The following is a 114,211-nucleotide window of genomic DNA, read 5'->3' on the forward strand; positions in this document are numbered from 1 at the left end:
AAATAGATATAAACTCATCTTAAGTGGGTCTTACAAAACTCATTCCACAATCTCAACTCACAACTATTTATAAAAAATTTTATTCATTTCAACTCAGTTCAACATCTAAACGAGACATGTACTCATTAAAATTTGGATTCTTATCGTAATCTCTTTTGAAGGAAATGGAAATTCTCTAAATTAAAAGGAGCTTGGATAGTAAGTTGAGATGAGTTGAGATAAAATTAAAAATTGAATAAAATATTATTATAATATTATTTTTTAATATTATTATTAATTTAAAATTTAAAAAAATTAAATTATTTAATATATTTTATATAAAAAAATTATAATAACTAGATACGAGTTAAAATTAGCTGAGAGACTTGTAGATCCAAATATGGCTATTACTACTTTATTCCCTTGTCAGATCAGTCTCAACCCATTGTCAGATCAACCCCTTCATTCACCAAGTAACCACATTGTCAGATCAGTCTTAACTTCTTTAGACTCACCTAGTTCCACTTTGTCACATTGTCTGTAGTGTTTAGTCTCAAGCCGCCACATCCCTTCATTCCCTTCATTATTTTTTTTTTCGTTTTGTAGTAGTTCAAGTTTTCATGTAGCACTCGTCTTTTGTAAATGTTAGAATAAGGAGAAAAAAAAAAGAATGGTACGTTACTTCCAAGCGATGCTTTTTTCTGGATAATGCAAATTATATTAAATTCTATCACGAGACAAGTTTGAGAGTGAGATGAGATAAAAAATTTATAAATAATAATAAGATAATTTATAAATAATAATGAGATATTTTCAATTAATGTTTTATGAGATTTGTAGTAATAGGAGAAAAAATTTTGAATAAAAAATATTATAAATTTAAAATATTATTAGAATATAATTTTTTAATATTATTTTTGTTTAAAGATTTGAAATTATTAAATTGTTTTTTATTTTTTAATTGAAAATTTAAGAAAATTATAATAATACGTTTGAAAGTAATTGTATGATATTTAAGAAAGGTATGAAATGATAATTTTAAGATGAAAATATTTTCAAACAAGCACTTGGAAGCAACGGAGAGACCCTTGGCTAGCTCCCTACGTACGTAGCTAAACAATTAGCCCACACAGTTGGGCAGTGACCCTTGGCTCTCTACGTAGCTAAACAATTAGCTAGCCACGCAGCATGGGCAGTGACCCTTGGCTGCCTACCTAGCTAAACAATTAATATTATAACATCAATTGTTTTCACAACTCAATCAACAAGCAAAGTCGCGCGCATTATTCTGATCTGTAACAAAATCAGATATATCTGCAGGCAAATAGATTATAGATAGCAAAGCTTGATGTAAAGCGGATAACTGGTAAAGCGGGTAATCCAAGAGCTGCAAATAGATGCAAAAACAGAATGCAGATAATGTCTTGAGGGTTTTAAAAAAGGATCTAATTGCCTACATGTCTTTGTGAATCAGAGAAGTCATGTAAGACCACAGGAAGTGCAGCAGCAGCTAGCTTTATGTAGATGATCAGATGAAGGTTCCCCAGTTTCAATCTAGACCAGTTTAATATATAAGCAGCTCAAATCCAAACTATGGTGAAGCTATGCATGGCAGCATACAGACGTACGGCTCCATAAGCAATAACGCATGCAGAACCTAAACATGCAGATTCTCTCAGATAGATAGCTAGTCACACAGGAAATTGCTCAGCCACACATTGCAGCTGATTGGACAGTCAAATACATTGCAAGAGACATCAAATATTTTCTAAGATCCGTTGAGAGCTGCACAGCTCATATTCAAGTACTATACTTGTGTGTGTTAAGTAGCACATGGGGAACGCTTTTGAAGCGCCAGCGAATCACGCCCAAGAATATATGATTTTTAGTTTAGTTCATCACTGTTGATAAGCGATAGATGCTTTTTAACATAAAATAGATACGTGGCCAATGTTGCTCCTTAAACCTAACTTCAATACAAGTACTATTTCGGCCAGCTAGAATTTATCACCGAAAATCATGTAAAGGCAAGAAAAATAAAAATTGGTGTTGGATCATGAAGTAAATCGTTTATCAGACTCACCTGAATAAATTATTCATTTTTATTCTGGAGTCTAGAATAATGCACAGCTTAATTATAGTATTATTAAGAAATAAATTTTATCTATAATACTATGTATTTCTAAATTTTAAAGTGATTTTTTAAATAAAAAATTCTTATTATGTATTGATTGTAAAAGTGCCAAATATATTTTTAAAAAAGATATTGAAAACCTTGCTTTTATGCATATTTTTGCCATATGGCAAGCTATTTAAGTGTATTTGATTTTGCTATGGAATATATTAAATGATCTCAAATTTCTATTCCTAATTTTCTTATTTGTGAATTCTTGCAGCAACCATGAATAAGAAAAAAGACAATGGGAAGAAGATTGTCACTCCTCCCCCAATTACTGACATTAAGCTTATTAAAAATGAGCATGTTACTCCATTAGATATTGCTAATAGGTTTACTACTCTTGACAGTATTCCTACTATTAAACCTGCTTCATTTTCATTTGTTCTTAGTGCATCTTATGATCCTTATGCTAAGCTCATTACCTCCACCCAATATTACCCTGCTTCAACAACTGATTATATTAAAAAAAAAATTTGCCAAGAGTCATTTTACAATGAACCATATAGGTCTATGTATACAAATCCTTTTAAAATTGCTTCCAGTTATTTTTTCCCTAATTTTCACTGGATTCCCAAGAATATTGCAAAAAACCTTCAATACTACTCTGCTATCATGTTCCAAACCGTTGCTTTTATTATTAAACTCATTTATGATAAGATTGATAAAACCAAATTGATCTATCACAGTGCATACATCTTGAATATTGTTACTGAAGGAAAAAGGGAAACCCATCCCTACAATTCTAGAAAGTGGGAAGCTCCCACTTTCTGATATTGTTTACTGTTACTATGCAGATTACATTGATGCCTAGTTATTCCAAATCCCAAAGATGACACTATTGATTTCTTAATTCTGACAAGAAATTCAAGATTGATTTTCCCCTCTTTGGTTCCTGAAATAGTAGCACCAATTTGGCCCTATTCCTGAAATCTTTCTTCATGAACTTCAAAAGGACATTAAATGTTTTGCTACTGCTTTCAAAATGGACTGACATAATTAGAAATTCACCTACTTCCTCCATTTTTGCAAGAAATCTAAGGTTCATTGGATCTTAAAATGGAGTTATGAACAGAATGGAGATATATTGATCCGTTATTGGTTCGTCAAGTGGTGGGACAGATATCTCCACACACAGGATGTCATTGATAATGTTGCCAGAGATTTTCCTTAAACTACTCCAGATCTCAAAAGCATTGAGGAATTCCCTGATGTTAAACAATTAACATTGTCTGAATACCCAATTACTCATGCCACTACCTCTACTAAACAGATTGCTAAACTTACTACTTCCTCTACTACATCTGACAAATCAAATAAATCTTCTAAATCCAAGAAGAAATCTGTTCTCCTAAGACTCAAGAAAAAAGATTTGATTTATTTATTGAAGAAGTCCCTTCAAGATGATAATGATAATTCTGATTATAAGTCTAAGACATCCTTTGAAACATCTGTTGATAATACTGATCTTTATGATAACATATTTGGACATGATCCGGAAACGACTCCAAGGCAATCCAGTGATTGATCCTCCATGCAGAAATGATGAAATTATTGACGTTGATACAAATCAACAATAGGCACTTAGTGGTACTACGTAATTAAGGAAACTATATATATCCATAAAAGGAAACTTTGTACTGCCAGGATTGTATAGGCTGGTCGTCATAAGCATCTTCAGCAGTATTATTGGAGATACTTTACGAGTCCTGATACAGAAAACACATTTTCACAACACAATTCACAATAATATTATAAAATAGAGGTATTTTTATAAAATAATATTATTTTTATAAAGTATTTTATAAAATTATCACTCATTTAATACATTATTGTAAAATATATTGTAAAAAATTTTATTCATTTTTCATAACAAAATAAGCAAATATTACTCATTATCGCTCGTATTGTACGGTTTTGGTTAGTCTCCAACAAGAAATCATGATCCTGTGAACTGGTGCGCATTTAAATGGCCAACAGAAAGGAAATCAGCCGGGCTGCTTCCCACGCGGCTGCAGTTCTTCATGGCAGAAGAAAGACTCAGCTATAGTATACGTTATTCACTGGTATTTATAGGCTTTAATTTGTTTATAATTCATCTATCTCATGAAACTTTCACGATTTGAGTTTCCATCAATTTCTTTTTTATTTTATATCTTATTATTATAAAACGCTATGTCTTTAAAAATTAACACTCATTTTCTAGTACGGTTTGATTGTGGAAATCAAGCAAGTAATTCCTTTCTGTTTTTATAGAACACTAATATTAATTTAACTGTCGTGAATTAATCTGTTCGAGTCATGAGAGAATAGTAAATCCAAAATAAATTATTCTTTTTGAAACATGTTTTTGTGCAATATTCGATTATCTCAATTTCCTCGAAGAGAATTAAAAAGAACAACGCCGAAATCTCTCTGGAAATGATTTCACAACCAGGCCGGCCTTACGTCAAAGCCATAAAATATATATGACAGCATGTGATCAGAAGATGCATGGAACCAGCTTCTTCTATCTCACCATTTCTATCCAAAATTATTACTGATCATCTTCATTCTGAAGTTATGGAATACATGCATGATTTTCCCCGACATGAGTTAATAACTAATCATTATTAATTAATAATTTTTCCCAAGAATTGTAAAAACGAAAACAAAACAAAACATAAAATAAATCACTCGATTGTGGTACTGCTATGGTCGGTATATTATAGTATTTATATGCGAAGTCATGGCGCCCATTCCGTACATTACCAACAACTTGCTGTTTGAGTGATTATTAAGAATTTGTACGATCTTTCTACTGCTAATTCGTTGGCCTTCCATTATCGAGGTAACGTTTTAATACGAGGCATTTTTTTATAAAATGATAATACAAACTGTTATTTTATAAAAAAAATATATCTTTTATCTAAAATGCAATTCCATAAAAAATATATATATATAAAAAAACACCTGTTTAAATTTACTGGTTCAATCCTAATTAATTTCCTCCCGGTAAAAGATATGAGCTCGATCGTTTGTAGCTTTTACGTACTCTCAACCGGACATCTTACTCGTTTGTTTTAATTTTATTATTCCTCTCAACTCATCTTATCTCATCTAGTCATTATAACTTTTTTTAAATTTCTACATAAAATAAAATAAATAATTCAACTTTTTTAAATCTTAAAACAAAAATAATAATAATAAATATATTCTAATAATATTTTATTCAACTTTTAACTTTAATTTCAATTAATCTCATTTCATCCACAAAAACAAACAGCTCACAATTCCAATCAGCTAGCAAGCAAAACTAAACAAGATTTAAGCCCCGGTTTCCGTGAGAGAAAAGATTAATACGCAATATCAACAACCAACAATATATAATTATAGGAAAATGATACTCTCATCACTGGTTCTTACCGCTTCGTGTTATTATTAAAATTTTTATTTTATTTTTTAATTTTTCATTTTACGTAATGATTAAGGATTTTTTTTTTAATAATATTCTGTTTTCTTTATTTTTTTAAAAAAAATATTTAAAAGTGTTAAAAAATACATATAAAAAAACAAAAAAAAAAGATCAAATATTCCTAACTGGGAGCTGGGAGTGGTGGACATAGGAGGACTTGGGGTATAACTGGTCTAGCTCGGTTCGATTTTGGACATATTTTAGAACCGAACCGGTATATATCGGTTTTGATATTTGAAGAATCGATATCGTACCAGTTATACTCATAAACCGATATTTTCAATTATTTACCGTTCAAACGGTATTAATCATACAGATCATAATTTAATTAAAAATATCATACTAATATTACACAAATTGTAATTCAAATATCAATTGTTCAAATGTTTTGGAACATCACAATATAAAGGCAATTAAAGAAAAAATAAATTTTAAGATTGTGATGATAGCATAGAGTTTTGGGACATCATTGATTGAAACTGTTCAAACATTTTTTGGTTATTCAACCGCAACCTCTCTTTTAATCTCGCATTTAAATCCGCTGCTTGATCTAATCAGGTCAGCAACTCTTTTTCCTTTGACCTTAATCATTTTATCTCAAGTGTTGCTTCCTACAATTCTTTAGTCTTGTCGTCACTCGATCTGGCTCGAGAAAATGATGATAATGTTGATGATGGCTTCATGCAACGTCCTAGGCCCTTCAAATATCTAGAACGTGATCCAAGAACTTGAGAAATGATCTGAGCATCGTTGACAGATGATTCATTAGATGGATTTACAGTAGTTTCCTTAAGAGATATCATCTGGTCCAAACACCATCACAATTTTTATGTACTTTGGCATACAATTGGGTCAGATCATAGTCAACATGACTTTCTTCTTCCTGCAAAAGGAAAATCTATATTATAACTTAAATTAGAAAAATGTATTATATATTAATATTTAACGAAGATGAGAATAACTTACCATTTTTTTAGGCAAATGATGAAAAGATCTAGAACCCGCATGATATCGTTAATTTTGATCTATTTGCTTGGTTCACAGTACTCCGTTGCTAAAAAAAATATTATGTCTATATGTTTAATACATCTATCATATACTATTAAAAAAAGATAGCAGCGATATTACCTGATAAGTAGGATCTTCAAACATATCACAAACCTTCTCCAATACGTTTGGTGGCAATGCTTGGAATGGATTTTGGTGCGCCTCTGCTGTAGTACGTACTGAAATTGTTATAGTATGCAATGCATCGACTTTTGTACCTTCGAAATGTATTCAACATCAGTTCTTCAACCATTAATCGATCCTCTCGTCAGCTAAAATTAAGTTCAAATTCATCATTTCAAAAATTATAAACAATTAGTATAAATACAAAATAAGTTTAAATTAACATATTATATACTTAATTGCTTGGGATGTAGTTTACTAACAATCAATGATTTTTTATATGGTCATTCACATCTTGGAGAACTTTAGACCAGGAGGATGTAGCCATCAGTGCATACGTGCGAGTAAGCATACCAACATAAGAAGCAAGCCACGCAGCCGAATCTCCAGAGCTACCAGTGTGATAATCAAGTTTATCAACTTTAATTTTACCCAATTTCCTTACTTTCTCTATGTAGACACCCCTCGTAGTGTCTCAACCTCGACACTGGCTTACAATAGCTATATATATAGTAGTTAAAATATATATTTTAATTAAATTATTTCATAGATATATATTACTTAAATTGAGCATAAAATGTGGTATTTAATTTGATAAAATACTTTGTTCTGGGTCTGGTGATGTTGGCCACTATTGATGGCAGGTAAACCACACTGGGAGTTGGTAATGGATGGGGATGGTGCACATATTGTTTTGCATTTGGGAGGCATATCTGTTTGAAATTGTAACAAATTATTATTCGAACAAACGTTACGGATATTTATAAAAATAATACTTACAAAAATATTTAGTTGAAATTCATTCACTATCAGTTTTGCTAGACCAGTCGCCCTCATTCTCACTAGACACTTCAGTTGATTCATCTTCTTCTGACATTTCACCCTCAATTACTTCAGGTTGAACATCTTCTCTACACAATGGGATCATGTCATATTGGCTTAAATCAATAAATAAATTGATGCCTGATTCGTTTTCTTGATATGCTTCTTCATTTGCTGAACTATCAACTTCTTCATGTGGTTCGTCTACCTCTGGAATGTAATCATATATATTTCTTGGTGCAAACTTCTCCACTACCCGCCATGGGTTCCTGTAATCCGGATCATCTAAATAAAAAACTTGATTCGTTTGGAAAGTGAGAACGGAATGATCGTCCTCATACCATGTGCGAGATGTATTGACACTCACAAAATATTTATCGTTACGCACTCCCAACCTAGGATTTGAGACATCCCACCAATTACATTTAAACAACTAGATCATATATCTCCCCCACGTACTTTAACGTTACGATATCTTCCACAATTTCGTAGAAGTCAATGTTATCATCTCATGGCTTCCTTCAACTATGACCCTACAATTTTAAGTTTTCCTATATCGTTCTCTATCAACTGTGTGAAAATTATATCCACGCACCAAACATCTTGAGTATTGAATGGCCCACCTAGATGGAGCACATGCCAGAGCATACAATTCTGGTGAGATTTCTTTTGAATTTTCATCATATTTCAATACAACCTACATCAATAAATATTATTATAGTTATATCAATGTTAGATAGAAATTTGTGGAGTTTAGTAGTATATAGTTTGTATTATTACAAGATAGGGCATTACAGTAATACCGTACATTGAAACCACGAGGCAAATTCATCTTCATGCATCTTTTCTACATCAGTTAAACAATTCGTGTAAAGTAGTTGTATATGTTCAATGTGCATGTTTATGTGAACTATTAATTTGTAACAAGTAATACTGTATTATTATACATGAACTTAAATTAGATACTATTTATTTATAGAATCATCACTAACCTCAAGTAGTGGCTAATCTTTGCGCAGTTATTCAAGACATATCATCAAACTCTCGCCCATATAGGTCATAACCCCTTTGTGTGCCTATGAGACGTACGATCTGGGAAAATACGAAAAATAACAATGAGACTCTCATTTGTCCACCTTCATAATTTTGACCTGGTCTGATAAATCTAGTATCAACTCCACGGAAATACATTGAACAAAAGGTATGTCACTCATTATTAATATATAACTATGCAATCGAACCTTCCGGACGAGTTTTATTCCCCACAGATCGCTTAAGTTTTCTAAAAAACCGTTCAATAGGATACATCCATCTATACTGAACTGGGCCAACGACTAAAGCCTCCCGAGGTAGGTGCACAACCAAAGGATCTATTATATCAAAGAATGAAGACAGATACAAACTCTCCAATTTGCATGATATCACTATAATGTCAGCTTCCATTTTTAACAATGTATCAACTTTTACCGTTCTACTACAAATGTCCCTGAAAAAATTTTCCTAATTTTGTGAGAGCTGTACGAACATCTCAATTAAGTTTTCCACTCTCACCAACCAGCAACAGATGCTACAGAAAGACATGACAGCTATGAATTTTAAAATCAGTTATTTTCCAATCATGCGTTCGAACAAATCTTGACATGTTAGAAGCATAATGATCGGGTAATTTGATTATCATAAACCAATCACAAAATTTCTTTCTCTCATCATTTGAAAGTGTATACCACCATCCGATGGGCATATAGGCTGACGACCCATTATCTTGTAAATGCAACTCCGATCTTATCCCCAACTCCTTTTAATCTTTACGAGAGTTAGCTATATCTTTTGTCTTCCCTTCTATTGACATCAAAGTACCTAATATATTCTCATATATATTTTTTTCAATGTGCATAACATCTAGATTGTGGCGTAGTGTCAAGTTAGACCAGTATGGCAACTCGAAAAAATATTTTTTTTGTCCAATTCAACTCCGCTGCTTGTCATTTTCTCTTTCGAACTCTTGTATCTTTCCCAAATCTATTTTCTGAAACATCATTTAACTGTGCGATAATATCATTCCCAGACAACTCTAGCGGTAATGACCTACGTTCAACCCTTCCATCAAACATCGCTCTATTTGAATGCCATATATGATCATGTGGTAAATATCGACGGTATCCCATTAAACATAATTTCCTATCATTTGTCCCACGTTTGTGCTTTTGCACGTCTAATTTATTATTTTCTCGTTCGAACAGAATTTACTAACCATTCGAACCCGAAAATAGGGAAGCGGGAAACATTTCCCGCCTGGATCAATTCAGCTCACACCCGTTCAAATGTCAATTATATACGTTCGAACTGATAATTGAAAGTGTAATATAGTGTAAATTGATCCCACCACAGCTTATCAATGGCGCCAACATATTATATAAGTTCGAACGCTATAAATTTTCATTCGAACACGTAATTAAACCATTTAAATAGTAATAATAGGCAATTCGAACGTACATTATATATACAATTATATTATATATCAAATATTATTATTATATCTTTATATATATAAAGTGGCTATTAAACGGTAAATCTTGTTTCAACAGTTTTTGTTGTTTTCTCGTTAAAGTTAACGTCATTCATCTAAATTCGTCCATGTACTGTGAATGTAACGGGCGTATGGAAGTTATTATGGATCGACCATCATATTTGACTTAAACTTCATTAAATACTGCATTTTGATTGATAATTTCAAAACAATAATTTATTGGCTGTTTTATGCCCATTTAAAAATAATTTATTGATTGTTAATTTTAAACGACTGCATCTGTATTAATAACTTAAATTATCCTCTGAATTTGAAAACAATAATTTATTGCCTATTTATGAAAGAATTTTCACTCATTCAAATTATGAGAAATGAGAAAATTTCATTGAAATTGTTAATTCTAAACGACGCAATGTTGATGCCTTATTTATGACTCATGAAACAGCTAAATTTTCACTGATTGAAATTATCAGTTCACGGATTTATCTCTAATTCAGGTCGTATATATTCAAATTTAATAATAACCTAAACCAAGTATTTAAGTCCATCAAACATTTTATCTATTATCAATTCATGCCAATACATCTGCATACACATGTATTCTGTCATTCATTGTATTTACTCTATTAGACATTATTCTCGTCTAATTAACGTTACAATTCTCCAATTGACAATTACATATTAAAAAAATAAATACAAATGAATAAAATTTAGAGAATAACCCACACAAACGCATCAAGTACACCTTCACAGCCGAAGAAATCCCCTCTATTTCTCATTGAGTTTGTATTCATCTTTGTGCTGTTGGAAGCTACTAGAGATTTACTCTGGTTGAAAGTATTGATCTATATTAATCAGCATTTTTTAGTTCTTCAAATATATGGTTTATGTTTATCTTCTCTTCTAAATCCCAAAATCAAAATTTCCCTCTATTTTGATTCAGATTGTATTGATCTTTCTACTGTTGGGAGGTATTCAAATTTTGCTGGGTTTAAGGTAATCATCGGTATCTTTATTAATCTGTTTTATGTTAACTATTAGAGAAAAAATCATGTTTTGCCTTCAAAATCTGCATATTTCACACCAATTTTCTATCAATAAGTTACTAAAGATTAATAAAGAAATTTAAATAAACATCTGGTGCATATAACTAATATTTCATAATTTTGAAAGTATCAAACTAAACTATCCTAAATCTAAAATTTTGAAAGGAAGAATCTAAAACCCATAAAAGTTTTTTGTTTAAAATATCCTAAACTACCATATGCTTACTATGTTGTGTTCTTTATGCTATTGTAAACTTCTTTTTTTAGGTATAGGGAGTTTTTGAGTTGAATGGGTATAAAATTATACACAATTAAACCATAAATGAATAAATCAAAGCATGAAATCACGACAAAATAAAGAAACAGAATACTTAATAAAACATATACTTACAAAGTTGAAAGAAAGATATGCTAAACTCCGAAGCCCCTCACCCAAAACCTGAAAAGAAAGCACCAAAAATAGAATATAAAGTTACAATTTGATTTTAAAATTACATTTTAATAAACAACTAAATAGAAGAACATGCAAAACAAAAAACACGGAAAAATGAACAAAATAGAATTGAAAGTATGATCTCGGATTTGATGGGTATAAATTATACACACAGAAATACAAGTATGTATGCATATACAAATATGATTGAGCACTCATAATTTTGTGTGGGCTACCTATTAGTTTTTTTTTCATAGTACTTTAATTATTTTCCTTTTATTTGAATATAATATACCAGATAGAAATAATCCTATAATAAACCCATTTCAGAAACATCCATGAGCACAGTGTGTAAAAAATATGCAATAATTTCCATCATAAATAGCAAGATCTTAAGCAGAGTGAGGGAGAAGGAAGAAGCTGAGAAAGAGAGAGAGAGAGGGATCAGGGGAGTAGGTTTGGGAAGAAACAGAGAGTGAGGGTGGGATTAAGGGATGAAGACTGAAGAGAGAAGAACATAAATGAGAGAGAGGAGAAGGCTTGGAAATTCGAGAAAGGAGACAGAAAAGCTGAAGAGAGAGAGAGAGGGAACGGAGAGATGATGGAAGTGAAATGAGAAATTTACATATAGAAGGATATTACTAATATACAATATTTATGTATATTTTTTTTTCTTTGAAATTTAGTAATGCATTAATAAAACTTGAAGCAGCATTTATATGTTTATGCGATTGACGCACATAAGCCCTCTCTATCTCTCTCTCTCTATATATATATATAATCAAGAAAAAAAGAAACAAATGAAGCAAATAATAAGAAAAAATCCAAAATGAACAATTAAAAAGGAAGAATTGATTGTTTAGCAAGAAATTTTTATTGATTGGCTTTTTTTTTCATTTTTTTTTTTTAGCTAAGTTCATATAAACCAAACACTCAACCTATATAAATCGGAAGATACAAAATTTTAAAAGATAATAATTAAAAACTAAAAAAATGTGTAAATATGAATGATTTAGATACAATAAGAAATTTATTGACACAAATCACATGCCACATTGATTGATCTCTTTCTCCAAGATTCAAACCATCCCCTTTCCCCCAAAAATCAACAATAAAAAAAAAAAAAAAACTAAAAAATCACAACATCCAAATAAAAAATTAGTAGACAATTTTTTAAAATAATCAGTAGAGAAATAATTCGTAGTTGCTTGGAATATGGAGTTAAGTTTGACAAATAGTTTCTAAAACATTTTTTGTATGTGATATTGAAATATGCTTTTGTTAGATTCCAGTTTCATAGTATTTTATCATTTGATTATTTATTTAATTGAGCGTAAGAAATAATTGTTATTTATTTCTTTCATATTGCTTGTGTGGAACAGTATCCAACAGTTGAAACAATCATTTCCTTCATTAACATAATGGGAAGTGGTAAGATTCTGTAACAAAAATTTTAAGAAAAAATTTACAAACGAAAATATAAAACTCTATAAAATTTAAGTTTACAAACTATTTTTTGAAGATCATGGAAAACAACCTGCAAAAGGAATTCAGTATAGAGATTTACCATAAGAGAAAAAGGAAGAGATTTGTAGAAAATAAAGAGAAAAATAAGAATATCCAAAAGCAACTCGATTCGTATAAATGATTCAATATCATTTGGTAATGATGATTTCGATACATCTGTTGGTAATCAAACGACTACGTCGATTGCTCGATATTCAAACAATGATGTTCAATATACAGACAACATTCAAGACTTTAGTCTTGTTCAAAGAGTATCAAAGGGACAACGGAATTCTGATATTCATATTTATATCATTGAAGATGATTCGTCTCGTGAAGTATGTGTACTTCCTAGTGTTGATGTCTGTGTCATTAATTCAGAGACAAATTCATCCATAAACAATATCTCATAATCTTCTAATAAGCTCTTTATCTAGTTGGTTCAGCTCTAATCAGTTTTCTATATTTCTTATTCAACCATCATTCTGTTCTTTTTCTCTTAGATTTCGGAATATATTATACAAATAGGATTCATATGATATTCGAGAGGAGTCAAGCTACGAAATAAATATACTGACACCTTGTAGGGGTAAAAAACAAATATAAAATTATTTGGTTCTTTTAATTCAATCATCAAATCAATATGACAAGTTTGCGTATATTGCCTTATTTTCATTTTTCAACAAAATAGGTCAGTCGCATCACGATTCTATTGGATTTAGACAATTGTTGAAGGTAGTGTCATCTGAATCATATTCTCTGCCATTAGTACTCAGCTGCATATATGGTAAAGCAGAGCAATTCCACCATGAAACAACTAACTTTTGCTGTGTTGATGCGAAAATTGCTTTAGCCACAAATGATGTTCCTAATCTGCTTTATGCGTTGTTTACCTCCAACACAGATGAATCTACACATTTTAGGACATACATTCAAACTTATAATAACAAGTTCGCTTTGACATCCTTTGGAGTGAAATTTAATAAAGATCTTTACAGGAGAAATAGAGGAATTTATACTTTCAAAACTCAGGGACAGATCTATCACTATATCAATGATTTGCTTCCTTCAAATGGTCGTCCTTCTTATCTCCAGTTGTATTTCTATAATACGGAGCATGAATTAGAAAATCACATTTCTGATTCAAAAAGAATGGATCCATCAATTGTAACTCAACTCATCGATACTCTTCGCATCAATCCGTATTCTATTTTTTTTTTTTTTTTTGCTCTCTTGGTGATTTACCAGATTTGAAAAATCAAATAATTCATATAAGATCAGATGTTGGCCTAGATCAACATGTATTCAATGCCTCCACATCCTCACAAGTTGCAGCAATATGGGTATAAAATAATAATGGAGATCAACTAAGAGGACGTGACATCTCTGTCTTTAACCATTCTAGTGGAAGTCATATAGTTCAGTACTATTTTGGGTGTTATGATCCATTGCAAAATCCGTTGTTATTTCCTTTTGACGATATTGGTTGGCATCAAGGGATTGAAAGGGTTAGCAAAGGAAGTAGATCTATATATAACGAAACAAACTAATCAATAAATTCACAACAATCAGTGACAACAGAAGAATTACTTGCAAGAGAATAACGAGGTTAGATTGTAGTATTAATATTCAAAAATTTCATTTAGTATGTACATCCAATTTAGTAATATTTCATTCACATTAAACTTTTGTAGCATTAAATAGAAAAATGAATGATCAAATTGTTTCATACTTTGAATATTATTGCTACAAATTACAAATAAGAGAAAATGTCAGATCAACTTTCTGGTCGACTATTGCAACAATTTGTAGTATATATGTATGTTAAGATCGAAATATCAAGATTAGATTATTTTAGAAATAAGCAACAATATATTCGATTAGAGTTATATCAAGGTATTGTTGAAACCATTATGCTTGGGGAAACAAACGCTTCTAATGTTGGAAAACGGATTATACTGCCTTCATCATTTATTGGAGGTCCAAGTGACATGAGAAAATTATATATATGTAAGCAATGGTTTTAGTTCAGTGTTATAGCAAACCAGACATTTTCTTAACAATGACGTGCAATCCAAACTTGCAAGAAATTACAAATGAACTAAGTCTGCATGAGGAGAGTCAGAATCGACCTGATTTGGTTGCTCAAGTCTTTCATGCAAAATTAGAAAAATTAAAGGATCAATTATTCAAGAGGCAAATATTTGGTAAAGTCTTAGCATATGTCTACGTTATTGAGCACCAAAAAAGAGGTCTTCCACATGCACATATTTTAATTATCTTCCAGAAGAATTAAAAAGTTTATACGCCTAAATCTTTTGATCAGATCATATCAGCAGAGACACATGATAAAAATACAAACTTGCACTTGCGTAATGCTGTTTTCAAACATATGATCTATGGACCATGTGGAGTCTTGAACCCATCAAATATTTGTATGAAAAAAATGGTTGTTACAAAAGTAATTATCCAAAAAATTATGCATCTGTTACAATCATTGGAAATTATTGCTTCCCAATATATAAGTGTCCAAACAATGAAATAATTGTCAAAATCAAAGGCCAAAATTTAGATAATCGTTGGGTTGTTCCATATAATCCATATGTGCTTGCAACATTTGACTATCACATTAATGTTGAGATTTGTTCTACAATAAAAGCAGTCAAATATCTTTATAAGTACATTTATAAAAGGCATGATCGTGTTGCTTTCAACTTGATTTTTGAACAAAACAATCAACAAGTTGATGAAATCCAACAATTCCAATCGGCCAGATGGATTACTCCCCTTGAAGCTATGTGTAGAATATATGGCTTTATTAGTAATGAAATGTACCCAGCAACGTATAGTTTACATTTACATCTGGAGGATCAACACCTAGTGACTTTCTGAGCAAATGACGATCTAATCAGTGTTGTCAATTTAGATCGTTCTAGAAAATCGATATTAACAGAATTCTTTACATTTTCATCTATTTTTTACATTAAATCGAGTAGATGAGAATGCAAAGAGATTACTGTATAAAGAATTTCTAAAATATTATCTTTGGAGCCAACAATACAAAGATTGGACTCTTCGGTAAAAGAAAACGTTATAAGTCGTATTGTTACAACAAATCCATTTGAATGTAAGAGGTATTATCTGTGAATATTGCTAAATCATGTAAGATGACATTTGTCGTTTGAAGATCTTAGGACAATTGATGGTGTTGTGGCCCCAACATTTCGCGAGGCAGCAACAATGCATGGTTCAATATAGAGAGATAGTAGCTTAAAAGATTGTTTACATGAAGCATCTCTATATCAAATGTTGTCCAATTTGGGATAGTTATTTGCAACAATATTGATTTATTGTAATCTAACCAATCCGAGGAAGCTTTGGGAACGTTTTGAGCAAGATATGTTAGTTGATTCTAAATCAATATAAGATTTTATATCAAATGTAAGAACCCAAATATTGAGCTCAATCTCTTTTACAATTGAATCAATGGGAAAAGATATTAATTCCTATCATCTTCTTGATAACGACATCTGCTTTGATAAAAAAGAATTTCAATCTAGAGAAATCAATGATGAATTGGTTGTTAAAATTTCAGAAGAAGATATTGCCGCATCAGAATCTCTTAATAGTGAACAACAACATGTCTATAATGCAATGCTAGAAAAAGTATTTGCAAATCAAAATGCTGCATTCTTTGTAAATGGCCCAAGTGGGACAGGGAAAACATTCATGTACAAGGCACTTCTCGCAACAGTACGATCAAGAAAATTAGTAGCACTTGCAACTGTTTCATCAGGTGTTGTTGCATCTATTCTTTCGGGAGGTCGAACAGCACACTCACGTTTTAAGCTTCCACTTGATACTAACGAAAGAAACACGTGTTGTGTCAGCAAACACAGTACCCTGGCAAACTTATTTTATGCAGCAAAATTAATAATATGGGATGACACTCCAATGACAAGAAAACAACACATAGAAGCATTAGATAAAATGACACGAGACATCAATGATTCAGATGTAACATTCGGTGGAAATGTTGTTTTCGGCAGAGAGTTTTTACCGGTTTTACCCTTGGTTATTAAAGGAACACGACAAGAACATGTTAATTCCAGTTTGGTTTATTCCTATTTATGGCCTACATTAATCAAGTTTCGATTAATTGAAAATATGCGAGTAAGATTGGATCCCATTTTTTCAGATTATGTGTTAGAAATAGGTAACGGAATGCCACCAAACACAGTTGATGAAACCATAAAAATTCTGAATGGGATGCTTGTTCCCTATGATGGTGGCAGCACTCCTTTAGATCATTTAATAGAAGATGTTTTTCACAATATTCAATAAATATTTCAACTATGATGAATCAGGTCATATTAACACCAAAGAACGATTATGTTGTTGAAATAAATGCATTGTTAATTCATAGGTTCCCAGGTGAAGTTCAGCGATATTACAATTTTGATGAGACAATAGATGCATCTGAACAATCAGTTATAGAAGCTTTCTTAAATACTCTAACCCCAAATGGACTTCTGCCTCATGAATTATTACTCAAGAAAAGTTGTCTCATCATGCTGCTTAGAAACATTAATCCTTCAAAAGGGCTATGCAATGGAACCCGTTTAATTTGTCGAGCTTTTGATCGAAATATCATAAATGTAGAAATTACAGTTGGACACCATATTGAAAAAAGAATGTTCATTCTAAAGATACCATTCTTACCAAATGTTGATGAAAATAGTGATTTTCCATTCAAACGAACACAGTTCTAAGATTAAGTTTCACAATGACTATAAATAAGTTACAAGGGTAGACTTTGGATTATGTTGGGATTTATTCACCTCAACCAGTTTTTTCACATGGTCAATTATATGTGACTTTACCAAAGGCGAAGACAGCATCTACAGTGAGGATTCTAATACGACCAGTGTCCATTGAACGACGTGAAAAGAACTGCACAAAAAATATTGTGCTTACAGAATTACTAACATTATCATGTTTGAATTAATGTTATACAGGTAACTAGATTTAATTGCATAGTTTCAATTTATTGTCTATTATAATATTAATCTCTATATGACTAATATTTAGTCATTTAATTAAATGTCTTCATCAATATTTTTAGTAGTTCATGAATTTAAATTAAGATATGTTATACTTATGCATATGATATTTTTGTATCTGAAAATGGGAAAAAATACGGATGGTGTATACATCAATAAAGGATATCACTCCAAATGCAAATAACTGAAAAATTAAGATGATCGTTGCAGAGAAGTCACCTAAGCGAACAAGCCAACACACAACAAGGAAGTACCAAAATCTAACATTAATTGATCAAGAGGTATAATATTTCTTAGCATATATTATGTTTCCAATTTTTTATATTCTTTGAAATTGAAGGTTTTTAAATTCTATCATATTATATAAAAATATTAATGATGTTGCATTTATTTATTTATCTTTTACAACATATTTTGTTTAAAAAAATAAAAAATACCAAAATTATTTAAAAAAATATTATAATAAAATAATCCTCATAATTTTATATAATACACTATTAATCACAATTATTTTTGTTATTGGTCCAGGGAAATCGAGTGCAGGCAACAAAGTTTGGAATTCATATAGACCCCTGGGACAACGGTTTAAATATTTATAGTCGTATTATATCAGCAATGCACATGTCAAACTAGCATATCCAAAGTACAAAATTGGAGAATAGCAATATCAATGGACTCTGAACTTAAGAACAATAATAAGAGATATTCCACAAAATGAAGAGCAAATAGAGATAATAAAATATGAGATCGAGATAATAAAATATGAGATCGTCTCATTCATGGACTTAAAGGCTTATAAAGGGTCGATTAGAGAAATAGGTAATTTAATTTTAATTTTATTATAAATTAATTATCAATAAATTAACATTTCATATTTGAATATTTAGATATTTTAGCTGTTGCAATCAAAACTAAGTCAACTAAAGAGGTAACGACAGCCTTTGGACCAACAACAATCCAAGAGATATATGTTACTGATGAAAGGTAAAAAAATTCTTATAACTTCTAAATTCTTTTAAAATTGAGTTCCAATATTAATTTAGGAAAATTCTATTAATTCTTTTAATTATTTCAATTTTATAGTTTGAACCCCATATGTTTGACTATGTGGGGTTGATTTGTCCAAGATGAATGTCAGAAAATATCAGAAATTATTGAAGATAAACCAATAATACTTGGAACAAAAATATCTGTTGGATCAAATAACGGTATTTATAATAATTAAGCAACTTAGATCTTTTTCCATATTGTATATACTTACATTAATATTGATTTCAATTTCAACAAAGGATTGTCTCTGTCATCACGTCCGTTAAGTAACTTTAGAATCAACCATCTTCTTCCTGAGACAGCTACAATGAAGCAATGGTAATTCTCGCAAATTAACAATTACATATTAATGCACTTATATTAGGGTTAATTATTTGATTTTTGTAATTTACCTATATATTTCATTTCCATATATTATTCTTCATTTCTGAATTTTAAAGGCGGATAATAATGATTTAATAATTAAAAGTATCATTGCAAGATACTTGACATACCCATCTGCCCCTCTATCATCTATTGGTATTCGAGAATTTGTGAAGAATTGCGATATTGCAAAGTTGATAAAGAGTTTGCAACCCATGGCGGTAAATATTATTTTATTAGTAATAAATTAAAATATTTACACAAGTATTTCTTCTAAAAATTGATTATGATTTAATGTAGAAAGTAAAATTCTGGATAGAGGCAAAGATAAATATGATTGACTTGGCCCAAGTATTTTATTACATGTCATGTGTTGGCTGTAATAAAGGAATTGGATATAAATACAATGAAAGTTTTGTTTGTATATATTGCAAAAGCCAAGGGGTCTGCAAACCACAGTATGTATCTTATAATTTTAATTTATAATTGATATCTAATTTAATTTATAATTTAACAATATTCAAATTGAAAATAATATATTCAATGCATTTAAAGTGCTAAGGCACATGTTGAACTGGACAATAATACTAGAAAGCTAGTTGCTACTATGTTTGGTGAAGTAGCAGAAGAGGCATTTGGTTGTTCAGTAGTTGAGTTGATGGAATATGCTGGAGAAGTATCTTTTAAAATTTTTATTCAAAAATTGAGTTTGGTTATAATGAGTTAATTAAAAAAGAAATTGGATTTTTATTAATTATGAAAATCTATTCAAAATTTATTTTGTATGAACATCGACCATATATTAAAAGCGTTGTGGAGAAATTATAAAAAAAAAATTAGAAAATTCAAGTTTATGTAGATTCAGAGAAACAGAAGGGGAAAAAACATAAACATTTTAATGTCCGCTCTATTAAGGCAATGCAAGATAAGGAAGATGTTCGATCATCATCCTACAATCAAAATTATCTCCAACAACTTCATTAAACTATGGGCGGTGTTTATTTATAGGACCATGTTATAGTTTCTATTAATACTCTTCTTTTATAATATATTATAGCGTGTAATTATTTATAAATTACATAAACATTACATCGTTACTTAATTAACCAAAAACATTACGTCCTTATTAATAAAAAATTAGTTCATAACAAAAGAAAAATTAAATATAAACTAGGCGAACGTGCATTGCACGTTGCTTTCACCTAATATATAAAAGTATAGGTATATATAAGTATAATATTTATGTTAAGAATATATATAAGTTAATAAGTATAATATAAGTTAAGAATATATATAGTAGAAGCTAAGGATATAGTACTGTACAAGACTATATAATTATATAGTAGACCCATATAAGTATTATAAGTATATTATATAAGAGTATATTATATAAGTATATTATATATAAGTATACTATATAGTATTAGCATAAGTATATACTATATTATATATCTTCTTATTAGTATAAGTATATATATTCTTATAGTTATAAGTATGTATTATATATAAGTATATTATATATTATAGTTGTATATCTAACTATATAATTATATACTACTATATATAATATATACTTATAGTTATAGTTATATATATTTGTATATACTACTATATATAATATATACTTATAGTTATATATATTTGTTAACTTATATTATAGTTGTATATATAAGTATAATATATTGTAGAATATTATAAGTATATATAAGTAGTATATAAGTATTAGTATAAATAAATAATTAAGTATAAGTATTATATAAGTAGTATAAGTATATATACTATATTATATAACAAATATAATAATAACTAACGCAATATTTTTTTCCCTTTGGAACGGTATTCGTAAGACGTTCGAACGGGTAAAATATGAAACCATTTGAACGTCATAGCTAGCCGTTTGAAATGTACAAAGTAAATATTGGCGACATTAGAATGCAAAAATCGATTCCATTCCGCCGCTCCAGTGCCAGCAGCTGTTAAACACCGCCGTCAAAGCCATCATCCACCACTACTCTCCAACCTGCAATAGATATATTCTCTTCCCAACATTTTTACCGATTAATTTATCCTAAAACTTGTTTTAAATGGTTTGAAAATGGGGTTTAAAAAAAAAAAAATCCATTTCAATCCCATAGTTGGCTGGAAATGGAGGACGGGATGGCTCTATGGTCATCCCCATCCCAACCTCTCATTATTGTTATGGGAGGAAAAATGAAGGTTTTAAATCGATTATTTATGATTTTGGCAACGAGTTCGATCTAAAAATATATGTTCGAACGTGTATTAGACGCTCGAACGGTAATGAATGGTGATCGTTCGAACAACAATTATAAGGTTCGAACGGAAATTTATTTTTGTTCGAACAGATATTTATTACCTGTCGAACGCACTGTAATACCATTGGAACGTGTTGTTAGTCATTCAAACGGTACATTTCTTATTTTAATTTTTTGTTAGATATAATTACCTTGATCTAATTATAATTATGACATTTTGTAATCATTGTCCTTAATTTTATAAATTAAATTTAGTGTTATTCCAATGGCTTCTCGAGGAAAGAAGAGGGTCGCATCAGGGCAATCATCTAGCTAAGAAGTCTGAGAGAGGACTACATTGTTGGAGCGCCAGGTGAAGATAGATAATTTTAAGGACCTTCTGTGGGAGAGACATTCTCTCGCATCTAACTTTCTCAATCGTGGTTGGACACCGATCATCGATCAGAAGGGCAAAGGGACGGACAAGATAGTTTCCTACATCAATCTTGTATCTAAGTTGTATAGAGAACTTGGTCGTGCCAGCCAGGAGGATGACGCATACACCTTCTTCATTCAAGGCATCTCAGTACAATATTCAGTTGATGCAGTTGCTGATTTTCTTGGTATTACTTGACTGACCACTGCATATCCTAACATGGTGCCTAGAGAGTTTACATCTGCAAACAATGGGGAGACTGCAGAGGAAGAGGATATTGTGATGCTTGATGAGATCGATGGTCTCACTGATCATGAGGTTCGTCAGTTGGTTATGGGTCCAGATACTCCTTCCTATGATGGGAGCAAGAACATCAAACATGTGGACTTATATAGTTTTTTCAATATCATGAACATTATAATAGCCAACAACATCGATCCGCGACTGCACAAGGCTGAGGTGAGCATGGACCGGGCACGATTTATGTTACGGGTCACTCGTGGGGTGCTTATCGACCTAGCGAGATATATATTCGCTAGGATTTGATCAGAGGCCACCTATATTACAACAGGTAGAATTTTATTTTATTCAGTGTATTTAGTTACTCCTTTTGATATATATAATACTTATACTTGTCAAAAAAAATTTATGACAAATATATTGCCGTTTGGAGTCCTGCTCACATGATTTCTTTTAACGAAAGGAGTCAGGCCAAATGCGTTTGAGCATGTTTGAGAGCCGAATTGACAGATCAACTCGACGACCTTGTCTCGTAGCACCGGACACTCCAGATTTAGTATTCGTGCACCCACTACAGAGGCAGTCGACACTCAGGGAGGTGCACAGGGCATATTTGGCAAAGTTTTAAATTTCGTACCGTATCGGCCGGTACGGCCGAAATTTTTCGTTTCGGCTGTCCGGCCGATACAGGTACTATACCTATTCCGTACCGGCCAAAATACCGGCCGGTACCGGTCATACCGGCCTCAATTTCGGCCTGTACCGGCTTATATTTCGGCCGGTACCGGCCGATATTTCGGCCTGTGTTTTTTTTTTTTTTTTTCATTGTTTCGTTTTTTCAAACTACAAACTTATTTTTTAACCCTCAATTCAGACTAGACTATTTATAATTTATATATATATGTATTTGTATATAATTTATTTATATATAGACTATTATTTTAGAATATAATTTTTATATATATTTATATATATAATTTATTTATAGATCGACTATCCCGAAACGTTATCCCGAAACGCTATCTCGAAACGGTACCGGTACCGAAATATTTCGTTCCAGTGCCTTGACCGGTACGCTATCCGGTACGGTATTCAAAACATTGATATCTGGTGAGGTATCTACACAGGGTGCATCTTGCAGTGCTACTCGTGAGGAGATTGCAGATATCGTATGTGCAAAGATGCGTGCACAGACATCAGAGATCATTGATGCAGCCAGAGTCGCCCTCGCAGAGACTGAGTCAAAGCTCATGTCTCGAGTGACTGATATTGAGACACACCTTACTGGAATTTGAGGCGATGCTACACGATCTGGCCTAGTAGTGTATATATTATATTTGCATTAAATGTGTTTTTTTGTGTTGACAATCATGACTATTTGTATTTTGTATATTAATTTAAATATTCAAATAGTCATATATTATATTCCCGCCATACATTATATTTTTGGGATGCAATTAATGTATGGTTTTTATTTTTAGTATTTGTTAGCTTGTTTATTGTTAATTATGTTTTTTTTTTTCATTTTACTTACAGTTTACGATAATATAAAAAATGACACTATAAGTAATATTTATTTAACATAAAATAAATCACAAAAAAAAATTTTACATTAATTACATAAAATTAATTTATAAATTCGTAAATATTTTATGTTTCGTTCGAAAAAGTTTTAAAAAAAATTCCGCCAATTTTAATAAATGATCCGTTCGAATGCATAAATGTTGTGTTCGAACGCAATATGTGTAGTTTGAACAATCTTGCAACCTTCCCACCAAATTTTCCCACCAATCTTTCCCGTTTGAACAAACAAATTGAGGTTCAAATGAATTTTTACTTTCTCCAGCAAAATAAATTACTTCCTTGCCAAAATTACTATTTGAACAAATTATAAACCATTCGAACAAATATTAATTTTATGTTCAAACGGAATTGTTGCCATTCGAACGGATTTTGACTTTTTAAGACGATTTAATTCATCACAGAAGATCTAATTTGAATTGATATTTAGCCGTTTTAATATTTTTATAAAGTCATTTATTTTTCGAGACGAAATTACTTTTGTTGCAGTTGCCGGATCATTACAATTTTGTCCCTAAAATTACTAAAATTTGTTGCGGTGTTAGCTAGCACGACTCTAGTACGCTATCACAATTACACTGGGGCCATTACAAGTACTCTATCAAGTGCATGGCCGTACGTACATGGGTAGGAAATTAACATTTATGCCTTTGGATTTCCAACCAATACTGGTGAAGACGGTACGTACGTACGTAGCAATTATTTGAATTCATAGAAGTTGGTGAATTTGTAGTTTTCTTCGCGGTAAAAGATTAAGACGTCGTTTATATTCGTAATTCATTTCAATTCATTTTAATTTATTTTATTATTATTTATTATTATTTAATAATTTTAACTTATAAATTTTACTACTATTTATAATCCATCTCATACTATTCACAATCTATCTCAATTCATCTCAACTTATTTTCGAATCCAAACAACACTTTATATTGTTTAGAAAAGCTGATGATGAGAAAGAATAAACTGACTCGTATTAGAAAGTTGAAACTAGCTAGGCTTGAATTAATTAAGCAAATACGGTCGGCACTGTTTCACTCGAGGCAATGGCTGGCCATGCAGCGTTGAGTACTACATAATAGGCTAATAGCTAAATAATGTTATATATAGCGTGAGGAAGCATTAATATTTAATAAAGAAAGAGTGTTATTTAATATAGACAGTGTGTTATTTAATATAGAGTACGACCACCACACAGCCATCCATCCAGTCATATATCATTCATTATTCTCATGTGTTGAGAAAAACTCAATTCTCACGGACCAATAATGTTGAAAGAGAAATCAGCCCCAGTACTGCATGAAATCAGCCCCAGTGGCCCCAACTAAGTGTGCATCGGACAGTGAAGTTTGGTTCGCCCAATTAATACTCGGCTCTTGATCGTCAAACCCACTTATGATACATGTGGCTGCTCTTTGGACATCACCTTCGCAGTCATCTAACATGTTTTTCCACCAAAGATTCGGTTCTTCATCGAGCCCACTTATGGTGCATGTGGCTCTTTGAACATCACCTTCACAGTCATCTAACATGTTTTTCCACCAAAGATTTGGCTCTTCATCAAGCTCGTTACTTATTGTAGCATAGGTAATTTTTTCGTTGCCTTCGAAGTTATCTAACTGCGTTGTCCACCTTTTACATGTATTATTCACCGACGACATTGATATTGTTGGAGAAATGTTTCTAATGTCATCCTCTGGTTGAAAGACGGTTTCTTTGATTGTAGGCCGTTTCCCATTTAACACAGTTAAATTTTTGGACAAGACCCGGGGTTGAGGTTTTATCACGCTCACCTTCTTCACGTCAAGTACTGGCTTTTCTTCCTCGTATTTGTGCATGTATGTATTCCAATAGTTCTTCACATCATTAGATGTTCTTCCCGGAAGCCTTCCGGCAATCAACGACCATCTACACAAACAAATTAATTAAGACTTCAAATATAAACAAAATGTTCATATATATAGTACTAGTACTTATGCGATAATGACATGCATTAACTTCTTTTTCTTTTCTACAAAAGAAAGTTGTATAAAGAAATTCAAAAAAAAAAAAAAAAGGGTGAGAGAGTACTGTGAATTAGAGAAAAATTTATTAGCCTCCAAAAAAGAAATATTTAATTTGCTGACAATATGTTTGTACAGTACTGTAGGGTCGTATAATTTGTTTTCCAAGGCCTTGTATATATGGTACTGGTCATATTTATAACATTAATATAGCTTGCGTATGATTCTTACGGACAGGAATTAGAGCCAAAACATATACGTGAAAATATAAAATTTATGATTAAATGTATGTATTAAAACAAACTTATGCTGATAATTCATTAATCTTTTAGATTATGAAAATAATTAATCAATTATCAGTCATGAGTTTCTACTAAACTTAATTTGCAACGATTTATATATATATATATATATATGGACAACATGATCATCAAAGAATCAGTACTCATGCATATATAAATTCTAAATGGTCATGAATTGTCGATTGGACATTCTAGAATTTTAAGGAAAACTGTTGAGTTTCAAAAGTCAACAAATCAACTATCTTTTGCATTAAAATTAAGAAGTCACCAAGATTCACAGAGCTATATATATAGAAAAAAAAAAGGTTTCATGACTAAAAAGTAAAACCTTTAAAAAATCCATCATTAATGAGTGGTGAAAATAAGAGGGGAAAGAAACGCCACAACTTTAATATCTCTTTCAGGTTTTTAAATGAGCTGAGTAATACAAAAAGACTTTGATTAATTGTTTGTCTAGACCAGACCCAGCTAAATTTTTGACGAAAAAACTTTATCTTTCATATAGATATATTTATATGTATAATATATTACCAAGAAATATAAAAAATAAAATAAAATGTCTATGACATATAAATTTTACGTTAAAAAAATAGATAACTAAATATTTAATTACTAATAAAAAATTTATACTTTTTAAGAAAACAATAGATAAAAATGATTGGGGCAGGGGGAGCCACGTACCTAACTGTTATGCTTGTACAAGTCTTTTACAAAGAATAACTTATACACTGACTTGACATTAATAACAATGTCAGTCTTGGCTCAACAAAAAATTATATAAAAAATTCAATTCAAAATAAAATTGACTGACTATATATAAAATCACTTTTGCAGGATTCATGTACTATGGACAAATTAAATAATTCTCATAGAATAATATATGCAAGCATATATACCACAAAAGACTAGAGACAGATCGAATTAAATTTAACGATACAATCTATACCAAAGACCACATCAACAACCACAAACAACGAGAAAAAAGAAAGTAAATAAAGAACAAAGGTAGACGCGATCGACATAGGTGATTCTCATGAATAGAACTACATGGGATGTATCATATATAATCATCATAAGCTGATCAAGAAACGCCGGCGCCACGTCAGACAATGGAAAATATGAGAGAAGCTTGGAACCAACAACACCAAAATTAAGAAAGGAAAAGGCAAAGGTGATTTCAACTCGAGTCCTAGCTATTGCTTACATTTAAGCTGAAAAATCACTATAATATGTTGTACAGTTTCCACCCTATTTAAACGGCTTGGCATGCAACATGTTAAAGAAAGAACCACATATATATGCATAACACTCAACTCCGGGAATCGATTGTCAAGTCCATTAATATATTCTTGTTTTCAAATATTTATAATAAATAATATATTTATATACCAACACATAAATAACATAACAAAAACAAGGATATTGTCGTTGGTCTCTTTAAGATTTATTTGTAGTAAGATTCTGACAGAAATAAATAAAAAAATATATCAACATGTGGTTCTCCAAATTAAGTTATTCTCAATTTAGTTGAACTTTGAAACAAAGAAATGTAATTTGGTTTGATAAAAAAGGAAAAGAAAAGAGAAAAATTAAGAAATAGCCCCCTATTTTTTTTATTTTTTAAAAAATGCAACAATAGCCCAGCTTGAATTTTATAACAGATTATATTTGGATCAGTTTTCAATCTTTGAACTGTTGGAGTTCTATTTACGTACGTACAAGACACTTACCTGTTTCCTAAGAGCTTATGGAGTCTGATCATTAGATCCACTTCATCAGTTGAGAAGTTCCCTCTCTTGATATTGGGTCGTAGATAGTTCAACCACCTCTGTCTACAGCTTTTCCGGCATCTATTTAAACCTGCAAAATTAGTACGTAAATGCAAGAAACATTTTCTCGGATTACTGGTCAAGGATAAATAGAAGAAACAACTTTTCTTAGCCATCCAGATAAAAATGCAAACTAAATAGTTAGGCTCTCTCTCTCTCTCTCTCTCGTAAATCGTAACACCTGCTCTGAGAGGAACTTGGTGCCAGTTTCCTTGTCCATGCTCGCCAATGCACTGACTCAGACGGATATCTTCTTCTGCAGTCCATGCGCCTTTTCTCAAACCCAAATTAGCGACCATGATGTAGCAGCACTGCCTTCTACGTTGAATGTAACCGATCGGTCGTCCATTTTTATAGGGAGCAATTCTACTCAGCTTCCTCGTCTAATGTTATGTTAGACCGCACACTTTGTCGACGTGTATTTGTTTTTTTACTTCTGCTGCTATAAACTAGCGTCTTTATTATTCTGTCGATAATAAGTTAGGCTGTGCTGATCTCGATGCCTGAGGGCCCAACTTTTCCACTTTTTGAAATGGGCAGACCCATCCACTTGTTGCATGTCAGAGACTCTGGCATGTAATAAGACAAAATTTTTGGCAAGTGGGCAGATCAACTTTTTCACTTTGTGAAATGGGCAGACCCTTCCACTTTTTGCCAAGTGCGAAGTAAAAATTTTTACCTTATTTTATTATTATAATTTTTTAAAATTTTTATTAAAAATATAATAAATAATTTAATTTTTTTAAATTACAATTCAATTTTCTTAAATTTTAAAACAATAATAATATTATAAAATAATATTTTAAATTTCTATCTACAATTAAAAAGTCTCATTTCACTATTCAAACTTACTTGTCACCAATTATTATGGGTTTGTTGAGCGAAATATTATACTCATTATCAACACATTACACATAAATTTTTTATTTTTTTTTTATTAAATATGTGATTTATAAATGATGAGTAAATATTGAGACGAGAGATAATTTTTTCATTCCAAAAATCCTATATTTTGGAATGAAAATTTTCGTTACAAAAGATCCAACTTGTTCTAGTGAATGATCAACAGGCACATGTCGAGATAAAATTAGTCATATGTGAAATCTCATGCAGCGATTTCGAATATGATAACTCGTCTAGCACAACTTTCGCATTTTTAAATGATAATATACGAATTTGACTTATTCATTTTGTTATTTAATTATATATCTTTTCGTTCTACTCCATATTTTAATTTTGACGTAAAGAATATAAAGTAACAGAATCTTCAGAATGCTTTTCATGTCTCTGAGTATGTGTCAATATATATACTCGAAAGCTAGGAATAACCAAGTCATTGATGGTTTTCAGATTTGGTGGAAGTGAACAGTCTAAACCGTAGACTGTCATGGTTACTATACCCATGTAATTGAAAGTTGGAACTACTACTACTCTCAACACTTTTCACTGCCCGAACGTACTACACGCAGAGATCTTAACAAGTACTCCACAGAGATCTTACAAGTACTCCATCTTGATTTGGTAATATGCAAGCTCCACACATGCACGATCAGCCAGGGCACAGAGATCCATGGAGATCTTACAAGTACTCCATCTTGATTTGGTAATAAGCAAGCTCCACACATGCACGATCAGCCCGGCTTTAAATATTAGAAATAGAAGCCTACGTGTTTGTTCTCTATCCATCGAAACCACATGCGTTTACGTACGGAGGATATATTGTTGTCATTTTGTTAGATTTTTTTTTTTTTTCTTAGGACTGGTTGGCTTAATATTAACCAATAACAATCTGCCAATAGTTAAGTGACACATACTACTTCCACCACAATTACCTTAAACCCGCACCACATCAGAAACAAGTTTGCCCCTTCAGCCCCTAAGCCACACGCAGCCCCTCGATGCTCAGCCCCCTAGAACAACGTCGGCCCCCCTCGCGATCTCTGCCCCTTTCAGAACGTCGGCCCCCCTGGCAATCCCAACCCCTTATCGAAGCTCATCCCCCTCGCGTCGGCGTTGTGTCTCAGCCCTCTCGCACTGTTCTCAAAGCTCACCCCGCTTCGCATTGACGATAAAGCTCAGCCCCTCAGACGTAACCCTCGAACTAAATAAATAGCCTTTACAGGTGAAGAAAGTGACGGAATTGTTTCAAGCACCAAGTTTTTTGTACGAGTCATGATTGAACATATTTGGGGCACATGTTTTCATCTTTAAGTTCCAGCTCCTCACTCTTATTCAAATCATATCTACTTTTTCTTCTTATATCTGTTCTACAGTTATGTATATGCTGCATAATTATTTATTTTTCTTTTGCAACCATTTGGGTTTATGCAAATTTGGTGGCTATTTATGTGAGGTTTTCTATTTTCAAATCATATCTACTTTTTCTTCTTCTTTCTGTTCTACAATTATGTATATGCTGCATAATTATTTATTTTTCTTTTGCAACCATTGGGGTTTATGCAAATTTGGTGGCTATTTATGTGAGGTTTTCTATTTTCAAATCATATCTACTTTTTCTTCTTCTTTCTGTTCTACAATTATGTATATGCTGCATAATTATTTATTTTTCTTTTGCAACCATTGGGGTTTATGCAAATTTGGTGGCTATTTATGTGAGGTTTTCTATTTTCAATGGACTCTGTCTGTCGGGAGTTCGCCAGTAATCCGAAGTAATTCTCGCGATTTCTATTTTTGCTTGGAATGTAAATATGTTGGCGTCGAACTTAGATGGTTGGCGTCGGACTGAGATTGGGGCAGTGCAAAGAAAGGCAGCGAGGAAGAAAGAGGTAGAGAGGGGCGGTGCAAAGAGAAGGAAGAGAGGGGCAGCGAGGAAGAGGAAGACGGAAGAGATGCAGGCTCCGTTGTGTCGGCGTCAAACTGAGATTGGGACGGTGCAAACAGACGGAAGAGAGGGCTACGAAATCACAGGGTATTTCCACTTTTTTGAATATCTGTGTTGGAGCCTATTCAAATTACAATATATTTTCTTACGTGTCAACAGTTGAATAAACGGCCGCTTTTGTACGATTTACAGGCCGACTGCTTAGAAACGGTTCTCTACGTTGGATATTATTCAACACTGTTAAAGAATTATTCTAACACTTCATTTGAAATCTTAATTCATTTCAACTCATTATTATAATTTTTTTAAATTTTAATATAAAATATAATAAACAATTTAACTTTTTTAAATCCTAAAATAATAATAATATTAAAAAATAATATTCTAACAATATTTTATCATCTCAACTCAATATTCAAACACACTCTAAATCTTCTTTCTATAGAACTCAAATAACAAAGTAGGATAGTCAGAAAAATAATATTCTAACAATATTTTATCATCTCAACATCTAAATACACTCTAAGTCTTCTTTGTACAGAACTCAAATAACAAAGTAGGATAGTCAGGACCGGCTCAATAGCAAGGCCATTTAGGCCGTTGCTTAGAGCATTGGCAATAGTCTAGCTATTGTCAAGTCTAAAATTTAGCTAGAATCTTAATTTTTAGCTATAGTATCAATTTTTGACTAAATGAATCTACATTGGACTAGCTATCTTAAAGTTAAAATAATAATATAATTTTTTATTTTTATTTTTTTTTTACAAATACAATTCATATATTTCTTAGATCTTCATACTTTGTAGAAATAATATGTCTACGCTATCAATCAGTAGAAATAATATGCATGTCATGTATGTTTTACCATTCAAAGAGAGAGAAGTGATAAAATAATAAAATATTACTTTCCATTATGAATAGTAGCTAGTCATGTTTGGAGAGGACTTAAGATTTACTATTCATCAAATCTTAAGCTTTGGACCATTGGCTAGTCCAATGTGGAGATTTTTTCTCACATCTAGATAAAGTTTGGACTTACATTGGCATTTGGCTAGTCCATTGCCAATGCTCTAAGACCCTTATTATATGTAAGGCTTTCAAAAATAAAATTATGCTATTTTTTTTTAAATGTTTAAAAAAAATAAAAATAAAAATCATTTTATTAAATAAAATTTTAAATAATTTTAATTTTTTTTTTTTTATGTGTGCAATGTCTCATAATACTAAATCTAATATTTAATACAAAGAATTATTTATATTTTAAATAATTTTTTTAAAATCTTGTTAAGTTGAGGTATAATATTTACATTGAGGTCTCATTTTATGTTATTGTATTAAATATAAATTCAAAAAAAATTTAGTTAAAGATTTTAAATAAAATCTTTTTTTATTGAAAATTTTGAAAAGTATTCCATATAATAATTTATATTTTTATGAATGAGTCACTTAAAGTTCGCCTTAGGTCTCAATTTGTATTGAGCCGCCTTTCATGATAATGAATATACATTGACAGAACCAAACAAGATTCGAAAATAATACAAATCGCAAAACAGAATAAGAAATAACAAGTATAAAATCAAAGAAATAACAAGAATAAGAAAGGAAAGAATCAACACAACCGATTTACGTGATTCGACCCCAATGGTATATGTTCATGGCAGGAATGACCTCAGAGCTTTATTGATAATCAATATCATTTACAGAGAAGCCTCGTAATCACTTGTATTTACAAAGTCCTCACTTTCACTTCAGAAAATCGAACTAATTTTCTCCTCCAAGTGAAACCCTAACAAACCCTAGGTTCGCCCCTCTCTGCTCTCTCTCTCAAAGCCTTTCAAAACAACAGAATGTATAAAATGAATTAATTAGGGTTTACAAAACAGATAGATATGAATATATAGGATGAAACAGATGTCAACACGTGTAGAGGTTCGACGGCTTCAACACTTGATTCCTCAGATGCAATCATGAGCTTCTCACATGATCAAGCAGCTCAACCTTATTAACTTTAATGGTCCTGATTTTGCCACTTGTCCCTCATCCATTTATTCAATTAAGAAAAAAATATATTAGTAAAATAAAGGTAACAGATAAATATAATGACACATCTATTACAAACACATTACATATGTCACATGCAACATTACTTATGTTGATCACTACCATTAATTTTATTATCTACTAATTAATTCTCGATTACCCAAGACGCGAATAAGAGCATATATGAATGCCTATACATATAATCGCATCGGCCTTCCACGACCTAACGCCATTTTGTTAGGTTGGGTTTTATTGTTTACATGAGCGCCAGGAATAGGCCGGATGAATTTTTCTAATTTCTTTTTTCAGTGTTTCTGTTCGATCACCTGATCTCTGACCACTTAGCCAGTTTGAGTTTATCAGATTTTCAAGTAGATCACGAGTTTTTCTTTCTTTTTCATTTGGCATTTTTTCTGCCAAATGGTTCTGATTTGGATATTTAGAATATTTCTTATATATATAAATATTAGTAAAATAGTTGAGGTATTCGAATTTTGAAAAAGAAGAAATGAAAAGTTGCATAAAATAATTATAAAATTAAAACAAATTATTTGAATATTATTTTTATTTTAAAATTTGTAAAAGTAATATTATTTTTGTGTTTTCTGGTTTGTTTGTGAGTTTAGAAAAATTCTAATGATTAGATTAAAAATTTGAAGAAATTGAAAGTGTACTTTTATATTTGAGTAATGTTTGAGAATGAAATATATGAAAATATTTGATAACAGTTATGTTGCCAAACAGATCCTTAATTTTTGTAAATGATCAATTCCTCACTCTATTTAATTACTAACCAATTAGTCGGGCATGCAAAAGTAACATATAGAATAATGTTATATACAATCATGGAATGTATAAGCGTTACACAATTATTTTAAAGAGTTGAGTTTACTATTAAAAAATTAATTTTTTTTCATGTAAATAATGTATTTATTCACATTTCATGAAAAAATGATGCAATATTTACGTACTCTACAATTATAAACATCATTTATCTTTTTGTAACACTGTTTTGTCCTTCTTTTCATTTATTATTATTATTTATTAGTTAAGTTGTGAAGAGATTGTACAGAGACGTCGGTGGACTTTCATTATTCTTCGAGTGGTGTTAGGCCACATAAACTTCTTTTATCTTTTTTTTCTATCGAATAGCGCAAACTTTTTTTTTATTTCTTAAAAGGTTTTTAAATTTATTTAAACATTTTTAAAAATTAAAAAATTATAAATTAATAAAAAAATACTTTTTTAACTGTGAAATAAAAATAAAAAGAATTCGGTACAAAATGGAAATCCTCGGTGATCTATCATTTCTCTTGTTCTTTTGGTGAGTTGCCAGTTGCTGGCGGACGAGTAGATAACGGGGCGGCTGCCTGCATGCTTGGGCTAATGTCACGAAATAATTAATTAAGGTATAAATTTTATATAAATTACTTATAAAAAAATAAATTTTACTAATAAAAAATAATTTTTTTTATATGAAATTCACTTTCTTACAAAGATTTATATGAAAATTATCTATTTACTACTTATCCATATAATTTCTTGTTAATTAATTCCATGCAGCTCCTGAGAGTTACTTATGTGACACTTCAATTAAAAGAAAAAAAAACAATATATATATATATATAGGATTATGTATACAAAAAAGAAGGGATTAGGTTTAAAAAATGAAATACCCATTAGAGTAACTGAATGTAAAAGAAAAATAGAAAAATAAAGGACAATAGTATCGATAAATTAGTTCGGATCCATGCATGTAAAAGATCAGACAATGCATACATGGGAGGATTGGAATATAGAGTGATCATTTGCTGATTTTCTGTCATACAAACAGAATAAACTCATTTCAAAAATCTTTCTGCACATTCTTTTATTTTATTACGAGACTTGTGCCAAGTTTTCAAGCTCTAAAATTGGGATGGGCTTACTTTTTACATATTTCATACGCGTCACTTCTCATTCTATCATGAGATCTATACAAAATCATTCTTCTTCTCCGTCTTCTTCTTCTACAACCATTGCTAGATAAATGTTGGTAACGGATGAGTATCAACTCTTATATATTCTTGAGACATCGATATCAACCGTAAATATAGAACAATATTAATGTTATCAATCATAGAGAAAAAGAACAACTTATAGCAATAATTGTGTCCTAAATCTAGCACAAAAACTTATGCAGGCTAAGATGGATTAACATAGAGCAGATTTGTACTACAAACCCTGGGAACCAGAAACGTCTATCCACTGCAGCTGGAGTTCCACCTCCCCGCACTCCACGTTTTGCAGTCTAAGAATCATATTTTGAACAAGTTTGCCGCGGGTCCAGACAATATGGCTCTCTTCTGCAAGACAATTTTGCCTGTTTGGTTCTACTCTATAAATCATGGTTCCACTTGGGAGGCCTTTCAAGGGGAACTTCAAGGCTTCAAAAAATGGGCCAATCTCAAACTCAGCATCCCCCATTTTATCATCCAGAGAAAATGTGTCTTTGTCATACACAAACTGCAACCACAAGGAATTCACAAGTCTAAATATCAAACGGATGTTCGAGGTAGTCACTGATCATTTGTAGTAACAAAGTAGGTATCAGCTAATAATACCAATTGTGCCATGTCCAAATGTTCTTAATTATCAAAATCTCTTCATGCAGGGACATTAAAATTTAAGGATACTAATTGCCAGGCTGGTGACTTTTTCGGTTGAAATGTTATACTCAAATTAGGATGTTGTGCACTATAGACTTTTTGATCCCTGAGGATAACTAGGGAACATCCCTTCTAGCATTTCTTCCTGGATCCAAAGTACGGGTGCTTACGTGCTGACAAGATTTGAATATCATTACATAACGAAGCAATTGTAGATATGTTTTCTGTAGTGAAAAGTGTAACTTCATTTCCTTCAATGCTACATGCAATGGAGCTGAGCCTCCAATGTCACAACAACTATAACACTCACAAGTTTGATTGGTAGACTCGGATCTGCAACAGAAAGAGTTAAATCTTCATTCCACTCTGGATTGGTATTCTTCTTCACCACTCGAGTCTTCACTTTCTGCATCATAAAGCTATGATAATCAGTTGAAATAACTAGGGATGGGAATACAATTGGTCAATAGGCCCGCTCTTGAAACCCACCACATGAAGAACGAATGCCCAAGCCCATTTTCTAGAATATAACTATTACCATTGATTAGACAGCTACAAGCCACCCACATGGAAAGAATCCAAGGGCCATAAATTCATAATTCAGGAGAAATTCAATAAAAGGGACGATTCACATATACTATGGGATTTTCCTCCTTGCTCTCTCTATTTTATTTTTCTTTGTGAATTCTGGTGACCAGTTTTCTTCTTCCAGGAGGCACAATTCACTAGTCCAGCCATTCACTAGATAAGGGTCTCTAAGCTGTTTTCAGGCATCATCAATAGCATTGTAGTCTAAAAATACAAACGAAAATTTTGTGTAAGGTGTTTAATTATTGATTATTGATGAGGGGATAACCAAGTAAATAATTTGTTAATCAAGCTTTTAATTATTTGGGTTCCAGATTCTTTTTATAAGCTATTGTGTTCTAGATTTGACCATGTAAGGAAAGAGTCTTGTTCGCTAGCAGCCTAGGCACTACTTGGGAGAGACAACGAAACAAAGCCTGCATATAGATCTTCAAAAGGGAACAAATTGCCAATGTTTTGGCTGATTTTTATAGGGAGCTTTGCTAGCCATGGACGAAAATGGTTCAAATAACAAAAATTGCAGCATTTTGAAATATTAGGAAACGAAGTATATCGTTTAGGAATCAAATTACTGATCTTAGAAACCAAAGCAAGTGAGCAAGATAAAGACAAAATCCTGTGTCATATTAGAAGAGAATTAGGGGAGGGATGATGGAGAATTTCTGCCAACGATGAATCAGATCAAATGGAACAACAAAAAGTAGAAAGGCATTTACAAGATCGAGAACAAAATTAACAATCTGAAAAACCCAAGAGCACAGTCAACAGGACGTGCAGGGCGGTTTGCTTTTCATCTCGAAAAGAAAAGAAAGGAAAATCTGTGATCCTACTGCTAAAATGCTTAAGAGTTTCAACACCAAATACCAAGCGAATAACGTATAAATTTCATAACCCTTTTCCAATCTTAAAAGGGCGACTGCAAAGTAAAACAAGAATCTCCAGACAAATCAAGTACCAAATAAGCAACGAATTCAAATTCTAGAACATACGATCACAAACACACGAACCCAAAACCAATAAATGCGTATGTATAAGCAAGAAAAGGACACCGAAACAGCTTTACCTGTCTTCCCATTTTGATAACAACATAAGGGTCACTGCTTCTCACATCCCTGACTGCAAGGTTCACCCCTCTCTGAATATGAACTCTCAGCAGTCCCGTCTTGTTCTCCATTTCAAAGAGAGAGAAAAAACCAGAAAATTTGCACAACTTAGCAGGTAAACAAGGATGGGAAAGATTCGTTTAGCTTATAGCTATGGATACGCTTTTTCTCTTCAGTCTGGTGAAGTATTTGACAGAGGTTTGATAATCATGAAAGCCCAGGCCCCAAACCCTCTCGTGTATATATATATATATGACACATATACAGGAAAAAAAAAAAGTCTTCAGTACGCGCTTCAATGACTTTGTCTCTTGGATTGCCTTGTTTATTCAAACCTTACCCATTGATGTCCGCGCTTTGACAGTTTGACCCGCGAAGAATGGGTCCCGAGGGGAAGTTCGTGGATGGTGGGTCGGTTTCGAGACTGATTTGATTCGATTGGATTCGATTCCAACACGGAGGCACCGTTTTTCGAAGGCCATTGGCATTTTATCCTTCTAGAAAAAGGCTGGATGCCGGCGAGTCTGCGCACACCCTCGTGTACGAAGAAGATCTGGCGTGGCCAGCTGAAAATTGATACGGTATTTTATATGAGGGATGCGCTTATATAAAATGTGTTAAATTGATACAGTGCGTTTCAGGCCTTGTTTATTTTTAGAAAACATCTCATCTCATCTCATCTCATCTCACTTCATCATTACAACTTTCTTAAATTTCCACACAAAATAAAATAAATAATTCAACTTTTTCAAATTCTAAAATAAAAATAATATTAAAAAATATATTCTAACAATATTTTATTCAACTTTTTAATTTTAATCTCATCTCTAAAAACAAACGAACCCTTAATTGAGAGATCTAAAGGAATAGTAAAATTTGAAAATAAAATGTGTATAAATGAGATTTTTTGTTGTCGAAATCTTCCAGATTTCGGAAGATGATTTGGGTGAAGTTAAAGTAAAACTCACACCCTCAACGTCCTCCGGTTGTTCATGGTGGCTGTTGGGACTATCTTATGCAGGATCATCTTCCACCACATTGAGAGTTTGCTTCTGTACCAACATTGCTTTTGAAGCAAAACCCAAAGAATATTGAAGAAGGTTTGTATACATTTATGGAATGGATAGTCACTCTAGTTAGAGAAAAATAGGGGGAAGAACAAAATAAAGGTGGTGCAGTGTGGTTATGGCCAACTTGACCATCAAAAAGTTTTAAAATGGTAGGTTAGAGAGGACGCGTGATGTACATCACAACTTAATGCTAGCAGAGGTATTTTCTTTAATGAGTGTAGAAGGTGGGGCCCATTGAAAAATTAGTATTAAAATTACGTGATGTACAGTTGAAGAAAGAAGTAACTCGAGGATGATGCCCTGTTAGCGTCGTGCACGAAAGTACCTGTACGCAGCGGTGCTCTTTATTTTAAGAGTAATATTACTTATTATTTTAATTTTTATCATCTTTTTATTATTTTATAATATAACATTAGGTGATTAAAAATTATTTATTATATTTTACTTGTCAACTTATTATTTAATACAACACTATGAAATAATGAAAGTTAGAATAATAAATAGATTTTTTCTTATTATAACGGATGATTCAACCCTAAATTTTACTATTAAACGAGTACAAATAAATTTAATACTCGTGGTTCATGGTTCATCGATGTTTGACCGGAGATTGAATCGATCTCTACGATGTGCAAGTGAAAAAGGACGATTGAATTATGTGGGTGTTTGTCCATCAATAAATCCACCAAGCTCTTTAAGTATATATATGGAATATTCTTCTTATGGAATATGTCACAGTCGTTTAGGGTTGTAATCAAGTCGAATTGAGCTGGTCTTTGACTTGCTGAGTTTGACTCGATTCAAAATATTCTAGTTCAATATTTTTATTTATTATTTGTTTGAGTTCAATTCGATAAACTAAACTTCCAACTTGAGCTCGTTCTAAAAATGAACTCAAGTCGAGCCGAGCTCAAACTCGACTTGAATTGTTTATTTTTATTTTTTAATAAGAGTTAATAATTAATAAATTAGATAAATAAAAAAAAAATCTAATATTGAATTTATACGAATAACAAGTAGAACCTCTATTAAATTATAAGATTTTAAAAATTTATAAATATTTAATATTTAACTAGTTGATATTTATCCATAATAACAATATATTATATGCCTACATAAATTATTAATACATACACATAATATGATAGCATATATCTATTTTATATATGGTTCTCACATACTAGTATATGAAATTATTAAATCTTATCAACTAATTATTGTACAAACTATAAAATATAGCTATAAAGTATATTTAATATATAAACATAAATAATTAGGTTACATATTATATATTTAATTATAAAATTGTTACGCTTATATTATTAGCTAACATATATATGCATATATACATGTGTTATATATTTATCAATATATAAAGAACTTTTAATCGAGTCGAGTTAACGAGTCGACTTAGACATAAACGAGTGGGCCTTAATGAGCCTTAGTCGAGTCAAGTTAAGTTTTGTTGGGTATGTATCATTTACTACTCGAGCGAATATATGTTTTCATGGGCGAGTTTTTTTTTTCACGAGTCGAGCTTAATTTCAGTTTAATCGGGTGAGTATTGAGTGAGCTATCAAACAAATTGGTTAATTTATAACCCTACGATTGTCCATATATGTTAGTAGAGATTACATATAGAGTAATGATATCGTTACCCTTTACTACTACTTTACTATCCAAATTTTTTTTTTCTTTTTGTTATTCGATGACAAGGGTTATTTGCGACAAAAATATACACATTTTAATTGGAAATAGTCATTTCGTTAGAAATAACTAATTGCAAATAATCAGTTTTCTTGTAGTGTCTAGATTAATAATCCCAGAATATGATATTCTTACATAATTAAGAATAAAACAAATTCAATTAACCAACATAATCAAATAATTTAATTCAAAATAAATTCAGCTTTATTAAATTTTGACTCAAAAAGTAAAAGAATGTCAATTATTATAAAATTGAATTTATTTTTAATTAAATTATATGATTATGTTAGTTGATTGAATTTATTTTCTTCTAAATTATACAAAAATGTTATTTTATGAGATTTTCAATATGGATTTAAAGAGCAAAAAGAAAAAAAAAATAGTTAAATAGTAAAATTATAGCAAAGAAAATGTAAGACTATCATTATGTATGTATGTATGTATGGAATGAAATTGACTTTTCTATTAATGCCAAAGTGGACCTAGCCCCGCTTCCTCGGGCATGATCTCTTTCAACAAGTTCGCGAGCAGCAAAACAAAGCAAAGAAAATACATGTAGCTAAGCTAATTGCAATTTTTCAGAGTTTTTGGTGATTAAGATAAATTTTAGGAATTTCACATCACTCGTTTATCTCTCTTATATTCTATATCTTAAAATTCTTCACCATGAAAATAAAATACCATGAAAATGAAATCCCAGTTAAGCTTTCGGGTCTGGAAAATAGGTTTCTTTTGATTGGCGACACAGATTGAATGAACACTTGAATGTTGCAGCTTTGGAGCCTCTTTATTATCTTAATCAAGATAATGATAATGAGAGGGAGGTTTCATAGGATGTTTTCAGAAAAAGAAAATCTAGGAGTAAAGTGGGACTAGCTTTGTTTCAAATCTTAGCTTTCATACGTGTTAGCCATAAAGTAGTCCTTTCTTTAAGAAACAGCTGGTTACGATGGCGATTGCATTTCCAAAAAGGAAAAATATACTATTACTTTTAAATATGTCTGTTAAATGTATCTACTTATATATTTTTATTTTTTTTATTTTTTTAATAGTTAAGAAAGTAGCTATTAATAAATTTATATTTTTATTTTATTTTTTTTAATGATTAAGAATGTTTAAAAAATACAGGAGCGGTTTAGATTTAGAGATGAGTTAGAATGATTTGTAAATAGTAAAATAAAAATTGAATTATTTATGATATTCTGTGTGAAAATTTAAAAAAAAAATTGAGATTTGAAAATTTTGAATTGTTTGTTATATTTTGTATGAAAATTTAAAAAATTTATAATGATGAGATGAGTTAAGGAGGATTTTGAATTCAAAGGAGGCCTTGAAATAAAAATAAAAAATCATTTACACTAACGTACATATTTGAAATGCGCATTTGGTATGCTTTCTAAGAGCATTAGCATTGGATTAGTCATCCTAATATTCAAAATTTGACTAATATGTAACTTTTTTACTTTTAGCCAATCATTCAAAACTTGAAGTCTACATTGAATTAGTCATCACACTCTCTATAATAATAAAATATTATTTTTTTTATTATTAATATTTGTGTAATTAAATTATATGGATGTACATTACTTATATTATAATTTGTTATAAGATAAGATTATTGCATTATTTTGTACTTTATAAATAATTAATAAAAAGTTTATTCATTTTTTCTCATATTATTATAAATTTTGCATGATTATAGATAGATGAAAAAAATAATTTCTTAATTATTTTTATATTTAAAAAAATAAAAGAAAGATGAATAATATTATTTTATAAATATATAATTAATAATAGAAAACTACATTGTAATTCTAGGGATGAAGTTACACTAGAGGGAAGGAAAAGAGAAACACAAGAAAATAATAAAATATTAGAATGAAGATGCTACAGTTCTCTTTATATATGACTTTAGGGATGAAGTTGCTGTAGTTCACCTTCCAATAACTAATTCAATGTAGCAGAAATTTAATAAATATTCTTCAAAATATGACTTTGCATTTGGCTAATGCTCTAACATTGTCCTTCCAATTAAAGCCCCCCATTTTCTTCTCAAAGCGGTGGAGATCACTCTCATCTGCAATTAATTACTTTAATTAAAATAGATCAGATATCTCCAATGAATGACACGTAATAACGAAGTATCAACCAGAAAGGGGTGGTACGTACATGAGAAACTAGAATGGGCCAGAAAGAGACGCGTCTCGCGATGAAGTTTCACTCTTTAATATGTAGATTTTGTAAATTAGATTCATGGTTCATGGTTTTGAAATATGTTCTCAAAAGGAGAGAAGAGAGGCTGCTGAATGAAGCTGTAGTTTGGGTTTGGCTCCTGTCCAAGATTTTTTACACCAACTGAACACAATCAAGTGTGTAAATTTTTCCCTTCAAAAGGATTTCATGAACCATAAAACAAACCAACCAAAAACAAATTACAGGTCATAACAATAACCCACCCTTGCTGAGAATCATGCTGGCTATTTATTATTAGAAGTTAATTATAGATTAGATACACATTCTCTTGATCCAAACAAAACACAAAACAAATAATAAAAAAAAAAAAAATCTAAGAAATTACATTGACTATAAAAATAACAAAAAACAAAATGGTTAAGACTTAAAAGAGTTGGGTACAAAGTGGAATTAAAACTGCTTGAATGGTTTTAATTTCTCTACTACCTCACTCACTCATCTAACTCAGTAGTTTCCCATCACTGAACTGAGTTGACTTATCATGGTGAATCGGAGACGATGAGTTGCCAAGCCGAGGTGGCGATGAGAGGCCGGGTGTGCCAGCCAAGCATGAGACACCCATTGTTCTCCTCCACTCTGTACCCATCCCCACCTGCAAACAAGGCCAACAGCATGCTCGCCTGCTTGAATGCGTTCGATCCGAGGTGGACCGGCTCGAACCCAGCCGTACCCATTCGTACCCGCCACTGACTCAACGTCTCGTGCCGCTCGACTCGGTCCGCCCCATCAGACGCCACCACGTTACATATCTGCTCCCCCAAATACACCTCCGACATCAGCAGGTCCTGAGTTGGCGGCACCAACCCGGACCCCTCCAACGAGTCGAACAGGCTCGAGTAGTAATGCAAGGCCTCCGTGAAGCGTTCCACGAAGACCGGTCCGTTGTGGTTCGCTTCTTGCTCGACTATTGTGAAGATCTTGGGCTTCATGGACTTGATCGAGGACAACACCTTGTCGATCGCGCCTGGTCGAGCCAACATGGGGTGAAGCTCGAAGACGGAGTTCACAGCAACGACCTCGTCGGGGCGGATATCAACCATTGGAGGGTCGATGTCCGCCAAACTAGTGGCCACAAATCCTCGGAACTGGAATTCCACACCAATGGCTTCGGCCAATTGAGCCAGTTTCCACCCAACTTGCTGCAAAGCATCCGTGTTGTCCGCCTGGGGGGGACCAATACCAGTTAACCGAAATACCGGAGGCCCCCCAGGCCTTAATGCGAGCGCTTGAATTAGTGCCGGCCACTGCATCCCCTGCTTTAACCCAAAATCAATAACGTGAACTTTGCTGGCTGTGGCAAATGCTTCTAGTATCGCTTGGTTAGCAGTAAAATGTGCGAACTTGAGGTAAGGACAGGTCTCGTAGAAGTGCATCTGCAAGATATCAGAGTACGAAGCATCGAGGCAATCTTGTGGGTAAATTTTGTAAATTCGGCGCGCTAATGCTTCGGCAAAGTAAGTGGCGACCTTTCCCATCGCGCCGGCCTGCGATGCAGCGAGCAACTCGACGTGTTTGACGAGAGCATCTGCAAGCTTCAGGTTGTCTTGTTGGACTGCTTCGGCGCAAGCCATGAGAGTATGGACGAGTTGGACACCGGTCTCGTGCGAATCAACCAGAACAATAGACCGAGTCGGTTCGGACACAGTTCCGGCAGCAGCAACCCCAACTATGGGCGACGAAGATGGCAAAAGCGGAGGCGCAGAATTAGACCCACCTGACGTTTTCACTCGCTTTTGGTTACGTTCCCTGTCTTGGGTCTGCGGGTAGGCAGCAGAACCAGGAATAGCTCTCAGATCATACTCAGAGTCGTCGTTATAAATCCGGGAGGACTGGGTCGTCTCAAACTGTTGCTGTTGGGAATTCGTGTTGACGGAGGAGGATTCAGCAGGAACGCGAAGAGGGTCGTCGATATGGTGGCTCTGAAGCATTCGGTCATGAAAAGTATTGGGCGAATTATTGAGTTCGGAGAGCATGCTCTGGAGCCACCCAGAAAGATCGGAGGGATTATAATGGACGGTGTCACGCAAGAGATTTGGGGCAGCGCCCATGACAATTTCCAGCTGCTCCAGCTTATCGGCCACGTCGGTCATCTCGGAACACTTGACCTTGTAACCCAACACCGCCAGTAGTTCATCCACGCCTCCGCCTCCGCCTCCTCCAGCGTCCTGCTCTTCCTCCCATATCTTGGCCTTACCACAGGACATTGATTGAAAATCACTTTTTCTGATGCCTCCATAGCCAGCTCCACCGGAGGTATCTTGGTGGTTCCTCTTGTTCATCTTTACCTGATTCTCACAAGGAGAGGAAAGAAGAAGAAGCAGCAGCCTAAGGCGCTTTAGAAGTCCTCAATGGGGACCAAATGGGTCTTTTCGGCAGATTACTCTGTTTTTTTCTTTGTTTATTCTTATCATGAATAAGGGAAAAGGAGAATAGGGTTGAGAAGGGTGGGACGTCGCGAGGACACTGAAGTGGAGGGGGAGAAGGAGCTGTGGACTGTCTGAGATAAGGAAAAACGGAGGCCATAAATATAATAATGCTATTTTTCCTTTAGATAGTAAAATAAAATGAATAATAATATACGAACAATTCTTTTTAAATAATTATATTTTAAATTAAAATTATTTTTATATATTATTTTATAAAAATATTTTCTAATTAAAATAAGATTGTGTAAATAATTATATGTTTATACCTTTTAAATAAAATAGCCATTTTTTTTTCTAATCTAATAAAATAGCCATTTGATTAGGAGGTTATGAAAATGGAATGAATACGTTACATAATTTTATTTTTTTAAATATAAATTTTCAAATTTGTAATATGCAAGAATGATGCGATGCTTATTAAATAACAGTTTGATTGACATCTAGTGGAATTTTCACCAAATATGTTCAATTAAAAATGAAATAGATGAAATTTACTTATTCCATTTATTTCTACAACAAAACAAATTTATTAAAAGATATCACTAGATATAAGTTAAAAGAAAATATGAAGATATTATATAAAATTAATCTTATAAATTGATGTGATTTGATATAATTTATCAGATTATAAAATTAATTTTATTATAAAATAAATCTAATAAATCAAATAAAATAATATTAATTTATAGATTTATTTTTATTTAATTTTTTAAATAATATTATATACAAGAATATATAAATATTGTATAATTATTTAAAAAAATAAAATTAATTATTAAAAAATTAATTTTTTTATATAAATCTCATATTTATACACTTTTTTTTTAAATTGTATAACACTTATAAATATCATCTCTATGTTAAAAAGAATGCTCGAAGAAAGTGGACGGGTCAAGTTTTTCGAGGACCCCACAGAGAGAGAGAGAGAGAGAGAGAGATGGCCGTCCGCTCAAGTCCATTGAAGGTTTTGGCCCTTGTGGACCGAGAACGAGGTTGTGGGTCCATCCAGTATTAGAAATTTGCTTTAGCAGGAGAAATTTCGCGTGTTTTACACTCTCTTGAGGTGGAAGGAGAGTATTTTCCCTCGTACACGACCCACCTGGCAGGAAGCGTCGGCGAGAGAAATCGAGGTGGTTGGGGTGTAAAGGGTCAACTTTAAAGTTTAAAGTCCAACGCACACTCGCGGCAAGTAGCATGCTATAACCAATGGCAATGAGGAGAGCTTAATGCCCATTACGATGCCACATGGCGTCATGGTATACAACACGCGCCTTGTATGCGAACCCTAATATCTCAATATATACAGAGAAGTACATAAATATTTTACCGCGGGACCCCACGAAGTGGGAGCGTGGGGGAATCAGACGTCAACATCAGTTTTAGCAATTTCACGCACGCCCAGAATATTAATATTACATAATTAATAAAACGAAAAAAAAAAAATTGCAAGAAATGAAAAGTTAACGGCGTGAAAAACAAACGGTTGTTCCCCTTCCCTAATTAATCTCTATCTGGACGTGACGTTAGAATAATTCTTTAATTTTTTCTAACCGAAAAGGAAAAAAAAAATTGAATGACATGAGACGAAGCACTGACACGTGGTAATCGTCCCTAGTATTAGTCCATCGCCATGTGATTCTGCCATGTTTCTGAGATTCCCTCGTTTGTATGGTCCCCACTGTCTACCTCTTTCCTATCATTAGAAGATGAGTAATGCCACAAAAAAAAAGTAAAATTTATTATTAATTTTTTTTTTATATAAATTTCATTTCAAAATAATTGCGTGACTTGCGCTCAGACTGCAATTATATTTTTTTGAAAAGATTGATATTTTTCTTGAAAGGCAATCATATCCACATAATTTCACAATATATTTCATAATATATATTATAAAACGAGTATATTTTTATAAAATAATATTATTTTTATAAATTATTTTTTTTTATTTTAAAATATAATTATATAATATATTATAAAAAGTAATATATATTTATCATTTTTCTTTTTTTAATATTTATTAATTTTTTTCTTTTAAGGCGGTGCCCATTTTAGGGTGCGGCTAGACTGTTTGTGGGGGCAGCTAATAGATGTGACAGGGGCCCTGCAGCCAGTAAACAGTAACCACTACCCCAAGTCCCAACGAACCTAATCGATTCGTGATTGAATTTGGTGGCTTTGAAGCATTCATCCAGTTTTGTGTTATTTTTTCTTTTTTAACAAAATAAAGGTTAATTAGCTAGTTTTTTTTAACACATTTTTGGATTAAAAGAATATTTTATCTCATTATTATAATTTTTTAATTTTTTTACATAAAATATAATAAATAACTCACTCAATCTTTTTTAATATAAAAATAATAATAATATTAAAAAATAATATCCTAACAATATTTTATTTAACTATCAACTTTCATTTAAAATTATTTTATTTCATCTTACTCTCCAAATTCTACTTTATTATATAAGTTATGGCATATTTATTATTATTGAATGTTAAAAATTTATTTAAAAAAATATTATTCAATAATAATAAATGTGTTATATCTTATATAATAATAAAAAATCATCTAATAAAAAATTATTCAATAATGATATTATAATGTGATGTATAGAATTTTCCTTAACAATATATTTAGGTAACAAGACGTGAGGATAAACATTTACTTTCTATTTATAAAGTGCAAATACTCTCTTTAATTTACTTGAATTTGTATATAATTCCGGCTTAACAAAATTACAAAGATTATTAACCCAAAGTAGATCTAGTAAAACATGAATAATTTGATCTCGATCTAAGGCAATACCCGAATATAAAGAGTAGATTCGTGCTAGCTCGAGGATGGTTCCCGATAAAGCTATTTGACATTTTTTTCATTTTTTTTTATATCCTTAAATAATTTATTTTAAAAAATCATAACATCATTAAAAAATAATTTCTTAATCACTAAGTTAAAACAAAAAATGTAACGGGACCATCTCATTTCATTTCCCTAAAGAGTAAAGGCCATGTTTGAACACTTAAATGAGATACATTTTATTTCATTTCAATATCTTTCATAATTTATTTCTCAAAAATTACTTAAATATAAATTATAACAACTTGTTTAAATCCTTTAAACCAAACACAAAAAACATTACAACTATCTCAAATTTCAAAACTAAAATAACATTAAAATAATTTTTTAACTTTATAATATTTATATTCAACTTTATCTATCTCATTTTCTAAAATCCAATAAAATATTAATGTAACTCGAATCATTTCACTACTATTCACAAACTGTTTAACTACCATTTACATAATTCTCATCTCACTATCTATTTTCCAAACATCCCCAAGTCCCATGAAAGATCACACCAACAACAAAATATATTTGAGACTTTAAGAATTCCTTTTTTTTTTTTTTTCTTTTTGTCTAGCTGAGCATAAATTACAAGAATATTTTGGAGATGAATGCTAACCATTATTTAATGTATCACATGCCCTGCCCATTTTTTTAATCCTATTTGAGATCATGACATCCTAGTACCGATATTCTACATCGATCGTTTCTCCTTAATTCCCATTTGCAATGAATTCCTGGTTAAAATAGAAGTCAATAAGATTCCCATGGTCTAAGATCAAGATACCATGTTGTCTCGTACTCTTTGTTGCGAAAACCCACGATTATTTTGAAAACGAAATGCACTTCCTTCCCAATCTCGGTGCTGGCGCTGCACGCCTGCATGAATTGTTGTATGTATTATGCATAAAGAAAAATAAAAACAGGAAAAGCTTCTGCTAATTGACTAAGATATATATACACACACACGAGTGCATCTTAATCTTATCGTCCATAAGTATTCCCACTTGTTGTTTAAAAATTAATTATTATTAAGTTAATCATTGTTGGTATTAATATTAATGATGACATGGTCGATGAGCTCATGACTTGAAAAGAATAGTGAAAACGACCCTTAGTCACGAGCTGGTTGGTTAATGAGACAAAGAAGCCGGTTTCACAGGAGGGAGTACTGTCTCCACCAGGCAAGTCAGTAATTAAATTAATTAAGCTAGCTAGCTAATTATTCTCAAACGATAAACTAATTACTACTCATTTCATAATTTTAACATGATTATTTTTAAAAATATAATATTTTCGCGCTTTAATTCAGTTCAAAAGTATTGATTTTTTTTTATTATTATTACTAATTGTCATGTTAGAGTTATATATACATAGTAATTTTATAATTATTTTCAAGCCTTGCAGCTCATAGTGATTGGCAGTGAGAATTAATGATGTTCCATCCAGGTGATGGAATTGATATCTTGAAAAACATTAGCGGAGCCCCCAAGATTAATATTAGGGCTGTTAATTTAAATAGTGGTGCTACTTTGCCGCTTCTATATACCTATTCTGTGTGCCGTCTAGTATAAATTATATATATATTTTTTTTATTTCAAATATTTTTTAAATATATTTAATCATTTTTTTAAAAAAATAAAGTAATACACTAATAGTCATTTTCTTAAATATTAAGAAAAAAATTTAAAAATTTAAAAAATATATAAACAATCAAAATAAAAAGATAAAATAAGAAGACGTACTAAGATTATTCTTAGTCTATTACAAAATGACCAATCGCAGGTCAATTCTTTTGGTCCCATAAAACAATGAATGCCTTTTAATTTGTATTATTTTCTTCTCGTCAACCTCTTTCTCTTTCTCTTATTATTTTTATAAAATAATAATTTGGCATGTAAACTGTAAACACATTACGATTCAATATAGATAAATAAAACCAACAATATTTTGTAAGTACTCCACCTTAGCAGTGCATTTGACACGTAAATAAATACTTAAAAATAAATATTTACAATTATATTTGACAGAGCTTAATTTTGAGTTGAAGTTGAACCCAAAGCTTTTAATCATAAAAACTGAGACCTGCATCATCATGTCATATGTCATTTGCCAACTTAAAGCACAATCAAGATGATCATAACCCGATATTTTATTTTACAAGTAGTCCCAATATGACTTCATGCGACACGATTAACAGTAGGAGGAACTATCGTCATTCATAGTCACTTCTTTTGGGACGTGTAGATTGGCCAGAAGGAGGAAGAGTCGGACGGTGGAGGGAAGACACAGAGAGAGAGAAGCAGAGGACAAAGCGTTGTCAAATCAAAGTGCCTCGTCTTCGATCTCTGACGTAGTACTGTTATATTACCCGGCCGGGGGCCTTTGGGAGGGGGTGTTAGTGGAGTTGAAAGAGAAATTGCAACCACCCTTCAACTCGATCCGTACGTACAGCAGCAAACTTATTCCCCATGATGAAACTGCGCGCATGCATGCATAGCGATATCATACTGTTTATGCAAGATCTTTCAGATCAAATGTGCGCAAGTACTAGTCCTTCACGTTCAATATTTTTATGCAAGATTTTTGTAATATACATATTATATGATTTTGCAGTTGGGGGCCGGCGGCGTAAGTATTGATCCTTTGGATCTGGTACGTCGTGGGTCCGACGTGACATGGCGCTAGCTCGTGGAATCCAATGACTTCCCCCACCTTTTTTTTTTTTTTTTTTTTTTTTTGGTATGTTTCTTAAATGCAGTATAGGACTTGCCCCTGGCTTGCTTCGAAGGAGATGATCATCTGCGGTGCTTTATATTCTTCATGATCAATCCGGTGCTGTGTAATAACAAGGAAGATATTGGGTTGATCTCCAGCCAGCCACAACCCTTGAAAGATTTTTTTATTGTCAATTTGACCTTCCAAAAAGACTAGAAAATAAAAAAAAATATCGATCCCAATCTTGAAACCCAATCCCAAACCTTAAAAAAATATATACTCTAAGAGAATTCACAAACATATGAGTACATTTTTTCTTAAATTTTACTCATGATCTTTCTGAAACCTGATCTTACATCTCACTAATCTCTATATATTCTTTCATTATTCTATTAAAATAATATTTCCCTATTTTTTCTTTATTATTTTTTTTTCACTTCCCCTTTACAATATTAACAACTCAACTATTTTATTTTATTTTTTATGTTTTGAACTATTACTATCTAGAGAATATTTTAAACAAAGAAATTAAATTATTTTTTTGTGGATACGATGATATTTTTAAAATTATTATGTTTTTAAGAATAATATAATTTTTTTTCAAGCATTTTCCAACTATAAAATTTTGTAACGATTAAATTTTAAAAACTAGTAGGGAATTGAAATATATAATTAAATTCGAAACAAAAGAAAATGTAGAAATATATCATTATTAGGGAATCGAAATCGTAGCACTGTGAAAATGTGTGTTTGTTAATAAAAGCTCGTTAAATTTATAGTAAAACTTAAATGACTTTATTTAATACTATTGAAATATATAAAAATTTTATCTACCTCACATTAAAAAAAATAAGAAAATTTAATTTTTATAATATGGTTTATCGTTTAGAAGAAAGAGTATAATTTGTTATTTATCGTTTATATATTTGTTAGTTATAGTTATAACTAAAATAACAAATATATATAAATTTGGAATAAAAAAATAAAAATAATGATTTAGGCTTGCTATAGTTGCTCTCTAAATTTGGAGCAATCCTAAAATCAAAACTTAATTTAGGAAACCGGATGTAGATGATTTCCTTCACTTCTCATGTTTTTTTTTTTTTTCCTATAATTTAATTAAGGATTAATTTTAAGGATGCGGATGGACGGATGCTCTAACACATTATATATAGTGCTTAAGTTACATATAAAAAAGTACTACTAATTAAGATGTGGCCCCAAGTACTTGGAGTGGTAATTACTAATTTGAATGTTGAAATTCAAATATATATATGATGAGTTTGGAAACCCACACAAACAGTACCGAACATGTAGTACTGGAATGGCCTGTCACTGGTCAACTGCCAAACCCTTTATATTTAAGGATCATGCATGCATGCATGCCTTTTGAGGGGCATACATACATATACACGACAACAAACATAATCCCTTCCACGTGCACCATGTTCCCTATTGCATCTCTTCTGTTCATCGCTGATCTGAGCACAAAATTACATGTGTGGTGCTAGGGTCACATAATTTAATTATTACACTTTTTTCCTATTAAATAGTGTAAAAATTTTTTTAAAAAAATTATTAAATTCATTTACACATTTTTAAAAATCATAAAATTATTAAAAAAAATATTTCTTTAATTATTAAGTAAATTTAAAAAAAAAATGGGTACACTTTTTCGATCGGGCTCTAAAATATATAGAGAGAAGGATGGATTCGAATCTTAAAATCAGAGGCTTTCCCAATTTCCCATATCTGACATCTATATAATTTTGGGGGTCAGAATTCAGAAATGGAAGGATCATCGTCTTCTTCTTGCGATACTATTTATATTGTTCAGACAGCTTTGGGGCCTTTGACAAAGGGAAAGAGACATGGACGGTGGGTGGGGGGCCGGCTTAATTAATTTCCACGAAGGCAGGCCATGAGAAATTGTTTCTTAACCCGACGTACGTACAACTCCCACCTGCATGCCTCCTTTCCCTACAAACATTTGATTTTTGCATGGGAACAGTACTGATCATCACCCGAAGTTTCTACGAAAGAATTTGATCAATGAAGGCCAAAAGTAAAGCTGCCTTGCTCCTTGTATATACATGATCCTTTTTTTAAATGTGCCTTTGTATTAATTAAATGAGCCGATGATGTTGGACAATCCACTTGTCTTTGAGGTCCCACGTAAGCCATCCCTTTGAGCTGTCAACAGTTTCTAAAAACATATAAAATTTGTCAATATATATTGACGTACGAAATCAAAACTTTAAATTACTGTTGTCACAATAATATCCGTACTACCGTGTGTATAAGAATCAGACTAATTTGTAGATCAGGTACTTTAATAAAGATTATATTACCAATCACTGATATTGGACCAGCAAAATATAGTAAAATTTAAAATATAACTAAATTTTGTATAAAATTTTGAGCTACAGTCATTAACTCTAGAGAAATTTTTAAAGTTAGAGAGTCATTATTCACTTATCAAACCTATATTTTATTCACAGATAATCAACGATGGTTTTTTCCCTTCTTATTCACAAATTTTATTCTCAAGTTGAAATTATTGACAATGAGCAGATATCGTCCAGATTTATGTCCAAATTATGTCTAGGAAATGTTTTTTTGTAAACAAGATTATATTATGTTGGACAATTAGGTTGAGGAAAAAAATAATTGTGAAGTAATAATTTTAAGTAAAAATTAAATTCTTATATAAAAATATAAAATATAAAAAAATTATGAACAAATTATTATTAAAATATATAATGTTATATTATTATTTAGACTTTGTGATGGATAGTCCAATATAGACTAGTTTCTTTAATAATTTTGGCTTTAGCCAAAATCTCAAATTTTACAATACCAAATGAGAAAATATATTTGCAACCGTAAATTGTGTAACTGCCGCGTAATCGCTTAGAAAAAAATGAATAAAATATGGGACCCACATGAAAAGAATTATTTTTTTAATAATAGACTCCACTCTTTTTCAAAATGATTATGTGTCAGTTGTACAATTTATAGTTGTATGTAGAATTACTCATATCAGATAGTGAAGTTCTCATACCCTAGTTTAAAACGTGCTCAAATACTAAAACATTGCCTTTTTTTTTTTTGGAGGGGGGAATTGTTTAGAGTGCGACTATACATCAGCTGCACTCTCCGCACACTTCAATACAATTTTTTTTTTTAAAACGCAACACAGGGTGTGCTACGACTGTAGCACACAGTAGGCTACAATATATATTTTCCCAATTGTTTATACCTTCCAAAGGCCAATTGTTTTCAGCAAGGAGACACTTTGGGCCATGGAAATCAAAGCTTAAAATCTCCATGAGATAGGCTTCTCTTCCCACGTTAGAGAGGCAAGACCCGTATTTTTAAATACGTGGGGGCAGAAAACAGAAAAAACAAAAAAAACAAAAGAAAAAAGGGTGAGACTTTCTTCGGCTTGGAAGGCTCAGTTAATGGGCAATATACGTGAGTTGGTCCATGCGGATAAGTGGGCTAAAACCCTCGAACCAATTAACAAGCTTGGATGGCCGAATACCCTAGAGTATTGGAAATGACCTAGGTATTGTCAAGTCTAAATGTTAGCTAGAATTTTAACTTTTGATTATACTATTAACTTTTAGCTAGGTGAGTCTATATTAGATAATCCATCTTAAAATAAAAATAATAATATAATATTATATATTTTAATAAAATTTGATAATTTTTTTTTTATATTTTGCAAATACACTTCAAAAATAAGTAGAATAAATAAAAAATTCTGCAATTAGTATAGAATAAACATTAACAAATAAGTATTTATTTGTTAATAGCCATCTGTATCCTCAACATTAGTATCCTCAACATAGTCCACAGTCCAACATATATAAAATGAATTAGTTGTATTGAGCAACACAGTCTACAAATAAATACCAACACAGTCCATAATCCAACATATATAAAATGAACATTAGTATTGAGCAACGCAATCCACAAATAAATACCAACACATTCTTTTTAGGCACCAATACAGTCCACGGTCCAACATTAGTATCCTCAACATCTTAAAGTCAAACAAAGCTGCAAATTGTTGCCAATATATAGGTGTTATATCTGCCTGCCTCAAACTAACATGTAAAACTAGCAGTCTCCAATAGAATGTTTAAATCAACTTGAATTATGATATATATATATATATATATATATATATATATATATATATAAACTATCTAGCACTACATATAGAATTGGTATCATTTTTGGATAGAAGTCAGAACAAGAAAAATAAAAGTAATAAAATCCAACACAGTTTTCAGATTTTAACAAATTACTTGAAATTTTAACAAATTTTCAACAGACACAGTCCACAAATATGCAGAAAAATAGCAAAGAAATAAAAGCCATCACAAAGAAGATAAACTTGTTGTTCTGTTTTGTTGATCTGGTATGCATGTGTTTTGTTTTGCAAAGAAGAACAACAAAGATATTTTATTCCTGATCTGATATGCTTGTGCTCTAGATTTGGGTGTGCTCACATGAGAGGTAGGCAGACAGACAGAAAAAGAGCCCACTGGCTTGAAACTTCATAAGGTTGGCATTTATTACTAAATCATATACATCACAACCCAAAAACAGTTTACAAAGTAATTCAGCAATACCTAAAATTTCAGGTTTCTAGTGTTCACCAAATACTTTCTTTGTATTCTTTCTTTGCCTTTTCTCAGAAACACGATAAACCAAAACTATGAATTGAAAAAGTCATCTGCATGATATGAATCGTGAGAATATTCCATTTAAAGCACAACACTTCACATTAGAATAGACATTTATGACTCAAGTTATAAAAAAATGTGTCCTAACACCATAATAAAAAGTAAAAAATAGCATAGGATTAATAGTATTAGCTAATTAAACAATCAAATAAGAGCCATAGTGGAACAAATTAATTTTCTAAGAGTTGGTGCAATGAAGTTCCTGCTCTGTTTAGTTGTATAATATATATAAAAAATAATCTAAACACACAAATTATTTATATATACAGATTAGGATACCTTGGATTTAAAGGTCTTTAACAAAATAATCTAAACACACAATTTAGTTTAATAAGAGATATTTTCATCGAAAATTTTTAGGTAACATGCCAGAAGAAGAAATTCTATTTTTACAAATAAAAAAACAAATTTTTCTTTTCATTCTCTTCCACTTTTGCGACAGCCAAACATGATATCAAAACCAAAACTATCACGACTAGAGCCTCAAGATTAAAAGACTAGCCATAACTTAATGAATTAATTTTCTTACATAAAGGAAAAAAAAAACTTTGTACAGATTAGGGGCTTCTAAAATTCATCAAATCCAAAAATGTCCTCGAGTTTGTGAAGGATGTAGGGTTTCCCAAACTCTTCGGATCTATGTTGCAAAGTCGAGGAACAACAACGATAAAAATGATTTCTTAAAGGAAACAACACAATTGTATAAAAATGAAACTACAGTTGTACTTCTCCTCCAAGCTTCGCCTTGGCCTCTGGGCTTCCTTCAAACATCAAAGTCGAAGTCGAAGTTAAAGGAGCTCACTGTCTCTGTCTTAAGGGGGTGGGGACTCAAGAAGTATTAGGAACCTTGGAACGACAGGAATTAGGAAAATCAAAGATTCAAGAAATTTCCAAGAAAACAAAGACAAGAGGGAGAGAAGAGCGATAGTTTCCAACTTTTCAAACTTCCAGCGCAAAAAGAGAAGAAAATAGAGCTCGAAGAGAGAAGGGAATACGAGGGAAAGAGAGAAGGGTAGTTAGACAGAAAGAATAAAATAAATGTTTGATCCTTCTACAGTCGCTTGTCAAGTATGGCCAGGGAGAGGAATTTATTGTAGCTCAAAGCCAAGAGATTATCCCTTTAGCTAGTCCAATGTAGAGATTTTAACACAAAAAAAAAATGTAAAATTTAGACTTTAATTTGGCAATGACTAATCCATTGCCAATGCTAATAGAAAGAGACTTCTTCGGCTTTCTGGAATAATTATTATAGAATAGTGCTATGATCATAAAAATTAAAATTTTTTAATAATATGACATTTTAATTTTGGATAATAATACCATGTTTATTATTCTTATTTTGAAAATACCTAATAACTTATTTTTTCATATAATGACGTGGCTCACTCTCATCTAGCCGAAATCATGATTTGCTCTTCGTTTTAGTTGAGATTTAGATAATGAATTGAGATGAGATGAAAGTTGAATAATATGTTATTAAAATATTATTTTTTAATATTATTATTATTTTAAAATTTGAAAAAGTTGAATTATTTATTATATTTTATGTAAAAATTTAAAAAAATTGTAATAATTAGATTAATTGAGATCAACTTTGTATTCAAATGGGAATTAATTTGCCCTTCTAAAGAATATTACCAGTCCTACCATTTCCACACGATTCTTTATTTACGAAACCTTCTAGACACTGTAGGTAACAGTGAAAAAATAACAAATAAAAAAATTTAGTAAAAAGAAAAAGAAAAAGAAAATATAAGATAACCTAAAAAAAATTTAAAAAAATAAATTCATTATTTTCACACTATACACTATATGTTTTTTTTTATATATTAAATATGTAGTGTATAAATGATGAATTGAAGAAATGAATTAGTTTATAAAAAATAAAAAAATAATAATAAATATGATTTATTGATAGGTAGGGATGATCAGTAACAAAATTTAAAAAAATTATGTGAAAGACAAGCTTTGCCACGTGCACAGCAACAAAAGGTGGTACGTGGACATTGTACGGAAAGGCTGCCTCTTCCTCACAAAAACAGAACCTCATCGCTTTCCGAACTAAAGCCCCTTACTTTTGAAGCAGAGGTCATAAGCGAAGGACAGATTCCCAGACATCGACAATGTCAACCGTCAGAATTCAACCCACAGCGTGTTCCCTGTCGTCGACCGTCAGACACCTCGGCTTCTTCAATCTCCGGCTTCCCAGAAGCGCCGCAATTTCGTCCAATAGCTTCGACCGGGTGAGACGCTCCGGGATCAGAAAAGCCCTCACAGTGTCTATGTCTTCCGCTTCTTCTTCTGAACCTCTCGAAATCTTTGTCAAAGCTTCCGTCACTACACCCAACAAGCTCGGAGACTGTAAGAACTCTCTCGCTTTCTCATTTTAGTCCGTTTGGTTACTGAGAAAATGCCTGAAAGAAAAAAAAAATGAACTTCTTTATCGAAGTGTGTAGTTAATAAGGCGTTGCATCATGTTTGAAGTCATTTTCAAATGTTGAGAATGAGAACCTTGTGTTTCGACTGTTATTTGGTTTAGTTTACCACGGGTTGGTTTCTGATGAATTCTTGTCGATGCATCTGTGTCGAGTATTTTGTACTTCGATTGTGCACCACATTTTTCTTCTGTAAAACCTGTTCATTCACCTTTTGGGTGATACACTTAAGGTCGGGGATTTCGAGCTTTTTTCCCCTTTTTATTTTTTGTGTATTTTGGTAATTTCTCGTGTATAATTTTGAAAAAAAAAAAAAAAAAAAAAAAAGAGAGAATCTGATTCTTGGACTCTAGGAACCTATATGGCTCTAGTTATACAAGCTTGCTTTTCAGCTTGATTTAAAAATATGAAAATGATTAGCATTTATTAGACATTCGCTCATTAAAATCCATCGTTTGGATTCCTTTAATTTTGCATCTGCTTGAGTATTTAACTGCAGTGATTTGAAGAGAAATTGCTAGAATATATTGCTTAATATAAATTTAAAACCACGTGATGTATTTGATCTTGGAGGATTTCTATATAATTAAAATCCTTGAATTTGAGATGGCATCCTATACTCTATTATTTCAAATACGCCTATTATAAAATCTTAAATCAATCCACAAATTCAGTGAATAAAAAATAAATTGTACTTATCATTCATTATTCAAGCCATTTCAACGAAAAATGAAATCAAGCCAGCAGAAAAATGAGAAGGCAACATAAAAGGAAGAGTTCATTGTTGAAAATCAAAGGAAGAGGCTTTCAATGGGCCAAATTACACCAAATTGAAAGGTGAGCATATAGAATTTTCCATATGTAGTAACCCAAAATGCAAGCCTGTCTACAATGAACTGAAGAGAGACTAGGAATGCAAGATCGAGAAGATCAGGAAATAAAAGGTTTTGAAGCCCTAACCTGATACAAGAACGGGATCGTTTATATTCAAGCCCATATGTAACACAAAAACACAGTTGGTTTAAGTCTTCTTACTTTTTTATATAATATATATAACATTAAGTTTGATTATTATATAATTGGTTCGGTCCTGTTGCATTCAGTTACCAGTGATCTGAGTCAACTAAACCAAGACTGACCAGTTCTTGTGGCTTTTGTTTGCACATTTTGGGATTGATGGCCGTCCAGTTTCAGTGAACAACTGGCCAGTTCCTGTCGGTCCTGGTTTCAATCTGTAGATCCCTAACAAAATGAGTCCAATAATTACAACATGGTTCATAAGAAGTTATTGATATTTCTATATTGTCTTGACAGGTCCTTTTTGCCAAAGGGTATTGCTGACTTTGGAGGAAAAGCATCTCCCTTATGACTTAAAGTTGGTAGATTTGACCAACAAGCCAGAATGGTAATTATTTAATTTCATCTCTTTGAATCATGTCAAAAAAATTTTCTTCTATAAAAAATCATGTGGTGGTGGATAGAACCCATCAATCTGTTTGGTCAAAATCCAGTCGTATGACCACAAACACACAGAAATTGATAAGCACATATTCTACTAGCTCTGTAATATACATTAGATGCTTTTGTGTTATGATCTGTCTTTATCTTTTCATAACCAACTTTTCAATTTGTTTGCTTTGGCATCTAGGTTCTTAAAAATTAATTCTGATGGTAAAGTTCCTGTAATTAAACTTGATGAGAAGTGGATGCCAGATTCAGATGTCATCACACAAGCACTAGAAGAGAAGTATCCTAATCCACCCCTGGGAACCCCTCCAGAGAAGTCTTCAGTGTATGTTTTATATTCAGCGGTTTATGCTTTAAGCATTTGATGAATACATAATCATCACAAGATAATACTTAAAAGCTTGAGTGCTTTTCACCCATCCATAGTGCATAATGGGAATTTTATGAATGTTTGATTTCTTAGCATCAAAAAGCAAATGTACAGGTGTCCCAACTGATTGTCAGATTTTGTTTTGGTTTCAAGATTCGTGCAACTTTGTGATAGACTCTATCCGTTTGTAGATAGCCCTTCCGTATTTTATGCACTGCCTCTTAGATGTGGGTATTTTGTGGCTCTAGATGTTCCCACTTTTAGTCAGATCCTTTTATCTTGATTTTCACATAGAACTGGTTCTTGTGCTCGAACACCTAAGCGAAATGAGATTGCAGGCCCCATCAATGTAATCCTTTCTTCTCCAGTAAAATTTCTCTTTCACATTGTTTTGGTTCTGGGTTTCATTAATTGCAGTCTTCTCAATTCTCACTAACTGTAGTAATAGTGCATATGTGGAACAAATCTTCAATCTCAAGTTAATTTTAGCAAGGGCAAGATTCATTTTCAACTGATGATGTGTTCATCACCTTTGGTGAGAGGAATCTTTTGCAGTGAGGCATTTCGATGAATGCTTTTTTTAAAGGGAAAAGTTTGGTTTTCCAAAGGAAAAGCAACAAAAAGGAGTTGTTACATAGCATGTGCGTGTCTTATACAGTTCCTTGTCTCCCAGCAACCTTGGTGTCAAGTGGACTTCTATGATCAGATGAAAACATGTGATCTGCTCCTTTAATAAACATATCTCTCCTTCAAATATACATATACATTTGTGATTTTCGTTAAAACTGTTGGTGCCATGGTCAATATTCATTTGTAATTTGAATGGAAGTCATGGTGCAGATTTTAATTGAATTATCTTCATCAATTAGCTTGTCTGGAGATATTCTTTAATTGAGGATTTGTGGCTACATGCACAACTCTGATGGATGTTGCTATCATGACTGTAATGCTGAAACTCATATTAGTTTGCAATTTATTAATGTGCCATTTGATGATGTAATCATAATGTTATGTTCAATAAGAGCCCCTATTTCTTTTTGGTCGTAAGTTCTCAGTTGTGTGTGTGTGTGGGCATCCGTGTTTGTGTTATTTAGAGAAAGTAATTTTTGAGTAATTTGTAGTGGGTCAAAGATCTTCTCCACATTCATTGGTTTCCTCAAAAGCAAAGACCCCAGTGACGGAACAGAGCAAGCATTGATCGAGGAGCTACGTTCTTTTAACGATTATATCAAAGAAAATGTGAGTGCTCCATCCTTATTTTTTCCTATGTATCTGGTTATAATTTCTTGGTGGTTGGGTCCAAGAGACTGTCAATGAACTTTTATGAAAATAATTGCCGCGTGGTGTTTGTTTCAGCTTCCATTTAGCAGATTATATTGTCTGTAGTGTAGTTGAAAAGAAAAAGAAATGTCTAGCAATATCTGGAACATAATTTTTTTTATAAACAGAAAAGACTGATTACACACGTACCATGAAATAGACTTTCTAAATTTCTACGAAACCAAAATACTGAAAATAGGACTCTCAATTGGCATGTGAATCAAAGTGGCACAGTTTCAGTTCCATGGATATCAACACCTTCTAAGCACTTTCAAGTGCCTGCAAATTTTGACCAGCAGAAAAAAAAAAAAAAAATACCGTTTCTGTGTGGAGGAACCACCTTCAATGCAATCTCTATTGTGAAATTTGATCTTGTTTTGGTTGTGTGTGTACATAAGCCAAATTTAATTAATAAGCGATATCTTCTGACATTACTGTAATTGGTTTTTACTCATGAAGGGTCCTTTTGTCAATGGTAAAGAAGTTTCTGCTGTAGACTTGTCGCTTGGACCCAAGCTGCATCATCTGGAGATTGCTTTGGGGCATTACAAGAATTGGTCAGTTCCAGATTCTCTTCCCTACACGAAGTCTTACATGAAGGTATGTCCAATACAATATGAGCAGAACTGTAGATGTATCTGTAACTAGCAGTCGTGTTTCTTATTTTTTGTAGTTTGCATGAGTTCTCGAATCCTAATAATGCTGAGTTCTTGCCATGCAGTCTATTTTCTCAAGAGATTCATTTATTAAAACACGTGCACAGCCAGAGGATGTAATTGCAGGTTGGCGTCCAAAAGTCTTGGGTTAAATTGCCCTTAGCTTTTCTGTATGGGACTCCACAGGTCTAAACCCATATCTTCGTTTACTAGCCTCGAATGCAAGCAAAACACGTCTTTTAGTATTTAATCATGCTCAAAATGTGGAGAATGGAACATGATGACTATAATAAAAACTTGAGGAGTATTGCAGGCCTTGTAAAGTCAAATAACTGTGCATTCCTTTAGTTGGGATGGTCGCCAAACTCACTCCGGAAGGATGGCGGAGATTGGTTTCCGTAAATGACTAACCGTCGTGGGGGTTTGAACTCTGACCGAAACCGACTTGGGGACAGTGATCAGCCAGAGTGATGGAAAACATCACCATGAGTGAGAGAGAGAGAGAGAGAAGAGGGGGGGGGGGGGGGGGGGGGGGGTGTTCATGTGCTTGTGTTAAAGAGAGATTATCAGCTTGACAGCCACATGCATGGGCTTTCATAAAATCTATAAAACTGTTGTTAACTACAGTGTTGTAGCAACTAGTTTATTGTTGTTTACGAGATTCTCAAATGTCTAAGCACAAAAATAATGCAAATTAGTTGCGTCCCCGGTGGTCCAGATAAATAGAATATAAATCTACAGATGTTATTGGTGCCCGCGCTCTACGTGTTAAACGTGATTATAAATTGTGTGCCACCTCTTCTTTAAAAATTCTTTAAAACTCCCTCTATATTCTTGGTGGGTGAGTAATGAGTTAAGTGTGTTTTGTGTTGTGTTTAACGTTATATATATATATATATGTACGTATGTATGTATATGGGTGGTTCTATAGCCATTGTTGGGAGCTCCCGATAGTGCATTTGATTTCTTTTTTCTCATGCATTTTTATAACACTTTTAAATATATATATATATTTTTAAAAAATTATGTCATTAAAAAATATTTTTTAATTATTAAGTAAAAAAAAGATTTAACGGTAGTCTCAACCAGAGCATCAGCATTTATATATATATATATATATATATAAATAAAATGAGTAATGCTTAAGAGGTGAAAGGAATAAGCAGCATCTATGTCGTACTATTAAGACTTTTTTTCCACAAATAAAAACTAATAAAGGACATTTGTAGAGTTTTAATGGAAAACTACAAAGTATTTAATGGTATAAAGGATTAGCCTAGATTTTAGAGTATGGCCCTATGGGTAATGCTCTTTGACCCAACTTCTTGGGGGGAATATAAATTATAATCACCAACCAACCATTTTTTTTATTTCTTCCTCTATACAATCTGCCCCTGATAACAAATTAACCCCATATTGATATTATTTTATCAGTAATTAATGGTATATATATACAAAGAGAATATCTTCACTTCCCTACCCTTCATCTTTTTCTTTTTCTTTTTCTCTAAAATCTCTTGATTGGACCTTATTGTCCGAACGAACTAGAAAGACAAAAATCTCCGACGTGAGAAACAAAAAGAATACAAAGTACGAAGCTGAAAAGGATCACAACACAGCTTGGCATGCAAAAAGGCCTTCGATTTTTTTTTTTTTTTTTTTGTTTCCCAAAGCAGTGGATAACTTCCAAAATTACCTAACTGTCAATGCAAATAATAATATTTTATAAATCTCATTAAGGTGAATTTAATTTTTTTAAATTGAAATAAATTTAATTTTTTAAATTAATATATATGAAATAAATTGAGATAAATTTAATTTTTTTTATAAAAATTTAAAAATATATTAAATCTCATTGATAATTAATTTGAGATGAATTCAATTTAGTTTAACAACCGAATAAAACCACACTTTCCATTTCATTAAACGACACCATCTTCCCATCTCAATGATGCAAATAAACAACTGGTAACGCTTTTTAAAACCGTTGGATTGAATATCATAATCAAGTCATTATTCGTAGATCGAACGGCGATCTATGTAGTGGACGTGGAGTTGGGAGTGAATATGTAAGGGAATCAGGGACTGCACAGGTATCGTTGGATTGATCTGAGAGAGAGAGAGCGCACGACCCAACTGAAAAAATAAAAAAGTCTGTTCCTATGGGCGCTCTCTTAGGTGGGGTCCACATATCTAGTGCTTCCCACTTTTACCCTTTATGCTCGCTAATTCCATTTCATAATGCAAAATGAAATAAAAATATAGTTTATTTGTCCGAGAACAAACTTACAAAATGGGAAAATAAATAAATACATATAATCATTCTATTTTGACGTAAATAAATCACAAATGGGCCATGGTTCTTAAATTATATGGATATATCTACATTTGTGGATCCCACCAAATAATTAAACTTGATGACTGCTAACTGCTTACGTTCTTATCAGCGACTCATCTATTACATCCTCTTTTTTATTTGAAAACTGATACGTACATATCATCTATACCAATCAATTTTTGTTCTTTTTTCATTACTTATATTTGTTTATTTTTTAATCTTGTGTTTTTTATTTTTTATTTTTTTTAAATAAATACACAAAAATGGTTTAAAAAAACAATAAATTACTGTTAACAAAATCTCCATAAACTTTGTTGACTACTGTAGTACCGTTATTTTTATTTTTTATATTTTTTAAAAATAAAAATATACCATTACATTAATAATATAAAATTTTTATATATTAATAGTCACTTCTTTAATTATTAAATAAAAAAATTAATTACATAAACAACCAAAATGAAGAGACAAAATTATAAAACATACTATCATTTTTTTGTTTTTATTCAGTAGGAAACAGAAGATACTCAAGAAACAAAAACAAATTAATTTCTTTATATAGCCCAAAAAAATACACTTAAAAAAACCCAAGCTTCTTCCTTTCATTTTACAAATAATCCAATAATGGTATTTATGTTATTTAACAAAAACGATAAGGTGAAACGGGTCTAAAAAGAAAGTAGAACTCCACGTGTTTTTTTTTTTTTACAAGGAGAGTCCCTTTCTCTGACCTCTCCTCCAAAACCCAACTAGCACCCTAAAATTTCTCTTTCCTTGATCTCTCGCTCTCTCTTTCTCATCACCGTCGACGAAAGGGCGAGACCTTTACAGAATCAGAAGGCAACGTTTCGGAGAGCAAAACAGTGTCCGTTCCCTGTGTCTTTCAAGCTATGGACGAGAATACAGCTGCCATCGAAGCAATTCTAAGAGAGCAAGAGGAAGAAGAGCAAGCTGAGAGGAGTAAGAACAATTACAGGAACAAGGAGACCCAAAACGGCAAGGATTTCGGCTGGCAAACGGTCTCCTATCCGAAGCGCAATAAGAAGGCGTCCAGGCCACCACAGGGGGAGAATTCGGCAGATCTCCTGAGCCGCCGGCCGAACGCCGCCGCATCCCCCAATGTGTTCCTCTCGATCGAGCAGCATTCCGAGGAACGCCGCCGGCGCGCTCTCGAGAATCAGCTCGCCGCCGCATCCGGAGAGGGATCGAAGCGACATTCCGACGAAGATGAAGACAGCGACAGTGAGGTGCCTGGCGCCGCGGCCGCCGCCACCGAGAACGGCGATGTTAAGCCTAAGAAGCCGAAAAAGCCGAAGAAACCCAAGGTGACCGTGGGTGAAGCCGCGTCGAAGATCGATGCTGCTGATCTCTGGGCTTTCCTCATTGACATCACCGTAAGCGAGATCATATCTTCAAATTTCATTCCTTGCATTCTGATCTGTTCGTTTCTTTATAAATTCGGATTCAATTCTTGCGCATGAGATGGTAAACAAATCGTGATTCGTTTTTTTTTTTCTTTTTAATTTTTTCCCGGTGTTTGCTTAGGCTTCGTACGAAGCGCAGCAAGATATACAGCTAATGCGATTCGCGGATTATTTCGGCCGGGCATTCGCATCGGTGGGTGCGGCTCAATTTCCGTGGTCTAAGACATTCAAAGAGTCCAGTGTTGCAAAGACCGTTGATGTGAGTTTTCGCTTCAATTTTCAATGTATCTAATTCACTCTGAATATTCTTTGCGGTCAAAAGAATGACTTTTTGTGGATGCATGTGGGCTTTATTTTAGCATGTGATATAGACATTGATATTCCGTGTCTCTCTGTCTCTGTCTCTCTCTCTCTTTTTTTTTTTTTTTTATTTTTATTTTTATTTTTATTTTTTTTTTTGTCCCAATTTTAAGCCGTTTTCAAGCTATGGTGTTTGAGTCTCTGATAGCTGCTCCTTTATATGTTTTGATGTTCGATAAATGACTAATAACGAGCCTAATCTGTTTTCTTGATTTCGAGTATGCTGGATAATCATTCATGATCCATTTTCTACGATCCTGCTCCCAGAATCTCAAGTTTACTGCTTGCTTTTACTTCTTTTTTGTTTTTTAGTAAGTAATATAAAAATGCTTGCATTTACTTCTGGACTGTCATCATTATTTTTTGTACCTTTGTGTACTTTGGAATTCATTTCTAGAGAATATCTTCATTTTTAATCCTTATTTGGCACTCCTACAGATTCCTCTTTCCAGTATATCCGAAGATGTTTATAAGACATCTGTTGACTGGATTGGAAAGCGGTCTTCTGAAGCACTTGGGACCTTTGTGCTATGGTCTTTGGATAGCATTCTTGCTGACCTTGCAAGTCATCAAGCAGCTGCCAAGGGATCCAAAAAGGTGGTTCAGCAAGCATCCTCAAAGTCTCAGGTAGCTTTCCAGCTTGCTACGTGATTCATTATGTTGGTTGTAGTGTATGAGCGCTTGGCGTTTTGTAGTTCATTTAACTCTTGCATGCCCGAGGTTTGGTTTTCACAAAATTGTAGGAGAAACAATGTTGTAAATGGTAAGTAGTGGAGTTGCGAAGAGCTACTGTTCGTTGAGGTTCATGTGCACATACATGAGTCATCTCTACTCAAATGAATGAGTTGTTGAACCTGAAAATCTCCAAGCTGGTGTGAAGTTTTGCTAGATGCACCATTGATATTGGCCCATATACAAGCAATTTCCCTAGGCATCAATTGGCTGTCAATTAGTGAGGCATACTAATAGCTTTCTCATAGGCACATTTATTTTTTCATAAGTAAACTATTGTATTAATAAGAATAGGCATAACCCAAGTACACAAGATGGTATACGAGAGGTAACACCTATCTAGGAAGAAGAAATAGAAACAAGATAGTTATGAATACCGAGGCCATTAAAATCTACAGCTATGGCCCATAGAAATAAAGTTCTAACAGAAAGAGATCTAAGCTTCTCAAATGAGGCTCCTTGTCTTCAAACGTCTGGTCATTTCGCTCTTGCCATAAGCACCACAGAATACAGATAGGAACTATCTTCCACATGACTGTGATTGTTCGCCAAATCCCTCTCCATGGAAATTGATTGTTTTGCGACTGTGTAAGAGACTTATAGAAAGAGGGAATCGAGAATGTACATTTACTTGCATGTCGGGTACCCACTACAATGTGTCAGCTCCTTGAGTACAGGTTGGGTTTGGGTAGTGAGAACACCTGAGAAGTGTTGAGAATGTTTGTGAATAGTCGTAAAAAAGTAATAATAGAATATTGAATAGTAATAAAAAGTAGGTGAAAAGTAATGAATAGTAGAAAAAGTAGGTGAAAAGTAATAATAAGATAAAGAATAGTAGTGAGAGTGTTTGAGAGTACTTGAGGTACTCTTGGTTGCCAAACAAAACTGGAATACAGAAGACTACAAAAGTTCTCAAAGATGCCAACTTCCCAATCTTGGGCCGCCCTATTGAAGTTGGTGTTCAATTGGACTTGATCCCTAGATATCACCATAAAACCAGCCGCTGAAGTTTCTTTCTCGCATGTAACTCGGAAAACTGAAGGGAATTAGTCCTTTATGGCATTACTTCCATACCATAGGTCGCTTCGGAATTTTATTTTAGAGCCATCTCCCAACATGAGTCTAGTATGACGAGTAAAAGCCCCCCACCATCGTCTAATGTGCTTCCAGACTCCCGCTCCATAAGCTCCACTTACCTCTCTAGTGCCCAACCCCCCCCCCCCCCCTCTCCCCACAAACCTTCATATTTGATATTTGTAGTCAATTACTGACTTCCATAAGGCTTTCAGTTCCATATTACATCGCCACAACCATTTCTAGAGTAAGGCCCAAATGAAAATCCTTAGATTTCTAATTCCCAACCCACCAGAAGAGATTGATGAGCATACCTTCTAAGTGGAATTTGAAATCATCCCCCACACCACTCCAAAAGGAAGTTACAATGAAATTTTTCAATCCGGGTTGCCACACTTGCTGGAATTGGGAATAGAGATAAGAAGTACGTTGGTAAATTAGACAGAGTACTTTTAATTAAGGTGATCTTGCCACTTTTCGACAAGTACAGTCTCTTCTAACCTGCCAATCTACGTTCTATTTTCTCAAGCACTATATACCAAATTGATTTAGCCCTTGAGGCAGCCCCCAACAGAAGACCAAGATAATTCATGGGAAGAGAGGAAACCTTACATCCAAAGTGTTAGCCGACTGTCGGATATTGTGAATGTTACCAATTGCAACCAACTCTGATCTGTCCAAGCTCACTTTCAAACCTTATGCCGCTTCAAAACTGAGTAGAAGTGCCCAAATATGGTTTTGTTATGCCTCACAAAATATCAGTGTATCATTTGTAAAAACAAGTGAGAAATGTTAAGAGTACCCCTATTGGGGTCGCCAAATGAGAATCCAGCCACAAGGCTTGTTAACCAAAGCCGACATCATTCTACTAAGTGCCTCCATAACAATAACAAAAAGGAGTGAGGACAACGAATCCCCTTGTTTTAGGCCTCGGGAACTGTTAAAGAAGCCAACTGGACTGCCATTCACTAAAACTGAAAACTTCACTGTTGATATGCCCCATCTGATCCACAAGCACCATCTCTCTCCAAATCCACACTTCCCAAGCAAATAAAGTAGGAAACCCCAGTTAACATGATCATAAGCCTTCTCTATGCCCAACTTACATAGGATCCCCCGTATTGCCAGATTTTAGTCTACTATCTAGGCATTCATTGGCGATGAGAACTGAGTTCAGAATTTGCCTATCCCTTACGAATGCATTTTGTGGTTTTCTAATGATCTTGCCCATTACCTCCCCTAGGCGGTTTGAAAGCACTTTGAAGATAATTTTATACACCCCATTCACAAGACTAATGGGCTGATAATCCTTTACCTCCGATGCCCCGATCTTCTTAAGAATCAATGCAATTAAAGTGGCATTGATGTTTTTCTCAAAATTTTCAACCGAGAACAATTCCTGGAACACCTTCATTAGATCCTCATTCATCACATCCCAACATGATTGGAAGAATCCCATAGAAAATCCGTTTGGACCAGGTGCTTTGTCTTTTGACCATTCTCTTAACCACACCATGAACCCTCGTCTCCTTAAAGGGCCTCTCCAACCAAGAGACATTTTGCGGCTCAATAAATTGAAAACCTAATCCATCAACCTTTGGCTACCACCCCACTTGCTTAGTAAGCAAATGTTTGAAAAAATTAGCAACATGTTCTCGAATCACAAGGACCTTCGTACAAGCCACACCATCTATATTCAACATCTCAATGGTATTGGTTCCCCTATGAGAGTTAGTCACTCTATGAAAGAACTTCATACTTCGATCCCCTTCTTTCAACCACAATACTCTAGATTTTTGGCACCAAGTGATCTCCTCCAATAAGATAACCCTCTCTAATTTTGAGACCAACTCTGACTTCTGAGATAACTCTTCTAAGGAAAGAACGTGGCCCTCCTGTATCCTCTATAACTCTTGTAGCTCCTCCAACAAGGACTTCTTACAGTCATCTATGTCACAAAAGGATTGAGTATTCCAAAACTTTAAATCTATTTTTAAAACTTTCAGTTTACTTGCAAAGATGAAGCTAGGGGTGCCATGAATCTAATATAAGGACCACTATTGCTTGACCTTGTCCACAAAACCATCAGTTTTCAACTACATATTTTCAAATTTAAAGTATCGACGCCCTTCTTGGATACCACCACAATCCAGCAAGATAGGAAAATGATCCAAACAAAGGCGAGGCAGCCACTTTTGACATACGTCTAGATAATGAGTTTCCCACTCCGATGAGATGGCTTGTTTGGAAATATATCTTATCTTAAAATTATTATCTCATCTAATTTCATCCCATCTCATTTCCAAGCATAATTCAAATACAAAATTTTCAAATTAATCATTACAACTTCTTAAACTTTCAAATAAAAAATAAAAAACAATTCAACTTTTTCAAATCCCCAAACAAAAATAATATTATAAAACTATATTCTAACAATATTCTAACTTTATAATTTTTTTTATTCAACTTTTTCTCTTCATTCCCAAAATTCAAAAAATTACTCAACTCAAACTATTTCACTACTATTCACAAACTATCTTACTACTATTCACAAAATTATCATCTTATCTCATCTCATCTCATTTCACTTCACTCTACTCTCCAAAGGAGCCCTAAAAGTTTTTCCAATCTAGACCACATCTGATTATTAGACCACATGAATGCTCCACCCATGAGAGGGATATCCACCAAACTCAAGTACTCCGAGAATTCTATCATTGCTGGTCGTAACCTATTTTCTCCTGAACGTTCACTTAGGAACCCGATAACATTAAAATCACCACCTATGCACTATGGTAAGTCCCACCAGCTGTGTACTCTAGCTATTTCTTCCCATAAAAGTCTTATGTTGCTGTCCAAATTCGGCCTGTAAATACCAGCAAAAGCCCACAAGAAATTGTCTTCCACACTCTTAAAAGAACATGCCACGGTGTACTCCCCTATGAATTCCTCCAATTTATCCACCACCCTTCTATCCCACATAACTAGAACACCTCCTGAAGCCCAATCCACATATGAATTGCTCCATATACTTTGAACAATTCTTCTTGGAATAGATTTCAACTTAGTTTCTTGTAAGCATACAAGTGTTCGCCTTCCACTCGCGAAGCAATTTTTTTTATTTGAAGACGCTTATTGGCCTTGTTGAGCCCTCAGACATTCCAAGAAACAATTTTGGGCTTCATAAAGAATGTGCTAGCCCCTTCCCTTTGGATCTTTCTCAGCTTGAGCTGCCCTCATAATTAAGAGACCAAGTTAGTCTCTTTAGCTCCCTCTATTTTTTGGAACCAGATTTCTTAAGCTGAGCATGACTAACTTCAATGGCAGTAAGTAGAGCCATAATGTTCTTCAAAACTCTCACACTCCATCCCCACACAATGTTGAATTTCCTTCACCTTATGTAGAACCCAATCAGAAACACTAGATTAACTTGGTAACATATAGTTTAGGGGTATGGGCTCCCCATCTCTAGTGGCCCACAGCGAATTTATTGGTGTCCCCATCTCCTCCTCTGCGAAAGATTCCTACACTCCCATTCAGAGAAGTTCTGCATCGAAATTAGCATCTGTGAGGGCCCTTCAACAACTCCCTCGTCACTTCTAGCCACTGTATTCAAATCGTGACCCACGTCCGTCTGTTGTACAGCCTTTGCCAGAAGGGATACCATCGAAAAGTCAATGGCAACCAATTCCCTGCTTCTCCTTGGCATTGTCTGGCTATGATATGCCGGAGATCTGGTGCTCAGTGGTACGAAAACGTCCAAAGCCCTTTCAGATACTGCTATCGCCGACCCGCCCACCGTTGTTGTCAGCCTCTGGGCCTCCGTCAAGGGTTCCTTAGCTGGTCACGAAAGGGTCGGAGCCTTTTCCAGTGAGGATGCCAGACTCCTGCCGGTAGAGGGCCCTAGATCACTACCCTCTCTAATTCTCCACACAAGTTGGGCCCTGAGCCTTGCCTTTCCTCCATTTTGCCCCACGAGCTAAGGCCCAAAGGAGCGGTCCACTTGCTTTGCCCTTTGCCTCCTAATTAACTGCCCGTTTCCTATAACTCTGTTGGGTCCAGCAACCTCCGAGCTCAGGCCCACTTGTCCCCTTTTGAGCTGCCCGCCTATAAATCTGCGGAGTCCACTTTCCTCTGAGCCCAGGCCCTTTTTTTTTCCTCTTCACACTGTATCAGAAAATCCAATTTTTCTTGAAGTTCCTTCAATTGTGCCTTCACGTCTAGCAGTGTACTATGTACACCCCCCTCTGCTAGGCCGATAGCAGGCCTGCCACCGCCACCCTTCCACTAAGCACTGATTGTACCTGTGGTAAGAGGAGCTCTGCGGGTCCCATGCCCGTTACCTTGTCGCAGAGGCTCCTCTTCGAGCTTCCATGCCACCGCTGTCTCCACCCCTATTCCTCTCACAGGGTTGCACCGGCTTCATTTCGGCTCTAAGACCTCCCTATATGAGCCTTTTTGTGCCTAAAGCATCGCCACTGATGACCTCATAGGTGCCCCTCCTCTATTATGACTTATGCCTTTCCCTTTGCTTGCGAACTCCCATTGCGCCTCCGCCATCCCTTCCTCCATCCCTTACCCTCCATCTCTTTAGGTATGAAGATAAAACTACTCTTGCTACGACCACCGTATTGTTAGGGATCCCGTTCTTGTCCCTAACATTAAGGACCACAAGCTCGTCTTGGTGTGAATGGTGACCGAGTAACCTTGCCAACTTGCTTGGCCTTCCACGAAGGGATGGTGTTTGAGTAATGGAATGATGAAGATGATGCACTTGGGTAGGCTAAGTGTTTAGGCTAAGGCAAATCAATGTGGGTGGCTAGACTTGGTCTTGAGTGAGGTGCCAAGATGATGGAGGTTAGGGTTTGTTCTTGGAGAGTGGCGCCAAGTTGATGGAGTGGGAGTGTTCTAAGAGTTGATTAGGGTTGTTTGATGCAATGGGGATGGCTTGGGGGTTGCCCTTGATGTTTGGGCCACTTGGATGGTGATTAGGGTTGGTAAGGTGAAGTGTAGCTAGGGTTTTGTGAGGTGGCTAGGGTGGATTTCGAGATTTGGAAGAGTTGGCTTAGGGTTGGAGTTTAGGATGATGCTAGGGTTTGGGAATGAGATGGAAGAGTGAGGCTAGGATTTGGTGGCTAAGGTGGGCGGATTGGGATTGACTTGGTCTTAGGAAGATTGGCTAGATTTGGTTGGTTTAGGAGTAGATATGAGAAGTTTGTAAGATGGAAGGAATCCTTGAGTGAAGAGGGGAATTTGAATTTGAATTAAGATGACAAGTCAATAGTTGACTTAGAGAGATTGTAAGAAGAGTGATTTAAGGAATTGAAAAGGATTTGCAATTCCTTAAATTAAGGGATTTGGATTGGGGATTTGAATTTGAATTTGAATTTGAATTTGGTAAGAGGATGGAGAGATTTTAGGGATGTGATTGAGATGAATCAACTTTCCTAAAATTAAGGAAGTTGACTCAAGAGGGACTCTTGATGGATGGCTAGGTCAATGGATGATGGAGGCAAGACTCCTAAAGGAAAGAATCACCTTATGGAATCTTGAGGTGGACGGCTAGGGCTTATGTGGATGATGGGCTAATTATAGTAAGTGACAAAGATGGGAAGATGGGAGGCAAGATGGGTTCGGTCAATGGGTAAGATGATGGAGTTGGCGCCTAGGGTTTTAGGGAAGTGATGGGGTAGCCGAATATGGTGAGTGGAAGATATATGCTAGGGTTTTATGGAGGTGATGGTGGCAATGTAATTTATGGAAAGTGGACTAGGGCAAACAATGAAGTGGTCGAATATGTGGTATGGAATGGATCAAATGGGTGAATGCGTGGATGAAGGCAATGAAGAGTGGATGAACACTATGAATTCTCAAGAACAACTCAAGAACAATGCACATAAAATAATAAGATCAAAGGATAGAAAATGGAAGACAAGAGATGGAATGGAAAATACTCATAAGATTAAGGGATCCTTAGGGATTCACGAATTGCACCCTAAAGATAAAAAGAACAAGATCGATAGATTGAACCATACTTATTCACGAATTGCAAGGTGTTATCCTCTCTTAGGGGATTCACGTATTGCACCCCAAAGAGTCCAAGTGCCTTAGCAACGAATGGTGATCTCAAGAACAAAATAGTCTACCCACTAGGGAATTTGCCAAAAGATGTCAATGCAAAGACTAAGGGTCCTATTTATAAAGATTACAACTTGGAAACCCCCAATAAGTCTATTGGAAAATAAATAATTAAATAAAAATAAATAATAAAAAATAACATAATTGGCATGAACCAAGTTGACCCATGGCATGCATGAGCCCATGGGTGGGCTAGGCTGGCCCATGGCATGGGCCATGGGCATGGCTGACCTGGTTGGCATGGCTGTTGGCATGTGGCTGACAGGTCCCTGGCATGGCTTAGGCAGGCCTGGGCGCTGAGGCTGCATGTTGGGGCTGTGCCTGGGCGGGCTGGCATGGCCCAGGCAGGGGCGCGTGCGCTGGGTTGCGCTCGCGTTGGGCGTGCGCGTGGAACTGCTGCGCGCGCGCGCTGGGCAGGCTGGGCGTGCTGCACGGGTTGGCCTGGTCACCAGCCTCACTGGGCATCCTTGGCAGGCCCCGTGGCGTGCCCATGGGGCTGCTGTGGGGCTGTCCAGCCTTGTCATGACATGGCTAGTGGCTTGGCCATGGGCCACAAAACATGGGGTCCTACCAATTCCACAAGCGCCATGTAGCGACCGCGAGCATTTGAACACCGTTGTGCTATGAAGTTGTGACTTCCTTCCCTTACCATGTTGTAGAAGTTCTTTTTTTCTCCCTTCAGACAGTCCCCTAGTGTTTTAGCAATGTGTTTTTGAGAACCCTATCGTAATCACACCTAACAACTGTACACTCAATCGTGTTCTCGCCATTACAAACCACCAAACATCATTGGAGAGAAAAATTATCACTTTTCATCATCAAAGTTTTGGTTGTACAGAGAGAGAAAACCACCTTCTCAAGTCTACTAAAAAAATAAATTTTTGCTGCATATGGGCTCTCTTACGAAATGAATGGTGCTTATCCTACATTTTTAGTAGTAATCAATGATGGAAACCATTATAAGTGACTGAACATGTTGCATTTTAATTTTTTTACAGGGAGACATGCCCTGGTATTTTAGTGTTTTGGGGCTATTACCAGGGAAGATAACTTAGGGTTTTATGAGAACTCCAAAAAGACCTGAAATTTTGGATGGGGATTCCTCTCTCTGTATCACAGTTTTCCTTCATCTGAATTCCATATTTATCATTGTTATAAGGTGTCAGACTAAATGGAATTACAAAGATTTGAACAGTTGTGTTGCAACTTACATATGTAATCGCCGTGCAAGAGAATGATGGTAGCTTTTTATGTTGATTTTCTGGTTTTCTGATTTTGATTGCTTCAGCTTCAGTTATACTGAACAGGGAGGAAGAAAGTAGCCAACAAGTTTTGTTATTTCTTCCGTATATGTTGTTTGCAGGCCCAAAAGTTGGTTCACTCACTTTGACCTTCGCATGTTTCTCTTTTGAATTAACATTCCCATTTTTTTGGAAGGAATGATGATGGCATTGGCCCTTCTGAATAATGAGTGAAATGGTGTCCCATTCTCCTGTTTTTGAGTTACATAATTGCTAGTGAAATGATGTGATGTTGGAACTGCAGGTTGCCATATTTGTTGTTTTAGCAATGGCACTACGAAGGAAACCTGATGTGTTGATCAGTTTATTGCCTAATATTAAGGAAAATCCAAAATATCAAGGACAGGATAAGCTTCCAGTTACTATTTGGGTGATTGCTCAGGTGAATGTTGGCAACACTGATAATCTAAAGTTCCCAGTATAGATAATTCATCTGATTGGTAATCTTTTCTATAAATTGGTATGCATTTAATCCAGAAATTGGATTTTGGTTTGTATAGGCATCTCAAGGAGATTTAGTTGTTGGGTTGTACATGTGGGTTTATCTTCTCTTGCCTATGCTGGCTAGCAAGTCAAGCTGTAATCCACTATCTAGAGACTTGATTTTACAGTTGGTGGAGAGGTTAGTCATTTTTTGAGATTGAACGTAAGTGTTATTTGTTACACATGTTTTCCTTTACTCTTGGATCTACTTGTTAAAAAAAAGGGATCTAAACCATATCTCCCTTCCTTTTTTTTCCCTGATAGCCTGATAGTAACCAACCTTCCTTCCTTATTGCAGAACTCTATCTTCTCCTCTCTCACTATTGTTTGTTTATTTTTTGGTTTTTTTTGTATAATTCTTCATCCCTTGAAATTAGAATTTTGTCTTCCCCAAAAGCTCGGACCATTCTGTTAAATGGTGTTGTTAGAAAGGGGGAGCGTGTGGTGCCACCATCAGGTCTTGAGCTTTTGCTGAGAATTACCTATCCAGCACCATCGGATCGGCTAAAGGTGGGTATCATTGGGAGTATTCACTGTATATCTCCTTATGATATGTACTTTTTCAGTGTATTTCTAATGTGTTTTGCTTAGGTTACCGAAAAGTTTGAAGCTATATATCCGAATTTAAAAGAGGTCGCCCTTGCTGGTTCCCCGGGAAGCAGATCAATGAAGCAAGTTGCACAACAGATTTTGAACATTACAATCAAAGCTGCTGGAGAAGGTAGTGGCATATTGCTAATTCCCGTCTCCTTCTTTTATTACTGTGACAGCTTGACTTAAAAATTCATTTGCAGGCATCCCTAGCCTGTCAGGGGAAGCAAGCGACATTTTTCTTTGGTGTTTGAGCCAAAACCCTGAATGTTACAAGCAATGGGTAAGCATTTTAAACGCTTTATTTTATATTTTTACTTTTTATTTGAGACTATTATCCCCAATCATCTGCATATCATTGAATTTTATATTTGATTTGGGAACAGGACATGCTTTATCTTGATAATCTTGAAGCGAGTGTTTTTATTCTGAGAAAGCTTTCTGATGAATGGAAGGAGTGCTCTAAAAAGCTTTCTAATTTGGTCATTTTGAGGGAAACTCTTCAGAGTTTCAAGCAGAAGGTAAACGTTTTCCAGATATTCTAGACAAGATAATATGTTGGTTTGAGGACATTGAAATCCCTGTCACTGGATCTGCACGTAGAAAAGTTGCAAACTGCTCAGAAATATTGCCCTAGAATGGCAGCATCTCTTATCTTCTTCTCCTTCTGCCACCAAGCACCCCTCTACTGCCCCTCGCCCCTCATTTTCCTAAGGGGCTGTGAGAAGTGAAAAGGCATTTTAAGCTTTTGTCAACCTCTGTTGTTGTGATCAATATGTTAAACATAATCTTGAATAGTTTCAAATTTTTGCTGCCAAATGATTCCATATATTGAATCCATTTGCTATGATGTATTGACCCAAAAATTCACTTATTCATCTGATTCAAATTTGGAAGTCAACATACCTTCTGATCATCTGCGAGTGGAAGTATACTGTTTCTCACTTAGTTTCATTTTTGTGTTTATTTAGAATGAGAAAGCATTGGCAAAGGGAGATGCTGGTGCGCACCATACATCATTGAAGAATGCAGACAAATACTGCAAGTTGATTCTGAGGCAATCATCGCAGGGTCATAGATGCTTGAAGGGCATGGTCTTTGTATCTGTTGCACTGGCTGTTGGTGCCGCAATTATGTCCCAAGACTTGCAATCTTGGGACTATAGGAAACTCACTGAAATGTTGAACTTCCCTTGAAACTTTCCAAGCTCGGACTTGCCAGCAGTAAACGGTGCTCTCAACTGCATTATAGATTTAGTTATGTCCGGAATAGGTTAATTTCTGCAGGATGGCCTGTAAAAAAACAAAATGGGCCAATGATGAGTAAATCTATTTCAATGTTGTGGCCAAATTCTACTTGCTTTTTAGTGAGATTAGAATGGGAGAGCAGAAGCCGCAGAAGCCGCAGCAGCAGCACCGGGTCAATTGTATCCTGTTTTCAAATGTGGGTCAGGTCAATGACTTGGTTTCCTTTTCATATTTACCGTTTTATAGCTTGTTTGTCCCTTCAGTTTTGGACGTGCAAAATTGCTATACAGAGAAGGAATGACCATTCCATCTAATAACATTAAAAAATAATTTCCTTCTTTCCAAACTCCTGCGCTCGGGGGAGCAATTCTTCCTGTGTCCCATCCAGAGAATAACATGCCTAGAAGGCCAATCAAATTTTATTTTGATCTTTTGTTCTATATCTAAAAGGCAACGAACGTAATGGCCAAAATCTTCCTTTTAAGGCAGTAGGCCTAATTCAGTCTTCCTTTCCTAGCTGTTTTCGATCCAATGTGAAGAAGACAGCCAGAGGATGAATATTTTTCAATCCTATATGCGCTGCACGTAGACCTCAGTATCGGAAACCATCGCCATTTGAAACCTGAGGAGTGAGGGCCCCATGTTATGTGGCAAGAGCTGATCATAATATATTTGCAACGAATCAGTATGGTTTGTTTTTGCAGATAAAATGAAATGAGTTGAGATAAAAATTGAAAATTTAATAGAATATTATTAGAATATATATTTTTAATATTATTATTATTTTGAAATTTGAAAAAGTTGAATTGTTTATTTTATTTTATGTGAAAATAAAATTCATGAATGGAGAAGGGACCAACCTGGATAGGAAAGGGAACACAGAACCAACCCAATCTCTTTCTCAAGAATCTCTAGTGTGTCTAGGTTAACCTTCCGTGATTGTTGTCACCAACTCTCTTTCTTGTCTTTTTTTCTTTATTCAAGGTTTAGTTTGGTAAGCATTAGATATATTCTTAGATTAAAATTCCGTGTTTCTCAAATTCCAGGAATGTTATTTCCAAAAGCCAAAGCTGAGTCTTAAAAAAAGCAAAAGCAAGGAGGGAAGACCACAAACATTATCATCATCTTTATTCATAGACAGGGTCTCAAATCACTCTCACAGTGCCCCAGTTTGATCCATCTACTCTCCTTTTGATGCTCACTTTTTCTTTCTTCTTAGACTATCCATCATTCCTGCTCCTGTTTGACAACCTTGTTTCATCATTCCGTCCCAGCCACTTTAATTTTTTTATTGGTATTACAACATAATTGATATAACTATGCATTCATTAAATACAAAACAAATGAAATATTTTGGAGAGAAACAAGTATGAGATGTTTGAAGGCAGCAATGCAGAGTAGAAAATTAATTACAGGGTTCAGTTTTTAAGAGCGTCTGTCTAAATTCTGCAATTGCACGTAGACTCGTTTATGTGGATGGTGGTGGGCCACTTTTGGTGCGAGATGTCCCCCAATCCGGGGCAATAGAGTATGCTTTCTGCAACATTAACCTCATTTTCTTTTTGTTAAGGAACAATAACCTTATTATATTAGATTTGTGGGTGTAGAATAATAAAGTAGTTAAAGTAACAAACGAGCATTGTTACACTGTGTGGTCTATTGATCTTCCTGTTTCTGAGTACAATTATCATAATTATCATCATCGAGCATGAATGAAGATGTCTATATTAATGGGAGTATTTATAAAAAAGATTTAACATAAGCTAATTCTGGTAAGAGTAAAGAGTACCACATCCAGATAAGCATCATCTCTATTTCTCTTGCATCCTCTCTCTCACCTTTTGTTCTGTCAAAACTACAATAACATTCTTCCATTGACACCTCTCTCTCTCTCTCTCTCTCTCCCCCTTCATGAGTGCGTAATAGTGTGGAAATAACAAGGAAACATAGCAAATCCATGGCTACCAACAAGTTTGCAACCATGTTGCATAGAAACACCCACAAAGTCATCGTCATTCTAGTTTATGTAATCCTTGAATGGGTCTTGATAATCCTCCTCCTCCTCAACTCTTTTTTCAGTTATTTGATCACGAAATTTTCTAATTACGTTGGCCTTAAACCACCGTGCCTATGGTGTTCTAGAGTCGATCACATCTTGGAGCCTGGCAAGAACACCAACGCTTACAGGGATCTTATATGTGACACTCATGCCACTGAAATTTCCAAAATGAGCTACTGTTTAACTCATCAAAACTTGGCTGAATCACATAATATATGTGAAGACTGCTTGGCCTCTCGGCCAAGTTACAGTGACAGCTCCATTAGAAGCACAAAGAGAATTGCTTTTGTTTCATGGATGAGTGAGAACCAAAGTGAAACTAATGGTGAAAAGAGTTTCAGGTGTTCATGCTGCAACGAGAGCTTGAGCTGCAAACCGCATGCTCCAAAGCCTTCTTGGGATGCTTTGAGTCATACCCGGAAAGACGATTTGATCATAGAAGCAGTGGATGATGATGACAACGAAGGTAAGTACAAAGAACCAAGCAAACCTAATTCTCCATCAAAACTCAGGGAAAAGGACAATGAGATCCAAAAAAACAAGATGGAAGAAAATCATAGTGACAAAGGGATTGCAGACGAGTATCAGATACTTTCTGATGTCGGAGGTTTTAGCTTCAAAGACGTGGCACAGGAGGATTGTTCAACGTTCCAGATTGACTCGACCAAGCAGGAATCCGATTATACCAATTATGTTCATCAATCTTTTGACACTTGTCAGTGTTTCCCTGGACAAGATCACTCACTTGAAACCATCAATATGCATTTAACGAATTATATTGCTTGTGAGTTTAATCGTCTAATCCCAGTTGAGTTAATTGATTCTTCAACTACAGCAAACCAAGGATCATGCAACTTGAAAGATGAAGATCTGAGAGAGCAGGATCAGCAGGATAGAGCTTCTGATCCAGAGGTATGGATTGAAACACAGCTCAATGGCTCAACAGAGGCAATATTACTCATGAGAAAGGAGAGTGCAGAGAGGGCAGCTGAAGGACAACGTAAAAGCTTGAAGATCAATGAAGGTGATACTCAGACTTCACAGGTGGTAAAAAGGAAACAAGATGTAGTCAGTGAGACATGTAGCCAAGTTGCTAATACTCAACGACCTCTAACTTTATTCCTCTCAGAAGAAGTATCAACGAAACAAAAACAACCAGATGATCTGCCAGGTACACAGTAAATCCTGGTATTTAACAAAATCTTCTATTATAATCTATTTTTCCCCCAACATGGACCCTATATTCATGTCAGGCGTTTCAATTTTTTGATACAAAAATCAGCATGTGGAGCAGTAATAGACAGCATAAATCTGTTGTCTGATGAATGCTCAGCCAATACCCTGATAGGCACAGAGGAGTCAGACCATGCAGCCGATCGGCCTCAAGCTGAAGAACCAATTTATTCATCGGGATGCCTAAAAGAAGATCAGTCTTCCACTAGTGATAATGGTGCCGAATTTTGTATCGTTCTTGATTCATTCATGCCTCAGGATGACCTTGGTAAGCCTCCAATCTTCAGTTATTCGATTGTAAGAAACATACAAGTTAGTTCAAGATAGGTTCTAAAGTGAAATTGGCTTTACTAGGTTCAAAGCCCATGAATAAAATTATCCAGCACGAAAAAACATTTTTGATTGAAAATACTCGAGAGTCAGGAGCTGAAGAATCGTTCGATGTAAGTGCTGTTGGGAAGATGGAAGGTGGTGATGCAGCTACTACCACTGAACCACTGGAAGCAGCACTAAAAGCCGAACGAAAAGCTTTAAATGCTGTTTATGCAGAACTAGAAGAAGAGAGGAGTGCATCTGCAATAGCTGCTAATCAGACTATGGCTATGATAACCAGGCTTCAAGAAGAGAAAGCAACAATGCAGATGGAAGCGCTACAATATCAGAGGATGATGGAAGAACAAGCTGAATATGACCAGGAAGCCTTGCAACTTTTGAATGAGCTCATGACCAAGAAAGAGAAGGAGAAGCAAGAACTAGAGAAAGACTTGGACATGTATCGTGAGAAGGTCTTAGATTATGAGGCAAAAGAGAAGATGAGAATGACAAGAAGAATTGAACATGGAAGTTTAAGAAGCAGAAACTCTTCAGCTTCTTGCAGCAATGCAGATGAAAGTGATAAATTATCAATTGATCTGAATCGTGAAGCTAGAGATGACGGTAGCTATTCCGGCCATCAAGATACCACTCAAAACACTAGTGATGGCAATGCAGATTTGAATTTGGAGGAAATGGCACTGGACTGTGTGAGGCATATGAGTGCCCTTGATGGATCATTGGCAGAGTTCGAGGAAGAGAGGCTGTCCATTCTAGATCAACTCAAAGCACTGGAGGAGAAGCTTATCACGTTGGCTGAAGATGGAGGATTTCTTGAAGATGGGAAATCCATTGATCATTCCTCGATGTATGGTGCCAAAGAGTTTGACGATCATGACTTTACTAGTCCGGAAGTAAATGGGATTTCAGTGAATCGTTCCTCAATGTATGGTGTAAAAGAGCTTGACAATCTGGAGTTTACTAGTCCAGAAGAAAATGGAATTTCAAAGGATAAACTTTATCCAGAGAGAAAAACAATGAATTCAATGGCAAAGAGGCTCCTTCCTCTCTTCGATGCCACCAATAACAAAAGTGAAGAAGGTTTGTCAATCGAAGAAAAAGGCGAATCCGAATATGTCGAAATGCAAAAATCCTTGGAATCCAAATTTGAACTTGAAGTAAAAAAACTACCCATTGAAGATGAGGTGGATCATGTTAATGAGAAGCTGCGAGCTCTCAAAGCAGATAGGGAGTTTCTAAAGCATTGTATGAGCTCCATAAAGAAGGGAGACAAGGGAGTCGATATTGTTCAAGAAGTTTTACAACATCTTCGCGATCTGAGGGCTGTTGAAGTTCGTGTGAACAACATTAGTGACGATCGTCTAGGGTGAAATTCCAGTAGACTGCCACAACCCACAAAAGAAAAGAAGATAGGTGAAATACTATTTCTGCTTGCATCCATTAATTCTACCTGATCAATTCTGAGCTGCAATAAAATATTACTCCATAAAACATGAATTTGTGGGAGATAAATTCGATTGACAAATGCAGATAATTGCTTTCTCTGAGGTGAGCGGTCTGAGTCTGCAGATGTAAATTGCTTAACTTCATACCGAGCACGAGAAAAATGCTCACCGAAGTCTATGCTTTTCTAGTGCCAGGAAATCTCTTGATGGAGATGGAGTTTCCCGGGATGGTTTGTTTGGATTGGTTCACTGTAGATTTGAAGTCTTCCTCCATTTTCTTATTTCTCGTTCGGAATTTGGCCTACTACAAGAATGCAAAGCGTAAGATATTGTGGGACGTCCTCACTACGATCTTGATTGCCTAAGGGACTGGGAAAGATGTAGAGGAGTGTGTCTTCTCTGCCTGACCTCAGTGTGTAGGTCAGGCTGCTTCGTTTCTTTTTTTCTTTCTCCTGTTTTATAGTTTTCATTCGTGTTTTTTTTCTTACAGAAATGTGGGAGGGGATCAAATCCTCAACAAGAGTCGACATTTTTCTTTCTGATCTGTTGGACTGTTCAATTTGATATGGGTTTTCAGTATCTACGAGCCAAAAGTTACTTGTATACTATACACATGTATCAGCTTTGTCTATATTTATAAGTGAGGCTTGTCACTGTTCTATTGTTTAGTTGTTTATATCTTTCCATTTCTTAACAAGTTCGTGCAGGGAACAGATGGTAGAGGAGATTTTGCTACGTTATTTGTTGTTAAACTAATGACTAAGTGTATAAAAATCAGTCAAAACACCAACATTTTATATGCCAGTAGTGATATGTCAATAAACAAAATTGTAAATAAATTTTTTTGCAATGAAAATGTTCTAGTGCACAAGTTTCAATTAAAGAATAAGTTCTCAATGGATAAAGCTACCAAGGAATTCAAACTTTTGTTCATATCATGGAGGAAATTCGGGAGATTATTTATGAGCAAAGAGTATTTCATCCAATGATGAGATTAACTGCAGTAATGCTACTCATCATCTTTTTATTATTATTATCTCATCATTTTATGATGTGATTAAATGATTAGAGGCTATTTATTATATTTCACTTATGAGTCTATCATGTAATTTAATGTCACATCAAAAGATGTTGAGAGAATGATGATAAATTTTTTTTTTCTACTAATAAATTATGTGTCCTTGAGATGTTATTATCATTACCTACATCCAAACACATGAGAGAGAGATGTATATTATTGCAATTTAGGGACTAATTAATGGGTAATGATACCTTACATCTCCTTTACCACCTTTTTTTGTTTTTTTTCCTCTTTGAATCTAGATTATCAGAACATGACTTTCTTACATAATCTATAAAAAAATAAATTCAATCAATTAACGTAATCATATAATTTAATTAAAAATAAAATTCAATTTTATAAAACTTGACCTTCTTTAATTCTTTGAGTCAATTTTTATAAAATTAAATTTATTTTAAATTAATTTACATGATTATATTAGTTGATTGAATTTATTTTCTTATAGATTATATAAAAAAGTCATATTCTATAATTCTTAATCTAGATTCAAATAGTAAAAGAAAAAAAATAACAGCGATAAAATAATAATAAATAAGATGTAAGATATGATTATCCCTAATTAAGAATATAAAGATAATAATATTAATATACAGATTAATATGTAAACTTATTTGTAGATAACAAAACTCAGATGGATAAAGCCTGCATAGAATCTTCCATAACCGCAATCAGCCACTTGATAAAGTTGTTCTACTTTTAAGGGTCCAGGTGCTGCGTCGACAGTGACGAGACCAATTTTTTTCTTTTTTCTTTTTTTGTTGGGAGTTTATATTCTTAAACATGTCCTATCTACTTGGCACGAAGAAGTTAATAATAATTTGGCGTCATCAAAGCAAATACACTTTGATGAGAAAATATAGATAAACATGAGAGAAATGGATACAATATATATAAATCTTATTATGGTTCATACTTTTTGCGTATGGTAATTAATGATATATCTATCTTAATATGACTTCTTCGCTCGAAAAAATTGTATAGAATTTTAATTTTTTGCTAAAATATTTTTTAAAGGGTAATGTTACAGAAACCGATAATTCATCTTAATTTCTTGTTAAGATATTTTTTAAAGGGTAATGCTATAAGAATTGATAATTTAAATGAAGAATTCAACCAATAAGTGCAAATGCGCTTTTTTATTTTCTTTTTCTTTTTGTTTAATAATATTTTTATATATCTTTAAATATTTTTTAAAAATAGAAAAAAATAACAATTCATTAATATTTACTTTATTAATCATTAAGTAAAAAAATTATAAAAAATTAATCAGTCACTTTTATAGGTTGAAGTAGTATTTTCCTTTTCAAATATCTTATACTTTTGGAGCGTCACAATGCAGAACAATCTTGATAAAAGTGTTAGAAATTTGAAAGTAATTAGATTGTGTTAAGGAGCTTGCATTTATGGGCAACACATGTTAAGTACCATGTTGAGTATATACTAGGTTGATATTGGCCGTGAAATATGTGTTTTTTTTTTTTTTTGTTGTCATTAGTGTATCATCTAAGGTTGTGTTTGGGTAACACTATACTACTATTTAATATTTTATCATTATTTTTTACATATTTTTCTTTATTTTTTACTACTATTTATTATTGTTCAACATTTTATTATTATTTTTTACTACTTTTGTACTATTATTCATGTATTATGTGAGATCACTTTATTACCCAAACGTAGCCTAACTAATCAGCATAGGTTGAACATGTATTGACTTGAAACGCAAGAGGGTTTAATGATGTTCTAACGCAAGTAGAATAAGGATTATTCTAACAACTAGTTAATAAACAAAAATTAAAAGTTGAGATTGAGAAAAGATGCAACGTAGAAAGAAAATTATAAGAATATGGTTTGTTCATCAAAGTTGAACATTGATTTTGAAACCCACAAGCCGCATGCAAAATACCTAAGAAAAATCAAGATATTGAGAATTTTGATCGAAAATGCAAAATCTTAATTATTACTTAAAAATAAATATAAAAATAAAATAAGATTCTCGTAAGAAATCTGGTCCAAATCAAAAGAATAATTATTTCTAAAAATGATAATGAAATAGTACTATAAAAGGAAAAAAAAATTAAATAGATGATTTGGAGGAAAAAATGCCTGATTTCAAGGTTGAAATGAAGACTATGATGTAGCTAGTGATCATGACGTTTGATTTGCCTTTTCGAGATAGTCCAACACTATAAACGTAGAAAGAAAATTATAAGAATAGGGTTTGTTCATCAAAGTTGAACATTGATTTTGAAAACCACAAGCCGCATGCAAAATACCTAAGAAAAATCAAGATATTGAGAATTTTGATCGAAAATGTAAAATCTCAAATATTACTTACAAATAAATACAAAAATAAAAAAAGATTCTCGCAAGAAATCTAGTCCAAATCAAAAGAATAATCATTTCTAAAAATGACTGTGAAATAGTACTATAAAAGAAAAAAAATTAAATAGATGATTTGAAAGAAAAAAGGCATGATTTCAAGATTAAAACGAAGACTGCGATGTAACTGGTGATCACGGTGTTTGATTTGCCTTTTCGAGATAATCCAACACTATCAATGTAAAAAATTGTCATCTCAGCATCACCAGATCCAAATCTTAATCTGATGCGGCCAAGTTGTATTGTTTTTTAATATCAAGTTCCACCTTGATTACAAATGTGTTGGTCCAATGATTTTATCAATCTATGTGAATATAAGTTATATGTTAATAGTCATTGACATAAAAAATTCTGTGAAAAATGGATCCGTACATAATGAATCCATTTCGATGAATTTAATTCTTCACTAAAAAAAAAAATAAAACTGAACCGAACCGAAAAAGATCCGTATCCCTTCTTTTTATCCGTCCATTCAAATACCACCCAAACTTTTTGGGAGATGATAGAGAAATCTACGGTCTACGGAACGTACTCGTAAAATAGATCCCAAGCCAAACAATCCGCACGGAAGTTCATGTTCAGGTCGACATACGAAGCCCCAGTTTCAAGTCTGTTTTACCCGATAGGACCCATAAAATGTCCTTTATTTATTTATTTTTGTTTTCATATCATATAATATCTTGATTCGTTGGTGGGTAGGGGACCACGCAACACAGTCCATATATCCAAAATGGTAATAATATATTTACCCTTTATTCTGTTTTATTATTTAGTTACTTTTTTTCCTTTTATTATTTGAATTTGTATTAGAAATTTTAAAACATAACCTTTTTGTATAATTTTTAAAAAATTCAATCAACCAATTAATAGTATAATTTATTAAATGAATTTTTATAAAATTAAATTTATTTTTAATAAATTACATTAGTTGATTAAATTTATTTTTTTAAAATTATATAAAAATGTCATGTTCTAAAATTCTTAATACAGATTAAAATAAAAAAATAGTTAAATAGTATAACAGTAATAGAAAAAAAAAGAGTATCATTAGCTGCCCAAAAACATCATCACAAACGGAAGAGGGACATTTCAGTAACTTCGTAATTTAACGAAATTCAAATTAATTGGAAAAAGGTACCCCACGTCATAGATCCGTGCGTACCACCCTGATCTATCTTTATCCGTTCGATCATTATCCACTTCAGGATTCCCGGCCGTCCAATTAAGAAAAGAAAAATAAAAACTTTTTTTTTTCTTTAAAAAAAAAGAAATATATATTTATTAAATCGAAACTTAATAAAATCTTTGCAATCGCTCGCTGGCTTCCCAAATCAAACAGTTGTGTTGAAAGCAGCGTTGTTGTTGTTGTTGGGAGCTGTATATAGCTTCCTGCTTATCCTGCAAAAGCGAAAGCGAAAGCGAAAGCTTCTCTCTTCCTCTCTCTGGAACTCAACTTTCATGGCGGCTGAAGAGACTAATAAACATAAATCACTCCCTCCTTACCCAGAGGTACATCACTCTATCCCTACAAATCGCTGGGAAAGAACAAAAAGCCTTCTCTTCTAGCACTTGTTTCTTTGTTCCTTCATCATGGTTGAGCTCTGCTTGATCTTTTTCTTTTGGGTCTCCAGTGATTTGGTTGTTGCTAATTTTCTCCCCTCCCAGTGCTTCTTATATTATATAAAAAAAAGGGGTGTTTTTGAAGACTTTTTAAATACAAAATACCTTTCCTTTCGATCCTCATTGTTCTGCTTCTGACGAGTTCTAATGGATCTAAATTTGTTTGTTTGGGTTTTGCTCCTTGTACATGCAATTACATGGATCTAAATTACATGTAATTACTTCGGTTCAGTTTTTCAGTAGAATAATTCACTTATTTTAATTTTTTATAATAAATATACGATATATAGATGATAAATATAACAACTTTTAACAAGAATAAAGTAAAATAAAAAATAATAAAAATAAAAATAATAAATAATTTAAAAATATGTAAAGGTAGCGTGGGTAGCATCCTTCGAATAAGCATTTCCTTATGATCTTCGAGTCGTGGGATTCTTGATTATTTTGAAAGTACTTAAAGCAGTGAACTAAATTTTTAGTCATGCTTAGTTCTTAATACTAACCCTTCAGCTAATAACACTGACGTTTTTATTTTCAACACTCGGACAAGAGAGAAATAACAGAAGGAGGGAGTACTCATTTCTGGTAATGCTTGAGTAGCAATTCTGTGGAATTCCGATTCCAGAAAATTTTTAAAGCAATTGAAACATTGAATGACAAGAATGGCTCGAAAAAATCGTCAATACCGAAGCATTCTTGATTTTTGATACAAAGCTTGATGATCTAATAAACACCACTTTTTTTGGGAAAGTAGATTTTGCACCATCAAATTATAACGTTATTCACCATCAAAATTGCCCCTTTGCACTCCCAAATAATTGCTATCACCTTCTGTAAATTTTACGGATGATTAACGGTTTTGATAATCTGGTGTAAGTTGAAAAAATAGGTGGTATGTATTTTCCATCACCTAAGATAGATAAATGAAAGAGATAGATGAATAATAACCACTTCTGATAATGATTGAGCTTTGGAATTCCAGATGATTTTGAAAGCAATCGAAGCATTGAACGACAAGAATGGCTCCAACAAATCCTCAATAGCAAAGCACATTGAATCCACGTACGGAGACTTGCCTGCCGGGCACTCAGCACTACTCACGCACCACCTCAACAGAATGAAAGAGAGTGGAGAGCTGGTCTTCTGGAAAAACAACTACATGAAGCGGGACCCAAGTGCGCCTCCTAGGCGGGGCCGTGGCAGGCCACCAAAGCCAAAGGTCGCATTGCCACAGGCCATGGATTTGACTCCGACAAGGCCTAGGGGCCGCCCACCTAAGGACCCAAATGCGCCTCCAAAGCCACCTAAGGTGAAGGTCTCAACAGGTAGTGGGAAGCCAAGAGGGCGGCCAAGGAAGATGGCGAGGCCTAGCGGAGGATTGGGAGGACCGCCACCAACGGCATCAACAACTACTGGCAAGCCAAGGGGTCGGCCACCAAAGGCGAAGGCTCCAGTGACTGAAGTGAATGTTCAACATTAAACTCTTTGATGGTGGCGGTGGTGTTCTACGTCTTCATGTCTCTCCTTCGTAGAATTGGGTCGTGTTAGCTCTAATTTGTGTTCCATGTAATTGCATGTGCAAGGTAATGTAGCTGTTATTGAGGCTTTGTTGGATTCTAATTGTAATAGAGGATATGGCTATTCTAATGATGCTCTTAGGAGTTGTTTATTCCTGATTCCATTACATTTATTTCTTCATCGTTTTTGGGGCTAGAACTTGGGAATGTGAATGGTGGTTTTTACTTCTTGTTGCATGGAGCTGGTTTTGGAAGGTAAATTTGGGGCAGTCAACATAGTCGTGATTTAGCGGGTTGATGACTCGGAGGGAACCGTTTTTTCTTCGGTAAGACCACATGTTGTACGATAAAATTGCCTCTATGATAGGGTCTTATCAATAGCCGTAGGTGTGTCTGTGTGTTTGTAATAGGCACTTTGGCCCACTCGTGAATTGATGAATGAGCTGGTTGACAATGGTTTTTGTGGAGGTGGCTCTACTAATCGACAAATGGGTGCTTGGGGGCTTAACAAATGGATTTAACAAATCAATACATGAAACCGAAATTTATCCTCCCCGACTGTATTTGAGCATTTTTTGAGGATTTTCTTTTTATTTTTTCAATTGACTCAGTTAGTTAGCTTGTATTAACTTCTACGAAGCTATCAAAAGGTCGTTTTAGGGCAAGAACGAGCCGGATTTCAGCCATGAATGAACTCTGACCGGCTGTCCCGTCTACATGACTTCGTTGCTCTTCGGCAGATGGGCCATCGTCTGAAAGCTGATGCCATCATTTATTTGCTTGGGACAATAATCTTGACTTGTGTGTGTAGTTGGGGTATTTCTGCCATTATTGATTAGAGTGTAATTTTTTGGGCTAAGCTAGGTTGCATTAACGGATCTAAGGCACACTATTCAGGGGCATATCTCTTCTAAATGAATGTCCGAAAACGTAATTTAAATAGTTAGATTCATCACTTTTTTTTGTTTTTTTATCTAATATGTGAACTCATGTACTAGATATCAGTCAAACAAAAGGTCTATTCTATCACTCATTTGGGTTTAGAAAAAAGATATTTACAATCGTAAATTATATAATTGTCATATAATTATTTTAAAAAAAATAAATAAAATATGAGACTCATATAAAAAAAATTAATTTTTTAATAATATATTTTACTATTTTTTAAAGTGATTATATGACATTTATGCACTTCACGATTATATACAGAATTACTCGTGGAGCTGTTTTTCAAGTCATTAAAATTTGGGTAATGCTAGAGATCCAGCTCATGCTCCCGCTTCTATTTTTTTTTAATTTTTTTTACGTAGTGATTAAGAAAATGTTCTTTAATAATATTGTGAATTTTTTTCTTTTTAAAAATATTAAAAAGTTTTTAAAAAAATGATGTGAAAAAAGAACAAAATATATTTAAACTTTTTTTTCACATTATTTTTTTAACACTTTTAAATATTTTTTAAAAAAGAAAAAAATTCACAATATTATTAAACAACATTTTTCTTAATCATTAAGTTAAAAAAAAAAAAAAAAAAAGTGAGCGGAAGCATGAGCGTCCCTATCATTTTCAAGTTTTTAATACCACTCGGACCCAAAAATGCCTGACCATTTGTCTTAAACCGTGTACGCTTTTGGAATTTGAGTCTACCACACATCACAAAAATATTCTAAGGTTGGGGGTTGAACACTACGAACCATGTAGAACCCATTTTACTTTCTTTAACGGTTATGTTAATGTTTAATCAATAACAAGTTAGGAAAAATATTATTTATACTTATAATTTTATTCACATAACCATATGGATGTGTTAGACTGTTAGTTATTGAAAATGATGAAAATTTTAAAACTCACAATTTAAAATTCAAAGTAAAAAAAAAAAAAAAAAAACTACCAATAAGATAAGGCGATCACTCAATGTGTATAATATTATGCATAATAATATTATTTGATTATATGCATAATAATAATAATGATAATCAAGTTGAAAAATTCATTTTAAAAAAATAGTTATTCTACGAGAAGTCGGTGCAAAGTACATCTTTCATTTTATTAATATGATAAGTTTTGATTTATAAAAAAACATTAATTTTAAACTTTTTTAGCAAAATTAAGTATCTTCCTAATGAAATTTTTCTTAAAAATAAAAAAGATTGGCACGAAGGACAAAAGCAAAGTGAGTTTTGTTTCTCTTATTTTTGTTTTTTTTGAATCTCGTTGTTTTTTAAATAATTTGAATTGAGATTAAAATTAAAATATATTTTTTAATATTATTTTTATTTAAAATAAATTAAATATTTATTTTATTTTATGTAAAAATTAAAAAAAAATTATAATAATCTGATAAAATGAGATAAAATAAGTGGAATTGAAATAAAAAAAATAGATAAAACCCTTAACGTGTGCTGATTGGCCGAGTGCGAGGGGACAGCCCTTTCCTTTTCTTAACCCCGAACCCAAACCCAAACCCAAACCCAAACCCAAACCCGATCAAGCAATGGAAAAGTCGTCAGCATGCTTTTTCAGATATAAACCCTAACCTCTCTCCGTCATAACTCTCAACTCTTTTCTTCTATGCTTTATTCTCTTCAAGGATGTTTAATCCTCGCCCCCTTCATAACCCTACAAATCTCGCTGGTCTTTTTGCTTTTTGCCCCCCCTCACCGCCACTATCTCTGAAGCCCTAATTATTCCGCGATCGTTTTCTTCTTTTGCTTGTCCACCTGCTTTTCGTGATAATCTCTAGGTATTAATTACTCTGTCTCTCTCTGTCTCTCTATATTGATTTGTTATTGTGATTTTCTTGGGCTGTTAATTTGTATTTTGGCTTTGGTCTGATTCTCTTTCGTAAACATATGCGTGAGCCCGTGTATACTCATCTCCGTATACACTACACACACACTCACACCCACGTGTTCGTACGTGTGTGTATGCTTTCTTCGGGTTATGTTTACTGCATGCCCATACATTAATGAAATACCTGTTGTGATCTTTTAACGGCTTATATGCTCTATGTTCCTTTGATTTTCTAAACTTTGTAAGATTGGGGTCTGCTGAGGCAACGTTACATCTGTTTTTTCTTTCCACTTTATGTCTGAAAGCGAGCAGGGCATGGGTCGTATCAAAATTGTTTGGGCAATTGATTATGGCTTGGTTCTAGGATTATTTCTTCGTTTCGTTCGGTTTGGTTGGAAAAGGGATCATGGGTGGTGATAGTTCCCGGCTTTGTTTGGTTTGTGCGGAAATGAGTGCAGGGTTGGAACCCCATTATTTAGATTCATGTCCGAGTCTGTGTTAGCGTGTGCAGATCTGGTGTAACGGGTGGAATTGCTAAGAAGCTATAATAGTACTCTGGAAGGGAACTTAATAAAAAAAATAGTACTCTGGGGATGGGATCTCTTTTTCAGTTTTGGAGCGATATTTTGACGACTGCAAGAAAATGGCGTTGGACTTCAAGTCCTCCTTTCTCAATACTCTTTATTATTGGATAGTGGTCCCCAATAGTTTAGAGTCTTCTATTTCTACTTTTCATGAATTTTTATCACCTTTCCATTTGCTAGGTAGGTGGATCTCTTGTATACTTCTTGTGTATTGTAGTTTCATTCTTTTTAGCTATTTTTCGTATTGGCACTAGGTGTCTGAGAGTAGTGTCCCAACTACTCTCAGGTGTGCACAGGCCCTCAACAATGATTTTTTTTTAAGTGCACTTTGGGTGATTCAAGGGGAAGATCTCCTAGCCCTTAGAGATTGTTTGCACCCAAGGGGATTTGAACCTTGGACCCTTGGGAGCATGCCCCAAGCCCAAGACCTTTATCACCAACCCCTAGGGGTTCATCCTCTTTAGCTATTAAAAAAAACCTTATCTTATCTCATCTTATCTTATTAAAAAAGGTGAAAGGGATTTGAATCCACATTTTTCAATGATCCCTATAAATTAGGAAGTATGTTCTGGATTGTTAATGCTGAACATTGGATGGACCCAAGGGTTTGACTTCTTGACCAATTCATCCCTACTGTCTAGATTCCTTACTCATCATTAACTGCTCGTAGTTTCTTTTCGTCAAATTTTATTTTTTATTTTTTTGATGTCGGGGAGCATCTCCATGGTAGCGCCCTTCGGACCCACCCCTGCAAAGTAAACCCCTGTCCCATGCACCGCACTCTCGGAAGTTTCCTTACATGGAACTGGTTAAATCGTTGGCTTTTCACCAGGGAGTGTGGCCCCAAAGGATTGTTTACACCCATGAAGTGTTGAACCTTGGACCTTGAAGGGAGTGATACCCCAAGACCAAGGCCTTCACCACTTGGGCCAACCCCTTGGGGTTTCGTCAAGTTTTTTTTATTATGCTCATGTTGTCATATAAGATCAAATTTGCACAAGCACAGACCCCATACTGAGTGGTTCATCATGTTTTAACCAAGTAACTTTTTAAGAGGCACATGAATTGGCAATTTGGTGGGGGTGGGTTAAGTGATCTTTACAATGTTCATTGTGTGGAAATAATGAACATTTTATTTGTTGTTTTGACTGTATATATACACAGCAAAAACAACAAACACAGACACATTGGACATTAGTCTCCGGTATGTATGTGCATAATGTTTTATGGTGACATTATCTGTTAATACCTAATGTTTTACGGTGACATATCTCTTAATACCTAATGTTTTACGGTGACATTATCTATTAATAATATTAATTTCTTTCTTTCTCCTGTTTTTCCCTGGTAAATTGCAGGCTCAATTTTCTCTCTTCAAGATTATTACTTGTACTGCTGATATTATGGCTACTGCTTTGGATCTGTCCCTTGATGATCTTATAAAGAACAGAGGATCCCGTGAGAGAGGTAGAGGACGAGGTAGGGCCCGCCGTGGTCGTGGACCGGGCAGGGCACCTAATGGTGGAAGAATGCCTGGGGCAGTTCGAAGAGGTCCTCTTGCAGTGAATGCTCGGCCATCATCTTATACAATTGCCAAGGCAAGCTCAAAACTGTGGATGTCTATGCATATGCTTGAGAATCTGACATGCTTAAACAACCCAAATACAAGGGGTTCTTTCATTCAAAAATAGGGACTCAAAAACAAGAGGATCTAGAATATTATATTTATTCTTGGAGAAGCTCATTATGACTCAGCCACTAAAGTACTTTCGGTGATGTCGCATTTGTACCATTATCTCTTCAATTGATATGTACTTGGGGTTTGTTGGGTTATGCTTTGGGGGCTTTGCTACAGATCATGATGATTACATGCGGAATCTCTATTATGGTGCGTGAGTTAGAATGCTACTTCCTAGCGTTGTATGAAAAGGAGCCTTGTTTTGAAATGGAGCTCACACTGGTTGCATAAAACTGCTTTACGGTTATTGGGGTTGATGTTGAGTCCTCTAGAAACATCTGATTCGTATTATATTGTTCCAATCACTTTTGTACTTGATGACTGGTTCTTTTCACTGGAAGTTTGTGATGGATTCTCTTGATATGTGGGGACCTTCTTCGGTGCAAGATCTCAGTTCATATTCATATCATAGTTCGTGGTCTTTTTTCAAAGGAGCTTCCTTTGCTTAACTTCAGAATGGCAGCTCTCAATCTTATCATAGCACCGGTTTGTATGCAGTGGGTCAAATCCTGTACTCCCCATCTGCCATCAACTAGCTTAGTTTACTGAATTCTGATTTTGGGTTGTTTGAGTATGTTAAGTATAACATGATTCTACTCTAGCAGTTTCTTTTATGATTTGTGGGAATTTTTCTGATCTCCTGTTGATCTTGAAGAATGGTGAATTGTATATTCTGGTCATAAGCTGATGCGTCCTTTACCCCATCTGGATTCTTTTTGTATGCTTTCATCAGTCTATCCGCAGACCCAGGACTTTCCCATGGCAGCATGATTTGTTTGAAGAGAGCCTTAGAGCTGCAGGGATACCAGGGATAGGAATTGGCACAAAATTATATATTTCTAACTTGGATTATGGAGTGACTAATGAAGATATAAGGGTACAAATCAAGTCACACACTTTCATCTTAAGTGCTATATGTAGAGGATTTTCTTGAACTTCACTGAAACTTGATGTGCAAACTCAGGAACTTTTCTGCGAAATTGGAGACCTGAAACGATATGCAGTTCATTATGACAAAAATGGTCGCCCAAGTGTAAGTATTTATGTTTAATAGTTGTGATTTCATTTATGAGCTAATTTGGAACATGTAGTGGATTTCTTTTATGTACAAGTGTGGAAGATGTTTTTATATTTGGTGGAACTAGAATTTTAATATTACTTTCTACTGGAATCTCAGAGATAGGATGGCAAAGGGAAGTTCTCTTTGCATTTAGGTTTCCTAGCTTTTTTGCAGACTGCATTAGACTTCAATCATAAGTTGTTCCCATATTATGTGAGGAACTCATTTGAATTATTTGTTTTCGTTAGATTAGTGTGGAAGATTATAAAATGACTAGACACGCTTAATATGGTTAATTTTTCTGTGAGAAGCTTATGGTCATCAACAGTTCTGATTTACGTTTCTTTAGTTGTCCAGACAATGTCCTATATGTATCTGAGCTCATCACTTCATCTCTCTGGGCTGCTTTCTTATATTCCTTGGTGTGCTACTGCTTACAAATTGCTTTAACCTATCTGTCTTTGATTTCCACTCATTGGCTCAGCACACACTCTCTCCCAGAGAAGGGAGTACTATATGAATTAATATTTAAAAGATTGGTGCTGAGCCTATTCTTGATGAAAGTAACATTGATCTCACTGTTGCATAATCCAAACTCAACTATTCTTGTGGGTATATGGAATGAGAAACAAACCAAGCAACCACGTGTCCTGTGAACTAGAATTCTCATTTTCATTTAGGCCCCATTTGGTTTCACAGATAGTCTCAACCCATCTATCTTATCTCAATATCCAAACACCATTCAAATACAAACACTTTTCAATTTCAAATTTTCAAAATTTTCATCTAATCATTACCTAATCATTACAACTTTTCCAAACTTCCAAACAAAACACAAAAAATAATTCAATTTTTTAAAATCTCAAAACAAAAATAATATTAAAAAATAATATTCTAACTTTATAATATTTTTATTCGACTTCTTCTCTCCTTTTCCAAAACCCATAAAACATCTTAACTCAAACCACTTCACTACTATTCACAAACTATCTCATTATTACTCACAGATTTTTTTATTTTATTTTTATAAGTAGATTATTCATAGATTTCTTATCTCATCCCATCTCATTTGTGTAACCAAACAAGGCCTTATTCAACCACAATTTTTATAGTGTACTTTTTTTAATTGGCTCCTGAAGTCTCTGAATCTGGTACAACCAGAGATCCTAATTTGGAGACTCAGGTTTTAGAAACCAGTTTGTTATTTATGTTGTACTTTGGTGTTTATAATTTATTGGGTGGTTATACATTGGGAAGATGTAATTTTTTATTACTTGGTTACAGGGCTCAGCTGAAGTTGTGTATACCAGAAGAAGTGATGCAGTTGCAGCTCTTAAGCGGTATAATAATGTCCTCTTGGATGGTAAACCCATGAGAATTGAAATTGTAGGTGCCAATGCAGAAATGCCTGTTTCAGCTCGTGTGAATGTCACTGGAGTAAATGGAAGGAGGAGAAGGACTGTTGTTATGACGTAAGTTATTTATTTTTTACCCCCCGCCCCCCTCTCTCTCTCTCTCTCAACACTTGAATCCTAATGACAGAATGTCTTGATGATTTCATATATGATTGTAATTACATATGATGTCTATCAGTTTTGAATTTGTTTAAATTATCATGTTGAAGAGTTATTGATGGAGGCTTTGTTTCGACCATGTCTCTTTAATGCTTGGAGCTAGAGTCATCAGATGTTATTTTTCCTTTAGTTGTCTAATGGTCAATTTTTTTTCCTATCAAAGACTCAATAATTTTTCAATGATATTTTTCTGTCGATAAATTATGGCGCCTGCTGCCTGAAGATTATTGTGTCTGAACTTGTGGATATTGTATTGCGGTTTTATCTTATATTGTGGATCTTTTACATGAAGTGCTATTCTTGTTGAGAAGTAGCTTTACAATCTAACGTACCACATCAAGCCACGTCAGTTTGTAGGTTTACTTTTGTGGGATCTCTTTGTGGCTAAAGCATTTCTCTATCTTCTAACACAGTTGCAACTTGCTAGTACTCTACTGATGCTTGATGTTATGCAGGCCTGGAGCTGGTCCAATTGGAGGCTCTGCTGCTGTTAAGCGTGGCTCTGGGTAAATCTTTAGCATGCTAATACATTTTTTCTTCCATACAGACATGTTTTTGCCTGTTAATATAAATTTGTATAAAAAATTATCGAGTTCACATTTTCTTAATTATTTGGTATTCTTTCATGTATGATTTGCTTTGGTATTCTTTCGTCATATATGATAGGCATGTTTACTTTATTTTCTATGATACCTCATGCTTTGCGTATTTCATACCTTGCTCAAATTGCAATGAAGTATTGAAGGCTATGTTACTTATTAGCTAAGAAATTATATCTTACAAACTTGTCTGGGTGGAAACTAGGCCTAGCTGAGCTGAGTACCAGGGTGTGTGCTGGTTGAAGTTAGATTAGTCACGACTAAACTTGAGTTTGTCGATTGTCAGTCCAGCTGACCTTATTCATGTTTAAAAGAAGATATCGTAGGCTATGCTGTTTGTGTTTGAGAACTTCGACTAAGATGGGGGGAGAAGAAGCTAATCTCACTATGTTGTCAATTATATAGGCTTTGGATTATATCATTTGCATTAGCTTCTTTTCATGGAAGAACTGCTGAGTTTAGTCTCACTTTGATGCCAATTATTTTGTTCTTGCTGAAATTACAATTATTGACTGCTTCCATATCAGCACAGCTAGTATAGAGATTTGCTACGCTACTAACATGTTTCTTATCTTGTTGCAGTCGGAATCGTCTTGGGGGTACAAGTAGCCGTGGCCGTGGCCGTGGCAGTGGCCGTGCTCAGGTACAGGATCTGGGTCGAGGTCGGGGTGGGAGCCGGGTCCGGGGCTGGGGCCGTGGCCGAGGCCAAGTCTGGGGACGGGGGCGTGGCTCTGAAAATAATCAACCTGTTGAGATGTCTGTTGATGAACTTAACGAGGACCTGGATAACTATCATGCTGTAGCCAAACATACTTGAATTTTCAAGCCGTGATAGCTGGGGAAACTGCTCTGGAATTAAGCATATCAGTAGTAGCTATGGGAGCTGTACAAATTGTATCTTTCTTTGTTGGCTTATATCCTTTTTGTTGCTTGGAGCTGTAGATTGCGGGGTGTTTAAGCGTTAATCAAACTGTTTGAAGATTTTTAAAAAAGTTGTTTTGTTAAAAAATTTACATATTTTAAAAGATTTTTGTGCTTCCGCAAACCTTATTTAGTTATATATATTATCAATTTGTTGTAGATGTTTGAATTTTTGTATGCCAGTCAGACGTGAGTTGGCTGTCTAATATTATTGTGACTAGTTTGGGCCTTCCAACTCCAACATTCAATCGAGCAATGATGATATGGCCCATGGTGCTGAGCATGACTCATGAGCTTTTTTGTCTTTTAGCTTTGCTATTAATCATCCTTACGCACTTTGTTTATTTTAATTTTTCTTATTTTATTTTATTTAAGTTAATTGAGTTTTTCTATTCATCACATAGGTTTAAGAGAAAAAAATAAAAAATAAAAAAATTATGTGGTGTGATGTTAGGATGAAGAGTACTTTTTCTTTTACAACAGTTCGACCTCTCGGTTGATTTTATTTTTTATTTTTTCATGGATCATATGAAACGCAAAATCAGGATTAAGTTTGCAGTTCTGGGCTTAGCGTCAATGGATCAGAAGAAAAGAGAGATTATGAGGACTCTATTTTTAAAAATTTAATATCGAATAAAGATAAAAAACAATAGTCTCATTAATTAATTTATTTTTTCTCTATATTGGTACCTATCGAATAGTTTGCATTTTCTATTCCTCATACAGCATTTTTCTAGCTTTGTAGTTTGCATTTTGAAAGTATAAAATGGAATCTCCATAAAACTCAACCCCCATCGGAACTTAGAGCAAAATAATGTGTTCTTGCCAAGAGCCCCCATGTGTCACTTGGAATAAAATAAAACAACTACAGTAAGTAGTTGTTAATGTAAGCAAATATAGTGTGTTTTTTCGCATTTACTACAACATTTATATTATAGCAAAGACAAAAGGTTCTCCCAATCTTGAGAAGCCGTGTAAGAATGCTTTTGATATTTTTCTTTTACAGATATTTTATCAATTTTAAGGAGCCGGATGAGAATGCTCAAGATAGGAAATTAGGGGTTATGAAACGTGCTGCTTTTTAACCGCCCACAATGTTCGCCAAGTTTGCACATAGTCTTTGTGCAAAAAAACCTATTATATTTTAGTGGAAAAAAAAACATATTACTCAATTTCATATTCAGCGGACAGGTGATCTTTTTGTTGGTCCATACCGAGGAAAAAAAACCTCATTTTTTCTCAATTGCAATGAATATCAATGTCAGATGAAGCCCAAAATACATTCACGCCCTTTCTTCAGCTTGTTTTGTACAAAATTGAATGGACCATTTTCTCTAAACTACCCTACTCATTAACCGAACAATGAAAAGCTCCTCCAAGCACCATCTACCTCAAAATTTGGCATATACCACCCAACTACAAGAATACTGCACTCCATATTAGAACTCCGACAATAATGAGGACGCTTGTTAAACCGCTGCTGTAAATGCTGTGGCCTGAAGAATCCGAACTTGTGGAATTCATGGATGGGGCTGTGATGTTTACCAGGGAGCCATTCTTGCCAACACTGCATGCACATTTCAATGTAACAAATTAAACATTTCAATTCCTCTCATCTATGACTTTGCTCTACATGAATTGCTTTACAACTTGAAAAGATGTTAAGGTTGGTCATCAAGTAATTAGAAATTTACCTTCCTGGAAATATACAAGAACCATGACCTACAATCATTTAAACAACAAATGTTAGAACTTAAAAAAAGCATTATTAAGTCACATGACCTGAGACCCACATAGAAATCAACTGAAGAAACAAATGAGAAGAGACATGTTATGTTGCCTTCTTTACAGGTGTGTGATCTTACTTGGATCTGTGGTTGTGATCGCAGCAACCCCATTGAAGTCACATGACCCGGAATCCTTCCCCATCTGATGATAGTATGTGTCAAAAGCATACGTTGCATGTGCAAGCACATTGTCTGGTTCATAGCATGGTTTTCCCTGCAACAGTGGTGAGCAATCCACCTTGCCTGGTCCGCAAGCCCAATCTAATGCAGCCTGCAGCATCTTTGAGTCAGCACCATCCCTGGCAGTACAGTAAGTTTGGTTCGACGTATCATTTGCTAATACCATTCCTGATCCTGTCAAGTGTAAAATGTAAATGGGTGATCCATTTGCATCGAACAATCCCCAGTTCTTCTCTGAGACCGGTCCAAGTTTCATATCCTCATTATAGAGCTCGTAAATATAGGTACTAACAGCAATTCCAGGGTGTTTTGGAGTTCCAGTTTTGTTAAGCACATGCCTTATCAAATTGCTGTTATAAGCATTGGCATTTTCTACTGTTGCATCGGGTTCATTAGAATCGCCTTTTGAGGGCCAGCCAGATTCTGTCACCATCACAGGAATGTTGGTAAAATTTAGAAAAGCCATTGCAAAGTATGCTGCATCCACCATTGCATCAAATACATTGGAGTAATGGAGAAGAGTATTAGCATCGACAGCTTCTTTATTTGGAGGGAGAGGCTTGAAGAGTGCATAATCTAAGGGAATTACTCCATTTGATTGCATATAGTCATAATAAGGGTATACGTTGAGCATGAAAAACGAGCCAGTGGACTGCAAGAAATTGAACATAGGAACCAAAACCGGATTCCATGTGTGATTAAAGAAGGCTTGGGAAGGAGGGAATGAATCAAGGATAATAGATGAAGAAAGAGGTGTTGAAACTTTAATTTGACGGTCAAGATTAGACGCCACAAGTGCAGAATGAATGAACTTGAGGGCATTGACGAGAACTGTGGCTGCATTTGGAATGGCCGTTAGTACCTCAGAACCAACAGATATGGTTGTGATATTGGTGGCTGGGTAATGCGCTACAACATTGTGGGAGACCCAGTTAGCTGCAGTGGAATTTGATTGGCCAATTCCAAGGAGCTGTTCATTAGGGACAGAGACCATGACTTGGATGCCCGTGTTTGCAAGTGCAAGGAGCATGGCACGGTCGGCATTGTATAGGCGGACATGTCGGATTTGCTGGGCTTTGAGGAGGGCTACAACTTGAGTTGGATGAGGCATGTCGGAGAGGTCTGTTCCAATGTTCACACCAATAAATGCATCTGCAAAATGAAACAAAAACCATTGTAATCTTGCATTTATTTCAAACATAAATCTCTCATAGGTCGTACAAATAACATGATTTGATCATGCATATACAAACAACATTTGAGAGGGCAAAGGTTCTGGAAATTAGAGCCAACCACCCCAACTAGACCAAATCAAACTGTTAAATCAATGGTTTGCCTTTTTCTAAACGATGAGATAAACAAGGCTCTCAAAAAAGGAAGTATCGGCAAAATACATGTAAGCACAAAATTCAACAGAACTTGCAGCTTCTGAAGCTATGGATAAAAACCTAAAGCAGAAAATCATGGCAGTATTAAAGACCACAACCCCAACCCATGTAGAAAAGAGACAATTTCAAGGAAAGCATCCATAACAATATTTTTTTATTATTTGTGTAAAATTTAGTTCAAAGGATCAGGTTGGACTGCTATTATTTTATTTTATTTATTTGTTTGTGACCATTTATAATTGGCAAAAAACCATAAACTTTTTGTTTTCCTTTTCTTTTTTTCTTCCATTTGAGTTGGTGGGGAATTGGTCCCCCGAGATTCACCCCTGGACTGGAAAAATAGACATCATACTCCGGGAAGCAGTATGATATGGTCACAAAATGCAGCACCCATTTCTCCAATAACTTCTAGGTCCTAGCTCAGAAAAACCAAGTTCTAAGTTCTAAGTAGTGCCTAAATTCTGCAACCTTTGACCATTTGCACTACCAATGGACAGGCTACTAACAAAGAAAATATATGAGTAGTGCTACACCCACCAAAGGGTAGCCCGAGGATGCTGATCCCAATTAAATGACCCATTAGCTGGCAGGCAATTAGACAAAAAAAAACAATGCTGATCTCTCTGTTTTTTATAAATCTTTTACTGCATAAAAAGAAGGAAAGGGACATTATCTCCATAGGGGGCCATGGCATTCATGTTCACCAGACTCTCTGTTCTACATATATACGGATATGTATGGAACATATTTTATTACTGTTATTACTCGTAAAAGAGAAAAGCAAAGGCCACCCGCCTCCTTGCACTTCATAGAATAAGTATAAAACAATTCAACAATCTACTTCCAGATAATAATATTTAAACCCCCCCCCCCCCCCCCCCCCCCCCCCCCCCCCCCCCCCCCCCCCCCCCCCCCCCCCCAAAAAAAAAAAAAAAAAAACTCTCCTATCCTTTATTTCACTCTTTAATGTCTTACCTACCAAACCACCAACACACACATCTCAGTAACAGGAAGAGTGAGAGAGAGAGAGAAGCCATTTTTTTTTTTTCAAACATCCGCCAATGCCTATCTAGTATATATGCCCATATAATTATCTCTAACAAATAAATATATATGCCCTTAATATTGAAATCCTCAAAAGGCTCAACGAAAGGAGGGTTACTAAGATCTCAAAGAGAACACACATGATGATTCAAAAAAAAAAAAAGAGAGAGAACACACATGCAGGCAATGTAAAATATATCACAAACTAAAAGAAACAACGGGTTGGGTACTACGACCATAAGCGAAGTCTAAAATCAAAACTATTAAAAAAGTCACCTTCATCAGCTGCTACTGCAGAAGCTGCTAACAGAAGAAGAAGAAGGATAACCACAGCCATCGATTCCTCAGTGGGTAGTTGGGAATTCCTGAAGACGAGTGAAGAGTTGAATCTGAAGAAACCCAACAGAGAAGAAGAGAGATAGAGAGAGAGAGAGATTCAGTGAGAGCATGGGAGTGGAAGAGAAGACCCCTAATAAATGAACAAAATAAAGTGGGGCAAAGGTGTGGGAAATATAATAAAGAAAGAATAATAGTGGTGCCCACAAAACACGTGGAAAGTTATTTCTCCCTGGTTGATCTGACGGCTTAATGAATCATCTGCAGGGTTTTTACAGTAAACAAAGATTGAGCAGTTCTGAAAGGAATAGATGCCCAATGGCCAAGGAATGAGTCTGGCTGGAAGGGATAGCCGTTGCAAGCTTTTTTTTCAGTTTTGTTGGTACATTGATTACCTTGGAGCATTGTGTTTGCACATAAATATGATACGTTTTTTACGAGGATAAAAACTGGGGAAGTGGGGCTCCTCCGCGCTGCGTGCAAATAGACAAAGAACAGCTTCAGTAGGGACAAACGAAATGATCCAGATCGCTTCAACGGTCATATTTACCGTCCTTTATTATGTCCTTATTATTATCATTGGTACTTAAAATAAAGTAAAATAAGTACTTAATAATTTTCAAGATTTGTTTGACATCAGATTACTCATAATTGCAATATCATAAATATTTATACACGGTTTTTTTTTTTTTTTAAAGAAGAAGACAAGTACTTTAATTTTATTGATTATTTTTATTTATGATGAAAGAAAACTGTAATTACAAAAAAATGGAGAAAATAAATAAGCAAAAAACCAAAATCCAAACATCAAAATTGCTAAGACAAACTAGTCATATTTCATTATTTTAAGATAAACAGTAAGAATGTTTCAGAACATTATTTGTTTCCTTAAAATATGTGTTTCACAAGATTATTTTCTAGGAGTTTCTTGGGGATTTAACCCCGGAGCCATGGCACATCGTCCCATGCCAAGGTAGTGTGGAGAGTACTTTTTTTTTTTTTCTTTAAATATTGGCAAATATATATGATATATTTTGAAAGAAATTAGTTGGAAAATGTGGGGTAGATTTACAAAAATCAGAAATACACTTTCTCAACAAAAAAAAAAAAAAAAAAAAAAGTGGGGTGGATTACTTAAAGTTTGATTAATGAAGTATTGCGGTTTATTTAAAAAAAAAAAAAAGAAATACACTTTCTCTAAAACTGTGTTGATATATGATTTTGAGCAGATATCCAAGACAAACTATTCATTCTCCCATGAACAACAGAAATATGAAGAGGAAAGCGGGTGGGAAAGCAGGGTTGGATGGATGGGAGAACAGGCGTGGTTTCATGAAGTTTAAGCATATTTTTTTTTAGGGCTGAGAAATTAAGCCCCGTTCGGATATAGAAATGATTTCATCTCAACTCATCTCATTCCATCTCATCTCATTATTACAATTTTATTAAATTTTTATATAAAATATAATAAACAATTCAATTTTTTCAAGTCTCAAAATAATAATAATATTAAAAAATAATATTTTATTCAACTTTCATCTAAAATCATCTCATGTCATTTCACTATCCAAGTGTGACCTAATTGGTAGTTGTGATTTAACTTAATATCAAGTTGTTTAATGTGCTTTTCATCCTTGTGCTTTTAATTTGATCAAATTGATGCTTTTATAAAAAAAAAAAAAAATGTTATTAAATCCCTTGACATGTGGGCTTGGCATGTCACGCATAAAAAAAAAATTAGAAAAACTTTAAACAGCTTTTTAGAATTTAAAATATATAATAATTAAATTATTTTCTAAAAGATTTTCCCCCATGGCCTTGCACATCCCTTAGCAAGAAGGTAGCGACACATATGAGAAAAAATAATAATTCAAATAATTTTATGAAGAAGGAATTTTTGCAAGCCCACAAGCCCAACGTGTCAAGAAATGTGGTATTAAATGATAAGTTTATAAGTGAAATATAATAATTAGTCTTTAATCATCTAATATTACATTATAAGATGATGAAAATTAAGATAATGAGTATTATTACTCTTTTACAAATTAGGTTGAATTTTTTTTAAAAGACTAATTTAGCCTAAAATTTTGGCGAACATTTGTTAAGCACGTAGGATGTATAAACTTTTTAATAATCTAATTTTAAATATTACCACATATGCGAGAAGTATATAATTTATAATGATATTAAAATAAAAAATTCTATTTATAAACTATTGTGGATAACACATCTAAGAGAGTGCATGCATCAAGCATACATAAAAGACTGTTAATAACACTAAATCAATCTAACAGAACTCAAAGCATTAATTAGCACAATAGCTAGTTTTTTTTTTTTTTTTTTTTTCCCAACATTGAGACATGTATAAGCTAGCTTTTAATCACTTATTATGGAGCCAGTTTAGACACTCAGAACACAACACATGCTCTCCAAAAAAAAAAAAAAAAAAAAAGGAACACGACACACATACGAGGATGGGCACACCGCGACATTATTACATACATGCAAAAACTTATAATTTCAGGGCCTACAGAGGTACTCAGGACAAAGGTAAGCATCCAGGCCTTGGGACATCTAAACTGCAAAGTCCACATAATTTTCAAGGCGAGCTACTTGAGTCTATTTTGTGGTTTTCAAAACCTTATTTTGAATTTTATGAATCGAACCTCTTTCAGAGTTATATGATTATATCCATGTTTTTATGCCTTTTTTCAATTTCAATATTATAATTTTTGTTAATTAACTAGCGGCCATAATAATTTTAATTTTATTCGAACTGAAAAAGATAATGCGAGGGGTGTTAAGTTCGGATTTCCGAAGAAAACCCACCCCGGACAAGCTGGAAAAAGTCTTTAGAGGGAGGGGGAAATAGTAGAGAACAGAGTGGGTAGACTTATCTTTTAAAGTCGGGTGGACGTGGCAAGAAAGAACCTTGTCATTGGCCTTATAAGATATTAGCTTCCAATTGCTTGGGACAAAAAGGTTTTGGAAAAAGCTATAGTAGAATCTGCCTGGCATCTTCGTCAACTCATCATTATAATTTTTTTAAATCTTAATATAAAATATAATAAATAATTTAATTTTTTCAAATTTTAAAATAATAATAATATTAAAAAATAATATTCTAATAATATTTTATCATCTCAACTCAACTCAATTCGACATCCAAATACAGCCTTACTCTCAATACTTTGGCGCCTTTTCAATTGCTTAGGACAAGGAGTTTAATATCGAATAAATATTTAAATTATAATTAGAATTAAAATAAATAAAAAGATAAAAATTAATATTTTAATAGAATAATAATAGATTTAGAGAATTTGTTATTTGATGTTGAAAAGTGACTAGATAAATTTATAAAAGTAAATTCTCTAACTAGTCAAATTTTATTGAGGCCACTACTAACACTCTTAATTCCCATCTAATTTGGGTTTTTTGACATCCTCCTGATCTAGTGTAAGATACAAAAAAGGGAGGAAACAAAAGAGAGAAAAATTGCAGTGGCATGGGATTAAAGGTTGCACTGAAAAGAAGATCCATGTGAACTATGACGACATTTATTTTGTTTTATTTGTAGTTTTTAGAACTTATCATGATTGGTAAGTGATCGACGTATTACTTGTGGGGTTAGTGACAGAAACTAATTTCGCTTTTGAAATAACATGAAGGCCCCATGTTGGTGTATTTGGGAAAGAAGAACATGGGCAATGTAAATCGATCGTCATAGGTAATTCAGCATTGCTTGATGCATGCATGCGCTGGCTTATATATTTTTGTAAGAGATGAACCCGCCTGGCCTATGTAGCCAGCTCGTTTCGGATACTGGCATTATCATTGGCTGCATAGATAGCTATTCGGGAAGCAGCTTGGCCTTTTTTTGGATGGCTTCTTGGTGGGTTTTAATTCCTTTTCCCCCTGCAGATGTTTGTACTTAAGTACGGCTAAATACTTCAAGCAACGAAGAACACTTTACGCTTAACATGAACAAACCAGTGAGTAGTTTTGGGAGCTTTAAGGCGCTGACATAGAATAATCGTATAATCTTGTCAACCACCCATCACTTGCCCTTAATCTAATGCATCAGATACAAGTATATTCTCGGGAAAAGAGAGACGCAGAGAGAGAGGTTCCGCAGAAGATAACTTTGAGCTGAAGGTACCCGGAGCAGGATAAGGCTTGAAAGCGCATGGGCTAAGGCCGGACCCAATATGCTTTTTGTACAGAAGTCGAAATTATGCATGGGCTCAGCTTTAGCCTAAGCTCAAGCTCTATGGATGTCAATCAACCCAATGATCCAGTAGACCTTTAATAGGATCAAGAAAGAAAAGCTCCTAAAAATCATTCAATCTGAGTTCTTTTTTTTTTTTTTTTTTTTTTCTCTCTTGGGTCCGTTTCTTTCCTTCCGCAAACAACTCGATAATTACATTTTTCAGGGGGAAAAATCAACTTTTATTTGATTCGGCAATGATGTAATTTATGATTTAAAAAAAATATTAGTCGAATTAATCATTCCCAACCCGCGACAAAAGAAACAGAAAAAGCTTTTGAGGAACCTTGAATCATCATTAAATTGATAAACCATATTTAAAACATTTTAGTTTTTAGATTTTGTTTTGTTTTGGTGCGTTTCTGACATCGAAAGGAGTGGGAGCCAGGTAAGCCATGCTGCAGACCTCAAAAGGAGCCCATTTTTTGTAGCTTTGTCCCAACAGACAGACAGACACTCTCTACTAACAGAACATGTGTTCGCCGACGTGTTAAAATGTGAGTGATACACCGACACAAATCCAATCGATATTCTCAAGGACTATGGAAATCCAAAACCAAAAAATGTTTGGGGTGCGAAGTGTCTCGATGCTATTCCCCAAATAACTTGTTAATGATGATCAATGGGTGCCGTCCAAAACCAATTGTCTCACTCCTTCCAATATTCTACAACTATTTGGCACGTCTCTGATCTGGAACTATGTAGAAGCCTAGCTAACGTGGTTGCAGAAGATAAGGTTTGTATAAAATGAAAGGGGCATGCATTAACCATGAAATATACAAAAGCTTTTTGAATATCCACCATCATCATCATATAAAAAATCTTCATCATGACTCATGAGATGGGAAAGTCGTCTTGTGTGTATAAAAATATTTCTCATATTTGTTGTTGTGGCGAGCAGCGAGCGATACATATGCTTAAATTTATGTACTTCAGTTGACTTAATTCCGTCTGTTGGACCCCATGAGAGCGGGATCCTGCCCTAGATTAATAGTGAAAGACACCTCAATTCATCCAAAACCAAGTAGTCAAGAATTAATAAGCCAAAAAAGGATAATATTGTTTACCACAAACCCAAAAGCAAGCAGTGATCGATCGATGTACGTAGCAACTTAGGTAGCCATCGGAAGAGCAAGTGGTGGCTCAAGTCATGTTAGTGTCATGTTCCATTAATGGCCCATCTAGTGCCTTTTCCCTCACCCGTCTCCCAAATGATCACTTGGACACCGCAAAAATAAAAATAAAATTTCTTTCAAGTTCTTGTACAAATTTAAAGAATTGAGTGTGACACGTAATAAAATGAGCCTTACTTCATTTATTGTTTATTTAATGCTCTATGAAATATTTATACAAACAATAATAATAATGTACACTATTACACAAAAATTGTTTATTTGTAGTCGATTATTTCTTACAAAAATGATTATTTTCTATTAAAATGAGTTTATTTTCGTTACAAATAGTTATTTTTATTGCAAATAATCCATTACAAATGCTTATTTTTCTTATAGTGAACCCACTTTATAATATGTCACAGTTTCTCCCACTTGAAGTCTTCAAACTCGAACAAGAACTCGAGAGGTCCTTGATTCAGCCCTGGGATAGTATATTTTTTCCTCTAAACCCTACTTGTGGTTACTTCTCTCTCCCTCTAAATCCCAATTCGATATTCCATTGCTACTTCTAATTCCGTGCCCTCAGTTTGACATATGCATTCATGACTGATCGATCAACTGCGTCATCAAAGTGTAAGTGTAACATAGTAAACGTAAACGTTTTCCCGCTATCATGAGATAACAAAAGCCATTGCAAATGGCCATGTCTCGTGTTATCGCTAATTCTAATTCAAAATTATTGCAGGAAGGAATACAATAGATATTAGGTAGAACATGATCCAGTACTAACCATGCACTCATTGGCACATTGATTCTGTTTAATGTATTCACGATTAACTGTCATGTAGAAATGAATGACAGGAAATTTAAGTAGAGGGGACCCAAAATCCCACTAAGTTAGAAACCGACGTGAGTGGGGGCGACGAAGGAGCCTATGATTCGGCGACCGCCCCAATCAAGTAGCCATTGATCCAAGCATGCTCATATCATATAGACTGCATGGTCCTTAGTCACATTGCCTTATCCCTTTAAAGAAAAAAAGGGTGGCTGACAATATTATCGGCCTGATCTGCCTTTTTAAAAACAAAAAAAAAAAAAAGGGATAACAGTACATATTCTGCCGACCTCTGGCTTCCTCTTCTCCTCTCATCCCTTTCTCCCTCATGTTCATTTTCACTTCCAACACTTCAATCTTTTCCCTTTCCTTTTTGCCGTTACAGTTCCTTGTATCATGTTGGTTTGGATAAGTAATAATGTGGCATAAATTATTCTATTGTAAAGTTGATATGTAGAGCACAACATCCACATCACTTAAATAGTAAGAATTGATTTGTAAGATTTAAATTTTAAAATTTATTTATTAAATTAAATTATATCATATAAATAATTTATTAGATATACTCTAGACGCCTACATGAAAATAAAAGATTTCAAATTTCTGATTAAAACTATAATAACAAACTTTGTTCACATTGGTCTAAACAGAGTCCACATAATAGGTCCTACAAAGAGGAAATGCCAACATAAAATGGCGAAAATATATTAATACAAATGATTCAAATGACTGCTATTTAGTTTGGTGAAAAAGTGGGAGAAGAGATTACTTCACTGTGACCTCATACTGCATCACCCAATGTTTTGACTTTTGTTAGACTTTCTTTCTTTCAGATATTGCCTTTGTGCCCATGCCGTCCTGCACTGCACTGTACCAACTCATATAGCCATGTGGGGCCTTCTCTCAAATGGTTTCAGCATTTTTCTTCCCCCCGCGTTCTATTTCTACGCCTTTGTCGGCGAGTGGAAGCAAAAGGCTCCTACTTTGCGTTTGTTACGTGGGGACCCGCGTTTTGCTCTTTATGAATTCAAAGTCATCAGTAACCCCACGCGCTATGTTACATCTTTATGAATTCAAAGTCATCAGTAACGCCACGCGCTATGTTACATCTGCATGATGCGTCACGCCCACTGTCTATTTGGAGAAAAAAAAAAAAAAAATCATTTTAGTTTCTTATTCAAATTCAGAGTCTCGAAAGCCAAATGGCACGTACAACAGTAGTGCGCAAATGTTAAGTAATTTTTTTTGAACAGGAATGAAATATATTATTAAAAAATTAATTTTTTTCATCTAAATTTAATACTTATTTTAAAAAAAAAATTATACGATATTTACACAGTTTATGTTGCAAATATCATTTATTGTGAAAAAATAGTATTAAATAAAATTCACTTTATATATTTATATTTTTCTAAGGTTTAAACAATAAAAAATGAAAAGACCATACGATTAATATGTTGGACCATGACTTCCATAGTTCCATAGATTCTAATTTGAATAATAAAAAGCATTGTAACTGAGTATGTAATTACTCTCAAACAATATATGAAGTTTTGATCATGCTGGATCTCGCGAGGATTGTGCGGTCAAGTCGTATGATCTAATCGAATCTGCATTTGAAATTTTCGATTGTGAATGTTGCTGTGAAAGTTACAGTACCGAGGCAACAAAAGTTATGGACCGGTTCTGGACTTTGCTTTTACAAAAACTGTGTGCCCTCCGACCATAATAATGCCGGTCGGAAATGTCAATAATAAAGCCTTTCTCTCTCTCTCTCTCTCTGAGTTTTCAAACCCAACCAAAGACGGAACAAAGTTTCGACAGACATTTCACTTACAGACAATTTAGAAATTAAGGTTGTTAATATTCATAAATATTATATATAGATGCTCGTGGAAGGGAAAATAGGTCTATGTGTGGGGGGTAGTGGGGCTTGATTAAAAAGATGCTCCAAGTCATTGCAATGATATCACGAGTGGTTTCTTTTGCCATTTTCATTACTTTGTTTCAGCTGATTATTGGAGTAAAGGACCCACCAAATAATGATGATGTTGATATATATATATATATATATATATATATATATATATATATATATGCAAACGTGTTTTAAGAGAAATTAAATATGATATAATAGGATGGATATTCATTCCAATCCATGATATTATAGTGGAATATGAGTTTGATTTATCCAACATTCCTTTGGAGCATGAACATCTTCATTAGCTTGGCCAAACGAAAAAGTTGATTAAAATTTACATAATTGATGCAAAAAACATTCGATATTGAATTGGGTAAATCTAAAATAATTTAAATTTTTTCTACAATAGTTGGTCAAAGATAGAGAACTATAATTAATTCACTAAATATTAAAATACTAATTTCTCACTCCAAACAAATATTAAAATATTAATTTCCCATTCCAAAAAAAATACTATTTGATTTGTAATTAAGAATTTTAGATGAGTTTAATCAATTTTTATTATTATTAGCATTAAATGACTTTTAAAAATATGATTTTTTATATAATTATTATTAACATTTAATTGCCAAAGCTACACAATGTGATAAAAATAAATTAAATAAAAAACTTATTAAATTAATAATATTTTATTATTATATAGAGAGTAAATGGATAATCTAATATGGAGATTGAATTTAAATGGAATAAGTAAATATAAAAAAGTGTAATATTAGCTAAATTTTAAAGATAATTTAGTCAAGCCAATGAGGATACTCTTAGGATTATATATATATATATATATATACATACTTATCAATCATATTAATTATGGTAATATTTCTATATCTCTTTTCAAGAGGTTGTTCAAACTCCACCCATTATGGATTTGGAACTGATGAGGTATGAATGACTATTCTATAAATTTTAAAATACTTAAATTAAAAAAGAATAAAGATGAGTTTATATGAGTGAAGATAATCGTGGCTAATTCAATAAATGTATAATCATCTTTTACACTATGAAATACATAGATAAATAAGTTTTGGAAGGTTTTATTTTTCATCTCAAAATCTCTCATGATTAATAAGTAGTTCATGATATATGAAATAATTAAAAATGGGTATCAACAAGGATAATCGTTAGTTTTCTCTTGTTGATTGATTGGGGTACGAAATGGATAAAAACATCCACATGCTATTATATTGGAACTAAAGTGATCAAAGGATATATAATAAGATGATTGTTTTTCTAGAAATTGCTAATTCCGAAGAGCCACGTACGATCGAGGAGTGTGAACGCAATGGTACAAGTCAGAAAGATTCACCACGAGATAATGGGTGGCCCAAAAAATGAATTCAAACTCAGTGCTGCCCGTCTATATTCTGAATTCTTACACCTCTCTTTCTCAAAATAATGATGTATTCACATGAATAATTCCGCGGAGTCATGCAAATGAAGTGAGACATACACCACAAGTTTCAACCATTATTTTAGGGATTCCGATTCCTTAGGTACGTCTTAGACTCCTTGGGAATACATGTGTATATACTGCACAAACTTCTTGATATGTTGACCAACAAAATTCAAATAGTCATTTTCATCGTAAATATCTTAAACTCAATTGTTAAAGTTTATAGTGAGTTTTTTTTTTAGATGCAATCATGTGATACGATCTTTTATCATGCAATCTTTCACATAACTGACTTTTGACTTACTCTTGCTTATACCATATATGTTAACGTCGTATTTTATACGCTTTTAGATCAGGTTCCAGTAATTCAGATTTTTAGATATGGGCTTACAAAAATAAAGTAGAAAGCGGCCTTGGGGCCAGGGAGTCTCTGATGCCAAAGTTATTAAAGTGTCTTGAAAGTTTGTAAATAATAAAAGAGTCTAGGGATCACAGAGGTTTTCTCGTACCTAGAAGTTGTTATTTATACAGGGAGTCTGAGGGGAGACAGATCGTGTCTGCCCCCATGGATTCCATGTCTTTTCTACTGTTCTTTTTGTCTGAATCCTTTAATGCGACGTTCCTCTACGACGATGTCATTAATATGTCATGTAGATCGGGTAGTGGTGTCATTCATGCGGTGTCTCCCTAATTTGCTTTACTTTGTTGGTGTCTTCGGTAGTTCGTTGATATTCCCATGTCAGAAGATCAAAAGGTTCTCTATCTTTTATATTTTGCCATGTATAAGTCCTCATGAATAGAGTGTGGCCGAGCGACGTCAGACCTGTCTGTCCTATCAGTCATCATTATTTATTTTTCCTTACAGGCAACTTACTTTAAGGGCAAACTTGAGCCCTGGAGTCAAGTATCAGATCGAAGCCTAGTGGATTTGTGAAGTGGGGGAAATCCCCTTACAATATACACACACATATATATATATATATATATATATATATATATTAATAGCTGACTTGGTTTTTAAAATTATTATATTTCTCTTAAGTCTAAATTAAGAATATTTGTCTATTCGTTCAACTATATATTGTTTTAATGCTCGTTAAAATTAGTGGGTTCGAAATCTCTTCTTCCGTGGATTTTAATATGTGAAGTGTATATATATATATATATATATGTACGTGCGTGGTTTAAATGAGAAATAAATAAAATATTATTCACTTTTCAAAAGAAAAAAAAAAAAAGTTAGTGCAAAAATACACTCCCGTTTAATTGCAAGATGAGATCAATTTATAAATCTAATGATGTTGGTAATAACCTGGGCAAGCTACCAATTATGATTAGACACCTCAAGATCTAGAAATACAAGCTAGCTGGGTTACCAGATCAGACGACAAGAAAAGTACGTAGACGCATGGCACGGATCTAAAATAAAAACAATGATTTCACGTGATTTAGAGAAGAATGCTTATATGTAATCTACCGTTCTTTTTTTTTTTTTTTTTCTTTGAATATATGATCACTGCAACAAAATTACTAATTTTTATTGATGAAGATTTTTGTCCCAAAAGATTTTGATTTCTTTTTCGTATATACACACATATATATATATATTACATAAGATCATGAGTTTAGAGAGAGATCTAACTATTTCTTTTTTTCTCTTTTACAAAGCGTTTTTCAACATTAATCATCAAGTCATTCAATCTGTTTAATTACTCATTTACAGAATTACTTTGTTTACATGATGATCACGTGGCTTGGTCGAAATTTTAAGTTAAGT

The 114,211-nt window shown here is 33.9% G+C and overlaps 10 protein-coding genes across 10 annotated transcripts; 6 read left to right on the forward strand and 4 right to left on the reverse strand.

The window, feature by feature from the left end:
* The first annotated feature begins 16,599 nt into the window (after nt 1–16,599).
* LOC121252142 lies at nt 16,600–17,457 on the forward strand. Its single transcript, XM_041151624.1, has one exon. It carries the CDS (start codon nt 16,600–16,602, stop codon nt 17,455–17,457), a length of 858 nt encoding a protein of 285 aa, XP_041007558.1.
* Nucleotides 17,458–25,265: 7,808 nt separating this feature from the next.
* LOC121252278 (transcription factor MYB90-like) lies at nt 25,266–28,593 on the reverse strand. The gene is made up of 3 exons (XM_041151844.1): nt 28,417–28,593; nt 28,137–28,266; nt 25,266–26,009 (listed from the first exon to the last, which is right to left on the reverse strand). Exons 1-3 carry the CDS (start codon nt 28,532–28,534, stop codon nt 25,385–25,387), a joined length of 873 nt encoding a protein of 290 aa, XP_041007778.1. The 5' UTR covers nt 28,535–28,593; the 3' UTR covers nt 25,266–25,384.
* Nucleotides 28,594–35,162: 6,569 nt separating this feature from the next.
* LOC121252334 (protein C2-DOMAIN ABA-RELATED 1-like) lies at nt 35,163–37,686 on the reverse strand. The gene is made up of 3 exons (XM_041151941.1): nt 37,417–37,686; nt 36,076–36,171; nt 35,163–35,622 (listed from the first exon to the last, which is right to left on the reverse strand). The coding sequence occupies exons 1-3, from the start codon at nt 37,525–37,527 to the stop codon at nt 35,332–35,334; spliced, it is 498 nt and encodes a 165-aa protein (XP_041007875.1). The 5' UTR covers nt 37,528–37,686; the 3' UTR covers nt 35,163–35,331.
* Nucleotides 37,687–42,699: 5,013 nt separating this feature from the next.
* Nucleotides 42,700–44,998, reverse strand: LOC121252185 (DELLA protein GAI-like). The gene has a single exon (XM_041151696.1). The coding sequence runs from the start codon at nt 44,763–44,765 to the stop codon at nt 42,966–42,968; it is 1,800 nt and encodes a 599-aa protein (XP_041007630.1). The 5' UTR covers nt 44,766–44,998; the 3' UTR covers nt 42,700–42,965.
* Nucleotides 44,999–57,251: 12,253 nt separating this feature from the next.
* Nucleotides 57,252–61,797, forward strand: LOC121252285 (glutathione S-transferase DHAR3, chloroplastic-like). Its single transcript, XM_041151853.1, has 6 exons — nt 57,252–57,593; nt 58,982–59,072; nt 59,316–59,459; nt 60,626–60,743; nt 61,284–61,424; nt 61,546–61,797. The coding sequence occupies exons 1-6, from the start codon at nt 57,356–57,358 to the stop codon at nt 61,630–61,632; spliced, it is 819 nt and encodes a 272-aa protein (XP_041007787.1). The 5' UTR covers nt 57,252–57,355; the 3' UTR covers nt 61,633–61,797.
* A 2,735-nt stretch (nt 61,798–64,532) lies between these two features.
* LOC121252186 (transmembrane protein 214-like) lies at nt 64,533–77,507 on the forward strand. Its single transcript, XM_041151697.1, has 10 exons — nt 64,533–65,212; nt 65,364–65,501; nt 66,041–66,229; nt 75,092–75,229; nt 75,348–75,469; nt 75,708–75,840; nt 75,922–76,051; nt 76,125–76,204; nt 76,308–76,442; nt 76,893–77,507. Exons 1-10 carry the CDS (start codon nt 64,709–64,711, stop codon nt 77,115–77,117), a joined length of 1,794 nt encoding a protein of 597 aa, XP_041007631.1. The 5' UTR covers nt 64,533–64,708; the 3' UTR covers nt 77,118–77,507.
* A 1,054-nt stretch (nt 77,508–78,561) lies between these two features.
* Nucleotides 78,562–82,615, forward strand: LOC121252167 (myosin-binding protein 3-like). Its single transcript, XM_041151665.1, has 4 exons — nt 78,562–80,398; nt 80,510–80,728; nt 80,815–82,206; nt 82,324–82,615. The coding sequence occupies exons 1-3, from the start codon at nt 79,126–79,128 to the stop codon at nt 82,161–82,163; spliced, it is 2,841 nt and encodes a 946-aa protein (XP_041007599.1). The 5' UTR covers nt 78,562–79,125; the 3' UTR covers nt 82,164–82,206; nt 82,324–82,615.
* Nucleotides 82,616–86,999: 4,384 nt separating this feature from the next.
* LOC121252326 (HMG-Y-related protein A-like) lies at nt 87,000–88,993 on the forward strand. The gene is made up of 2 exons (XM_041151932.1): nt 87,000–87,210; nt 88,307–88,993. The coding sequence occupies exons 1-2, from the start codon at nt 87,160–87,162 to the stop codon at nt 88,802–88,804; spliced, it is 549 nt and encodes a 182-aa protein (XP_041007866.1). The 5' UTR covers nt 87,000–87,159; the 3' UTR covers nt 88,805–88,993.
* Nucleotides 88,994–91,310: 2,317 nt separating this feature from the next.
* On the forward strand, nt 91,311–98,212 carry LOC121252277 (THO complex subunit 4D-like). Its single transcript, XM_041151843.1, has 7 exons — nt 91,311–91,582; nt 93,575–93,814; nt 94,688–94,831; nt 94,919–94,987; nt 96,299–96,486; nt 97,044–97,094; nt 97,770–98,212. The coding sequence occupies exons 2-7, from the start codon at nt 93,620–93,622 to the stop codon at nt 98,002–98,004; spliced, it is 882 nt and encodes a 293-aa protein (XP_041007777.1). The 5' UTR covers nt 91,311–91,582; nt 93,575–93,619; the 3' UTR covers nt 98,005–98,212.
* Nucleotides 98,213–99,371: 1,159 nt separating this feature from the next.
* On the reverse strand, nt 99,372–102,991 carry LOC121252211 (glucan endo-1,3-beta-glucosidase 2-like). The gene is made up of 4 exons (XM_041151740.1): nt 102,784–102,991; nt 99,974–101,227; nt 99,803–99,830; nt 99,372–99,675 (listed from the first exon to the last, which is right to left on the reverse strand). Exons 1-4 carry the CDS (start codon nt 102,842–102,844, stop codon nt 99,525–99,527), a joined length of 1,494 nt encoding a protein of 497 aa, XP_041007674.1. The 5' UTR covers nt 102,845–102,991; the 3' UTR covers nt 99,372–99,524.
* Between the last annotated feature and the right edge of the window lie 11,220 nt (nt 102,992–114,211).

The sequence above is a fragment of the Juglans microcarpa x Juglans regia genome, chromosome 2S, assembly GCF_004785595.1.
Source record: "Juglans microcarpa x Juglans regia isolate MS1-56 chromosome 2S, Jm3101_v1.0, whole genome shotgun sequence".
In the NCBI taxonomy this organism is placed as follows: Eukaryota; Viridiplantae; Streptophyta; class Magnoliopsida; order Fagales; family Juglandaceae; genus Juglans; species Juglans microcarpa x Juglans regia.

Excerpts from the sequence above, each read along its gene's own strand:
- LOC121252142 (XM_041151624.1), top strand. The coding sequence starts at position 16,600 with ATGGGAAAAGATATTAATTCCTATCATCTTCTTGATAACGACATCTGC.
- LOC121252278 (XM_041151844.1), bottom strand. The coding sequence starts at position 28,534 with ATGGTCGCTAATTTGGGTTTGAGAAAAGGCGCATGGACTGCAGAAGAA. Across the intron at positions 28,267-28,416 it reads CCAAGTTCCTCTCAGAGCAG|GTTTAAATAGATGCCGGAAA; the intron begins GTGTTACGATTT and ends CTAATTTTGCAG. Across the intron at positions 26,010-28,136 it reads CATAAGCTCTTAGGAAACAG|ATGGTCGTTGATTGCCGGAA; the intron begins GTAAGTGTCTTG and ends TTGTTTGTGTAG.
- LOC121252334 (XM_041151941.1), bottom strand. The coding sequence starts at position 37,527 with ATGGAGAACAAGACGGGACTGCTGAGAGTTCATATTCAGAGAGGGGTG. Across the intron at positions 36,172-37,416 it reads TTATCAAAATGGGAAGACAG|AAAGTGAAGACTCGAGTGGT; the intron begins GTAAAGCTGTTT and ends TTTATGATGCAG. Across the intron at positions 35,623-36,075 it reads CGAGTCTACCAATCAAACTT|TTTGTGTATGACAAAGACAC; the intron begins GTGAGTGTTATA and ends TTGTGGTTGCAG.
- LOC121252185 (XM_041151696.1), bottom strand. The coding sequence starts at position 44,765 with ATGAACAAGAGGAACCACCAAGATACCTCCGGTGGAGCTGGCTATGGA.
- LOC121252285 (XM_041151853.1), top strand. The coding sequence starts at position 57,356 with ATGTCAACCGTCAGAATTCAACCCACAGCGTGTTCCCTGTCGTCGACC. Across the intron at positions 57,594-58,981 it reads ACCCAACAAGCTCGGAGACT|GTCCTTTTTGCCAAAGGGTA; the intron begins GTAAGAACTCTC and ends TTGTCTTGACAG. Across the intron at positions 59,073-59,315 it reads TTGACCAACAAGCCAGAATG|GTTCTTAAAAATTAATTCTG; the intron begins GTAATTATTTAA and ends TTTGGCATCTAG.
- LOC121252186 (XM_041151697.1), top strand. The coding sequence starts at position 64,709 with ATGGACGAGAATACAGCTGCCATCGAAGCAATTCTAAGAGAGCAAGAG. Across the intron at positions 66,230-75,091 it reads AAGCATCCTCAAAGTCTCAG|GTTGCCATATTTGTTGTTTT; the intron begins GTAGCTTTCCAG and ends TTGGAACTGCAG. Across the intron at positions 75,841-75,921 it reads CACCATCGGATCGGCTAAAG|GTTACCGAAAAGTTTGAAGC; the intron begins GTGGGTATCATT and ends TGTTTTGCTTAG.
- LOC121252167 (XM_041151665.1), top strand. The coding sequence starts at position 79,126 with ATGGCTACCAACAAGTTTGCAACCATGTTGCATAGAAACACCCACAAA. Across the intron at positions 80,399-80,509 it reads ACAACCAGATGATCTGCCAG|CATGTGGAGCAGTAATAGAC; the intron begins GTACACAGTAAA and ends TACAAAAATCAG. Across the intron at positions 80,729-80,814 it reads CATGCCTCAGGATGACCTTG|GTTCAAAGCCCATGAATAAA; the intron begins GTAAGCCTCCAA and ends TGGCTTTACTAG.
- LOC121252326 (XM_041151932.1), top strand. The coding sequence starts at position 87,160 with ATGGCGGCTGAAGAGACTAATAAACATAAATCACTCCCTCCTTACCCA. Across the intron at positions 87,211-88,306 it reads CACTCCCTCCTTACCCAGAG|ATGATTTTGAAAGCAATCGA; the intron begins GTACATCACTCT and ends TTGGAATTCCAG.
- LOC121252277 (XM_041151843.1), top strand. The coding sequence starts at position 93,620 with ATGGCTACTGCTTTGGATCTGTCCCTTGATGATCTTATAAAGAACAGA. Across the intron at positions 94,832-94,918 it reads TGACTAATGAAGATATAAGG|GAACTTTTCTGCGAAATTGG; the intron begins GTACAAATCAAG and ends GTGCAAACTCAG. Across the intron at positions 94,988-96,298 it reads ACAAAAATGGTCGCCCAAGT|GGCTCAGCTGAAGTTGTGTA; the intron begins GTAAGTATTTAT and ends ACTTGGTTACAG.
- LOC121252211 (XM_041151740.1), bottom strand. The coding sequence starts at position 102,844 with ATGGCTGTGGTTATCCTTCTTCTTCTTCTGTTAGCAGCTTCTGCAGTA. Across the intron at positions 101,228-102,783 it reads TGCAGTAGCAGCTGATGAAG|ATGCATTTATTGGTGTGAAC; the intron begins GTGACTTTTTTA and ends TTCATTTTGCAG. Across the intron at positions 99,831-99,973 it reads GATCACAACCACAGATCCAA|GTCATGGTTCTTGTATATTT; the intron begins GTAAGATCACAC and ends AAATGATTGTAG.